At 45.1% G+C, this 144,179-nt stretch overlaps 1 protein-coding gene across 1 annotated transcript; it reads left to right on the plus strand.

Annotated features, from left to right (window-relative positions):
* The first annotated feature begins 19,520 nt into the window (after positions 1–19,520).
* On the plus strand, positions 19,521–101,342 carry AJAP1 (adherens junctions associated protein 1). Its single transcript, XM_055001899.1, has 4 exons — positions 19,521–20,187; positions 87,977–88,064; positions 97,396–97,638; positions 101,270–101,342. The coding sequence occupies exons 1-4, from the start codon at positions 19,536–19,538 to the stop codon at positions 101,340–101,342; spliced, it is 1,056 nt and encodes a 351-aa protein (XP_054857874.1). The 5' UTR covers positions 19,521–19,535.
* The last annotated feature ends 42,837 nt before the right edge of the window (positions 101,343–144,179 follow it).

The raw sequence follows: 144,179 nt of genomic DNA on the forward strand, positions 1-144,179 counted from the left end.
CCAGTAGCACCTTAAAGACCAACAAAATTTCCAGGGTATAAGCTTTCAAAGTTAGCTTGACTCTCAAAAGCCTATGCCCTGGAATTCATGTTCGTTTTTCAGAACTACAGGACTCAAATCCTACTCTTGAACAACCCAAGGTGCCTTTTCTAAGTTCTTCCTTCTCCACCCTCACCACAGATACTTGTGGAAAAGCATTTCAGTAGTAGGTGTCTTCTCTTCTTTAATGCTGATGTAACAGTTCTTACTTACCACTGCCTTAGGCAGTGCATTGATACAGCAGGGAGAATCAAGGTCACGTCTTTGTTCTTAATGATTTATTCCTTTGCAACATTTTACGAGTCCAGGAACTGAGCACAACCCAATAAAAACAAAATATCCCCAGAAGTGTGAGGGTGACAAGCTCTTGCCCAAATAGGAACCAGTAAAAAGGAGGGGGGAAATTTTACTGTCTAGTCCCAGTGAAATTTTTGCCCTTAGCATGGGAACCACTGTGAATTATAAGTGCGTAAGACTGGCATATAATGAGTATGTACTAAGAGTTTCTGGGAAAACCACCAAATTCCACATGGCTCAGAGGCAGAGTGTGTGCTTTGCATAAGAAGGTCTCAGGTTCCATCCTGGGCACCCTCAGCTTTTTAAAAAAGGACAGGTAATAGATCTGGTAGGGAGGGGAGCAGTGTGGTGTAGCCTAATCTCCTCAGATTTCGGTACATTGAGGAAGACTCTGCAGAGGAAGGCAATGGCAAACCACCTCTGCTTCTCCCTTGCCTAGAAAACTCCTTGCTGGGGTCACCATAAGTTGGTGGGGATTTCATGTATGGAATGCCCTGACCTGGATAGCCCAGGCAAGCCTGATCTCATCAGATCTCAGAAGCTAAGCAGGGTCTGCCTTGGTTAGTAATTGGATGGGAGACCTCCAGTGAAGAACAGGGTTGCAGGGGCAGGCAATGCCAAACCACCTCTGTTAGTCTCTTGCCTTGAGAACCCACTAGGGGTTGCCATACGTCAGCTATGAGCAGAACCACAAGTGACAAAAGGCACAGGTTGGACACTAGTCAGCTTCCCTCAAGTTTTGATGGGAAATGTAGGCATCCCGGTCTCGCAGCTTCGCTCTCTGACTGCTGTCCAATGGACTTTTCAACTGTCACTTGTCCAACATTCCGCCAAGCTGCCTACATTTCCCGCCAAAACTTGAGGGAAGCCGACAAGTGTCCAATCTGTGCCTTTTGTCACTTGTGGTTCTGCTCTATGACTTGACGGCACTTCTACCACTAACACGTATGGAATAAGTATGATAAAAGACCTTGACCTGAGACTGCTGCCAGTCAAAGAGGACAAGACGGGCCTTGATAGACCATTGATTTAACTCAGTATAGGGCATCTTCATGTGTTCGCCTCTCATACTTAGAAGTATGAAATAAGTCAAAGCACAAGTCTTTCACATTGCTAAAGGCTTGGAGTACCTGAAGTGGTGTCTTAGCAGAGCTCAGGGATACAGTAAGCCTGTATCTTCCCAACTTGGAAACCTCTGATGTGAGTCAAGAGGTGGTATTTGCATTATCTCCTTTTGGAGTTGGATGCTTCAGGGTATGCACAGAGAGGCCTCGGTGCTCTCTGAAAGGCGAATAGAGCAGAACGGAACCATTCTATTCACTCCCCCATTGTGAAATCCTTTAACCGGAACTGCTGGGGACCAAAGCAGAAATATTTTGCATGCAAAACTGGTGTTCTCCCACTGAACCACAGTTGTCCCAAATCTCCTTGGTGGGCTGCAACAACAAAGAAAAAAACCCTGTATGAATTTGCAGGAAAAGGAAAAGCATTTCAATAAAAGCAATTAAGTGTCGGCAGGGCCATATACATTTAGGGCTTCATGGATTTTCATCCAAAATGCAAAGCGAAGCCAACTGGGAGGGACCTGCTCAGCTGCTTTCTTTTTTGGCATCTGTAAGAATTCCATTAACATTTCTCAGTGGGGTGGAGAAAGTCACATACTGCTATTCCTTTCTGTGGTAGATTTATTTGCCAAGAGACTTTGTTTGAGCTGCACCTTCTCAAACCATACCTCCGAGCCCAGAGCTCCCAGTGGGTGCACCAGTGCTCAGCTCCTGTGACTGCTCCAGTGCCCACGTCTAGCTCAGTGCAGATATGCGTTGTTATGGATATCTGCAAACGAAGATGGACTTGGAAAGCCAGATTGCTAGATCCCCTGTCAAGACCTGCCCCCCGCTGCCCTCATTTCCACCCCGCTGTTCACCATATGGGTTATGTCTTTTTGATTACATCACCCTTTCCCTGCCCCAGCCAAACACAATTTTTGCAGCTGGGTTGGGTGCCTTTTTTTGTTCTTCTTTTTTCCAGACGGTCAACCTCAGATCGCTTCTCTTATCCCCTCATGCCCTCTTCCATTAATCTGGTGCTCTCTGAAAACTTAATATTTTCTAAATGAGGGACTGGTGCAGATGGAGCCTCTGTCTTCTGCGATGCTTTGATCAAAGTGGTAACGGAATCTTCACTGTGATCAATGGGAGAGTAGACTGGGGAAAGAGAAGACAGGGGGCGGGGGGGGGGGGTTCAAAAAGGTAAGAAAGTGAAGAGATGGCCAGTGGAAAAGCAATGCCTGTTGGAGCAGGGGCAGAAGATGTAAAAGGAGAAGGTGAACCATGGATGGTAAAGAAAACAACAGCAACAACAATAACATTTGATTTATATATCACCCTTCGGGACAATGCCCACTCAGAGTCATTTACAAAGTGTGTTATTATTATCCCCATAACAATCACCTTGTGAGGTGGGTGGGGCTGAGAGAGCTCCGAGAAGCTGTGACTGACTCAAGTTCACCCAGCTGGCTTCAAGTGGAGGAGTAGGGAATCAAACCTGGCTCTCCAGAGTAGAGTCCTGCCATTCTTAACCACTACACCAAACTGGCTGATCAGCGGACAACTTAGTATAGACAGTTTATTTATCTAGTGTAAAAAAAATGTCTACCTCACCTTTTCACAGATAGTCTTCAAGGCAACTTGCTACATTATTAAAGCAACAATAATCATGTTAGAACTTCCTCCACGGGGAGAGACGTGGCTCAGTGGTAACTCTACCCATTATTGACTCCAGATCCCCGGTCAGGACAAGTGCAGCTTCATTTAGATCTGATGAAAAGAAGAAATAGATCTTGGTATCATTTGCATATTGAAGATTTGGGGAAGTTTCATGTAGATGTAAAATAGCATGGGGGATACAGTAGCGCTAGGAATGCACCCCCTTTTCTAAAAAAAATAAACAGGACGGGAGTGCGGGCATGCCTCGGACAGAGTTGGGACCATAAGAATTGCTTGGCAAAGAGGGACGGTGTTCTGGAAAGGCAAGAAACAAGGAAGTGGGGGTGGTTAAGAGGGGGAGATCTCTTTGGGAACCGCTTCTATTTGTTCACATCCATAGTGAGAACTGTGCAAGAGAAGTGTTTGAAAACGTGACAGCCTCGTCTGAGGCACAGCGCAACCAATATGATAGAATGGTGGGACTGAGGTAAAAGTATGTGAACAGCCCTCTGAGAAGCGCATAAATGGCAGGAAAATAGCAGCAAACTTGAGCCGTGTGGATTCGGCCCAGATGTTAGGGACAGCAAGCTGGGAACGGCCATTGCCTTCATGCCTTGCTTATGAATTTCCAGAGTCATCTTGGCTGACCCTTGGAGACCCCCTGTTGAACTAGAAGGCCCCCTTTGAATAAGTTCATTCCCAAATTCCCCTTCCCCCAGCATTTAAATTCACAAAAATAGATGCTGCTAACTCCATTCTCACACAAAACCCGTTTGGCACTAACTGTTCTCAGTGGAGGCTGCACACCCTTGGATGCCTCTAACGGCGTGCGCCCAAAGTCCCTGTGCAAAACATTGCCCAGATTGACTGACTGACAGCCTGCTTGGCTTCACGCTGCCTGCGTGGTTGGGAGCTGGAGACGGCTTTGGCTTAGGAGAGATGGAACCTTTCCCAGCTTGCCTGGGGTTCCACCAAGGGAGCTGGGCATCACAGCCTTTGAGGTGTGTTCGCTGAGTGTATTAAAATCCAGGCGCCTCACCAGGACGGCAGCTTTTCTAACAAAAGCTTTTCTCCCTCGCCTGGTTGCTGCTGCTTCTAGCCCTTTTGACCCTCTGTTTTGGGTCAGCCAAGCGCAAATCAAAGAAGACAGAGGAATCTCCAGGATGGTAGGACGGCAGAGCATGCTGTGATTCCCTCCCCTGCCCTTTTCTCTAAGAATTGTTATTTTGGCAACCTTCCTTCCATCAAGGAGAGTTCAGGGGAATGAAGTCCAAGGGCTCTGAATGCAGGTCTCTGCTGCAGAACAGCAGACGCCTCTGTCTGCTAAGCCTGGGTGCCTGGCACATTCTTTGCAAAAGAGCACCGTCAGCGGAGCGCCTGGCACAGTGTGTCTGGCCCTTTTAATAAGGAGAGACTCATTCACGCTTGTACAGCTAATATACAGGGGTGTTCTGGAGGATGCAGGAGCAGTGCTCAGCTGAAACGCGGGAGGGCTCACTTAATGAACATTTTGCTCCCATGAAACGTGACCTCCTTTTCGTTCCAATTTATGGCCTTTTGCAGGGGGAAAAAGCACGAAAGTTTATGCAGCGGGACAGGGGGCAGGAAGAAAACAGAATGGACTGCTCTGGCCCTGGCTTGCTCCAGTCCGGTTATATTGTGGGGAGTTATGAACATGGATATTGTAGAGTTATTTTAACAAGATCCCTTACAGAAAAAGCCAGGCACAAGGAGAGGAGCGTGTGCACACATTCCCCTATTCTACTGAACTAGCTTCAGTGTGCCATTGACATTTTCCAGCATGAAGGAAGAGCGTGCAGCACACCAAAGTCAAAAATCTCCCATTTAGAGGCTTCAGCAATGGGCACACTGAAGCTAGTTCAGTGGAATAGGGGACATTTTCCAGCACGAAGGAGGAAACTCCGGGCGCACTGAAGCCAGCTGCTCAATGGGACAGGGGAGCATGGGAGGTTATGTATCCCGCTGCCCCCAGCCCCCTGCACACTGGATTTGGCACCTGGGGCAACCCTAGGACCAGACCAGGCCTTGCCTATGTTCCAATAAAGTTCTGAACTGCTTTGGTACTGGGTACTGTGGAGTTATTACAGTTCCCTTGAGGTTAAATGGACTAGAATGGGCAGAATGTGGATCAGAATCTTCTACGCTCACCATTTGCCTGCCTGTGGCAGGTAAATCCTAGCCCTTGATGCCTATCCCTTGTCCTTGAGATACTGGTAGTGGGAGAAAAATTGCCAGAAAATGGCCTTCATAGAGCCTCTCTAGGAATTTCCCTTAGTCTCTATGGACTTTACCATAGAGATTATGGCCGACTTCTGGAGCATCACCCAGAAGTGACATCACATCTTCCCCAAACTCCATTTTCCTCAGGCACCACCCTTAAAATCTTCCAGCATTTGCCCTGGCAGTGCTGGCAAGGATGTGCATGCTTGCTCCCGTTGCATGGAACACATTGTGCTGCTATTTTTAATATCTTTATACAATGTTTTTAATGTTTTATGTTTAATGTTTAATGAGATGTTTTAAATGTTTTAATGTGGTTATCCACCCTGAGCCTGCTTGCGGGGAGGGCGGAATATAAATACGATAAAATAAGTAAATAAATAAAATTGTGAGTGAAATGCTGTCATGCCGCAGCTGATTTATGGTGCCCGCATAGGATTTTCAAGGGAAGAGGCAAACGGAGATGGTTTGCCATTGCTTGCCTCTGTGTAGCAACCCAGGACTTCCTTGGTCGTCTCTGATCCAAGTACTAACCAGGGGTCGTCCCTGCTTAACTTCTCAGATCTGATGAGATTGAGTCATCCAGCTCAGGGCAAGAAACAGATTTCAGGGATCCCTGATTAGATATCAAGCTGGATTATTTTATCCAGGTCTCTGGCAGTTAAATCAGAGGGTCTTTTCGGATGCACAAATACGGGGAACCCTCTTGGGAGCAGCCTCATTGGCAGCACCCTCTTTTAAAGCAGGATACAGGTACTGAAACAAACAGAGAACTGCAAAATCCAGTTAGATTAGGGTTTGCAATAAAAGGGCCCTATCTCTTTGCACTGCTTATAGGAATCAATCCCATACCAAGGGTTACTGATCTTGCCAACTTTGAGTCTGAGACGTAGTTTAGGGTTGCCAGCTCCAGACAGCGAAATTCCTGGAGATTTGAGGGGTGGAGCGTAGAGAGGGTGGGGTTTAGAGATGGGAGGGACCTCAGCAACATATAATGCCATAGAGTCCATCCTCCAAAGCAGTCATTTTCTCTGCGGAAATTGATCTCTGTTGTCTGGAAATCAATCAGTTGTAATTCCAGGAGATCTCCAGCCACCCCCTGAAGGCTGACAAGCCTAAATCTTGTTACTTTGAGATGGTTCTCTCTAAGTGCCAGGATTATTTCTTCAAACCCAAATAATGGCCCTTTGTAAGCATCAATGAAAGCTCCTTGGATCACAGCTCCAGGACTACAGAAAGTTCAACCCCTAAATGAGACTGAACTGATGGATTCTGCCCTTCACTTGAAGAAACTATCAGGATGATCAATGAACGGGGAACAAAAAAGGGGTGACTCTGGAGAGCGAAATTCTGAAGCCTCCAGTGGTTTCAGACACTAAATGAGGAAAGAGCCTGTTGGAGTCACCTTATCAAGTATCACCACACTTTATGCGATCAAGCTACAGCCCGAGGACATTACACTTGCAAATTCCGTTTTTGTTGAAGTGTTGCAGCGCAGACTGTTTTCAGAGTGAAGTTCGCACAGTGAAATAACCTTTTCTGGCTAATTAAGGCAGCCTGCCGAGTTTCCTTCTCCATCCGATTTCGTTTGCTTTGCTGGAAAATTGACATTGCGATTCACATACATTTGCATAACAAAGTACTCCGAGCGTTTTCACAGAGAAAAATATGTATAAATGCATTCACTTCTGGGGCACTGCCATCAACCTGCCATTTTTGATTTGGGGTTAGAAACTATATACTGTGGTGGGGAGCTATATATCATAGAGGGATGATAAATTGACCCCCCAAATCAGAAAGCACCATCAAACCTTTGCTTGTTTCCACCTCCCAGTTAACTTTCTTTCTCTCACTGCTTCCTCCTTCAGGCTCAGTCATTTGAGGCATGACATCAAATTAGAGATCAGGCAGTGGCCGTTTTCACTCTGCCTACTGACCACGGAACATCACGCCGAGCTCCCGGAACGACAGCGTCTTCCTGGCACGATTTCGCACGAGAACAGCAGTTCTCACACGAAATTGCGCCAGGAAGATGCTGCCATTCTGGGAGCTCGGCACAATGTTCCGTGGCCGGTAAACAGTGTGAAAACGGCTAGTGAATAGGATTACCCCAATCTGGGTACATTATGATGTTACTAGAATAAGCGAGAACAGTTGAGACTAATGGGCAGTGAGAAAGTTATGTATAAATGTATTCATTTCTGCCATCAATCTGCCATTTTTGATTTGAGGTTGGGAAGGGGCTGTGGCTCAGTGGCAGAGACTCTGATCTGCATGCTGATGGTCCCTGGTTCAATCCCCTACATCTCCATTTAAAAGGACCAGGAAGTAAGTGATGGGAAAGACTTCTGCCTGTCTGAGTAGACAATATTGACTTTGATGGACTTATGGCCTAATTCAGTATAACCAACAAACACAGAGAGAAACGTGGTGAAAGATAATAATGCAGCAAGCAACCCACGAGTACTAAGCCTCCTCTTAAATAATAACAATAAATGCAATTCCTATGCCAATTATCAAATAATGGGCCGATAAGGATCCAGATAACTCATTAGAAGACTCACAATAGAGGACTCTGGAACTTTCACAGCCACTCCATGAGAGTCATCGAGTCAAGATTTATGAACTCTCTGTGACTATACTCTGTGAGATATAGCGCATATGAACTTTGGACTTTAAGTCTTATGAACTTTTGACACTTGAAAAAAGTATTTTGAGGATACTCTTTCTTGAAGGGTGCTGTCTATATATTTGCACTTTATGAATTTCATGTGCAATATGTCTTCCTACTTGGAATTAGCACTTTAGCACTAGCACTTTATCAGTTTATTGATGTATCGTATAGGAATTGGTTTGTTCATATTGAGGCACTTTAAGAATTAACTCTCTTTGAGCACAGAGAGCCAGTTTACAGTTCAGTATTTGTGAACTATAACAGAAGTGTTTAAATATTGCATTATTGTGAGTAAAATACTTCATAATTGGCATAGGAATTGCATTTATTGTTATTACAAGAGGAGAATTAGTATTCGTGGGTTGCCTGTTGCACCGATTCAGTATAAGACAGCTTCACGTGTGTTAATGTACGATAACATTATAAACAGTGCCACTTTCTCCATCTTTGCCTTTACTTCCAGTTCCTTGCTTCCCCGCTGCCTTTGTTTGTTCTTTGCTTCCCCCTTTCAGTCTTGCTTTGCTGTCTTTCTTTTTCACCTCTCTCTCCCTTTAGATGCTACTTACCTTCACCCACCGTCTTTCTTGCCTTCTATCTCACGTAGTCTGCCTCTCTTCCTGCCTTCTATACCCAACTGCCTGTTTCCGTTTGTTGGATTATCTAGGAACTTCAAAGAGTGACCAATATTTTGAGAGACGTATTTATGAGATCTCGGCCAGCAAAGAACTCTCTTTTTGTGATGCCCCTGCATGCGCAGACATTGTTGACACTCGTCTTTTTTCCCTCCCCATTTTTAACAGCAACATTTATGAAACCTGTTCCCAGCACTGAGTTGGATCCAAGCATCTTCCAATGAGTCAAGGCCAAGGAGTCTGCCTTCAACTTGTGGCTCTTTCTCCAAAGGAAAAGCCGCTTAAGTTGGAGGACTGTCTCCTTAGGCTGGAAGAAAGCTTCATTCTTTGCTCAATGGCTGATTCTGCACACGTTGGATAATGCATTTCCAATCCTCTTTAGAGATCATTTGGAACTGAATTTTTCAAGGCTGATTCTGCACACATTGGATAATGCACTTTCAATGCACTTTATCAATTGTTTGAGTTGGATTTTTTGTTCCGCGCACAACAAAATCTGTTCCAAATGATCTATAAAGAGGATTGGAAGTGCATTATCCAACGTGTGTGGAATCACTCCAAGCGTGAAACAAAAAATCCACTTCCAAACGATAGCTAAAGTGCATTGAAAGTGCATTATCCAACATGTGCGGAATCCGCCAAATTGTTGCGGGACTGAAGAAGGTCCCACCCCATTGTGTGGCCTGACTGTGCAGTCTTTTTGATCCGCAGTGCGCGTGGATGTGTGCACGTGTGTGCATACTGCACTCTTTGATATATGTGTATTTTCATGAGGAGTGTAGAAAAGTCACTTAGCAAGGAATGCATTTTTGGGGTCATTGCTGAAGATGTTTATAAAGACTCATCACATTGGCTCTGCTCTAGTCTAATCTAAAAGTGTTTTATTTTATGTCTTCTGAGATCTCTGTCGGTCCAAGTATTTCTTTTTTATTACAATTCATGCATCCAATAAAATATACAATTGCCTACCAAAGCTATTGGCACGTTAGGCCTAAGGGGACGTGGCTGCTTGTTGGCCTTTTTATTACAGCGACACTACAGTTCTGTTCAACACTAGCACATAGAAGAGAGCTGACCGAGTGATTTAAAAAATGCTCACCTTCTAGAACATTTGTTTTGCTTTAATGCGAGCTGATAGTTATTTTTTCCATCTTCTTTTTTTCTTTCCCACTGGACTTCATTAAAAACAACAGCAATAACAGCAACAACATTTGATTTATATACCGCCCTTCAGGACAACTTAATGCCCACTCAGAGCAGTTTACAAAGTATGTTATTATTATCCCCACAACAATCACCCTGTGAAGTGGGTGGGGCTGAGAGAGCTCTGAGAGAGCTGTGACTGACCCAAGGCCACCCAGCTGGCTGGCTTCAGGCAGAGTGGGGGATCAAACCTGGTTCTCCAGATTAGAGTCCGGCCACTCTTAATCACTGCACCAAACTGGCTTTGCCTGTCATTTAGGGTTGCCAACTCAAGACTGGGAAATTCATGGCGATTTGGAAGTGGAGCTTGGGGAGTGAAGAGATTAGGGAGGGGAGGAACTTCAGTTAGCTATAATGCTATGGAGTTTAGCCACCAAAGAGGGAGGGACTGGAGAGCTCCCAAAATTACAACTGATCTTCAGACGACAGAGATCAGTTGTCCTTAGGATTGCCAGGCTCCAGGTGGTGGCTGGAGATCTCCTGGAATTACAATTGATCTCCAAGCCACAGAGATGAGTTCCCCTGGAGAAAATGGCTGCCTTGGAAGATGGATTCTATGAAAATATACCTTGCTAAGGCCCCTCTCCTCCACAAACCACACCCTCTCCAGGCTCCACCCATAAAATCTCCAGGAATTTCCCAACCTGGAGCTGGCAGCCCTAGTTGCCCTGGAGAAAATAGCTGCTTTGGAGTGTGGACTCTATTGCATTATATCCCACTGAGGTCCCTCCCCTTCCCAAATCCTGCCCTTCCCAGGATCCACCCCCAAATCTCCAGGAATTTCTCAGCCTGGAGTTGGTAGCCCTACTGCAAAGATATGTTTATGTAAAAAGAGGGCAATTTGATGAACTGACTGTGTAATTTGGTATTTGTTATTTGAGGGATTCCCCACCCCACCCTCTTGTTTTTCGGTTGTGCTCTTTCTGACTTTTTATTTGGTATAGAAATCATTTTATTCTAAGTTGCTGCCAGCCTTGGATTCTAATATTTCAGAAAAATATCAGTTGAGGAGCATTCTAGTTAAATAAACGGGCTGGCCATTGCCGCATTTGGGAGGTGCTTTTTGACACTTGCATAAGTGGACATGAAACCAGCTTGTTTTATGACTCTGTGGCTGGACTTTCCAAGAAGCAAGGAAAAGTCTTATTGCCAGAAGATCCATTATGCTTCAAGTGACAATCAACTCCACTCAAACATTCTGGAGAGCAGTTATCAGTAAGCAGGAAAAATGGAACATTTGAGGCTTAAGAAATGAAAGAAAGAAACTCTCTCCCATCTCAAAGGCAGGCAGTGTTCTTCTTTTCGAAGGGGAAATCCAAAGCAAAATAAGTAAATATCCCTCCTGCGTGGCAAGGCCTCCTGAATCTCACTGATTATAGTAATTGCCACAAAAACGCTCTTGCCGAAAAGGCTTTGGTTGATTGCCTGCCTTATTGCTAATGCGTTGCATGGAAAACACCTACTTTCATGATTAGCCGTCAAAAGCAAAACCTTTGTGCAAGTTTGTGTGTGTGTATACAGAGAGAGTCAAATGCTTAGAGCCAGAAGAGAGAAGTGTTGCTGGCTTCTAAGTCACTTCTCTTCCTTTTGTTTCTAAAACGCAAAGGCAAATGATACATTTACTAATGGGAGTCCAAGTGGAAAGACAGCAACAGAAGATCAGATTGTTTATGCATCCAAAGTGTTGTTCCGTGATGCCAAGTCTGAGGGGTTCACAGTAGAAGAGTGCATAGCAGTGAGATGCTGTATTGTCATTAACCATAAAGCTCTGAGGATGTTGGAGCTTTCCAAATTGTGGCAAGAATCTTGCAGGAGGATGGGGCAATATTCAGCCGAGCGATCTCCCAGAACAGAGGTACGGGCAGCTGTCTTTTAGGATAGCTGCACATTTAGCCCCGAGGAACAGAGGAAAGGACCTCTGAACTCAAGTCTTTGCTCACAGTCTATCTGGTGGGACACTCTCAGACATCAAATGGCACAGAAGCCATGAAAACTAAGCACGATTGTGCAAAATAGGCACACTCGAGCATTTTGATGTGTATGACTCAGTTTCAGCACACAGTCTGTGTTCTCGCAGTGCATTTTGGGCGCAGCACTGGGATTATATTGGAGCCTTGCTCTGAACAAGCTGGACAAGAGTTGTACTGTTTTTTAAAATGGTTTTTGCAGATCACTACATAAGGTGGTGTCTGGCTCAGAATTCAGAATATAATAATAGTAACTGAGTTTATAATATACTGCTTATATACCGCTTGTCTAGACTGATCAATGCATCTCTCAAAGCAGTGAATAAAGTCAGTGTTATTATTATCCCCATGATACAGCTGGATATCTGGGGCTGAGAGGAGTAGCTTACCCAAGGCCACTTACTGAGCTCAAGGCAGTAGTGGGATTTGAACCGGCAGTGTGGTGATTCATAATCCAACCACTAAACAGCTCAGCTTTTGCTTTATTAGAAGCATGTTTCTGGTCCATCTGATTAGGATCGTGGAATCTGTTGGTTTCAAAAATAATGATCCCCTGGATTAGCTAGCCAGAATGAGTTCATGAGGCTCCTTCACGCTGTGCCAGACCTTTGGCCTTTTGAGGCCAGTGTTGTCTGTTCTGGCAGTGGCTCTCCAGGATTTCGAGCAGAGGTCGTTCACAGCACCTACCATCTGATCTTTTTAACTGGAGATGCCAAGGACTGATCCTGGGGCCTTCTGCAAGCAAGGTAGAAACTTTAGCAGTGCCCCCCTCCCCATCTAGCATTGCCAGCCTCCAGGTGGTGACCGGAGATCTCCTGGAATTACAACTGATCTCCCGGCCACAGAGATCAGATCCCCTGGAGAAAATGGCTGCTTTGGAGGGAGGACTCAATGGCATTATACACTGCTGAGGTCCCTCCTCTCTCTCAAACCCACCCTCCATAGGCTCCACCCTCAACATCTCTAGGATTTCCCAACCCAGAGCTGGCAACCCGGTCTCTCTCCTCAGCCAGCACAGACTGGGCCACCCTACATCTCACCGTGATGTTGGTCCCAGCATTACTATGTTGACCCAACCTACCTCACAAAGTTGTTGCACAGGTACAAAATGAGGTATACTACTCTGTATACTACCCTGGATTCTAAAAGTAGGATAGAGAGATGTGTTAAAGCTATCCAGAAAAAAAAACCACTATAGTTCTGCAGTTTGTTGGAAAGCAGAGATTTGATGGGCAAAATCCTACTTCCCCGTGTCTGTCTTTCTTTCTTTCTTTCTTTCTTTCTTTCTTTCTTTCTTTCTTTCTTTCTTTCTTTCTTTCTTTCTTTCTTTCTTTCTTTCTTTCTTTCTTTCTTTCTTTCTTTCTTTCTTTCTTTCTTTCTTTCTCTCTCTCTCTCTCTCTCTCTCTCTCTCTCTCTCTCTCCTTCTCCTTCTCCTTCTCCTTCTCCTTCTCCTTCCTTCCTTCCTTCCTTCCTTCCTTCCTTCCCAGTAGAGGCCAGGCACTAGATCCTGTTGTAAAGCCTGAAGAGGGAACAGTCCAACTTGCAGCTCCATTTTGCACATTTAACAAGGTCCCCCGTTCTCCTGGCACACGAGGGGGCGTGCAGCCTTCCGCTCCACTGTGCAGTTAGCATAACCTGTGAGGTGGGTGTTCCATGTGGCAGCGCATATGCGCAGAGTCCTGGTTGGTATGTTTCTTCACCCTCATAAAAGTGGCTGTTTCACGAAGGGCCAGTTACATACATAGTTACCACCACCCTCTTTGCAAAATGCAGTGTCTGCTCGATAGACATGCTTACCACATGGGATAAGAAGTAGCCATGGCTCATTTATAGAGCACATACTTTGCTGGCAGAAAATTTGATCGCCGGCAACAATAAACAAAGGATTGCAGGCTGCAGGTGTTGAGAAAAGTCTCTTTGCTTGAGACCCTGAGAGCTGCTGCCAGTCAGAGTAAAGAATACCGAGAGAGATGGAGCGAAGCCATAAGGGGGCTTCCAGTGTCCAAAGGCAAAAGAACTTCCTTTTCTTCATGCCTCTGGAAGCTGGCTCCTGGGGAACACAGAATCTCCTTTTACTGTCTCCAAACAATTTAGTAGTGTGTTGCCTAGACAACCAGAACTCCCACACATTGCTATTTTATTCCAAAAGACATTCTGCCGTTATCTGTTCCTCTCTTTCACACATACACACATAAAGACATAGACGATCTGGATGTCAGCTGAGATACCTTCCACAGTCCTTCAGTCCTTCACAGCCCACCATTCTGCATGACCTGGAACCATAGGATTATTTGAGCCTTTCAATTAGCTGGTTGAGTTCTCCTGTCTTGTGGTCCCACATCTGACCCACATGAGTGAATCATGAAATTCAGGGCTAGTTGAGATGTTTAAGGAACCCCAAGACGGGAGTCAAGAAACAGTTTAGTCTTGCTTGAATATCACTACCCTTGGTTTGGATGTCCCACTAAGGAATGGAATGGACACTGACAAATTAAGATGGATAGCCATGTTAGTCTCCCTGTAGCAACAGAAAAGACCCAGAGTCCAGTAGTACCTATAAGACTAACAAAAATTTTGGTAGGGTATGAGTTTTTGTGGGTCACAGCTTTGAAGAAGTGAGCTGTGTGACTCACGAAAGCTCATACCCGATCTCAAATTTTGTTAGTCTTATCGGTGCTGCTGGACTCTGGCTCTTTTTTATGGCTGACAAATTGTCAGTGATGAGAGTTTGTGGAATGTGAAACAAGTTAGGTGGACAAATGAGCATAGAGCAGGGAAGCTGAGAGGGTATTTTCAGAAATCTGAAGTTAACAACAACAGCTCATCTATATATTGCTTTTCTGGAAAGATTAGTACCAACTAGAAATGGGCACAAACCAAAAAAACCCCGAACCATGCGGTTTGTGGTTCGTCAAATTTCATGAACCACAAACCATGAACTTTGACGAACCTGCCCCTGGTTCGCGAGCTGGTTCATTTGGTTCCTGAAAACGTTACATCTGGGTCAGAAAATCATCACTTCCAGGTCAGCAGAAGGTCACTTCCGGGCCAGAAGAAGGTCTGCAGGAAGTCCATCCCCTGTTGCTTAGGAAACTGATTGATTGGCACCAAACTATCTGCAGTCATGAACAAAAAATAAACCAAATGAACCAGCCTAAAGTTCGTGGCGGTTTATCAGAAATGGGATCTGATGAACCGCAGTTCGCGAACCACGAACCAGCCTGGTTTGTGCTTAATTTTGGTTCGTATTTCAGTTCGTGCCCATCTCTAGTACCGACCCTAAACTCTAAACAAAGTCAATGTTTTTATCCCCACAATGCAGCTGAGAAGCTGAGGCTGGCTTACCCAAGGCCACCTGGTGACTGGTGAGTTGATGGCAGTAGTGAGATGCAAACCAGCGAAGCTCTGCATTAAAGCCCAGCTAGACCACTATGCTACAGCAGCTCAGAAGTTTAGGAGCTCTTTGACTGCCCTTGGTCAAGTAATCCCTGATGAATTAATAGATGCAGATGTAGTACTGTTTGTTGACCGTTGGCTGCAGTGGTGCATCTGTGCAGCAGCTTCAGGCCAGAAACTCCCTTTCGTGGTAAGTTTTCACTGGGGCACAAAGAGCCCTGAACGTGGGTCCCTGGGAGACCCACTTTGAGAGATCCTTGGGTGTGCCTTACACAAACTTTCAAGTAGTTTTGGGTGAGCGGATGAGAGACTGTAAACATCCTGTTCTTTTTACTCTTGTTCATTGTATTAGGAGGAAGTCTTTGGGGATCTGAGGTTCTGTTGGAAGCCTCCTCTTGGTTCATCCCAATCTGAACTCCATTGAAGGGGTTTTTCTGAAAAGTAGGACTTGCACCACGAGAGGGTCAGCCTCATGGCAGTGGCAGGGGGAATTAAGCTTTGAAGTGTGTGTCTGCAGGAGCAGACTGGTAGCAGAACTACAAGTGACAAAAGGCACAGGTTGGACACTTGTCAGTTCCCCTCAAGGTTTGATGGGAAATGTAGGCATCCTGGTCTTGCTGCTTGGCTCTCCGACTGCTGTCCAATGGACTTTTCAGCTGTCACTTGTCCAACATTCCGCCAAGCTGCCTACATTTCCCATCAAACTGACAAGTGTCCAACCTGTGCCTTTTGTCACTTGTAGTTCCGCTCTGGCTTTTTAACTCACAGGAAAGTTCTTGGTGGGCTGCTAGCATCCAGCATCAAGCAGAGACGTGCCCCCGAAGTTTTACTCTGGAGCCAGTTGGCTTGGACCCTTCAACAGCAGCAATGATTGGTGTCAGCAGCAGCAATGATTGGAGGCAACTGGACTCACCAGTTGCCTCTCCCGCACTGCCATTGGAGGCAATGGGTTGCCAACTCTGGCTTGGGAGATTCCTGGAAATTTGGGGACAGCGCCTGGGGAGGGCAGGGTTTGGAGAAGGGAGAGGTCTCTGGATGCAATGATGTCGATTCTGCCCTCTAAAGCTGCTCTTTGTTTTGAGGGAACTGATCTCTGTGATCTGGAGACCTCCAGGCCCCACCTAGAGGTTGGTAACTGTGAAGGGGATCCTATGCATCTCTGTATACAGAGAGAGAGAGAGAGAGAGAGAGAGAGAGAGAGAGAGAGAGAGAGAGAGAGAGAGAGAGAGAGAGACTTTTCCAGGCTCCCCAACTGTGTACGATCCCTTTCTCAATATACCCACTATAACAGTGACCATTTTACCAATCTCGTTTGTAAAATTAACTAAATAAAGGTTGGATAATGAGATAAGTTTCAGTCCTGAAATACTGCTGCCTTATTACAGCAAATGCCCCTCTGACAGAATTCCTGCAGAGGAGGATTCCTGGTGAAGACTCCCAGTTTGCTCCCCGCACTGCCCTTCGGGCCACAGGACAACCATTTCAGACGACTCCAAAGGCTGCGCTCTGAAATGAATAGCCCAGGCAAGCCGGACCTTGTCTGAAGCTAAGCAGGGTTGGCCTTGGTCAGTGATTGGATGGGAGACTACCAAGGAAGGCCAAGGTTGCTATGCAGAGGCAGGCAATCGCAAACCACCCCTGTCAGTCTCTTGACTTGAAAACCTCAGCAAGTCGGTTAGGACTCAACAACAGCACTTTCTACAACCACCACCAAAGGCTGCAGTGAAGGGGGGTGGGTGGGGAAGTTTTCCCCCACTGGTTGAAGTCTTCTTGTGCTGCTTAGCAAGCCCATGGCAATAGGTAAAGGACTGGGATGCCAATTTCCAGGTGAGGCCTGGTGCTCTCCCACAATTACAACTGATCTCCAAACAACGGAGATCAGTTCCCCTGGAGAAAATGGCTATTTTGGAGGGTGGACTGTATGGCATTATACCCTGCTGAGGTCCCTCTCCCCAATACCCCACCCTTCCCAGGCTCCACTCCTAAAATCTACAGGAATTTCCCAACCCAAAGTTGGCAACCCCAGTAAAGGAAGCAATTAAAAAAAAATACTCAACTCGCTTATCCAAACATATGCAAGAGCCCAGTTTGAAGAGGCTAAAGAAATCAACTGGTGTCGTGTAAAGAAGATTGGTGCTGTGCAGAAGCGGAGCTGAAAACGCCATGCAGAGACAAAAACAGGGCAAAGTTCTTGAGGTTCTGAGCCCCCCTGTGGGGTTGTGCTGCCAACCTCTGCACATCACCACCTCCTTCTCCTGCGAGAAGAAATTTCACATTGTACGAGAAGGGCTAGCCAGCCCTTGAGATTGAGTCTGACATGCCATTATACATGGCAGCCAGGCCAGAGATTTTTATTAAGGGAGAGTCTCGCTTTAATGCGCTCCTTAGAAACTTGAACTCCTGCCTTCTCCCCAGCGGTGTCTGTGAGTTACCTGCTGATCTGTGGCAGATGGGAAGGCCTCCCTGGGCTGACTTTCAATTGCTTTTGCTCAGAAACCAGAGCGAGGGATGTCAAACATAAAGCTTGGGGACAGAATGGAGCCGTTTGGGGTTCTCAGTTAGTCGCACAGTATGCTGCTCTGCACAAATGGCTGGACCGCCTTCAGGGCTAGGAAGCAATGCACTGAGTGGGGGAGGCAGAGGGGTTGGCTTACTATTGTGACTAGCCCTGCATGCTGGAGGCTTCTTTCTATCTCATTTAAATGCATGGGGCAGGCATCAAGCAGAGTGGTGGCAACCACGGGTTTTAGAGTAAGGGCTGCCGTTGGCTATAGGGAGGGAGACTCATATGACATTGGCAGGGTGAGAGAGACAGAGATGGAGACAGAGACAGACGGAGACAGAGATTTCTTTGGTATTGGAGAATTCTGGAAAGCAAGAAATAAGCTTATCATGTCTCCCACTACAGCTTCCCTTCTGTTCTGCCTGTTGCTACATGGCTGGGCGATGGTGGGGAAATGAGTAGGAAAGTTAGAGTCATACCACTGGCATAATATCACTTCAGGCACATAACCCAAAGTGAAGCTGCTGCATCAGTGAGACACTTTAGGATCCCCTCCATGGAATCCTAGAGCATCATGCCACTGTGGTGATGTCACTTCTGGTTGTTTGCTGGAAGTGACATCATGCTATTGGTGCAACTTTGTCCCCCTGGCCATGCCCCTTCCCTCTCCTGTTGATTGCCATCTGATGGCTAGCAACACTAGCCATGAAGGGTTCGATGAATAGGGGTTGGGAGGAGCAGGTGGGTGCCTATGGAGGCAATGCTGGGTGCTGGTTGGAGGCTTTTTAGGAGCAAGTGGGATTGTATTAGTACCTTGTGTCACATGATCTTTGCTGGTAGATGCAGTACCACTGTCTGTCCACCTACAGTGGTGGCACTGTAGAGCAGAAGGGAACAGACCAGCAGTACTTTCCTCCAGTGACTCTGCAGTATCCAGTAGTTTTCCCCAGTACAGGGCTTGGAATGATCAAATATTGCAGCTTAGCTGATCAACACAGCCAAGATCTCAACAAGGTTGCTGGTGCAGAATAAGTTGTGGCTTGTTCCACTTCTACCATGCAGTTTCTTATGAATCTCCTATAAGGCAGCTGTGATACTGCATTGGAAGAATGGAATGGAAAGGGTTACTCTCTTCTTTCCCGAATAATAGTGCCAGGACTGCATTTTCATAAAAGAAACCTGCAGTCCCATAGAACACTGTCAGGTCCCTGGAAGTCCTAGGGCTGCTTGTGATAGCTCTTTTGATCATGCCAGATCTGATTGTGCGTCATGCCTAGTCAGCAAGCCACAGTGCGGTGATTCTCCTGTCTCATCTAGCTCCATTTTGTTGCATTAAAAAAAAATTATAGCCTATTGGATGCAGGTTTATCTCAAGAGCTCTAGATTGCAGTATTGGGTAATGAGTCAGCCTGCTGTTAAGGAGCACCAGGGAAAGGTTTAATAGGTATTAGCCATGATCTGGAAGTATTTATAGGCCAGGAAGTCATCAGTTGTCTTCCTGGAGAAGAAGAACCGAGCTGAGTATGGGAGGGATATGGAAAGACAATATTGCACCTTGATCTTCACTGTGTAGCCTTCGGTGACTTGCTACAAGGGATTACCTCAACCCAGGAGGTTGAATCTTAGCAGATCTCAACAAAGAACGTCAAATGTAAGAGAAAGGGGATTTTGGGTGGTGGGTGAAAGCTTTGGAAGTGGCCCGGAACCACAAAATTGAGAAAGGAAGCCACTAAAGACTTAACATCAACAGATCTATGAGTGCGTTTAATTGGGGTCTTGTTTGCTACACCGTTTATGGTTCTGTCTGTCTAACATGGTTCTGTGTCCATCCGCAGGTCAGGTTGCCCTGTACGAAGCCATGCTTGGATTTTAATAGCCATGTTTCGACTTGCCATGGATTTCACCTCCTGCGAATCTTTGAGCCAAGGCCATCGGCTCCGGCTCTTCCAAAGACCTGCTAACTGGTATGGATTTGCCCATAGTTCTTTGTGGCCCCTTAAAGCCGGGCAACAAGCGAGGAGTCGTGGGCTATTGGGGAACCGTGTGTTTCCCTATTTGGAACAGTCTAACGGACAAATGCCAATGTATCATTCCAAACGGCTGCACAAAGCAGCGGACCTCCTCTGGAAAAGCAGGCGGCCCAAGCGCTTTGTGGAATCCCACCCTTCCTTGGCCGAATTTCAGACTTATTTGAAACGGAGGAAAAGGAACGTCCAGGGAATCATCAATCCCACGGCGGAGAACGGGGTGATTGTGTGGGGATCGACGAGTCCTTTGGATTCTATAGACGCGGATACGCTCCCGAGCACCAGCGCCAAAAGGAGTACGCCGACCATCTCCACCACCACCATGACCACCACCACCACTGCTGCTTCCACCACGGTACCACCCAAAGGGCCTGGACCTGGGACTGGCACGCACAAGAGCAACCCGGATATTAGGGTTAGCACAATGGAACCACCCGCCACTCCCGATGGCAATAGAAAAGATGTCGATGTCCCTCCACCTAAGCTACCGGGGGAGACTTCAGGTATATATATATATAAATATATTTCCTTGTAGGTGTGTCAATGTTCCATTCTAATTGTCGATTCTGAGCAACTGGGAGAGAAAGAAAGACAGGCTGTACTTTTAGGTCATAGTGGTCCAGAAGGAGAGATGTGCTGCCTTAGGGAACCCATGAAAGCCGAAGCCATTGGATACAAGACATTTATGCATTAAAATTCCCCAAAACGTCCTTGGGGAAACTTAGTCTCTAGCAATGTAATAGTTTGCTAGGGACAATTGGATGCTTGTACACCAGCTACACAATAGTTGATCACGGAAAGGCCTGCTTCATGACAGTTTTAATAATCAAAAGAATGTAATTATTGGATTATTTTCACCAACGAGGGCTGAACGCCTCTCACAAATTTCACAGTGCAGTATTACAAGCTATTTTGGTGGGAAATATAACCACGACAAGGTGAGGATCCTTTTCATTTCCCCCTGTTTACTTGAAACGTATATTGGTTTCGCCGTTATTATTTCCTCCTTAACACAGACATTCATCCATGAAGAATCCGTGACCACATTAGATGTGGCTGTACAGCTAAGTGGGGGGATCATTTATTTTTTTAAGGAGTCTATTATATTGTCATTGTGCTATTCAGACCCAAATCAGTTTCCAGAGTGAATCACAGCGATGACAGTACAATACCAAAAGCTCCGCATGTGCACTGATGGAGAAGGTTCTCCATTCTTGTAAGCGAGTCCCAGTGACCCTGAAAGAATGAGTAAGAAATATCTCCTTGTGAGGACCGGTTCCTTACCAGCTCCAACCTACAGCTGAAGGAATGCTTCCCTTTTGGAATATTAGTGGGACATGCCTTTCTAACCCAACATTCAGTGATGGCAGGACCATAAATCCTATCCATAGAGACGATCGCTCTCTTTTTTTTCCCCTGATGGTGATGCACACCAACAGGAGGAGTTAAGAGGCAGCAACTGAAGTCTGGAGTTCAAGAGCTCTTGAAGAATGGAGCATAAGGAGATCCTTATCTAATTCTTGGAACGTTGTTTCTCATGCCTTAGGCAAGTCTGATCTTGCCAGATCTCTAAGCAGGGTCGGCTTTGGTTAGTAATTGGATGGGAGACCTCCAAAGAAGACCAGGGGTGGCTACACAAAAGCAGGCAACGGCAAACCACCTCTGTTAGTCTCTTGCCCTGAAAACCCCACCAGGGATCACCGTAGGTCAGCTATGACTTGACGGCACTCTCTACCACCAGCAGAGTAGGCTAAGGTAGGGTCAAAATATACATGATTTAGCAATCCTACTGAAGCCAGACATTCTGGGAACCATCTAGGCACCGTCTTGTGTTCTATAATAAAAGGAAGATAGGACTTCAACATTAATTTATTGATTGATTGATTGATTGATTAATTAATTATTAGAACAGTAGTAATGAATGGGGACAGGAAGGCGACATGGTATAGCCCAATCTTGTCAGTTCTCGGAAGCTAAGCAGGGTCAGTACTTGGATGGGAGACCACCAAGGAAGTCTCTGCAGAAGAAGGCAACAGCAAACTACCTTTGCTCCTCTCTTGCCTTGAAAACTCCTTGATGGGTTGCTGTAAATTGGTTGTGACTTGACAGTACATACATACATAGCAAGGGATGGTTGTTAGCAACAGGCTAGCAACAAAGCCTGTTGTGGGAAAAAAATACAACGGGATCTAGAAAGGGGAGGGTGGGCAGGCGGGCGTTCCCTCCTCCCCTGTCACTGATTCTGGTCAGATGAAGGCAGGGGGCATGGGCATGTCCATCTCTTCTACATCTGATTCCAGCTGAGTGAAGTGTGGTGGGCATTGCCACCTTCTTTGCTCCTCATCCTGACTGGATGAAGGCATTGCCACCTGCTTTGCTCCTGATCCTAGCTGGGTGAAGACGGAGGGCGGGCATTGCAACCTGCTCTGCTTCTATTCCCAGCTGGGTGAAGGTGGGGGATGGGCATTGCCACCTGCTCCTGATCCCAGCTGGGTGAAGGCGGAGGGCAGGCATTGCCCCCTGTCTGCTAATGATCCCAGCTGGATGTAGATGGAGGGTGGGCATTGCCACCTGCTTCACTCCTGATCCCCACTGGGTGAAGGCAGGGATGGGTATTGCCACCTGCTCTGCTCTGGATCCCAGCTGGGTGAAGGGGAGGGGCAGGCATTGCTGCCTGCTCCCCGCCTGATTTTGGCCTGGGCTTCCCACCACGGCATGCTCTCTGGAGGTCTGGCTGCCTCATCTGGGTTTCCCTCCACAGCAGCAGCCTCTGGAGGTGCACCAGGTAGGAAGTGAGTTGTCTTGAATATGCTTAGCCTTTTATATAGTAGGACTAAACGGCTGTGAAAGATTCTATGCGATGTCAGATACGCATCTTCAGTGCCCCTGGCCTGCTCAGTTCTATTTTGTAGTAAATTTAAGCACACCAACAACATCACTTGAGAGCACAGAGGAGCAAGTGAGGTTCCCAACCATTTGAGGAAAGACCTTTAGAATCCCATTTGTCATTTTGTCCTCTTACAGAAATGTTTGTAGATACCTAGAGAGCTAACCACAGCGCTTTTGAGCATTTAAATGTTTGGCTGTCAAAGTTTGCATGCCCAATGAGGGAGAACCTTTCAGTGAACAGTTAAGCAAATGGCATGGAAATGAAAGATGTTTCTCTGCTTTCAGTCCCAGAGTGTAACATGAACTGCAACTCAGAGAGACCTGCAAAAAACTCCTGCAGGCTGATATTTCCCCCCAGCTCCAGGGAACCGTGCAGCCTTGTAAACTGTCTGACACAAATGAGCTAAAATGTAAGCAGAGTGCATTTATATATTCTCTGCAAGTCTTTTCCAGCAGCCTGTGGGAGCTAAGGCAGAATTCTAATCAAACATATATGCAAGGGAAAGGACTTTCACCCTAAAAGTGTGTTGTGTGTGCATGCTAACTTCAGCAGTAAAAGTAAATCCTTTTTTAATTTTTTTAACAACAGTGTTGCAACGTTGCAACGTTGGTGCATTATAAAACAACAACAACAAAACCCTTGTAAGTTTCCTTAGGCCATCAACCGAAGAAACAGAAAGCCTGCAGCAGAAAGGGAGCATTTTTCTAGTGTAGAAAAAATAGATACCACTTGGGTTGGACTCCCTCAAGTGTGGAATTACAGAGGCCCAAACTGGATCCAATCCTTGTGGATCGAATACCCAGAAAACCCCGTGTAGGTGTTCATGCAGCAAAAATCTAAGACTGAATTATTAGTAATCACACCAGTTCATTTTGGAAGTTCTTTTACATTTTCTCTATCCTTGGGATAAAATTGCAGCCATCCTTTTCCTTGACCATACAGATTTCAGTTGCTATTGATGCCTCTGTGTGTGTGTGTGTGTGTGTATGTGTGTGAGAGAGAGAGAGAGAGAGAGGGAGGGAGAGAGAGAGAGAGAGTTGCGCAAAAGTAACATTAAAATGATGCATAGTGTACAAATGGCCATAACAGATGCCGGAATGAAATAAACACATATTGGGAATTTCTCAAAGAAAACTGGAGGATGGAAATGCTCTTCCTAGAGATGTATGAAAATTATGTACAAAATACATAATTGTTTATCCCTAACTGGAGAGTAAGATCAATGAAGTAGGACCAGGTTGTCTTTTGTGGATGCTTGTCTGCCATTTGCAATCTTAGCATCATGGAACCATAGAGTTGGAAGGGGTCTTATAGGCTATCTAGTCCAACCCACCACTAAGTGCAGGAAATTAAAAAAGGCATCCTTGACAGATGGCTGTCCAACCTCTGTTTGAAGACCTCCGTTCAGGGAGAGCTCATCAACCCCTAGGCAATGAGTTCCACTGTCAAACTGTTGTTGCCATTAGAAAGTTTCTCCTAATGTCCATCTGAAAGCTGTTCTCATGTACCTAAAGCCTGTTACATCTATTCTTGGTCGTTGGAGCTGGAAAGGATGTGCTCTCCTATGTGACAGCCCCTCGGGTGTTTGAAGAGTGTTGTCTTTTCATTGAGGAGCTCCTGCTGAACTTGCAAAGAACTCCAGGATTCCCCAGAACAAAGTTTGAAACCCACTCTTTTATCTTATAATATGCTACCACTCCTGTTCCTTTCCCTTTTCTCAAATCAATCCTACCTCCAGACCCTGTACCCCTATTCAAGGGTGTGACCTCTCAAGGGACAGCCACATCTACTGACAAACTCCTGGTACTCAGCATAAACTCCTTTGAGCCATTCCTTTGTTGCCCTTTGGTAGGAAAGAGGCAAGGCTTTTTTTCAGCTGGAATGCTATGGAACAGTGTTCTGGCACCTCTTGAAAGTAATCACACGTCCGATGGTCCCACCTCCTGATCCTGTTTCCTCCCGTGCACAGCCCAAGGCGTCCAGCTCTTTAGCTTTGGGCAAAGAGCAACACTTTTCTTGCTGCTTGCAGCAAGAAAAGCGTTGCTTTCAAAGACCACCACTTTTCAGCTGATGGGATAGGGATCCCTCATCAGCTGAAAAAAAACTGCGGGCCTTGAAAGTAGCAACACTTTTCTCCCCTCACAAGTGTTGCTGCTTTCAAATGCCCCACTGCTTTTTTCAGCTGACAAGAGAAGGATTCCCCTCCTGTCAGCTGAAAAAAAGCTGCTTTAAAATGCCGGCAGCTTTTTCAGCTGAAGGGAGAGGGATGAGGGGACCCCCCCTTCTCCTCTCAGCTGAAAAAAGCATCGGGGCATTTAAAAGCAGCAACACTTTTCTTCCATGTGTTTCTCCCTCATTTCCGCCTTGAGAGTTCCACCACCACTTTTCTCAGAAAAAAAGCCCTGGAAAGGGGTGTATACCGTCCCTTTCCTGCTAAACCCAAACTTACCCCAAGTTTTCCTCACACCAGAACAAGAGTCTCAAACACATCCGAATGCTATCAATTCCACTTCTCATCTCCTAAGCGATCTCCTTCATGCCCATAGAGACATTTGTGGAGCTCAGTCTTCCTGTCAAGAAAAGGACTGCAGCTGAAAATGGAATGGAACGGGAATTGTAACAAAATGTCCAATAAATGGACAAATTCAGACTCTCCCTGACCATTTTTCTGTGAGATGCTCACTGGTGGTTTAAAGGGGGCTCGTCCGTAAGCTCACTAAATCAGCACCACATCGGCATAATCAAATTTAAGTGCCGGGCTCATTCTTTGCAATGTTCCTTACACTATCATTTGCTCAGCAGATATGGATGAGGAAGTGGACTTTCCATTTACGGCAAATTATGTTTGCTATTTCTAAAGTTAAATTAGGAGGCTGCTTGGTGCACTTTGAGTAAATTAATTCACAGAACATTGGTTGTGACTTGTACGGCAAGAAACATACTCATCTTTTTGAAAAGACAGAGAGAAAGGAATGATGGGACTTTTGCATTTTAATCTAGACCCAGATTAATTTGTCTAATGGACTCATCTTCTGAAAGAATACATATTAACTTGCTACTGTCTCTGAGGCCAGAACGAGACACTACAAACCACATAGCTGCCAATGAAATCAACTGCCCTGCACCTTCGCCTCATCTCTCCCTCCAAAAGTGCTAGTACTACAAAACATGTCAAGATGGAAGTTTTTTTGACAATGAAACAGAGTGGAGTGAATGGGGGAAATTCACTATGTGGTGACGTCGTATTCAGGAGTGGGCTGGCCATTTAAGTTACTGGGAAAGTTCCTTGTGGGCTACTGCCCTGGCCTCTACAATCAAGTAGAGGCAAGCCCCAGAAGTTCTGCTGATGCCTCAGTAATGATAACAGTAATAACAATACCAGTTGCTTACAGGAGAGACAGTTTTGTGTAGTGGTTAAGAGTGCGGGACTCTAATCTGGAGAACTGGTTTTGATTCCCCACTCCTCCATTGGAAGCCAGCTGAGTGACCTTGAGTCAGTCACAGCGCTCTCAGAGTTCTCTCAGCCCCACCCACCTCACAGGATGATTGTTGTGGGGATAATACTTTGTAAATTGCTCTGAGTGGGCGTTAAGTTGTTCTGAAGGGCGGTATATAAATCAAATGTTGTGGTGGTGGTGGTGGTGGTGGTGGTGGTTGTTGTTGTTGTTGTTGTTGTTGTTGTTGTTGTTGTTGTTATTATTATTATTATATACCGCTCTTCTAGGTCCAGACTCTAATCTGTAAAGCCAGGTTTGATTCCTCACCCCTCTGCTTGAAACTAGCTGGGTGCCTGTGGGTCAGTCACAGCTCTCTCAGAGCTCTCTCAGCCCCACCCACCTCACAGGGTGATTGTCCTGAGGATAATAATAACACACTTTGTAGATCACTCTGAGTGGGCATTAAGTTGTCCTGAAGGGTGGTGTAAAAATTGAATGTTGTTATTGTTGCTATATTATTGCTCACTCAGAGCAGTGAACAAAGCCAGTGTATCCCCACAATGCAGCTGGGGAGCTGGGGCTGAGAGGAGTGGCTTACGCAAAGCCTCCTGCTGAGTTCATGGCAGTAGTGGGAGTTGAACCAGCAGAGTGCTGATTCAAACACAACCACTTAACCATTATGCTACAGAAGCTCTTCTAGACTTTTAGTACCCCATCCAGAGCAGTGAACAAAGTCAGTGTTATCATTATCCCCACAATGCAACTGGGGAGCTGGGGCTGAGAGGAGTGGCTTCACCAAGACCACCTGCTGAGCTCATGGCAGTCATGGGATTTGAACTAGCAGAGTGCCGATTCACAACACAATCACTTAGCCACTATGTTACATCAGCTGAGCCATTTGGCTTAAACCTTTCTGTAGCAACACTGATCATGGTCAGCTCCTCAGCTGTCTCTTTCCGCACTGCCAGCAGAGACAGTTTGATGAATTGATGCTCATTACTGGCACTGCCGGCCAGGTGTGAGCTGATGAGCTCCTGGGTGTTGGCTTGCAAGGCCAAAAAGGCCACTCCCACTTGGCTTGTTTCTGAGTCATTTTAACTTCCCATTCACCCCAGAATACATCCCCCATTTTTTAGAATTAGATGTAATCAATGTGGGAAAGAGAAAAAGAGATGCAGATAGGGCTCCCAGGCACATGCTTGCAACCTCCTGGGAGACTCTGGGGGTGGAGCGTAGGGAAAAAAGACATTGTGTCCATGCTGACATCATTTCCAACTAAAACCTAGAAATTATGTCACTGACATTCTAGGATTTTGCTGATCTCTATGGTTAAACCATAGAGAACAGTGAAATCATAGAGCATTGGTGATGCCACTTTTGGCTTTTAGCCAGAATTGACATCAACGTGTAAACGTCTCACCCCTCACTCATTTGAGCAGTGACAGGTGCCGGGAGGCAGTGTAGGATTGCCAGGTATTCTCTGACAATTATCAGGGGTTGGGAGGTGCTGGCGACTCACCTTTTCTTTTGTATTTTTTGCTATGTTTTGGGGTGATGCCTAAAGCGTTAGCCCCAGTGTGATGCCATCACTTCCACGTCACACCAACAGTGTTGTCATGGGCTGGGGGTGTGGGCACATTTGCACATTGCCTCCCCCCCCCCAGCCTGCCTCCTCTGGCCAATCAGCTGGTTATTGGTAGGCAGAGGAAACGATTGCTGGGAAATTGCCTGCCATTGTGGTATCTGGGCTTCCATTTGGATTAAGAGAAGTAATAGGTTGCTTGTGTATTTGGAGCTGGACATAACTGCTTGCAGAACACTCCTGAGAAAGCTGGTTCGAAACAGGAGAAGTGCTGCCTTCCCGTTGAGTGGTTCTGGACAGCTGTGCATTCTCCCTATCTGGAGGCTTGGGAATCCCGGTGGTTCTCCTGCCCAGGAGATGGCACCCTCTCTGGTAGCTGGGGACACGCCTGGGAAAGATTGTAAAGAAACACAATATAGGAATTATCCCAAGTCTCCTTTGTCAACAAAGAAGAAGATAAAAGAGGATAAAGAGAAATTGGTCCGGACTTTCTATTACCGTTGAGATTCTTTAATGTTAACCTAATTTCATTGAAAAGTTGGTACGTGAATGTGTTGATAACTGTGATTTTTTTGATTGCAACTTTGTGATATTGCATTGTGCACTCTAGAAGTTAAGCAGTGTCATATTAGTGAACCTTTAGAATTAAGATTAAAGGTGTTGGAACATATTATTGCACGGTGCACTTTAAGGACGTGATTGCTCCCGCAGGATCGCTTTGTTGTATTTCAGTGCGGTTTCTGCAGTGCCTTTCATTGTTCTCAAAGCTTAGATGCAGAGCTGTTTCCTTTGAGTAACCATGCAGCTCCTGTAAGACACAGTTCCGGCCTGAGAAATATTTCCCAAACACGTCCAGGTTTCTTCTGTTTGTATCATTTAACCACCCTGCTAAGATGTCTGATGTCAGGCTCGATTCACCAGAATTTATCTATTTATACACATCTGCTTTTCTTCCTAATGGTGGTCTCCCCAATGTTCTCCCTTCCTCCATCACAACAACCCTGAGAGGTAGTTTAGGCTGAGAGAGAATGACTGCTGAGGTCACCCTTCGTGGGAGAGTGGGGATTCCGACTGGAGTCTCTGAGATCTTATTCTGACCTGACTACACTGCACGAGCTGTCCTAGAGTGCTAAACATGTGACAAAATAGTGACCAAGCTGAACTGGAGGGCATTTCAGGTTTCAGCTAGGCTCTAACTGTGTCTCTGAAATACACATGATATTGCAACCTTGGTGAATCTAAGCAGGTGTAAGTTTTGGTCTGATCAATGCCTGCATAGGGGCTGGAGTGTGCTGGGAACCCTCCTATGTATATTACATCGAGTTCTGTGATGAAAAAAGACAGGTTGCGAATGAACTAAATAAAGTCCTAGGAGAATTGCCTATACTTGGATACCATCGAGATATTTCTTAGATTCAGAGCAGCAAGATTAGGGGTGTCTATTTGGGTATATCCAAGCCAAAAATACACCCCAAAATTGTTGCATCAGTTCAGCTTGGGGGTATACCTGAAGTGACTCAAAACACTCCTGAAATTCTGGGAGTAATAGTAATTAATCGCCCAGAATTTTGGAAGCATTTCAGGTCTCAGGGCAGAGAGAGAGAGAGAGAGAAAAGAGGAAGCTGGCCCGGCAAATAGTTGTTTGGTGGCAACTGATCCTTTTTAATTTTAAATCATTATTATTTTCTATGAGAGTTGACTTGCCAGGTCTACTCTCATGGAAAAGAATAACCCTTTAAAACTGAAAGGGACCAGGCACCGCCCAAAAGCCGATCTGGTACTTGAAAAATGCAGATACTGAAAAATCCACACATCAGAATCCAGAACTAGTTCGGGCACTCAGAAAATTTGGGATAATGAAGCAGGAGCCCTACCGGTAATGTGGATCTGAAATGATACAGAACTTTTTAAAGTGCAGCACACCCAGTGCAGAGGACAGAAGATGGGGTAGTGCAAGGACTTACAGATGTGGGATGTATGTCAGCCCAGAGCCATGAGCTGCTCAGAGTGTAGGGTGCTGAAGGATGCATCCCTGCAGAAAGGAATGGAATCTCAGGGCCAAGCTACAAGTGATGAATGACACAGGTTGGACACTTGTCAGCGTCCCACAAGTTTTGATGAGAAATGTAGGCATCCTGGTCTTGCAGCTTGGCTCTCTGACTGCTGTCCAATGGACTTTTCAACTGTCAATTGTCCAACATTCCGCCAAGCTGCCTACATTTCCCCTCAAAACATGAAAGAAGCTGACAAGTGTCCAATGTGTCATTCATCACTTGTAGTTTGGCCCTCAGAGAGAGATGTGGGACCCAGTGGGTAGAAGATGCAGAACCAACTGAGAAGGCAGGTGGTGAGACTGGGGGGTGGGCAATAAAGCTGCGAAGTGCGGAAGACTGTGATGTGCTTTGGAAGAACCTGCTGGGCTATGCTTAAGCAGAGGCCAGCAAAGACCTCATTCTAATACCGAGGCATTTGCATCCAGGCTTGGCTGAGGGGTGAAGCCAAGTCTTCAGACTCAAACAGTTCAGATCATGAGGTTTCCTGTCGCAGTTCTGGATGATTTGGGGAGGTTTGGAGGAGGGGCATAAGGAAAGTGCTCCTTGATGGATTCTGGCTGCCAGCTACGGTAGTCCCTTCTCCTGCCTGGGGATCCTGTGAGAGGTGCATGCTTTCCACACCGTGTGGCCCACAGCAGTGTAGCCCCCCCCCCCGCCCCTGCAAGCTCTGTTGCCATTAGCAACATGTTTCCACATGAACGTGAAGTGGAACAGGATCCACCCACATACATTAATACTGAGAAAACACCCATGTAACCTCAAGAATAAACCAGAAGGGGAATATTACAGGGCTCTTCTCAGCAGCTGGAAGCAGAGAGAAAGATACAAGTTGTTCGGCTTTTCTCCCTGACCCTGAGAAAGTGACAAGGCTTTTCTTCCTCAGTTGCTTTTTCAAAAAGCTTTATTTTAATAAAACTGGTTGGTTACAGCCAACATATAATGCATTATTTATAATCTTAACTTCAGTCTGCTGATGTTACAGCTTGTCATACATTTTATTCTGTTACTACACCATGAGTGTATCCTGCAGTACTGCGGTGGCCTAATAAACAAACTAGGGATTCCAGTAAGCCAAAAAGTATTCACTTCCAGAGGAGGTATCCTGTTGGATCTCTGTATAATTTACTGTTCTGGCCTTTATTATTGCACTCCTCTGACCAAAGGTCTTGAGTGAAACAATGCAGTTGCAAATATAAGATACAAAGCAATAAAGATTTAGATAGCACATGACAGATTAAAATCACTCTATGATGGCTTCACCTTTTAGCCAGGGCCTATGGCGACCCTATGAATGAAAGACCTCCACAACATCCTATCATTAACAGACTGGCTCAGATCCTGCAGACTGGAGGATATGGGCCGCTTCCACACACGTTGAATAATGCACTTTCAATGCACTTTAGTTATCCTTTAGAAGTGGATTTTGTGTTTCACACACGAAAACCCAGTTCCAAATGATCACTAAAGAGCATTGAAAGTGCATTATCCAACGTGCGTGGAAGCAGCCATGGCTTCTTTTATTGAGTCAAGCCATCTCGTTGTAGGTCTTCCTCTTTTCCTACTGCCTTCCACTTTTCCTAGCATTATTGACTTTTCCAGAGAAACTTGTCTTCTCATGATGTGACCCAAGTATGATAGCCTCAGTTTTATCATTTTAGCTTCTAGGGAGAACTCAGGCTTGATCTGATCTAGTACCCACTTATTTGTCTTTTTGCCTGTCTGTGGTATCGGCGAAACTCTCCTCCAGCACCACATTTCAAATGAATCCATTTTCTTCCTGTCAGCTTGCTTCACCGTCCAGCTATTCGTACGTAGCAAGGGGAATACCATAGATGGGATTATCTTGATCTTGGTTCCCAGAGAGACATCTTGATCTTTAAGGATCTTCTCCAGCTCCCTCACAGCTGCTCTTCCAGTTCTCAGTCTTCTTCTGATTTCTTCATTGCAGTCTCCCTTTTGGTTGATGATTGAGCCAAGGAATAGAAAATCTTGAACAATTTCAATTTCCTCATTGCCAACTTTAAAATTGTGTAATTCCTCAGTAGTCGTTACTTTTGTCTTCTTGATCTTCAACTGTATTACTGCTTTGGTGCTTTCTCCTTTAACCTTCACCAGTAGTCATTTCATTTATCAGCTAGGCAGTGCAAAACGAGACAATGATCAAGGACTGGTACATCCTTTCTAAACCCTGCTCTCACCTTGTCTCCTTCAAGTCACCTTTGTTTGGAAGGCCCGACTCTGTAGCAATTGTGATTGGATAATTCAGTATCTCTTCAGCAGAGATCCAGCAAATTTCACTGAGAGGTTGCCTGTTGCAACTCTGTGTGAGTCACCAGCCTGGACTTGGCTTTTTCCAGTCAGCCAGAACCCTGAAATCTTGCAGAAAGGTGAGATGGACTTCTGTGAGGGTGGAGAGTTTACCTTTTAAAAACAACAACAACAACAACAACAACAACTTGTGTTTAAGAGTGAATGTTGGCAGGTCGTCTACTTTATACAAAACCCATTGATTAATTTTAACAAGGGCAGCAGAAAGAAAATCTTCCCTATTTTATTGTTTCCACCTTCCTCTGCAGTTTCTTTGTTTCGGGGTTGTGTTTATTGGAAGCCTAAATGCTTACTTACTTGGAAGGGGTTGGTGGTGAAGGGAGGGGAGGTAACTTGATTCTGCACACGTGCTGTTCATGTAGTGCTTCACGGGTCCAATTCAGTCAATTATGGACAAGGCTTTCCAGATGGAGCAATTGAAACCATGTACTGGCAAAGCCTGCCGTCATTGCTAGCAAAGCAAGAAAAGTCTTGAATTGGGGGACCATGAGCAATTAAGCTGTTTTCCACCCATCCCTAGAGCAACCTTTCCTTTTTTTAAGGAAAGGGTGGGCACGTGTTTCTGTAAAGAAAAAGTGTCTGTGTCTTTAAATGTGTCAGGCACACGGCTGTATGTTTATGCATGCTCAGCAAACTTGGTCAGGGAAGATTGCCTTTCTGGGTTTCTGAGAAATGGCTAATTCAGACTTAATGCCAAAGACCCCGTGTATTGACTGGAGTGTTCTGTGGTTTTCAAAATGCTAATTTGCAGCCTAGCAGGCTGCTCTGAAAAGAGGGCGGAAGGTCTGGGGGATAGCTGTCCCCCCCCCACCCCGTCCCTCTTCCGCAATTCAAAATGCCTCTCCAAAGCTTCAGTAGGATCTCCTGGGGGGGGGGCGGGGGGGAATGAGTGAGTGCAGAAACAGCCACACCAGGGAACGGTTCTGCTCTGGTTTATTTTGAATTTTGCATATTAAGAGCTAGTGAAGACTCCATGTTGTGGACCTTAATGCAGTCTTAATGATCCCTGTTTCTCAGGGGCAGTCTCGGTTTTCTGGTTCTTCTCACCACTCGTAGAATATTGTCCTTGTTTTGTTCTAGTTTTTAAGGGGCGGGGGGCAAGAGAGTCCTTTAAAAACGTTGTGCAGTGACCTTGGGCCAGTCACAGCTCTCCGAGAGCTCTCTCAGGCGTCACTTGTAGTTTGGCCCTTAGTTGTTTTTCCTCAGAGGGAAAGGCTGGAAGGGTTTAACTCTGTTTAAACTTTTGTTTGTTTCTTTATATCCCACTTTCCCCCACAATAGGGATCTCAAGCGGCTTACAAAATTCTCCCTCCGTTTTCTCCTCACAACAATCCAGGGAGGTAGTTTGGGTGAGTGTGTGTGACAGGTGCAAGCAGGGTTACCAGCCCCCCTTACCTTCAAAGCGGGAGACTGTGTGCCGATAGGCAGGCAGGGGGTCCTATCTGCCTCCTTGGGTGAAGCACATGTGCTGGAGGCCCCAATCATGTCACTTCTGTTTGAAAACTGAAAGCTTCAGCATCTCAGTGGGGTCAAATTCAGCCTCAAACATGGCATTTTCACTATGTTTGGGGCCAATTTGCCCATGCCGAGACCACATAGCTTCTATTTTTCAGAAGTCCTGACATCGAGACTTCTGGAGCATGCATGGGCACCATTTTGCCATGTACTCTGGTGTCTTCCAACTGCCTTCCCCTCCTTTCCCCCCACCAGTCAGGTGAGCAGGGCCGGGGGTGGGGGTGAAATGTGGGGGCAGGGATCTGGGGGCTGTCATACCTAGGCCCAAGGTCACCCAGCAAGCTTCTATGTCAGAGCGGTGATTCAGAGTAGGGTGTCCCAGATTCTAGTCTGACTCTCTAACTACTATGCTACACTGCCTGAGGGTCTCCCATATCTGGGAATGGGAGTGGTTTTAAGCTGCAAAGGACCTCAGAGAGTATGATTTAGAGCTGAGGGATAGTTGTGGGGGGGGGGGGGTTAGTAACACCCTTGGCTCCTTCTCTATCTGAGGGCCAAACTACAAGTGACGAATGACACTTGAATGGCAAGTGTATTCCTCCCTGTTCACTTGCCCTCCCCTTGTGCTCCACTTGATCCACTTGTGTCATTCATCACTTGTAGCTTGGCCCTCTGTCTCTTTCTCTCTTTGCCTAGTTTCTCCCATCCTATTTGCCTATTATCTCCCATCCCTCCCAGGAAGACTTTGGCAACCTCACACATGGGGGAGGTAGGTACCCCACTTCCCCAGCTCCCTGCCCCCCTCTTTGGCCCCTGGCAACTATATCATAGATGCTGCAGTTGGTGATATTCTTTTTGAGCTGTTAACATCATAGTACGAGATGATTACATTCTGGCTTTAAAACAAAACTCATTCCCTTCTCCAAAGAAATCTGCATTTTGAGTCTGAGATTCCATCTAATTCCCAGACTCCTTCTTCACAGGCTTGCCATCCCCCGGCCCGAGGTGGGGAACCCCTGCCCCTACCTGCCACCCCTAGCTCTGCTCCCCTGGCTGGCAGGGGGGGCATGGGAGGGGGAAGAAGTGCATGCATGTGCTCCTGTGCACCCCCATAGTGCTGGTGAGAGAGGTGCCATGGGGTGCACTGAAGCCAAGCTCAGTAAAAGTCACCTGTTTGGAGGCAATTTTCACTGAGTTCGCCTTCAATGTGCCCCACAGCAACTCCATCACACGGGAAAATGATGTCCTTTTCTGACATGATGGGAGAGCGTGGGAACACACACACACGTGACTTGACACATGGGGGAAGTAGGCAGGGCTTTTTTCTGGGAAAAGAGGTGGTGGAACTCAGTGGGTTGCCCTCGGAGAAAATGGTCACATGGCTGGTGGCCCCGCCCCCTGATCTCCAGACAGAGGGGAGTTGAGATTGCTCTCCACAATCTAAACTCCCCTCTGTCTGGAGATCAGGGGGTGGGGCCACCAGCCATGTGACCATTTTCAAGAGGTTCCGGAACTCCGTTCCCCCACGTTCCAGCTGAAAAAAAGCCCTGGAAGTCGGTACCCCCACTCCTCACTCCTCCCCAGCCCCCTGACCTCCCTCTTTGTACCCTAGGCATGGATGCTGCAGTTGGTGATATTCTTTTTGAGCTGTTAACATCATATTACGAGACGGTTCCATTCTGTGAGGCTCTCTGTAAGCAAAAGAGCACACAGCCTCATTGCTTTCAAAGCAGAGCAGGACAAGTTATTGGAGGGTGGATAAATGCAGCTGGTGTGGAAGAGCTGTCAGCCAAGTGCAATTGCGTGTGAACGAAGCTCTGACTGTGTTCCTCAGAGAGCAAACGAGAGGCATGGTAATGCATTCCTGAGACTAGCCCCGTTTTCACCTGTGGAATCTTGACAAAGACGAATCTTTTTACATTTTCCCAAAGGTCTCCTTCCTCCAATCAGAACTGTTATCCCCCCCCTTCTCAAATGCCTAGAAAGACTTTTTACTGCTTGTCTACATGTGATATCCAAATTGTGCATTCAGCATCTCCTCCTGACCCCCTTCTCTGTAAATCCCCACCCCACCCCACTCAGTTCTTCTTTATGCAATTACCTCTGGAATCTTGTAATTATTGCTTTAAGATTGAGGACAAAGATAACCCTGCTGTTCAATAATGATATCTGATTGATCTGATTCAAGGAAGGGGGAGGGGAAATGACAAAGCGCTTCATTTCTGAACTTTCTCCAAATGACTGCTGTTAATTGCCATGGCACAAACTGGTCATCAGCCGTGACCTTCTTGCTTGATGGCAGCAGAAAGAGAAGATGAGAGTTAATTTTCTGGATTGCAGATAGGGCCGACTGATGTCTGATTGCTTGGATCTCCACCCCCCCCCCCATTATGTCTCATCCTTCAGCTATTACGTTGTCCCAAAACCGAACTATTCAAAAAGGCTTTTTACTCAAATAGGAGGGCTATATTGTAGGGAAGATGCTTCGCTAATGAGTTAGGGACCACATAGACTTCATATTGCCTTACATATTATCTGCTGCTTTAAATCTGTACTCCTATGTACCACCAGTGCTCTATGTTGTCTAATGTTAGTTCTAGAATTATGTTCTGCTTCAGTATTTTTTCTACTTTGTATTGGGTTCTTGCTAACGCTGTGTCTTTTAAAACTTGTATCTATTGACCCTATGGTATTGTTTATGGAAATGTCCTTGATACTGTATTGAAATGTACTTGATACTGATTGTACTAATCTCATACTGTGTAATTCGCCTTGAGTCTCTGTGAGAAAGGTGGACTATAAATGACATAAATAAATAATATAAATTTGGGTCTTCTACACCCTGCTCAGGGACCTCAACACCAGAGCCTTTGAAACTCATCTGACAAGTCTGTAACTTTAAGTCAGAGTTTACAGAGAACCCAGGTCCGTCCTTGAAAGGAGTAACCTTGCATTCCCCCCCCCTCCTTATCATGTCTGTTATTACAAAAAAGGTGCGCTGTGCTGTTGCAGATTTTGCAAACTATCATTGATTGCTCTTTGCTTGGGCCAGGAAGTTTGCAACACGATGCCCAGTTATGTTGTTTAATCCTATATGAGGAATAATAGTAATTATTGTAGCCAGGGCTTTTTTTCTGGGAAAAGAGGTGGTGGAACTCAGTGGTGGAACTCAGGACCGCACAATGACGTCACTTTGGGTTAGGTGGAACGGGGGGGGGGGAGTTTTTTAAAGTTTAAATTGCCCTCGGTGAAAATGGTCACATGGTCGGTGCCGCCGCCCCCAACCCCCCATCTCCAGACAGAGGGGAGTTTAGAATCTTAACTCTCCTCTGTTTGGAGATCAGGGGGCGGGGTCACTGGCCATGTGACCATTTTCAAGAGGTGCCGGAACTCCATTCCACTGCATTCCCACTGAAAAAAAGCCCTGATTGTAGCTAAGCTGACCTTTATTTGGAAAGCTCACAAGATGTTTCTGAGGGATAAGATTGTTTGGCATTGTCGTCATCTCAAAATGGAGTCCCAATTGGTTAGTGTTGGACTATGATCTGGGAATCTCTGCTCTGCCATGCATGTTCATCAGGTGACCTTGGGGGAGGGTTGCCAACATCCAAGTAGGGCCTGGAGATCTGTAATGGCAGCTGATCTCCGGACTACAGAAATCAGTTCCCCTGGAGAAAATGGCTGTTTTGGAGGTTCGACTGTATGGCATTATATTCTTTTGGTGCTACACCTCTGAAGATGCCAGTCATGGCTTCTGGCGAAACGTCTGGAACTACAATGCCAAGACCATGGCTATACAGCCCGGAAAATCCACAACAACCATAAGTCACAAGGTGTTTTTTGTGAATATGAAGCGAAGGGGGGAGTAAGCCTCTTTGAGTCCCCAATGGGGAAAGAAAGCAGGCTATAAATATCTAGACAAATTAATAAATTGTCAGTGGATGTCCCTCACTTTTCGGCTTGGTAAAAGAATGTGTGAAGTATCTCTAGTCCTTTCTTTAGCACTTGATCTGGTTTCGCCCGAGGTCAACCAGTCAGCTTCTTGGCTCAGTCTCCAATGTTTGCTTTCCTACATCAGTTTTAAACATGTTGCATTGCAGACTGCATAAAAACCGAGAGTGTTCTAATAAAAGACCGTAGCCTTTGATCTCTGTATCTATTCATAGGTTGCTCTCTAGCTGAGATCAATCAAAGCCTAAGGATGAAGCTGGGCTTTTTTTTATGCTGCTGTTTTGCGAATGTTGCTTCCAAGGACATGTTTCCCTGTCTCCTTTGTCCTTGTCAATACAGAACCTTTTTGGTTTCCTTCAATTGCTGACATTCACGCAACTCCACTGAGAGCCACTTGATGACGCTGATGCCACCACGGGAAGGGGGGGGCACATCTAATTAAAATCAAAGTCAAGGGAAACCTGTTTGAAGTGGAAATATTGGGTAACAGGAGAGGATAAAAGGGCACATTCATTTTATATTAGTTATTTGAAATGTCCTTTTCCCTACAAAATGCATTAAGATTTTTATAGCACAGAGATTTAAAAAAAAATAAAAGCCTTTGGATGATCTATCTCTGTAAAAATCTAGTCCCAGTTTCCATTCATATGCTCCCAATATTCCATTGAAACCCAGATACAGAGCCCAGGATGGTTGGATTTTATTTATTTATCTATTTACATTATTTATAACCTGTCTTTCTCCCTGAGACTCAAGGCCTGTTACACAGTGTGAGTCAGTACAGTCAAAGACATTTCAACAAACATGTAACAGAGTACATGCAAGAGAGTTTGCAAAGATTTAAAACCAGCTGAAATCCAATACAGAGTTGAAGAAATGCTGAAACAGAGCATAAGCAATTCTAAGATGGACATATTAACAATGTAGGAACTACCCAGTAGGATCGCACTTACAGCAACAGTAGTAAAATCTATAGTTACTCCCTGTTAGAGATAGGCACAAACCAAAATATGAACCAAAGCTCGTCACAAACCAAAGTTTGTCATGAACCTAGCCGCTTTTTGGTTCACAAACCAGCGGTTCGTTGGGGAGCATTGTTGACAAACTGCAATGAACCGCTATGATTTTTAGGCCGGCCCGTTTGGTTCATCACTGCAGACTCCCTGGCACCAATTAATCAGTTTCCTAGGCAACGGGGCAGGGATGGGCTTTCTGCAGACCTTCTGCTGCCCCAGAAATGATATATTCATGAAACAAACAAACCAGTTCGTGAACCAGGAAACTTCATGCTGGCTTGTGGTTTGTGAAACACGATGAACCATGAACCTCAATGAACTGCCATTTTCCTGGTTCGTGCTCACCTCTACTCCCTATCGCTTTACTGAGGTGTCTCTTTGAGACCACTTCCTTATATTACAGCCCTCCTACCTGAGTGAAAAAGCCCTCTTGAATAATTACATTTTGCATGGTTTAAGGAAAGCCAGGAAACTGGGAGTATTACTAACCCTTTCAGGTAGGCTGTTCCATAAAGTGGGGGCCACCACCGAGAATGCACATGTACGGGCAGCTGTTGATTTTACCCATGTACAAGGTGGCACCAGCGGAAGACACTGTTCAGATGAGCAAAGCGGCTGTGGTGGAACACAGTGTGAGAGAGAGTCGCTTCTGTTGATATGATGGACCACTGCTATGGAAAGCACAGGTGAAACTATGGAGCAGATTCAGTTCTTGGTGGCTTGAGGTCACCAGAGGCAGTATTTTCCCCAACTCAACTTCTTCCAGCATCCACAAATTCTCACCTTCTGCCCTGGGGATAAAATGAAAGCAATGAGCTTAGGAGTAGCACTTTCACCTCTGAAAGTGAATAGTGTGGTCTATATGGACAGAAGTGGAGCAGGCTAAAGAGAGGATGTGGAAGGATAGTTGTTAAAGACACTTGGTATGTTCTCTGAGGCATTGTTTCCTCATTCCGGCAGCTGTGTAATGTATACATTGAGACAAAGTTGAATAAGCTGATGTATTTATTGGTCAGTGCAACTAAAACAGCTATCTTTCATTTGGCTACTTTTGACAGGTAGGCAGCTTTCGTTATCCTATCTGAAAATGCCTCCATGAGACAAAATCTGACAGGTAGCATTTTCTGACACTGCACTAGTCCCTGTAGGGTTGCCAATGCCTTGATTTCTTTAGCAGAGATCTGGTGCTAGATGCCAAGCAAAATGGTATGGTTTAATGCTATTGGCATAATTGCTGGGGGTTACCTACCCCTGCAATATATAGTAGCACCTCTCTCTCCTTACACACACACCAACATATACCCACCCTTTTATAATGATGGGGATATTGCTATTGATACGGTGATAGAAGTGTCCACTAACCACCATATCATAAAGTTATAGGCTCTAATGTTTTATTCCAGAACCTTTCTCATTTCCTATTCTAATATGCAGAAGAAAGCCTCCAGATCACATAAAAGTGTAACATTCTCCAAGGAGGAAACTCAGTTGTGGGTAGCACTCTTATAAAGTCTGGAAACCTCTCCAATTGATCAGCAGTGATGCTCGGATTCAGTGTATAACTGTACTAATTCAGATACCTGAAAGCAAGCGCACTGCTTTCTTGATCAGTCACATGGGCAATCCCATCCAGTAAGGGATCACAAATAGACGTCACTATGCTACATAGCCAATCCAATTTTGATATGGAAACATCACCAGAGGAAGGATTGTTTGGCATCCATGGATGGTTGGCTATGTGATGATGTCCCTGAAAGCAAATGAAGTCACATTTGTAAGCAAGGGCAATGCTTCTGGATCAGTCACATGGATGATCCCACCCAATAAGGGATCACATAATGGGCATGTCCGTATTTCATAGCCAATCAGATTTGGGGTACAGTAAGGTATCAGTAGGGATGAGTTCAAGCAAGCAAGTAAGAAAGAGGAAGCAGTTTAAATGAATAACAGTGACATCCTAAGTAGAGTTACTCTAGTTTAAGCCCATTGACTTCAATGGGCTTAGACTGGAGTAACTCTGCTTAGGATTTTACTGTAAGTGAATGTTTTTGTGATGTTCTTATAAAGGAGGCAGAATGGTTTTTTTTTTTTTTTACACTGCTGGAAATGTTTCTGTAAAAATGAACAGTAGTTTTTTGATCATCTGTAAGCAGAGTCCAGTGATAAGTGGTGTTGAGGATAGAACTCATCCACCCATGTAGCTACAGTCCACCTTTATGACCCCTCTTTCTATACACAGTCACACCATTTGGCAGACAGTTTGAAATAACTAGCCAGATCTTTTGCTTCTGATCTCTGGGTTTTAATAACGGTGTGGCAGGCTGCACATATCCCATAAAACATTGTTCCTAGATGCACACGTCTTTATGTTCCACTTGGAGATACCATATGTTCAGAAATGAAGATGAGGCGACACGTCAGTCCCTCTTAATTTGGTTGATTGAGTATTACAATCCACCATATTCATCTTGTTAAATTTAGTGTAACAATAACCAAAGAGAAAAATGCATATCAGGCTAGGTAGCTATTTTTAAAGCTTGGATTTCTTTTTTGATGTGTGCAAAGACGAAGTCAAAAACTTTCTAAAAGGATAGCTCAAAGATAAAAGGGAACGTTGGGTGGTATGACGCAGAAAGCTAAGAAGATGTCCTTCTTAGAAGGTCATTTGGATGGATTTTGATACATGTTCTTCTGGGGGAAAGGGTGTCCCAAAGTCTAACTAGTCTGGACAATACAATAGAGCAGAGCATCATAGAATGGAAAAGCTGATGCCAGGCCTTCTCTGGGGTCGCATTCAATACCTCCAATCCCTAGATTATGGAGCTGCTGAATTGACCTCAAGATGATTTTAGGAATCTAAATCTTGCAGCTCTTTCACAAATCTTAGAAGCCAACCCCTGGAACAGGAAGTTTCATTCCAAATGACCTCATCAATGGGAGAACTCTTGTTGCTATTAGAAATCTTCTTACGAGCTTTACTATCTTGGAGGTGAACGCTGGCAACGGACCATATTCCAGGGAGTAACTAGAATGCCCCCATGTTCAACATGGTTCTACCTAGTCACTTTTTAAAGTATTTGAATGGTATTCAAAGAGCAATGGATCTTCAGAGCAGAATGCCTTACAGGCAGAAATCTTTCCTTGAATTCCACTTCGGCAACAGTCTTCACTACGAGGGAAATGTTGAGCTTTCTGGACAGCAGTCAGCTGATACTAAGGTGTGGACTGAGAGGGGGTCTCAGATATTTTACAGGGGTGGCGCTTAAAATATTTTAGAGGGGAATCAAAAATACTGCCAAATATCTCCATAGATGGTTTTAGCAGTGAACTAAATATTTCACCTATGGCAGAATTACACAGGATCGGAACAAGGTCCTCTTGGAACCCATTATGGTCCTGGAAGTTTCTATGATGAGCTCAGCTTTGCTGGGGGCTGGGAAGAAGCCTTCCTTTCTCGTATCACAAAATGGCAAAACCAGAATCCAGCCCTACCAAGTTATGACCAGGGCCTTCAGAATCCAGAACATGGGAGGGAAAAGGAGGAAGCAGCAGAGATACATTTGCAGGAGACATGAGCAGAGGGAAACAGAGCTGGAACAGATGGGCGATGTCTCTAGTGGAGGAAGATATGAAGGGCTGGATCTAGGGAAGTGCAAGCAGGAAGAAAAATGTACTTAGTGTGCTTCCACAAGCAACAGTGCAAGACATGAAGCCACGCACAGCACTGCGGCATCATGTTTAATGGAATATGCAAATGGAACAACAATGTACCACCACCATTTTACATGATTTTTAATTTGGTTGTGCTGTTGTATGTGGGGAAGTTCCTTTACTGCCTTGTGCTTCCTGTGCATGTGGGAAAGATAGTGGTTCAGATCCAGACTCAACTGGTAATTTCCACTGACCCCTCCCATGTCATTTCTCAGTGAGCTGCAGCAGAAAGGGAGAGGCCAGAAGAAAGTTCTGTGCTGCTGATAATTCATTCTGGATTCAACCCCATGGGGGTTGCGAGCACTTTTGCTTAGGGCCAAGCTAGAAGTGACACAGTGCACTTGAATGGCAAGTGAACAGACTCACATGTATTCCTCCCTGTTTGTGGAGCACAAGTGAACAGGGAGGAGTACATGTGAGTCTGTTCACTTGCCATTCAAGTGTAATTTGTCACTTCTAGCTTGGCTAGGGTTGCCAGCTCCAAGTTGGGAAATTCCTGGAGATCTGGGGCTGAAACCTGGAGAAACCTGGAGAAAGTGGGGTTTGGGGAGGGAAAGGACCTTGGTATGGTGTAATTCCCTAGAGTCCACCCTTCAAAGCATCCATTTTCTCCAGGTGAACTGATCTCTGTGGCCTGGAGACTAGTTGTAATTCTGGGAGATCTCCAGCCACTACCTGGAGCCTGGCAACCCTAGTTGGTTAGTCTTAAAGGTGCTACCGGACTCTTTTCTATTTAGTTACATCTTTGTAAGTCCACTGAAGTCAAGGGGTTTAGAAGGGCACGACTCGCTTAGGATGTCACTGTTGCCTTCTTTGGCATGGGTGGTAGGGAGGGGGGGAGAATTTAGGGTTTTGTTGTTGTCTAATGCTTTAATTACGCATTGTAAGCTGCCTTGAGCTAAGAAGGGAGGGAGGTTAGAAAAGGTTTAATTAAAAATACAAAATTAGGGAGGCACAGGAATGGAGATGAGTAGTTAAGGAAGCAGACTTAACTGCCTTTCTTTCACCGACAACTCGCACTTCTGCACCAAATCCTAGAATGAATAATCGGGGAGAGTCAGTAGGCTGGGTACAGTTGAGAGTTCTTTCGTATCCTTTCTTGGAAAAATCACATCAGGTGTGTTGCTTCCTTCTTCCGCCATGATGGGGCTTTCAGATGTGCTGATGGCATTCTCGTCAACATCATCCTGGCATATATTTGGTTTTCCAAAAAAGCATTTTTTCTTTTCTTTTTGGGTGTGTGTGAGTGTAATCATAGCTGAGTGGATATTCCAGCAGAGGCAATAATTAACATTTTCTTAGCCATCAGAGCAGACTTATGTGTGGGTTTTTTTTATATATTCCAGTTGCAGGAGGGGCATGTTTATGATGATGATGATGATGATATTCAATTTATATACTACCCTTCAGGACAACTTAGAGCAGTTTACAAAGTATGTCATTATTATCCCCACAACAAAACACCCTGTGAGGTGGGTGGGGCTGAGAGCTGTGACTAGCCCAAGGTCACCTAGTTGGCTTCAAGTGGGGGCCACCCTCCCTTTTTTGAAAAACCCAGGTCATTTGATGCAAAAAAGACCGTTTTCAATTTGCATTCGGAGGAACAAAAATCAGATTTTATAAAAAGAGATCCATTGCTGTCCTGGTATGATTATTGTTATTAATAAGAGCGACGGGGTGTCATCTCTCACCCCCCGTTGGGTGATGGGAAAAATTATGGCCCCAACCGAGAAGGCCGTCTGGCTGAGATGATTAGTGTTGGCGGAAGCCAGCACAGGTGTTAGTCCTAATTGACATAATCAGTCCTGGAATGTGCTGAAATCAGGTGCTGGAAGAAGCCACGAGAAAGGAAGGGGGAGGCAGGATCCCAGGAAAGAGAAGAATCTTGCCTCAGCTTGCGGGTGGAAACTCAACAGTGAGAATATCATAACTGAGTGATGCTTCATTAGAGGGGTGGCCGTGGCTCAGCAGCAGAACATATGTTTTGCACACAGAGGGTCCCAAGTTCAATCCCCGACATTGCCAGTTAAAAGGATCAGGTAGTACCTGATAGTCCAGCATTAACCACTGTACCACACTGCAACAGACTAACAACCTATTCCTCTAGAATGGTGAAGATATGTATGAAAGTGATCAGATGAGAAAGATGAGACCTTGGAGAGCTGCTGGTGAGTAAAATAGACCATGATCTGATTCAGGATAAGGGAGCCTTATGAATGTGTGTGGGTGAATAGTCTTGTGGTTGAGCTGATACAGTTATAAGCAAGGTTCAGGTGTTCTCCTTAAGCAGAGAGGTCTGTGGCTCAGTGGAACAGCATCTGCTCTGCAGACCGAAGATACCAGGTTCAATCCCCGATTTGACGTGATCTGGAATACCTGGGACCCTGGACAGCTGCCACCAGTCAATGTAGTCAATACTGGCCTTGGCAGACGGATGGTCTGAGTCAGTAGAAGGCAGGTTTGCACGTTCTCATTAGGGTGATGGCTCAGTGGCTCAGTGGAAGAGCATCTGCTCAGCATGGTGAAGTTCCCAGGTTCAGTCTCTGGCATGTCCAGCTAAATGTGATGCGAAGGAGCTAAGCTTGAAACCCAGGAGAGCTGTTTGTCAGCAGAGTGGAGTTTGACTTGGTAGACAAAGGGTCTGACTCATGATAAAACTGCTGCGTGTGCTCAAGATCAAGCCTGCATAGATGCTAAGCCCTCTACCCTACCAGCGTTTCCCCTTGACTGCAGATGATGCGGCTTCTACTGCTATTCTTGAAAGCTCATGCATAAGCAATCCACTCATTTCCTTACTGTCATCATTCCAGAAGAGTAGCCATGTCAGCCTGTTGCACTGTGGTGTGGTGGCTAGAGTCTTGGTCTAGGATCTGGGAGACTCAAGTTCAAATTTTCACTCTGCCATGGAAGAGGCAAGTCAATCTCTTGGCCTCGTTAGGTGAGTGAGTAGCCATGTTGGTCTGCAGTAGAACAGCAGGATTCTTGTCCAGTGGCACCGTAGAGACCAACAAGATTTTCAGGATATGAGCTTTCAAGAGTCAGAACTTCCTTCTTCGGACACGGTTGCTCTTGTAGCCTAATCTTCTACAATGGGTGGCTTTTATGAGGATAAAACAGAGCAGTGGGAAACAATGTTGTAAGCGGCTTTGGGTCACCGTTGGGAAGTGAAGTGGGATATAAATATTAAAATAAATAAATATAAATAAGCTAGGAGGCACCTTAAGGACTGCAAACTTGAATGTGTGTGTATGTGTGTGTGTGTATGTATATATATATATATATATATATATATATATATATATATATATATATATATATATATATATATATATATATATATATATATATATATATATATATATATATATATATATATAAAAAACCTTGATAGGCTTAAAAGTGCCACTGAGATTCCTGTTTATGTCTGCGACATGGATTCATGAGAATGGGAGTTTTGCTAAGGAGTAAAATTTATGACTCTCTGAAGTTGCCTTAGACTGTGCCAGAGCATTGGTTGACTCTTTCTAGCCTTGCTAGGTGTGCATTTATGGTGGCCAAACTCCAAGCAATTTATGTCTCTGCTCACCGACCGCCAGCTGTTTTGCAGGAGGAGGCTGTCCAGAGAAATGAGCATGTGTACGATTGTGTCCCTGGCTGATGACATCACTTCCTGCATGATCCAGAAGCAACGGCATTGTGCCACAGCTCATTCTTTAACATTCTCTCCCCCCCCCTGCCAACATAGCATTTGGCACAGTGTTTTGTGCTAAGTGCTAAAGAATTGGCCCTGGTGTGACACTATCTTTTCTGGGTCACACAGAAAGTGATGTCATCAGCCAGGGACATGACTGTGCATGCACAATTGTATGGAAGTTCCCATCACCCCACTGGGTGTTGGCGGGGGGCGGGGGATGAGGCAATCCTAATTCTGCCCATCGCTGAACACAACTCAGGCCATTGGTCCATCTAACTCAGCCCTGTCTTCTCGAACAAAGCTGTGGTTTTCCAAATGTCAGACTGAAGCTCTGCAGTCCTTCCTGAAATTGGTTAAACAGGGGATGAACCTGGGAGATTCCGTGTGGCAGGCATCTGTTTTTACTGCTGAGCTTCGGCCATTCAGTGCTGCAGCTGTTTGAGAGAAGCATTGCCTTGGGCTTGTTTGTGCTGCATTTGCGCTTGAGCAAGATGTCTTGCCTGTCCCAATTTCATACCCGTTTGCATCTCCTTTCCCTACCTGCTGTCATGTGACCTGCAAAGCATTGTGCTGGAAGTGCTACGCAGGTTGCATCTGTAGAGTCAGATCTGTGATAGCTCATTCATATACAAAAGGCCCCATTTTTTAAAAATTATTTTATTAAAACAGAAAATATCATTAGATTGTAGAAAGAGTATCAAAAGCAGACTACATAACAGAAAGTAACATTAGACAGTAAACAATATCAAAACCAGGGCTTTTTTCAGACGGAACGTGGTAGAACGGAGTTCCGGCACCTCTTGAAAATGGTCACATGGCCAGTGGCCCCACCCCCTGATCTCCAGACAGAGGGGAGTGTAGATCACTGAGGGCAATTTAAACTTTAAAAAACTCCCCCCTTGTTCCAGCTGATCCAAAGTGGCGTCATTGTGTGGTCCTGAGTTCCACCACCTCTTTTCCCAGAAAAAAAACCCTGATCAAAACAAAATATGTAACAAAGTATTAAAACGACATAGTAGTATTATTATTATTTATTTATTATTTATTCAATTTATATACCGCCCATCCCAGGGGCTCTGGGCGGTGAACAGTTAAAATTGATAAAAACAAAACTAAAATCAATATACAAATAATAAAACAAATTAACAGGTGCAGTGGTGGGGAGAACCTTCCCCACCCCAAAGGTGGGAGGCCGACATGGCACCGCCCCCTTCAATCACCAAACGCCTGGCGGAACAGCTCTGTCTTACAGGCCCGGCGGAACGATAATATGTCCCGCTGGGCCCGGGTTTCCATTGACAGAGCGTTCCACCAGGCTGGGGCCAGGACTGAAAAAGCCCTGGCCCTGGTTGAAGCGAGGCGGGCTTCCTTAGGGCCGGGGACCACAAGTAAATATTTATTCGCTGATCGGAGCGATCTCCGGGGAACGTACAGGGAGAGGCGGTCCCGAAGATATGCCGGTCCCAACCCACTCAGGGCTTTAAAGGTAAGAACCAACACTTTGAACCTGATTCGGAATTCAACTGGAAGCCAGTGCAGCTGGCGCAGGACAGGTGTGATGTGTGACTGGTAAGGTATACCAGTCAGGACCCGTGCCGCCGCATTCTGGACCAGTTGTAGTTTCCAGATCAGGCCCAGGGGTAGCCCAGCGTAGAGTGAGTTACAGTAATCTAGCCTGGAGGTGACCGTTGCATGGATCACTGTAGCCAGGTCCTGGGGCGTCAGGTAGGGGGCAAGTTGCCTGATCTGACGAAGATGGAAAAATGCAGACTTGGCAACCGCCGTGACCTGGGCCTCCATCGATAGGGAGGCATCCAGGAGCAAAATGTAACAAAAAGTTACATTAAAGAATAAACATAATATCAAAAACAGAATGTATAGCAGATTATTAAAACTACGTAACATTTCTCCTTTCCATCTTTTCGCTAATTTATGTTAAAATACATTATACTCACCATTTTATATTCAGCATTTTTTTTAAAAAACTTCAGCAACATAATAAAAAAACCCTTTCTTTTTTTTCTGAAATTGTTCTGTTATGCATATAAGAAGTTAATTTAGCTATTGTCATTGACCCTCAAGTGATCACTAGGAATGTGTGAACTAGGGGGGGAAATGCTAGATAAAAGTACAAGTGAAGGGGTCTGTGTGTCTCCTTGCCCTCCATGTGCCTCACCAATCCTCCAAATCCTTCTCATGTAAAGAGTTCTAAGAGACCCGCAAGCTTGCAGGTCTCACGTATGCAGAATGTACCAAAATTGAGGAGGGAAAGCCACAGGGGACGGGGACCCGGTTCTAGAGAGATCTGTTTATCCTATGGTAGTGCCCTCATTGTTAATTTTAATGTAAGTGACATGTTAAAAGCTTTTTCTTTCTGCTCTCGCCCCTCAATGCTGGAGCAGCCGACTCGGCAGAAAAAAGGAAAAAAACGGGGAAAGGAAGACAAACTCTTTTCAGTGCTGGTTAGAAAGCCTATTGATTCTGCCGGTTTTAAAAGACTGTATTCTCCACTGATTGAAACCTCCGTCGGAGGCTTAAGATAGCTCTTTTCATGCTTGAGTTAACTGTAAAAGAGCAGGCCATTTATTGAATGGTCAACGGACTCATTTTCCCCTTGATTTACCTCCAGGCAGGGATAAATTTTTAAGACGCTTTCCATCTGGGGTATTTGTTGCACGATAGGGTGTGTTGTGGATTTAAAGAAAGTGGCATGATATTGCATTGTACCTCCCTTTTTTGAGTACAGGGGACATTGGCAGGGAGGGTTGAAAACTATCTCATTATCTGTTTGCTTACAAATGAGTAAAATTGTTTGTGTTCTTTTGCAAAGTTACACCGAAGCATTTGCACCGATTTTGCCCAAAGCCCATTTGCCAACATCCCCATCTGCCTGTCTCTGGTTCCCAAACTCCTAATGTAATTATAATATAATATAAACATTATATTTTAATCCATCCTTCCTCTAAGGAGCTCAGAAGTAGGGTTGCCATCTCCTGGAGGTGTCAAGAAAGCTCCCGCCCCCGGGCTACATACCATAGAGTTTGCGGTGAATCCTAGAGCATCGCCCCATTGTGATGCACTGTGCATCAATATGGCACTGAATTACCTCCTTCCCTACTTCGCCCCCCCACTGCCACCCTGTTGAGTGGTGGCAGGGATAGGGGTGGGGTTTCAGGACAGGAGGTCTGCTCCTGTATTTTCAGGTGGGTAGCTGTGCTGATCTTTAGCAGAAGAGCAAGATTTGGGTACGGTGGCACCTTCAAGACCAACTAAATTTGGATTTTTAATTCTCAATCCCTTAGGTATAATCATAGAATCATAGGGTTGGCAGGATTCTCCAGGGTCATCTAGTCCAACCCCCTTGCACAATTCAGGAAATTCACAATTACTCCCCTCCCCATGCACATGCAGTGACCCCTGCTCCGTGCCTAGAAACACTGTCAGGATCCCTAGCCAAACTGGCCTGGAGAAAATTGCTTCCTGACCCCAAAGTGGTGATTGGCTTTACCCTGGGCATGTAAGAAGGGGCCACGAGAACTACGCACTGATGTAATGCTTCCTGCCCTCCCTCTCACGATCTGCCTAAGTTCACAGAATCAGCAGATCATCTAGTCTTTTGCATTCTAGTTGATCTTTAAGGTGCTACTGGACCCAATTCTTGATCTTCCACTATATTGGAGCCTTACATGAGATGTGTGGAAGAGGGGAACTGAACAGCACTTGCTGTAGCACAGTGGTTAAGTAGTTTGACTGCAAATCAGCACTCTACTGGTTTGAATCCCACTACTGCCATGAGCCAATAGGTGGCCTTGAGTAAGCCACTCCTCTCAGCCCCAGCTCCCCAGCTGTATTGTGAGGATAATTATAACGCTAACTTGTTCACCACTGTGGGTGAGGCATTAATCTGTCTAGAAGAGTGGTGTATAAGCATTGTTGTTGTTACTGTTATTTAAAAATCCTCTAGCATGAAAACCACAGGAGAAGCAGGACTGAGGAATGGAATAAGAAGTAAGGGAGGCTTAGGGCGGCTCTGTCTAACACCAAATGAATTTGTTCAAATATTGTGAAGCCCACAGATCCCTAAAGCACCTGTTCTTTCAATTGCAACCTTTCTGATTATTTTGACATCTTCTGTTAGACTCAATTACACTCTTCTTGTGGCTGCTGGAGCCCCAGACTATGCTCTGGCAGAGATGAACTTTTACTCCCCGCTTCCAAGCTCAGTTAATATGCTTTGGGCATTCAGGAAAGGAGGGAGGGGGGCATGCGAAGGAGCTCTTTAGGTAATGATGCATCATTAATCCCCCAGGAACACGAGTCACAAATGCCAACTACCCCCGGAACCGCCATTATTTGTGTTGTAGTCAACCTGGCAGAAAACAGCGGGATTTTGCTCAGTGCCTTTCACCTCATTTCTTGCAAGCAGAATTTTAAAGTCAAATGGTTCCACTGATCTGGTGTGAGCCCAAAAATGCCACTCTGAGCTCCTTGGAAGATGGATGAAAATAGATTGATAGACAGGAGGACTATCATCTACAATACAGGGGTGAGGATAATAATAAATAGTCTACCTTGCAAGGTTTCAGGAAAGACCTCTGCAATGGTACAGGGACCATTTGAAGAGTTCTGTATCAATGCAAAGAGAGTTTTGGGGCTGACTTTCAGATTACTATCTCCAGCCATGGGTGCCTTCTTGCACTCTTTGTCTAAGGGGGTTTCCACAAACCTTCTATAGTCCTTCCATTTCTGCTATGAATGCTGAGGCATTTGCAACAGGATCTAGAAATTTGTCAATTCGTTTCTTTTAAAAGCCCTCCCACAGTGGGAAAAACATAGAAGCCACAGAAAGCTAGGGTTACTAACCTCAGGATGGAGCCTGGCGTTCTTCCAGAATTACAACTGATTTCCAGATTATAGCGATCAGCTCCCCTGGAGGAAGTGGCAGCTTCAAGGAGCAGACTTTATGATATACCATAGAGTCTTGGAGAAATGGAAGTCCTAAAGTATCATCATCACACCCTCCAGCCCTCCCCTCGCCGTTCTCCCGGACACCAGCTTCAAATGTCCAGAACTCTCCCAAGATGGAGTGGAACTCTATGCAGCAACTGAGGCAAGAAAAATGAGTGGAAGCTGCACATCCTATCCACATGACATCCAACAGCACATTGACAGCCCTCTTCCCCAAATCAAACCACTTTTTGGAGCAAAGCAGAGGAAAACACGGAAGGAGGAGGAAAAGAGGATGATATCTTTTGGATGCTGCCTCCAAATTGCACTGCAGTAAAGAAGCTCAGCAAAATACCCACCTGGACGTAAGCTGAGAGCTAAGCCACAAGTGACGCTTGACACTAGTTGGGCACTTGTCAGCTTCCCTCAAGTTTTGATGGGAAATGTAGGCAGCTTGGCAGAACGTTGGACAAGTGACAGTTGAAAAGTCCATTGGACAATAGTCGGACAGCCAAGCTGCAAGACCAGGATGCCTACATTTCCCATCAAAACTTGAGGGGAACTGACAAGTGTCCAACTAGTGTCAAGCGTCACTTGCGGCTTAGCTCTAAATCTGTAATTTCCAGCTTTTAAAAAGATCCCCTGCTCTACTGCCTTTAACCTCAGCTTGATATGAAGAAATCAAACCGGTCAAGTCTCTCCAGCTCCTGCATGAAGAAGAGCATTGCATGTCAGAGTTGGATTTTTTTACTGTTATTGGGGGAAAGCACCAAGTATGTTTTTTCCTAACCCAACACTTTTGAAAAACAGGTCTTGAGGGAACCGAGGTTTGCTTTGTTTTTAATTAGGAGCTTCTGCTTCCCACATCCTGCTATCGCAACACTAGCTTTTATGGCCACGGCTCAGCGAAACCTGAGTCCCAAATCAATTTTCCTCCGAAATGAATTACACCAGTGGCGAGCGTGGCCCCCTGAACAGTTCATGAAGCTGCCTAGTGTTCGGAGCAGAGGTACCCTGTGGTGTGGCAATTAGAGCTGCCGCTGCTTGCGTTTTTAATTTTCAGGTAGAAATTAGCACAGAGGCAGGCCACCTTTGTAGCCCGAATGCTTACCTCCCCCCTCCAGCATCTACCCGTGAAGATGCTGGTGTGTCAGCAAACAAAAGGAGCATGGAGGGGGAAGAAGATTATACTTGGGCAGAAATGTGGGTAGCAAGCTGAGCCTCAGAAGCATGGCCAGTTCCTCTGGGACTTCCCTGAGGCAGAGAACGAGCCCCCAATGAGTGTGCCATGCCACTAGAGAGCCAGTTTGGTGCAGTGGTTAAGAGCAGCAGGACTCTAATCTGGAGAACCGTGTTTGATTCCCCACTTCTCCACATGAAGCCAGCTGGGTGACTTTGGGTCAGTCACAGCTCTTCCAGAGCTCTCTCAGCCCCACCCACCTCACAGGGTGATTGTTGTGGGGATAATAACATACTTTGTAAAATGCTCTGAGTGGGTGTTAAGTTGTCCTGAAGGGTGGTATATAAATCAAATGTTGTTGTTACTACTACTACTACTACTACTACTACTACTACTGGACACATGTGCTAGGTTATTTTTCTGTATAGTTCATTTTCTCCTGGCATTCCTCCAAGGAGAGCAAGGCAGCATATATCAATCTCCCTTCCTCTATTTTAGCCTCACAACAACTCTGTGAACAGGGTTGCCAGGCCTAGGACTATGGCCTAGTTGTCCAGCACTGCTCTGAGTGGCAGTGGGAGGAATTTCTTTTAAAAACAACATAGCTCTAGGAATCTTCAGAAACTCTATGGCAATTCCCAAAGCTACCCTGTGCCACTTCAAAGTTTCCCCTTCTCTGGAAGTGACATAGTGACATAGCTGATATCACACCCCCATGTCCCTGCTCCTAACCCTCCTGTTGGTTGCCAAGCTTGGCCTGGCAATCCTACATGTGAGGTAGGATCATCTGAGAGACTATATACATACTTTATTTGGAGGCTTTCCAAAAAGCCTCTTGTCTGTTGGATGGTCAAGAGAGTGTGACGGGCCCAGAGTTAACGAACAATCTTCAACAACTTCAACATTTGATTTATATCCCACCCTTCAGGACAACTTAATGCCACACCCAGAGCAGTTCACAAAGTGTGTTTTATTATCCTCACGATAATCACACTGTGAGGTGGGTGGAGCTGAGAGAGCTCTGAGAGAGCCACTCTTTACTACACCAAAGTGGCTTCACTTCAAAGCTGGATTCAAAGCTGGAGTCTCCCAGATCCCAGTCCAATCACTATACCAAGCTGACTTTCTGGGCTTCCTGCATGAACTAGCATTTTTCGCTGCAATTATGTACCTTATCAGAATATTATGGTGCATATTGACCTATTTGGTGTAGTGGTTAAGAGCGGCAGGACTCTAATCTGGAGAACCGGGTTTGATTCCCCACTCCTCCGCTTGAAGCCAGCTGGGTGACTTTGGGTCAGTCACAGCTTCTTGGAGCTCTCTCAGCCCCACCCACCTCACAGGGTGTTCTGTTGTGGAGATGATAATGACATACTTTGTAAACCACTCTGAGTGGGTGTTAAGTTGTCCTGAAGGGCAGTATATAAATCGAATGTTATTATATTATTTGATCTTGCATGGTGTCTGTTTCCCAGGCTGCTCTTTTGCTCCTAGATTAATCACATGTGTGACCCCCCCCCCAAAAAAAAGCAATTAGTTTTGACACAATGAATGTGGATAAATGTCATGGCTGCTGCAGTTCAATTTGACCGTGTGATGACATCACAAATGTCGAGACAGAGCAATGGACAATGAGGAAAAATAGAAATGAATCAGCAAATACATTCCCACACACAAAAAGAAAGGTTGAAAATGACTGAAAAGCGGAAGACCTTTTATTGAACATACAACCATTCTCAGAGAGAGAATCCAATTTCCCACAGCATGGTTTTAAGTCTAACTGTTCATTGTTAAGTGGGAGCTCTTCAAGGATTACTTCTCTTAGCCCTCACATTCTGCACCTCCCTTCAAGAACAGTATATTCTGTCCATCAGGTTTGACAGGTAAATGGAGGATGCCTCTGTCTTCCCTTTGTGATTATCAAGGTCCTGACATTTGGGGAGTTGACAGCACTTCTGATTCTGTGCTCGAAAAGTGACATCCTCAAGGTGTTCTGGTGATGATATGGTTGGCCGTGTATAATTTCCGGAGGCAATCTATTGCCTAGCAATTAAGATGTAATGAAGCACTCTCACCAATCAGTACGCTCTTCAGAATCTTTAACCCAATTCTTTGCCTTTTCCACCAGCTGACATTCAAGTTATTTGTTAACCCATGTGGTCCAAAACCGGGAACTGCCACTTTCAAGTCCCTGGGAGCTGCGATATTCTTTAGACCGTCATCCAAGAAGTCTTGTTTTACTGCAGAACTGCAATAAAAATGTTCATTGAAGTTGAACATGAATCAGACCACATTGTTTACTCTGACTGGCAGCAGCCCTCCAAGGTCAAGTAGAGAAGTCTTTTCTAACACCCACTTTCTGGTCTATTTAACTGGAGATGCCAGAAATCGAACCTGGAGCCTTCCGAATGCCAAGCAGATGTTCTACCACTAAAGCATAACTTCTTCCTGCAGTTGTTCACACATCCAGTCTCACCAAAGATCATTTGGCTTATCTCTACATGTTTCCAGGGCTTCCCTGAAGAGTAATCCTCAAACTGTTTTTTTTTTTTGCTTCAAATTTTGCATTCGCCAAAAGTTTGGTAGCAAATCTAAAAACGATACACATGTCCTGTGCCAGAACAGCTTTGACATGATAGCACAAACCGTTCCTTCAGAACGGGAACATCATCCCAATTTGTTGTGATGAGGACCATGTGGCACTTTCTCCGCTGAAGTGTGCCATCTGTAAGCTCCTGTGGAAAAGATGCAAACAGGGTTCCTATCTGTGTCTTTGTGTTACATCCTCTTTAACAAAGACCATATTGGGGTCTTCATTATAGACTCATCCAATCTGTTTCTCCAAAAGCTAGTGGGAAAAATTGTGCATGAAATTGTCAGGATAGGAACAGGCCCCACGAAAATGCTATTGGAATCCAGTTCATCTGGAGCTTTATACTTGTTGGAGAACTCCAGAGCTGCAGGATGTTAAAGATCATGTGGTCCAACTCCTGTCTCAAGCAAGAGCCCAAGTTTCTTCTTAAGGATTCTCAAACAGTTGCATCCAGTTAAAGAGGAAGGACACAAGCTTTTTCTTAACAAATGTGTGCATTTTGTGTGTTGTATACAGAAAGAGGTAAAATGCAGGGCTCTGACAGAACAACTCACCTAGTTCTGTATTTTCAGGAGTACGGAAAACCTTATTTTTCATGATTTCGACACTTATCGAGAACATACTTTCCTTGTTTCAGTACTGTCTGACACTTTTTTTCACCTGGTTTTTGCTTTTTCTCAGTGCCTTCACTGTTCTCACTCCATTTGCCCTCACTGGCCATTTAATATAATAAGCTGATGGCATTCACTACCATTTAAAAATGATGCCACAGGGCACAATCTCACACAAGTCCATAAACAAAACCATGAGTTAAACAAAACAAGATAGCCAATCTTATTGGATGGACCTGGAAGCCTAGATTCTTTGTTCCTGAAGCTTAAAACACTTATCTTCCTCTGTTAATTGATTTTCCTCTGTTAAGTATATATGCTGCTGCAGAGATACCAGAGACTGCTGTTCAAAGTTTAGTTGGTCAAATACAAATCTGTCTGGCTAGTGTGTTTGTAGAAATAGCTTGATACCAATGTGGTGTAGTTAAGAGTGTTTATGAGGATCTGAGAGCAGAACCACAAGTGACAAAAGGCACAGATTGGACACTTGTCAGCTTCCCTCAAGTTTTGATGGGAAATGTAGGCAGCTTGGCGGAATGTTGGACAAGTGACAGAGAGCAAAGCTGCGAGACCAGGATGCCTACATTTCCCATCAAAACTTGAGGGAAGCTGACAAGTGTCCAATCTGTGCCTTTTGTCACTTGTGGTTCTGCTCTGAGAGATTCAGGCTTGAACTTCCACTCTGCCATGGGTGACTTTGGGCCAGTCACTCCCAGTTGCTCTGTTTTTTCACCCCAAAGGGGTGTGAAGATATAATGGAGATTGGGAGAAAGATGTTGAAGAGGAGAGAAAGATCTTGAAAGATGCCACTTTGGGTCCCCCAGAGGAGAAAAACGGGATAAATAACTAAAATAAATAAATCCCATCAAGAAACAGGCACACTTCCTCTTCCATTTTACAAGTCCCAGATCAGTCATTTCTGTTACGAACTTAGAGTGAAACTAGAATCCTTTCCCCTGAGTAAAGACGACTTAATCCAGTCTGAAGGCCGTTCTGGTAAATATCTTATTGCTTATGCAATGAGGCTTGCTGATCTTGCCTCCAGATGTCTCAGGGCGAGAGGGTGGCATACGGAGGGCTACCCTGTCATTTCCAACTCAGTGGTCGGGGCTTTGCTCACAGAGAGTCAAACTGACAGGTTTCGAGTCTGTAAGAATAATATAGTTTAAAGAAGCAGAATAGAGCTTTCCTGAGAAGGAAGTCCCCTTTGACATGATGCTAGGGAGATACATTGAATTGATCCTCTGGAAACATAAGGAAGTCAGATATGTTGATCTTTCAGAACTGAAGTTTCGTTTGGAGGACCTAGGTCTGAAATAACCACTCAGTTTTTATGAAGTTGTTCTTCACTTCCAAAACAACTCCAGTTGGAGATAACAATTAACTGCCTCCCAAATGAGTTACGTGAAGTGCCATTCACATTTTCTGGGGGACCTCAGAGAAGGCAAAACTTCTCAGAATGAAAGCCAAGTTATGAAATGATTTAAAGCAAGTGAGAAACAGTTGCACCCTTCAAATAGGTGGTCTCTAGCAGCTTAAGAGGTAAGCATCTTCTTCCAAGCTTGCTGCTTGGTTATAAGATGTTTGAAAAATATCAGGAGTAGATGTGGTGACTGGGAAGGCTTAGGTCAACTCAGGGCCAAGCTACACATGACGAATGACACTTGAACGGCAAGTGGATTGAGTGGAGGGCAAGTGAACAGGGAGAAATACACTTGCCATTCAAGTGTCATTCGTCATGTGTAGCTTGGCCCTCAGTCTGAAGCTGTGGAGGGTGTGGGGATTGGGGGAAGGGAGAGACCTCAGTGGGGTATATTGCAATAGAGTCCATCCTCCAAAGCCACCAGTTTCTCCAGAGGAATTGATTTCTGTGGCCTGGAGATCAGTTGTAATTCCAGGAGATCTCCAGCCACCACCTGGAGGTTGGCAGCCTTAGTTTACTATGATCTCATTCTTTGTTGCATGTCTCCACCCAGCCTGATCCAAAGGTTGAAAAGAAGAAGAGAAAAGGCACAGAGACAAGGCAACACGGTCAAAGGGCTTCAGACAGGATTGAAACAAGGCAAAGTGAGGGTATTTTTGATAGCGTGCTTTTTTAAAAAAAAGACAATATTGAAATTAGAGACTATTTGGCATAGTCCTTTTCCACTGAGAGCTGGTTTTCTGTCTGTGCAGAGTTTTTAATAGGGTGAAGCCATTCAATCATGTCGTTTTCATACCTGGGTAAAAAAAACCTCGGTGAACTTAATGGATTTGCCATCCACGAAAAGAAATCCTTCGCTGAGTTACTAAATGGTGAGTTTGATGGTACTTTTAAAGAGGAGAAGGAACTACCTTGTAAAAGTTGTTCCGAAGTCTCCATTACTTTTACAGCCCTTGTCAATTTGATACGGGAATGTGGCTGCAAAAACGAAGCAGGACAGGAGCTCGTAACTCGTGCAGAAATAAAATAAAGCTGAGAAGTTTCACAGGTCTCTTGCCACTCATCCTCTACTTACTTGAGGAAATTTTCTATCCCTTGAAGAGATGTTCTTCTTGTGGTTATGACAGGGCCAAGTAGGCAGGGTTTGTTGGGAGGGAAGTAGAGAGTAAACAAGGTGGTAGAGATACAACTCCATTGGGGATTAGTGTAGAATAGAGATGGGCACGAACTGAAATACAAACCAAAATTAAGCACGAACCAGGCTGGTTTGTGGTTCGCGAACCGCGGTTTGTCAGATCCCATTTCTGACGAACCACAACAAACTTTAGGCTGGTTTGTTTGGTTTGTTTTTTGGTTCATGACTGCAGACAGCCTGGTGCCAATCAATCAGTTCCCTAGGCAACGGGATGGGCTTCCTGCAGACTTTCTGCTGGCCCAGAAGTGACTTTCTGCTGACCCAGAAGTGACCTTCTGCTGACCCAGAAGTGATGATTTTCTGACCCGGATGTGGCGTTTTCATGAACCAAATGAACCGGTTTGTGGACCAGGGGCAGGTTTGTGAAAGTTCGTGGTTTGTGGTTCATGAAATCTGACGAACCACGAACTGCATGGTTCAGTTTTTTTCCGGTTCGTGCCCATCTCTAGTGTAGAACACTGGTTTCCCAGATGAGCTTTGGGATCTTCTCCTTCCTCTAGCTAGAAGCAATGTGCATATTCGAGCAATGCTGAATAACAGCAATGAGGAAAGGGGAGCCCAGGCCAAGAGATCTCCTGTTATAGTGGGAGACCTGCCCTTCCTTCATTTAGATGTAAGGCTACAAACCATCAAGATGGGCTTGGAGTTCTCCTGGATTTACAAGTGATCTACAGGCCACATACATCAGGTCCTCTGAAGAACATTGGAGCTTCAGAAGGTAAACTCTATGGCATAACATTCCTTCTAAGCCCCCTTCCCTCCCTAAACTCTACCTTCCCCAGTTGCCACCCACAAATCTCCAGGAATTTGCCAAGCCGGAGCCGTCAACCATATGTAAGAAAGATGACATGTTTGTGCCCTGCCCGCCTAATAGTGGAGTATGTACACATACTTCAGTTGCACAGCAACTCAGAGCTCGGCGATCTACTTGATTGCAAGACCTGGCTCCATTAATGTGACTACAGGATGTTAACTCGCTACAGGCCCCAGACCAGATGCCTTCAGCAGTCTGGGACTGTTGCTGTTTTAATGAGTTCCTTTTAATGAACAGCAGTTGGCGGGAGAAAAGCATTCTCCGCTGTTGACGAGTAACGGCCTCGTCTCTCAGGAGTTGTGTGCAGGATCTCTGCAGCAACACAACAGGGAAAAAATTGCTCCTGGCTCCCGAGTGGGTGTCCGTTTTGCTTTTAGCTTCCAAAGTAACCTAGCAATTTCACCAGACGTTCCTCAGTCTATGGAGACTCTAATGAACTGCAGAGATAACAACCTTCTCCCTACCACTGGATGCATTAAAACCACAGTTGGCGAGAGACGGCTGGGACCCAACTCAGCTTGGACATGTTTAGTTGTTTGCAGCTGAGGCTCTTTGGCTGTTTCACTCCTGGGAGTAAATTAAGGCAGCAGATTTGACACAGCGCTGTGACCGAGCTGTGCTAGTCGGGGCTGGATAAAGGCAAATCGGTTTTGGAAAGTTCTTCTCTTTAGAAAGGTTTACCCAGGGACACCACCTGTCACTTTGAGAGTCCAGAGCTAGTGACAGCATATTCAAAGCAGCATCTTTGAATGGTCGTATCTCTGTCTGGAACAAGCTCCCAATTCAACACATTGTCCCTCTCCTAAGAACTGGCAAGGGTGCAAGTTAAGAATAGCTCTCTGGACCTATTAATTGTTGAATTTTCACTGGTAGACTATTCCAGCTAACAAGTGGTTGTGCAAAAAAAAAAATCCACTAGTGGCTGTAATCCAAATTCACAGGTCTTCGATTTCCTCCTCCCTCGCCAGCTCTATATAATGGCTGAATGTGCTTTCCTGTTTCAAGGTTCTGGCACAGTTGTAATAAACAGTTTTTTAAAAACAGTGCCACTCTGCCAGGCATGCTGCCTATACTAAGCCTTGTAAAAAGGTAAAGATAGTCCCCTGGGCAAGCACTGAGTCGTTCCTGACCCATAGGGGGATGTTGTATCATGATGTTTTCTTGGCAGACTTTTTGTTATGGAGTGGTTTGCCATTGCCTTCCCCAGTCATCTACACTTCACCCCCAGGAAACTGGGTACTCATTTTACCAACCTCAGAAGGATGGAAGGCTGAGGGTCACACTACAAGTGACAAATGACACTTGCCTGGCAAGTGAACAGCCTCACGTGTATTCGTCCCTGTTCACTTGCCATTCACTTGCGCTCCATTTGATCAAGTGGAGAGCAAGTGAATGGCAGGTGAACAGGGAGGAATACACGTGAGGCTGTTCACTTGCCAGGCAAGTGTCATTCGTCACTTGTAGTGCAACCCTGAGTCAACCTTGAGCTGGCTACTTGAACCCGGCTTCCGCCAGGATCGAACTCAGGTCGTGAGCAGAGCTTGGACTGCAGTACTGCCGCTTACCACTCTGTGCCACGGGGCTCTTGCCTTGTAGCCTTGTAGCAAGCTGATAATGAGTCTGCCCATCTACCTTCATGCTTAATTTCTTTTTTACCCTTACACACACTGCAACAACAGCAAATGATCCTGTGTCCCCACGCTAGTAACAAATCGGGTAGACAGCAATGAAATTGAATCATATTTCCTTGCTGCATTTGAGTTTGTCAAGGGAAAGGCAAAACCTCCATGATAACAGCAAATAATATCCCTCCTTTTCATTTTCAGGAGTGACAGTTGCATATTTCTAGTTTGTTTCTGGGCAGCGAGTATGAATATACAATAGAGAAGGGAAGGAAATGAGAGCAGATTTTGTGCAATTAAGCCTATTACCCCAGATGACGACTGATCTGTTATAGATGGACTTTGAATGGGGAATCGTGTGTAATGAAATCTCTTTACATTTAAACAGGGGACAATGCACAATTACATCTGCATCCTAAATAACATGCAGAACAGCCCTTTGCAAAAATCCCACCGTTGCAACATCGTACATCCACATTTGGGGCAACATGCAATGTGGTTTTTTGACAAAGTCTGCAGAATGCAGAGTTAATACTTCTCTAAGATCGGGCAATTCTAGCTTCTGTATCTTTTGTTGCTAAGGGTCGCTCAAATTTGCAAAAACATGGCAGAGTAATTCCCGGATTGAACCATTTGAAACTGTGAGAAGTGAGAGGGCACATTTTGCAATGCTACTCCATTGTGGTGGGACATCTCTTTGCATGTAGGAAGGTAGTAAAATGGGCATAAAAGGCCCCAGCCTAGTCCTTTTCTTGGCATGCTAGCTCTGGTACAAACAGGGACATTTGCAGTGCTATCCTAACTATAGTTACATCCTTCCAGAGGAGTTAGCCGTGTTAGTTTGTAGTAGCAAAACAGAAAAGAGTCCAGTAGCACCTTAGTTGGTTATAGGGTTGCCAGCTCCAAGTTGGGAAATTCCTGGAGAACTGGGGGGTGAAACCTGGAGAAAGTGGTGTTTGGGGAGGGAAAAGACTTTGGCATGGCATAATCCCATAGAGTCCACCCCTCCAAAGTAGTCATTTTCTTCAGGTGAACTGATCTCTGTGGCCTGGAGACCAGTTGTAATTCCAGGAGATCTCCAGCCACTACCTGGAGCCTGGCAACCCTAGTTGGTTAGTCTTAAAGGTGCTACCGGACTCTTTTCTATTTAGTTACATCCTTGTAAGTCCACTGAAGTCAAGGGGTTTAGAAGGGCACAACTCTGCTTAGGATGTCACTGTTGCCTTCTTTGGCATGGGTGTGTGTAATCCTTGGGTCAGTTCAGACATCACACTTAAACAAGACTATATTAAACGATGGTTATTGTGATTGTCTGCATGCAGTCCATTCCACTACCTGTGGTTAGTTAGGGTCCATCAAGCCAGGGTGTGAATGTTTAGTTTAGCTAATGATGAGAAAATGCTGATTGTTTCAGCTACCATTTATTGTTCACTAAGCCCTGTTTGTATTAGAGTTACCACCTTGAGGAAGGGAAATTCCTGGAGACTTGGTAGTAGAGCCCGGAGGAGTAGAGCCCAGAGGATCAGGGGAGGGCTCAGCAGGGATGTGGTACCATAGAATCTAAGCTGCCCATTTCTCCAGGGGAACTTCGCTCTGTCATCTGGAGGATAGCTGCATTTCCAAGAGAACTCTAGGCCTGGAAGATGGCACCCCCAGTTTGTTTTCAGATCTCTCCGAAGAAGAAGGGGAAATGCGCCAAGGCAAAATGATGAAGGAACCCCAATTGGTGCAAAAGGAAGAATTCTTTAATTGTAAAGTAACCCCTATGCATTTCACATCAGCTCCGTCAGAGGGATCTTCAAAAATCCTTTTAATGTAGGGTTGTCAGGTCCCCTCACTGCCCCGGCAGGAGACTGGGAGCCCGGCACTTATCTCGCAGTGTTCCTGGGTCTGTTTTCACATGCGCGCTTCTGGCTTGCATGATGGTATCACTTCCAGGAAGTGATGTCATCTCATCACATGGGTCAAAGGGTGGCCTGGGAGCACTCCTGCGCTCACCAAGGGACTGAATCGGCACGCTGCAGGGCGTGGTTTGTCCTGAAACAGGCTGCTGTGGGCTGCGATTTGGCCCAAATCTGGCTGCTGTGGGCACAGGAGCGCATCACACCACCCAGGTGGGCACCCTAAGAAGTGCGCCCCCCACCCATCAAGTAAGTGAGGGTGGGAGCAGGGGATACCCTATTCCGGTCAAGGGAATGGCACCCCTCTTTTTATTCTTTCTTTTGCACCAATTGCTGTCCCTTCTTCGTTTCAGATCTCTCTACCACCTAGCTCCCAAAGACTGTGGTTTGGCAGGCTCTGCCTCTTTCTAGAGACATTGCATATTCTCACTTATCCGTTTTGGAAACAGTGTTCACATAGGACTTCTTTTTTAACCCCATCCATGCAGTTGAACGGGGTAGTTAAGAGACTGAAAAAAAACAAGTGTCGGAGTCTGTGGGCTGCCAAACCCCCAGGGATCCCTTATCACCCCCAGGTCATATTGTCCACCACTTCTGGAAGAAGCAGGAGGAGAAAAATTAAAAAGAAAAAAGACGGCCTTATTATGATGCAACCCCTCTACCAAGACCCTTTCTTTACATGCCTGCCACTCACCCTAAACCTCCCTTCACAGGTTTAGGGCTTCCCAGGCAAGTAAAGGCTGGGTCATCCCACACCGCCTGTTTAGCCTCCCCTATAGCAGGCATGGAGCCCTGACCCAAATCTTCAGAGGGTTCCCCCTCTCCTCTTCCAGAGGCTTCCCCAGACAGGCAGCCTGTTCCCTGTGTTTACCTCCCCTCTCCCAGCTTCTACGCAGGGCTAGGATTGCCAGGTTGCCAGGTCCCCTGACCCACCAGGCGGGATGCCGGAGGCCTGACACCTATCTTATGGCTCCCCTGAGGTCACATGCTACCCCGGGAGCACTCTCATGCTCCCCAGGGGGCCAAATCAGCCTGAATCAGCATGAATCTGGCTGCTGTGGAGCATGGGAGCGCTACCGTGCTCGGCCCTGGGAGCACGAATCTGGCTGCTGTGGAGCACGGGAGCGCTACCGTGCTCTGCCCTGGGAGCACGAATCTGGCCGCTGTGGAGCATGGGAGCGCTACTGTGCTCTGCAGCACCCCAATTCTGGCTGAATTGCGTCTGAATCCAGATGAATCTGGCCCGATTCCACCCGAATCTGGCCTGAATTTGGCTGCAGCAACAGGAGTATGTCACACTACCTGGTAGCCTGTTGTGTCACCTAGGAGCCCCAGGAGGTGTGTTCCTTCTTGCTGGTCAGGTAGACGGGGTCAGGAGGTTGAGGGTGGGAGTGGGAGTGGGGGATCCCCTGTCCCTGGTGTGGGACTGGCATCCCTATCCAAGGCTATTAGGGAAAAGGAAACATTTACTTCACTAGGCCTGTTTAAAGTGACCAGGGTAAGTCCTGTGTGTGAGATATTTTCCCTCAGCCTATGATTTCAAGCCAGCCAGGGCTAAACAAAACAACAATAATCTTTAGTTACAAGATGGAACATAGGAGTGAACGGATTTTTAAAGTAATCAACAAATTGGAGTTAAACAGTTTAACAGAACAGGTTTGTAATCAGCTCTCTCTCTCTCTCTCTCTCTGCTGCCTCTCCTCAGCAGTGTCAAAACCCTTTTCTCTCAGAGCCAAAACACACGAGAAGAAATACCTAGATTCAGCACGTGTTCTCTTACCTCAAGGTTTGCCGGGATCCGTAGGCATTCTGGAAGCTTAAAGTTTAGCATTTACAGAGCAGCAGGGAGGGAAATACAGGCGCCTGTATTTCCCTTCCCCTTCCTGCTGCTCTGTAAATGCTAAACTTTAAGCTGCCAAGACACCTACACTTCCCAACAAACCTTGAGGTAAGAGAACAAGTTTAACATTTACAGAGCAGCAGGAAGGGGAAGGGAAATACAGGCGCCTGTATTTCCCTTCCTGCTGCTCTGTAAATGCTAAACTCTAAGCTTCCAGGACGCCTACAGATCCCGACAAACCTTGAGGTAAGAGAACACGTGCTGAATCTGGGTATTTCTTCTCGTGTGTTTTGGCTCTAGGTCTCTCAAAAGCCTCCTTTTCCCTCCAACGGACTCTAACTCATTGACTCAGCATTCTGCCTGCTCCCATTGGTTGTCTCTCAGGAGAGGCAGAGCTGGACCCAGTCCTGTTAGTCACATGGATCTACTTACAGGAAGTTCTTATGATAGTGTTTTGATGATTCCTAGAGCTACCCAGAAAATACGATAAAAACTTCCAGTTTTAACACAGGGCATTTCCTAGAGTTACTCTTTTTTACTTCCAGGTAGCTCTGAGAATCTCCAGAACTCTATGGTAAGAACTTCCTGTAAATAGACAAGACCTTTTTTTTTCTTTTTAATATTTCTCTTGGGGCATTGCCCTCCCCAGCCCTGCTGCTGGCTGCCAGGCCAGGCAACTAGGGTTGCCAGCTCCAGGTTGGGAAATTCCTGGAGATTTTGAGGGTGGGGTCTGGGAATGGTAGAATTTGGAGAGGGGAGGGGCCTTATCTTACTACCTAATTGAGTAAGCATGTTCCAGACAACTCACCGGTTATCCCAGAGTGCAGGCACAACAGCACGCCCCGAGCGGGGATGAGCAGAGAGTCGCTCCCATCTGTGGCTGCCGAATCCAAACCCAAGGGTCCAGAACAGGCTGCTGCCCGGCACACAAGACCTCCCCGTGCTCCTGGCCTTTGCACCCATTGGTTGGGTGCAGGAGTGCCCCGGGTGGCTGCCTCCTCCTCCCCACCCCCACATTTCCACCCACCTGATGGACGCAGGAGTGCCCCGGGTGGCTGCCTGCTCCTCCCCCGCCTTTCTACCCACCTGATTGGTGCAGGAGCACCCCAGGTGGCTGCCTCCCCCCCCCCGGGCCTTTCCCATTCCCTCAGAGACCAGGGCCGTTTCCAGATGACTTACCTGAAGCTGCTCCATGCCTCAATGTTGTGGATCGTGCTGGGGAAAACGCAAAATATCGCGTTTTCTCGTGCAAGTTTTGCGCGACGTTGTGCAAAACTCGCGCGAGAAAATGCGATATTTTGCATTTTCCCCGGCACGATCCACAACATTGAGGCATGGAGTGGCTTCAGGTAAGCCATCTGGAAACGGCCCAGGTCTATCTTCCTTTTCCTTGACTGGACTGGTAGACCTGGCTTCTGGACTTGCAGAGGCCAAGTTTACTTGTCATAGTGCTGCCAGCTGGGTAGACCTGGCCTCTGTAATCAGAGGCCAGGTCTACTGCATATAGTATTGCCAGGGCAGTAGATCTGGCCACCAGACCTACAAAGGCCTGGTCTACCAACTGTTTGATTGTTGGGCCAGTAGGCTTGGCCTCTGTTCTTCTGGAGACCAGGTCTATCTCCCATTCTTTTATAGGGCCTGACCCATGGAGGCCAGGTCCCCACCCCCCACACTCCTCGCCTCTGCAAGCACCCAATTTGTCATCAATTGAGGCCAACTCGGGCATCTGTGCGGCACAGGAGCACACCATGAAGCTTGCTACTCCCCACGCGCCTTGCTCTGGAGTCAGCTGTGAGGCACAGAGCATGCCAAGGCCCTTGCTGCCCCCCACCCCAGCAGCACTCCTCACCTCTGCAGCCAGCTGCAGGAATGAATCGGGTGTCTGTGGGTCTCAGGAGCGCTCCAGGGCCCATGCCACGCCGGGCAGTGCTTCCAGCCCCTCGAGCCACCCAATGAAGACCATGGAGGCAGCAGAGAGGCCCAGCATGGCAGCACCCCCTCCCAAGGCCCCACAGCAGGGCCCTGCTAAATCAGTTTTCTAGAGCCTGCTGTATTTTTTCTCATAACAGGTCCTGTTGCTAATCAGTGTATAATGTCATATAGTCTATCTTCCAAAACAGCCATGTTCTCCAGGGGAACTGATTTCTTTAGCCTGGAGATTAGTTGCAATTCCAGGAGATCTCCAGCCATCACCTGGAGACTGGCAACCCTAAACCCTAGTCTGTAAGGCAAAATGGCTGAAAACTGAGTGGGGTGCTGCAAGGGTTAAAAGCCCTATGAGGCTGTGGCACGTGTTCTGGCTTAACGGAGCCATTTCTGATTCCACAGACCGCTATGGAATGCATCCATCCAGTGCTCTGCCAAATCGCTTTTGGAGCGGAGCCTTGTGGTTGCCCTCCTTTCTGCCTGGAATGCTAAATGCACATTCCAGCATAACATTTCCATGTTTATGCCCACCCAGGTTTCAATTATTTAGGCAGGGGGAAAAAACCTGTCCCGTAGGATTTAGCTCCGACTTTCAATCTCACTGGACCTCAGATCAAAAAAGGAGGTCTCCAGAGACAGAGCGTTTGTGCCGGGCCCTGTCTAGACTTGCGCTGCTGCACTGGGTGAACTGCATAATGGCCAGCAAGCATCCGTGCCGGCTGTGGGAAACCGCAAACCACATTCTCGCTTTGATAATGCGCCAAACTCTTAGACCTTTTGATCAGTCTACTTTTAGGTAAGCTTTTGGAGCAGCAGAAAATGAGTCACCGTTCCATTACGGCTCTTCGGGGAAGATGGAAGCAAGAGCCAGGAAGCACATTGGTGGGTGTTGCATGGGGAATCACTACCTTGCAACAAGATTCCAGTGGTGAGGACAAACAAGAATAGGAACTGCTTTTGTCTTACAACCTTTGCTCTCCTAATTGTGCCTGGTTGGGGGTGCAAATGCTGCCATTGCTTTGTGTGTGCTATGTGCTATCAAGTTGCCTGTGACCTATGGCGGCCCTATGAATGAAAGACCTCCAAAACGTCCTATCATTAACAGACTTGCTCAGATCCTGCAAACTGGAGGACGTGGCTTCTTATTGAGTCAAGCCATCTCGTTTTAGGTCTTCCTCTTTTCCTCCTGCCTTCCACTTTTCCTAGCATTATTAACTTTTCCAGAGAATCTTGTCTTCTCATGATGTGACCAAAGTATGATAGCCTTAGTCTTATCATTTTAGCTTCTTTCAGGCTTGATTTGACCTAGTACCCACTTTTTTTTTTTGATCTAGTACCCACTTATTTGTCTTTTTGGCTGTCCATGGTATCTGCAAAACTCTCCTCCAGCACCACATTTCAAATGAATCAATTTTCTTCCTCTTAGCTTTCTTCACTGTCCAACTTTCACATCCATACATGGCAATGGGGAATACCATAGTTTGGATTATATTGATCTTGGTTCCCAGAGTGACATCTTTATCTTTAAGGATTTTATCGCGCTTCCTCTCAGCTGCTCTTCCAAGTCTCAATCTTCTTCTTTTGTCATTGCTTTATCTAATATAATAATAAGGTATCTAGCCCCCATGGAGACAGGAAAATAAAATCCCCATCAAAACTGGACTATTCATAGACTATCTCAGGATTTCAAGGTATGCAGAAAAATATGACTTTGTCAACTAACCATAAGAAAAAAAGATTGCAGCCCTAACGACCATCCAGATAAAAACTAAATGTGCTCCAGAAGTGAAGGAACAGCTGAGAGCTTGGGGAAAAAAGGGGGCAGTGGGGGCAGCAAGACGTACTCCGGGCTTCACTCGGAGCCCGAGTGAAAATCTCGGAATGGGAGATTTTGAGGGGTGGAATTTTCACTCCCCCCATTTCTTTTGATTCCCCAGCTTGTCTAAATAGAATGCACTCCAGGCTTCTTAACAACAAAAGACGACCTCATTCATTACGGCATCCATTGCGATTTTTTTTTAACTATAGCAAACTCACAGCTTTTCCATGGGAATCTGACCACGTTTCCTGTGTTTGTTAGATCACTGTGGCTCATTCATTCCCGCTTGGCTTTTTTTGGGGGGGGGTGGGGGGAACCAGAGGAAGGAGGGCTGTGAAAACCTTTAATATTATGAATTGCTGTTATTGCTTTCCTCTGGGTTTTAGCCCCCTTCTGTAGGTCAATAGACGCTGACTCTCAAACAGACATGCTTCTTGTCTGCCAGGCAGAGGCATGTCAGGGCAAGCACATGAACACTGAGGTGCTCTGTGATGCATGTTCTGACATTTTGCGCACTGCACATTGCAAAGGTCACCCAGAACTGTTGATGACATATTAGAGAACAATTATGGATTCCCCTTACCCACTCACTGGAATGTCTTTAATCATACAAATAAGGACCTTCTTTGCTTTTAAATCAGAGCAAGAGAGGTAGCTGCAGAGAAAACAGGGACACTCTTAAGCTCGAGGCATCTGGGGCAGCTACCCCAGGCCCCATGTTGGAGAGACCCCCACTAGCCCTGCAGCCAGATTCCCCCACCTCATCACTACCTTGAAATCCTTCCGCTTCATAGGGGGAGGCAGCTGGCAAGCCCTGAACTGCTTAGGGAGATGCCCTGCCTGACCAAGCCCCTCACTGCTTGATTATATCGGCAGGCTGAGGGGGCTGGCTTTTTGTCCCTTTCTCCTTCTTTTCTTTTTCTTTTTTTTGGCACCTTTTCTGGGAGCACACTTTCCCGCAGTCCCGAAAAGGCACTGAAAAACTACCTGAAACTGTTTTGAAAGCGGAGACGTCTGGAGTCAAGGGGGAAAGCTGCCAGTGTTCGGTGAGTGGGCCATCCCTTTAAGGACACGTGGGAAGGGCCTTTGTTTTAGTTTCAGGGACCAGTACAGGCAAGGCCATGGATGACCAAAAGAATGCAGGGTTGAATCCATGGGGTTGCCAACAAACCTGGAGGAAAAAAAATGTCCTTTCATAGAGGTTGGATAGGATGCTGTTCACTAGGTGATATTGTTTACCTCTATGCCTTGCAAAGCCTCAAGCTGGAAAGCTCCCATTCTCCTGGCCTTCAGTAAACGATGCAAAACTGAATTGTTCAGGAGGGCTTTTTACTCAGATGGGAGGGCTGTACTGTAAGAAAGTGGCCTGAAGAAATCTCTCAGTAAAGAGACTTGGAACCCACCAGTAAAGAATTAAGGAGGGACCAAAGACTTTACTACTATTTATATAAACAATGAGGGTCCACAGACTTCATTACTATTGTTATAAGTATGATCTTACTGGGTATTTTCTATGTTGTTTAATATATCAACCATAGAATATGCCTATGTTCTCTTTCAACACTGTTAAATCTTTAAACCTTTCTTTTCATTCTTTCCTTCTCCTTAAATCTTGCAGATTGCATGTACACCCGTTACATGTATATTGAAATCTCATGATATCGATTGTACTGATTCATATCATGTAACCCACCTTGAGTCTCAGAAGGGTTGCCAGCCTCCTGGTAGTGGCTGGAGATCTCCCGGAATTACAACTGGTCTCCAGGCCACAGAGATCAGTTCACCTGGAGAAAATGGCTACTTTTGGGGTGGACTCTATGGAATTATGCCATGCCAAGTTCCTTTCCCTCCCCAAACCCCACTTTCTCCAGGTTTCTCCAGGTTTCACCCTCCAGATCTCCAGGAATTTCCCAACATGGCACTGGCAACCCTAAGCCTCAGCAACAAAGGTGGACTATAAATGACGTAAATAAATAAGTAACTCCTGTTAAATGAACAGAACGTAAGCCATTTTCCCCAGTGGTGGTTTGTGGGTGTCTTTTTCTCTGATTTTTCTCTGATTGCAGGCCACAGAGCTCTCTGAAATGGGCTTTCTGTGGCCCCTCATTACCATTTTGGGGGGAGAGGTTCAGTGGACATGTGTTCTGAGAACGGAGAATCATCAAAAGTTGTCCCCCTTTCCACTAGCGGAAGATAAACCTTGGATTCCACCCACCATATAAGGCAGGCATAGAATTTTTTTCAGCCCTGTGTAAAAGGGGGAGGGGTGCGTGATCCTTAATGTGAAAACACGCAAAAGAGTGCATACCTGTAGATGCTTATCGGGGCCTGTTGAAGAGTGGCAGGTTTATGTGGTTAGCTGTGAGCCACTTAATTAATTTCATTTGTCCAAGGGTGGGCTTAAAATATAAGCCATGCATGGGAACCCACATTTGCAAATATGTTGACAAGAGAGGCATGCTTGTTGGGGCCTTGGAATTGGCTGTGGCTTATCATTATTGAGAATACACTCAACGGCAAACCTGAGTTTGTTGTTGCCTAAGGTGTGAACTGGTCTTAGAAACACAAGTGGTTGGGTATGGATCATTCCCAGTTTCTCCATTTCCACAAGCTCCTGAGGACATCAAGGACGTATACAGCAGTTCTTTTTTTTTTTTTGAAAAGTTTTTTATTGGGTTAGAACATTATTATTTTTGCATTACAATCAATTTTCCCCTAATTTTCCGTTTCTAACCCCCTCCCTTTCCCCCCCTTTTGTTGACTTCCAACAGCTTTCCCACCCTCTGTCCCTTTTCCCTTACTTCTATTAAATTCCTCTATCTAAAACAGATATACATTCTCCATTATATTAAGCAGTACATCTTTAACTCCCTTACTTATTATACACCCAAACTATACGTCTTTAGATAAACAATTTATCCCATTTTCCAGTTTTAAATATTTCTACATAAACCTATATATCATAAACCATAAAAATTTCCCACATTTAAATCAAACAATTTGATTTGTTCTCTATGTATTACTCATTTCATCTTTTTATGGTAATTCTATATAACTCCTCAGATACTCAATCAATTTAACTCTTCTATACATTCAGTTTGGTGCATATAAATCCTGTCAAAGAAAGAAAATATTGTTAGTTAGTCAATCCTCATGTTTAAACCTTATCATTAATTATTCTCTATCAGTTGACCTATACATATCTATATATATCTCAATCAATTAATCTAACTGCTTATAAATTCACATTTCTCTTCCTCCCCCGGTAAAGTCACCCCTCTCTTTTATACTTTTATTATACTTCAGTAGTTCTCAAACTGCCACAGTTTTCCTCCCACCTCCCATTTCTTCTCCAGATATTGTTTCAGCTTCTCCCAGTCTGTGTTAAACTGCCCTGAGTCCAGATCTCTCAGTTTTCTTGTCATCTTGTCCATTTCAGCCATATACAGCAATTTGTAGATCCAATCTTCAATAGTTGGCACTTCTTGTACTTTCCATTTCTGCGCATACAAAAGTCTAGCTGCTGCAGTCATATAAAAAATCAACGTCCTATGATGGGCTGGAATTCCCTCCATTCCCAAGTTTAGCAGCAGGAGTTCTGGGTTCTTATTTATTTGAAACTGTAAAATTTCACTCATTTCTCTTATTATTTCCCCCCAGAACTGCCTAGCTACCTCACACGACCACCACATATGATAGAGGGAGCCCTCATGTTTCTTACATTTCCAGCATTTATTAGAAGTATTCAAGTTCCCTAGCGCAATCTTCTTTGGTGTCATGTACCAACGATAGATCATTTTGAAAATGTTCTCTTTAATATTGATACATGTCGTTGTCTTCATTGTAGTTTTCCACAAGTATTCCCATGCCTCCATTGTTATTTCTTTATTGAAATTTATAGCCCATTTCACCATCTGTGTTTTAACTATCTCATCCTCAGTATACCATTTCAACAGTACTTGGTATACCTTGGATATTCTTTTCTTGTCTTCTTTAAGAAGGGTCTGCTCTAGTTCCGAGTTCTCTGTTCGTATGCCCCCTTTTACAGAGTCCGAATTGTATAAATCTCTAATCTGTCTGTACTGGAACCAATCGTAGTTAGGTGATAGTTCCTCTTGCGTCTTTATTCTAAGTTTAGATACTTCAATTTTAGTTATTTCTTTGTATGTTAAACATTGTTGTTCATTATCAACAGCTCTCGGATCTATCACCTCGTATGGAACCACCCACAAGGGGGTTCCTTCTTGTAAGTAAATTCTGTACTTCTTCCAGATTGTATATAAACTTCTCCTTACAAAATGATGTAGGAACATCGAGTTGACCTTTACTTTGTCGTGCCATAGGTATGCGTGCCATCCAAAAATTTTTTTATATCCCTCTAGGGCTAATAGTTTCTTATTCTTTAACGTCATCCACTCTTTTAACCAAACTAGGCAGATTGCATCATGATAAAGTCTCAAGTTGGGCAGTTGCATTCCGCCTCTTTCCTTTGCATCTTGTAAAACTTTTACTTTCACTCGAGGCTTCTTGCCTGCCCAAACAAAATCTGATATTTTCCTCTGCCATTTTTCAAATTGTTTAGAGTCTCTGATGATTGGTATTGTCTGTAGCAAAAACATTACTCTTGGTAACACATTCATCTTAACTGCTGCAATCCTGCCCAACCATGACAGATTCAGTCTATTCCATTTGATCAAGTCTCTCTCTATCTGAGTCCATAATTTTTCATAATTATTCTTGAACAAATCTATATTTTTTGCAGTCAGCTCAACTCCCAAATATTTCACCTTACTAGTTACTTCACAGTCCGTTGTTTCCATTAACAATTGTTGTTTCTGCTTAGTCATGTTTTTGCATAATATCTTTGACTTCTTTTTGTTAATGAAGAAACCTGCCAAGTCACCAAACTCCTTGATCTTATCTATCACTTTTGGCATGTTCTCCAATGGATCTTCTACAATTAACATTATGTCATCTGCAAATGCTCTAACCTTGTATGAGTAGTCCTTTATTTTTATTCCTCGTATTTCCTCATCTTGTCGTATTTGTATCATCAGAATCTCCAATACTAAAATGAACAACAATGGAGATAACGGGCAACCTTGTCTTGTTCCTTTACTAATCGTCAATTTCTTAGTCAGTTCATCATTCACTACAATTGCTGCAGTCTGGTCTCTATAAATTTCTTTAATTGCTCTGATGAATCTTTCTCCCAGTTGTAGCTTTTCCATGGTGGCAAACAAAAAATCCCAGTTTAAATTGTCAAACGCTTTTTCAGCGTCTACAAAGAAGAAACCAACCTCTTTATCACAACACTTATCATAGTATTCAATAGCATTGATCACTGTCCTTAAATTGTCTCTTATTTGTCTGTCTGGCAAAAAGCCTGCTTGTTCTTCCTCTATGACTTCCGAGAGCCACCCCTTCAGTCTCTCCGCCAATATCTTCGCAAAAATTTTATAATCATTGTTAAGTAATGATATAGGCCTGTAATTTTTCACGTTAGTCAGATCTTGGCCCTCTTTTGGGATCAATGATATATTCGCTTCGCTCCAAGTGTCTGGAATTCTTTGATCCCTAAAAACTCCGTTCATCACCTCTTTTAGGAATGGTGCCAGTTCGTTGGCCATTGTCTTGTAAAATTTAGCCGTAAGTCCATCTGGCCCTGGCGCCTTTCCTAGATTTGCAGATTGTATTGCCTTACTTATTTCCTCATCGGTTACTTCACTATTCAACTTATTTCTCCAAGCTTCCGAGATCTCTGGAAGTTTAGTTTTCTCCAAATATGATGCTATTGATTCTTTGGTTACTTCTTTTTTATTATACAGCTTAGCATAAAATTTATAAAAGGCTCTACTAATGGTAGTCTGTTCCAGATACGTTTTGTTTTCTTCACAGATTTTGTTTATTATTTTCTTTTCCCTTTTCTTCTTCAATTGCCATGCCAAATATTTCCCAGGTTTATTAGCACCCTCAAAAGCTTTTTGATTCAGTCTTTTAAGGTTCCACTCCAATTCTTTATTACTCATTGCTGTTAACTGTTCTTGAAGAATTTTGATTTCCTGATATATTTTCTTTTTCCCTGGTCTCTTTTTTAACTGTGCTTCTTTGGCCTTTATTTTCTCCTCAATCTCTTGTCTTTTCTCCTCTTTCTTTTTCCTTGCTCTGCCATTTAAGTCCATTAGTATGCCCCTTACAACCGCCTTGTAAGCATCCCAAACTTTATTGGTTGGTACTTCTTTATTCACGTTGTATTGTATAAAAAACTTTGTCTCTCTTCTCAATATTTCCATATTCTCACTTTCCTGTAACAAGTCCTCATTTATTCTCCAGGCTTTCCTTTTCCTCCTTTTTCCAAATTTCCACATAATTGGATTGTGATCTGAGCCTACCATCGGCATTATTTCTGCCTCCTTAGTCCATAACGCTAAGTCCTTTGAGGCCCAGATCATATCAATTCTTGATAATGTAAGATGCCTTGCAGAATAAAAAGTAAACTGTTTGGTTTTAGGATATTCTCTCCTCCATACGTCTTCGAGAGTCTCTTGTTGAATCAACTCAAAGAAAAGCTTTGGCAATAGTCCTCTTTTCTTTTGTGCTGTTGTAGTCTTTTTGTCTAGTTCCAAATCTGTCACTCCATTGAAATCTCCAGCAAGAATTATCTGGTCATATACAAGATCGTCTAAATGCTTCCTTAAATCCTCAAAGAAGCTTTCCTTTGCACCGTTAGGTGCATAAAGTCCGACTACCAACACTCTCTTTAAATTCCAATTACATTCCACTGCTACAAATCTAGCTTCCACATCTCTCATAACAAATTTTGGCTGCAGCTCCTCTTTTATGTACAACACCACTCCTCTTTTTTTCTTGTTAGAGGCCGCTACAAATTCTTTGCCCAATTTTCCAGATTTTAAATATTTTACATCCTGTTTTCTAATATGGGTCTCCTGCAAACAAACAATATCACATTTTTGTTTTAGTAGCCAATGAAAAATATTTTTCCTCTTATTCGGTGAGTTTAGTCCATTTACATTCCAAGATAATACTTTACACTCCATATTCATGGTTTTGTTGGTAAGTCTTTTTCATTGTCCTTGATAAATCTCTCCATCTCCCGCTCAGATCTGATGCGTTTTTTTGCCCCTCCAAACTCAAAGGACACTCCTTCCGGTAACTCCCATCTGTACCTGATATTCATGTCCTTCAAAGTCTGAATTAGCACTCTATATTTTTTCCTGTCCAGTAACACTGATCTGGGCAGTTCCTTCATTATGATAATCGTCTTGCCATCAATCTCCAATGGATCTTGAAATTGTTTTGTCACAATCCTCTCTTTCATGTTTCTAGTTGTAAACTGCACAATCACATCCCTTGGTAGTTTCCTCTGGGTTGCAATTCTCGAGTTCACACGGTACGCCACATCTAGGATAGCCACAATTTCCTCCTCCTCCTTCCCCAGGTAATCAGCCAACACCTCAGTCATCTGTTCTTGCGCTGACTTCCCTTCCACTTCCGGCAGACCACGAAAACGAAGCTGCTTCTCCATGTGTTTAGTTTCTGCAACTGACATCCTCCCCTTCACCAGTCTCATCTCTGTTTGTTGCGTGTCTATTAAATTCTCCATCGCGTCTTCTACTGTTTTAACTCTCTGCTGCGTTCCTTGTAATTCACTATTAATCGTTTCCACGCCTTTTTTCACTTCTGACAGCTCCGACTTTACTGTCTGTGTAACTTCTTTGACCTCTTTAATAAGCTCCAGTTTCGTGTCCTTAAGTTCTTTCATCATGTCTATAAGTTTTTTGTCCAAATTTTCTATCGCCGATTGCCACTCTTTTTTCAACATCATGGGGCTTGCTTTAGCTCGCTCCCACGAATCTGCTCTCTTCCTTAGCTCCGTGGCGTATATTTAAACGTTTTCCTTTTTTTCAAATGTCCCAATCTTTGCCAAAATTAATTTTTTTGTATCCAAAATGTCGGGCGTCTTTTCTCTATGGTTTCTCTATGTTATTGTAATCCAAGATGGCCTACTTCCTCTTCCGCTGAAGCCGCGACCCTTCCCCTTTCAAAAATGGCGATTCCCTGCTTCCTGTCCGTCGGCAAGGGCCGCTTCCCTCCAGCCACTCTATTGTTGTTACGCACTTCCTGTCTCCTGTCTTCCCACAGCAGGTCTCGCGATGGTGTCTTTTTCCCACAGCTCCGAAACCACAGGTATTCAAAACAATAGTCCAATTTTTGCAATAACTTCTTTAAATTTAGTCTCTTTTAAAATACAACTCCTGCCGAGTCTTCGCCTCCTTTTCACTAGTCTGTTGCAGTTTAAAAATCTACTTTCTTTCTTCTCTGTTTTTATCAATCTGTCCCGTTTCAAGAGATAGCGATCTTTACCTTCTCTTCAGCTTTCTCGGGTTGTAATCGCTGTTTCGATCTTAAATTCTCCTCTCGACTTCCCTCCCCGATCGAAGCTTGGGTATGTAGGTCTTATGCCAGCCGAATTGGCCCCAAAACTGCCGCAGAGATTATAGCCGACCCGTCGCAAGGTGGGACCTCAAGGATCAGGGGGGAGACTCCTTGTGTAGAGCCCCCCCTCGTCCGAGATCTAACTCACCCTAGGGTCTTGAGCGTTCTTTGCCTGCTCCCCGCCTGAGAGCAGTCGGCCGCGGGTTATTTTCACCCCTCCGGCCGGTTAAAACGGCAGTCCGGTCAGCTCCGCAAATGGAGCTGCGTTAGACCTCCATGAATCCCAAACCGGAAGTCCCGTATACAGCAGTTCTTGTATGGCTGGTAATAGGATAACAGCTTCTTCTTTGCAAATCTATCCATCTGTCTGTCCGTCTTGGTACATTTTTTTTACCCCGCTGTTCATCCAAGAAGCTCTGGGTGGCATTTATGGCTCTCACTTCCGTATTTTGAGTCCAGCGGCACTTGAGAGAACAACAAGATTTTTGAAGTACCCTGAAAATCTTGTTGGTCTCTAATGTGCCACTGGGCTCAAATTCTGCTGTTCTGTCGCAGACCAACACAGCTACTCATCTAAAAGTAACTTCCATATTTGATCCTCACAACTATCCTGTGGGGTCGATTAGGCAGAGACAGAAAGAGTGGCTGGCCCAAGGTCACCAGACAGTTTCATGGCAGAATGGGAATTTTAACCCAGGTCTTACTGATCCTAGTGCAACATATTAGTCCCTAGATCCACACTGGCTCAAAAGACAACATTGGGAAGATTTTGAGGAGGAAATATTCACGTAAATCTTAATTTGTTGGTGTGTGTCCTGTCCTTCCACATCTCCCCCAGGCCAGGTTCCAGACCCACTGGAAACACAACTTTGGATCTCAGACTGAAGCAAAGCAGCTGAGGATGGAGACTTTTGAAGAGGGTGAAGGAAGGTTTCTTGCCCCTCTCCGCCATCTTCTCTGCTGCCCATGGTGCTTTCTTGGCTCCAGGTTCTTTCGGAGAAGCGGCCAAACTTTAAAAGACTCAGGATAGAGACAGAATGTGCCGTTCCCCCCTCTGGATTTGGAAACAAATTGAGGGTTTTATGGACAGTTGCTGATTTGGCCGGCTGTGCTGGCATGATGTTCAATTAGGGTAATAAAATCCAAAGTGTGGAGCTGTAAAAGTGCCAGAGTGTTTTCAGAAGGGCGGTGGGGTGGGGTGGGGAGGAAAGAAGGCAGAAGCCAAAATGTTAAAGAGAGACCTTCATGAAGAGCAGACACTCGGGTTTAACTTGGGCGTTGCACCAGCAATCTAGCTCAGCTCCGTTTACAGCAGTGGCCACTCAAGGCTTCTAAGAAGTTTGCAAGCAGGGCAGGAAACTGGCAGCATTGCCACTCTGAATGGAGAGGTCCCACTTCACCATTGTGGTTAATGGCCATTACGACTCTCTTCTCTCTGTGTCAACCCCCCTTTGGGAGCTATCTAAGCCGGCAGTCCTCACCCCTTCTCTGGGCATTGGAGGCTCAGGCAGGACCAGGTAAGACCTGTTGGCATGGGGTAAGGGAAGCCAGGGACTTATCTGGGACCAGCTGCTCCTGAAAAGGATGCTGCTGCTCAAAAAAGTCTGGCAACTATCCCCATATTTTGGCAAGTGGCCTAGAAGCAAGCAAAAAAAAAAAAAGACCCAGCTGGTCAATTGGCAATAGAGATATTCTCCCTGCTTTGGACTAAACTGGAAATTTGCACTGGGAAAACAAGCAATGCACAAACACCTTGCACACAACCCAACTCCTGCTGCAGAAGTTGTGATCATCACATCTTGTGGCAGTGGAACCTGGATCTCTACCAGATCCTAGTTCAACATGGCAATCACTAGAGGTGGGCATGAACCGCGAAGCAGGCCATTTTTTGGTTCGTGAACCAGCAGTTCATCAGAGGGCATTTCTGACGAACCTTGACGAACCATGATGATTTTTAGGCTGGTTCGTTTGATTAGTTTTTCGGTTCATCACTGCAGACAGCCTGGCACCAATCCATCAGTTTCCTAGACGATGGGGGGATGGACCTTCTGCAGACCTTCTGCTCTCCCAGAAGTGACGTATTCACGAACCAAAGGAACCGGTTCATGAACCGGGCAATTTCATGCTGGTTCATGGTTCCATGGTTCATGAAACACGATGAACCATGAACTGCAATGAACCACCATTTCCCCAGTTCATGCCCATCTCTAGTAGTCACTTGTTAGCATTTTCAGGGATCTCCATCACTGGACTTTGGAATCCAGTGCTGAGCTATTTGTTTAGGATATGTTTAGATTGACTTTTCATCTGAAGTTCCTCAAGGAGGATGCCATTCCTCTCTGCCATTCCTTCTCCTTCTTTGTGTCCCAGGGAATGTGGGACCAAGGAGAATGAAGAGGCAAGTGGCTCAGTGTTAGAACACCTGCTTTGCATGCAGAAGGTCCCAGGTTCAATCTTGGGCATCCCCAATTACAAAGATCAGGTAGGAGGTGCTGTGAAAGCCCCTGAGACCCTGGAAAAATGCTGTCCATCAGCTAGACTTTGGTGGACCAATGGTCCAACTCACTATGGCAGTGGCTGCCTTTCCACTGTCAGCACCTTCAGCAAGGAAGTGGTAGCAACCATGGGGAAGGAGTGGGAGTTCTTCTGTGGTTTGGATGTACAGTCTGAGCTAGGAAAAACAATTGGAGCTATTCTGAAGCTGCCCACTCACCTACTTCCAAGCTCGGCACCACAAGCTTGGCAGAATCTTTAGTTGGCTACCCCAGCCGTCATGGGGGATTCTTTAATAGCCGGTTCAGCTCTTATTACCTTGTTCCGTTGTTGCACAGTTTGGGGCTGTATCTTTGCAGCTCCCACTGATTCCTCAGGTCTATCGGCGCTAACAAAACAACTTGAAGGAGAGTTGGAAAATAAAGACGGGGTTGTAGGCTATCATTACCCAGAGAGCTCAGCAGCGGCCGTCTGAGTGAATCAAGCTGACAAAGGTGACCTTGGTTTCATTATGTTAGATTGTCAGTGTCCGTCTCCCTGAGCGTTTGATTGATACTTAAGAGTGTGTCTCAGCAAAAGAACTCGTGGCTCTTCTGAAAAGACATCTCAGCTTGTTGGCATTTTCTGGGGTATCAGATGTTTTCCCCCCCTCTTTGCTTATGTCATACAGTTCTTTATCACTGTCATGTTGGGGTATTTTACAATATTTTAAAAAAACACACAAGGACTCCGTATTTCTGCTCTTATTTTGCAAAATCTGTCAAATTCTGCCACCTAGCAAAAGGGCAAAATCAACAGCTGCCCATACACATGGATTCTCTTCAGTGGCCCGCATCTGATAGCCAATTTGGTGTAGTGGTTAAGAGCTGCAGGACTCTGATCTGGAGAGCCAGGTTTGATTCCCCACTCCTCCACTTGAAGCCAGCTGGGTGGCCTTGGGTCAGTCACAGCTCTCTTGGAGCTCTCTCAGCTCCACCCACCTCACAGGGTGATTGCTGTGGGGATAATAATAACATACTTTGTAAACCGCTCTGAGTGTGGCATTAAGTTGTCCTGAAGGGTGATATATAATTCGAATGTTATTATTATTATCTTATGGAATGGCTTAACTGAAGGAGCTGGGAAAGCTCCCGCTCTTCTTGCTTTCCGTAAACTATGCAAAAGCAAATTATTCAGGCTTTTTACACAGATAACAAGACTATAATTTAAGGAAATGGTTCAAAGTAGGGCTACTGTATCTGGGTTGTGAAATTCCTGGAGATTTTGGGGGTGGAGCCTGGGAAGGGTGTGGTTTAGGAGGGGAAGGACTTCAGCAGGGTATAATGCCATGGAGTCCACCCTCCAAAGCAGCCATTTTCTCCAGGGGAACTGATCTCTGTGGCCTGGAGATCAGTTGTAATTCTGGGAGACCTCCAGCCATCACCTGGAGGTTGGCAACTGTAGTTCAAAGTGTTGCTTCACTAAAGGGATAGGGACCGTAGACTATACTACTTTGCATTCTCTGTTTCTGTCGTTTATTATGCCGATGTCAAACATTTTGTTTCATTTCTGCTGTGTATCAGATTCCTGCTTGTTTATCAGTTTCTGTGATCTATACCTTATGGGATTGTTTATTGAATCTGCCAGCTGTCGATCATATTGAATGACACGGTGTAATCTGCCTTGAGTCTCAGTGAGAAAGGTGGACTATAAGTAATGTGAATAAATAAATAAATACAATCCAGCAGTTTTTCTATTTGCATAACATAGGTTGCAAATCCTAAGAACACTTCTAAGGGAGTTATCCCCACTGAAAAAAATTGGACTTACTTCCCAATAGACTGGTGTAGAATTGCTTCCATAATCTGGTTTTCCTTGTTGTGGGAAAGAAAAGATGCAGGCACTGAAGCCTGCCCCTCCACATCAAGGGAGATTTTATTTAGCGGCTTCTCTGGCTTTTGAAATGGTAGCTAGAATCACCTGCATCCTTTTGAGCATGTCATAAAGGCTAGAAACATTTTTTCTTATTCTCTCACCTTGTTTTTGATTGCCTTACTGTTATTAGACTGGTTTACTTAAAATTGTCAATTGTTTTCATGTGTTTTGTTTCATTTGTTTTCATTTGTCATGATGACCTTGGAAGCCATGATAGCCAGAAGTCATCTTTAAATACAAATAATGAATGAATGAATGCAAGGGGTATGTGTGTGTGTGTGTGTATAATGATTCCACACCAGGGTTGCCAACTCCAGTTTGGGAAATTACTGGAGATTTGGGGGTGGAGCCTGGAGAGGATGGATTTTTTGGAGGGGAGAGAACTCAGCAGGGTAAAATGCAATAGAGTCCACCCTCAAAAGCAGCCATTTTCTCCAGGGGAACTGATCTCTGTAGTATGGAGATCAGCTGTAATTCTGGGGGATCTCCAGTCAACATCTGAAAGTTGGCAACCCTATTCTACAAACTGTTGAATGGGAGAAAAACCATGGTACTGGATGGGGAATTTAGTAGTCAATAATTTTAGATTTCATTAAAAAAAACGGTCTGTAGCTCATCAGCAACATTAGATGCACTTGTAGAAAAGAGCAAGAGTCCAGTAGCACCTATAAGACTAACAAAACTTGTGGTGACCTTTTGTGAGTCACAGTATCTGAAGAAGTGAGCTGTGACTCACGAAAGCTCATACCCTACCACAAATATTGTTAGCCTTATAGGTGCTGCTGGACTCTTACTCTTTTCTACTGCTACAAACAGACTAACATGGCTACCCATCTTGATCTATATCCATTAGATGCACATGTATACTTTATACAGGGTGCCGTGTCCCCCTGTTTCTCAGTGCAGATTTTGAGCGTCTTTGGTATAGAACTTAACTTATGTTCACACACAGTTTGTACAGACTGAATGCAAGTTTCTAGTACTGTCTGTTTTGAGGACTAGGGTTACCAACTTTGAGGTGGGGGCATAAAGTTCTTCTGTAATTACAACTGATCTCCAGAGATCAGTTTCCCACAAGGATTTGATAACTTTGGAGGGTGGACTTTATGATGTCACATCCCTGTGTGGTTTCTTCCACTGTCCAAACTATGTCCTTCCAAGAATCCCCCCTCCCAAATCGCTAGGAATTGCCCAAGCCAGGTTTGGCAAATCTACCTAGGACTTCATGAGATATATGAGCGCAAAGGAAGATTTCCTCAATGAAGCTCCAACTCCCTCCAACACACTTCCTTTTCCCTCTTCAAGTTGGCATCTCATGTAGCTGTATAAAGGCCTTGCATATTTCTGGGACAGCCAACCAATCAGATGACTTGGGGGGTGGGGGTGGCCACACATGCAGGTGACTTTTTTGCCAGCACTTTCATTAGTCATGATGAAAGACGGGGCCAAGGCAGTGTGGACGAGTGTGCTGAGACAATTGGGAGGGTGGCGTACACTACAGACTGGTGCTGAGCCTCAGAGGGCATTGAATTTAGGCCTTCTCCATTCAGGGGTTGCCAACAAGTAGCCACTGTTCATTGAAGTTCTGCGACAGCAATTCTGTTGCCAGGGAGTAAATCACAACCAGCAACAAGAATGAAAGAGGGAAGCTAGAATGAACAGCCAGGCTACAAAGAATGTGGCTCAAGTCCCAGAATCCTTCACTCTCACATTTTTGATGTTTTCCTGAAAAAATGTCTTCCTTTTCAGTGATGTAGGCCCATTTCAAATATATATGCCTATTCCTTCTTCTAGCTTATTTATTTAAAACATTTGTATACCATCTTGCTACCCATATTGGATCCCCAAGGTGATGAACATGAAAACATTTTTTTAAAAAATTGCCCTCGCTTACCATCAGTGCTGCCTTCACTTGACCAACCCTGATTGGCTATGTATTTTTATGATGTTATCAGGCAATGAGCCCCGATGGAGTGGGTCAACTCTTGTGGTTGAACTGAGAAGGAGGAAGCAGCAGTAGTCAAAAAAAGGAAAATGTCACCGTAGTACCAGCAGACCACAGTAACTATGGCACTGAACAGAGCTGAAACAAGACAAATTTCTACACTTTTCAAGGGAAGGAATTACTCCACTGAAAATGCTAGTTTTGAATCTGACTTTAAAACGAAAAGATTTTGTAGGGCTGTAATATTCTTTGGAATGAGCACAATTGTCTGTGTTAAGCAGAACAAGTTAGATCACTGATGGCCTGAATAGAAGTTAATCAATGTGAACGACTGTTGCCGACAATGGCGTGCTGCTGCAAGACAGAAAAATGCAGGCGGCAAAATAGCTGCTATTATGACACTTCTCTGCCTGAGTGGTGCGCAAAAGGCGTTTCCCATCTATCCTTGGGAAGTTAAGACCTGTCACAACAGCCGTCAGCTGTCAACAGTTACATCTTCGTAGTCTTGTAGTGTGTCGCACTGTTACCTGCCTCTTTTTAACAGAGGAAGATGCCTGTGACCAAGTTGACCATCGATCCGACTAGCCTGGTAGCTGATGGAAGCTACCAAGATTTCATGCAGAGATTCTTCCCAGCCCAGCAGCAACCATTTAAACTAGAGATGGACCTTTGTATCCAGAAAGTGTGTGCCATGAGCCTCCTCCCAAATATTTTAGAGGTATAACTCATTCCCTGTCCCCCCATCATTGCACACACTGTCTACTAAATTACATTTAGTAATTTCTAGATGCAAGCACCAGTTTTAATAGACTCTTCTTGCAGAGAATGAAGCAAAAGAAAATAATTGGGAATGTCTTCGAGTTCGGGATGCCCTGATAGATCCCTGGCATTTCTGATAATTCATGTGTAAATAGAACTCTGGATCAATCACCTGATAACTAATAACCATCAGGCATTCAGTGACCTAATGGGATATAGGAAAAGCACTGTGTGTGGTGGCTGCCCTGAAAACCACCTCTCCCAACACAAGCTGAAAGATGAGTCTTGTCTATAGGGGTCCATGGGCTGCAACTAGGGTTGCCAGGCCCCTTCGATCTCCCAGCGGGATACTGGGGCCTGGGTCTTACCTTGGAGGAGCTTGTGTGTGCACGCGCGAAGCGCACGCTCCTGCAAGCGTGATGACATCACTTCTGGGTGTGACGTCATCACGCAGCCCCTGTTTGGGCACTGATCTGGCCCGTTGTGGGCCCCTGAGGAGCACAGGAACGCTCCCATGCCCCACGGGGGCCCACAACGGGCCCAATCCGTGCCAAAACGGGCCCAATCTGCACCCATTTTGGCACAGATCGGGTCCGTTTTGATGCAGATTGGGCCCATTTTGGACCCCTGTGGAGCGTGGGAGTGCTCTTGCGCTCTGCAGGGGCCCACAACGGGCCCAATCCCCGCCAAAATGGACCCTATCTGTGCCAAAACAGGCATGGATTGGGCCCGTTTTGGCACGGATTCGGCCCGTTCTGGGCCCCTGCGGAGCGCAGGAATGCTCCTGCGCTCCACAGGGGCCCTGATCCAGGCCAAAACAGGCCTGATCCTGGGGCTGCTGTGCGCGGGGGTGCACAGCACCACAGGGGGGCGCACATGGAAGGTGCGCCCCCCGACTGGCCAGGTAAGTGGGGGCGGGGGATCCCCTGCCCCCACCGGGGGTCTGGCAGCCCTAGCTGCAACTGGAGTCTGGGATACAGCTGTTTCTACTGTGAGCAAAATGTACTATTATGGGCAGGGCTGTATTAACCCATGGATGGGCCTCTGGGCTTTCAGGTGTTTAGGGCCCCCTCTGGCACTTCAATCTTTCACCCCACTACAACTGTCAGCCTGACCTGGGTACAGTAGGGACTAGACCACAGTACAAAGCCCTATATCCATTTTGAGGGTCTCCTGAAGAATTCTATCCACAATTTTTAAAGTATTTTTATTACGAAAGCAGAATTCTTCAGGAAAGCACATTTTGGGGCTATAATTGTTCAATTACTATAAATTTTGAAGTGAATAAAATTAAAATATATAATTTATGGATAATTGTTTTAAGATAAGTGACAATTTGTTTCACTTCAATAAGGAAGCAGTTAATTTTCTTATTAATAGAGGTTATATAAGAGAATCAATTAATTGTAATTTATGTGGGGGTGTGCCTCAGCAAAAAAAAATTGATGGGCCCCTAGTCCCTGCGGGCCCCTAGGCTTTGGCCTAGTCAGCCTTATGAACAAGACGGCCCTGATCTAGGCTTCGGCCTAGTCAGCCTTATGAATAATACAGCCCTGATCTAGGCTTTGGCCTAGTCAGCCTTATGAACAATACGGCCCTGGTTATGGGTGACGTTTGCATGACATTCTATGAGACTGTAGCCCTAAATCATGGGATCTTCCCAAGAGGCAGGCGGGGGAATGGGGCCCTTTTGGTAGGCTATTCAGATTTGTCCTTGCAAAGCAGGCACATGGAGGGAAAGGGGTGAGTTCTCTATCCTTCCTCTTACTAGGATCCCAGTTAGGGCTGCCAATCTGCAGGTGGGCAACTGACAAAGAAACTCTCCCGGTCAGTCAGACCAAACCCAAAAGTGGAAACCCACAACCAGGAGAAGATGTAAAGAGCAATCATAACTGGTAATAGAATATAACGAATTTTATAAATTATTAAGTGCAAAGTGCTGAGTGCTATTTCATATAAATATGGTTCTACACAATAGGTAAGAGTTCGGGTGCACTGAACTCTGACACATAGGAGATCTCATGTGTGTCAGCGGGAACAAATTGCCCCTATGCACCTATAGAGAGAAAGAACTTACAACAAACTCTTGGTCTGATTTTTTTCATATCACCATGAATGGACTTTGTTGGCTGTCTGTTTAATCTTATTTATTATGGCTTATGGATGTTTGTAGGACTCTTAGATATTTATTGTGTAGAACCGTATTTATATAGTATTTATATGAAATAGCACTCAGCACTTTGCGCCTATCTGCAGGTGGAGCCTAGAGATCTCCCAGAATTAAAACTGATCTCCAGGCTATGGAGATCAGTTTCCCTGGAGAAAATGACAGTTTCATGGGGTGGATTCTATCATGGCATAATGTCCCACTGAAGTCCCTCCCCTCCCCAAACATCACCCTGCCCAGGCTCCACCCCCAAATCTCCCAATGAGATTTCCCAATGCAGAGCTGACAACCCTAATCCCAATGCAGGATGGTATTGGCTGCCAAATTTTAAATAGAACCAGTGAGAAACACTAAACCCCATGCACACACAAATGAACTTTGTGCTGTCTTGATTCATTTCAGCATGTCTTTTCTAGCATGTGCCTGTCTTAACTTCATATCTCCTAAGAAGTTGGTGGGCTCACTTGGGGAGAATTCTCCCACACCAAGATAAGGAGTGGGATCCCACGAATGTGAAGCAGTTTATAAAAATGGTCTTGGACTAGGTTTGGATGAACGGCATTCCCTGTTTGTCCATAGTTTTGCTGCCTTGCATCTTCCATCCCACAGCCTTTCAATTTAGATTTATGCTCCACTGTTCAGCCAAGTTTTGGGTTTCCCAAACAGCATACACTTCAAAGGCATCAGAACATTCAATATAAGTAATTGTGTGTTTATGCGAGCTCACGCACATGCAGTATTAGGTTTGCAACTCCTCCTCCGGACATTATGTCTTTTTCTTTCTTGCATTTAGACTTGCTCTTGCTATTACTTGCTTGGCTAGTTTATTTCTTCTGAGCATTTTCGGTTAAAACTAGATTAAAAAAAAAACCACTATTGATATTCTGGTGACTGTAGAAAGAAGTGCCTGCCCAACAAAGGAAAGTAAAGGACTTCCCTATGGGAAACACACTCAAATAAAAACAAACTGGGTAGCATCTTTGGGGGCAATCTGTTATCTTTTAAAATAAGAATATAAATGCCGTAAAGCGTATTACTGTATGAGATCTTCCTTAACTGCATCAACCCAAAATATTGGTTGTGTAGCTTAATGAGATTTTTTTTTAAACCTTCTTGGGGGTCATTTAGATCCAAGTCCCTTGGATGTGAAAGACTCCATACCCTCCATCGTTCACTCTAATTGGGGTCTATCTGACCCCGATGCCTTTGTAGTTCTTCACACAACAGACTTTGTATAATTTACCACCACAAGAGATAATGATGGAAAGCAGTTTAGAAGGCTTTTTTAAAAGGATAAGTCAGATTCATGGAAGATCAGCCGCTATGCATTGTGCTAATGAACATCCATGCACAAAGGCAACAATTTATTTATTTATGCCTTTCGATGGCCTTATAGCCACCCCATAGGAATGACTCAGAGTATGTATGCTTATTATTCTTCCCCATCCTGGGGCACTAATAAATCAGTTTTGAATTCTTAAAAAAAAAAAAAGTCTTACACTGCTTCAGGGAGAAGCAATTCCAAGATGGTCACTAAGACTGAGTCTCTCTACACGAGACATCTGACATGTGAAGAACACGTGTCGGGAGACACAACGTTAGCCAGGAAGGGTATTTTAAAAAGACAGAGCAGGCAGCAGGGCAAAGGCTTTGCTATATACTGGAGCTGTGTGAAGGGGCTGTGAAATGCCAGAAGGGAAACTTCAGCCCATTATAACCGCTCCAGGTTATAATCTCTCCAGGTTGTGAAGTCCATCTGCTCTGTCTTTTGAAACTTCCCTGTGTAGAGAGGTGAAATTGACAGAGCCTCTGGGGAGGCGAAGATGAAATTAACAAGCCCTCCGAGGAGCTATCTGGGCCTGCTTTGTCTTTTTAAAACTACTATCCCGTAGAGAGGTGAAATTGACAGAGCCTTGGGATGGGGCAAAGATGAAATTAACAAACCCTCTGAAACTACGCTTCCCAGCTAACATTGCGGCTGAATCCACACACCCGCAGAGCGTCCCAGCGTTGTGCTAAATGTTCGCTAAACACCCGGAAGTGTAGTGTCTTTCTAGCGCGATTCAGAAATCACACTAGAAAGATGCTACACTTCCGGGTGTTTAGCGAACATTTAGCACATCGCTGGGATGCTCCGCGGGTGTGTGGATTCAGCCTGTGTCTCTCTCCACTTGACAAACACCTGCTGAGGCATTTTGTGTAGAGAGACTCTAAGATTGTCTCTTTGCACATGGTTGCATTTCTGGCCAGCACACAGATGTGTTTTAGAGAGCATTCCTCATTGATTTTAGAGGAGTAGAAGGTGGGAGGCATGTGGGCTATAAGCGTATCAGGTGATCTATAGATCACCAGGACTTCAAGCTGAGTTTGGAAGCAAATAGCCAGAGCAGACGCTGGAAGCTTGGTGTGATATACTACTGAGGATTCAGTTCATTAGAAATCGGGATATCTCACTCCACTTAGGGTCTAGTGGCTTGCAGTGGGCAAGGTTGAGTCTCTCACAGCATACCCAAGATTTGTTTTGTTCCCAATATACATCTCCATCCTTTATTTTTATTCCCTCTACAGGTCTGGCTGTCCATCAGATTATCACCATCACAGTCTCTCTCATCATGGTCATAGCTGCTCTGATCACGACGCTCGTCTTAAAAAATTGGTAAGGACCAGAGGGTGGTTGCCAATATCTGGTGGTTGGGGGTATTATTCCCTGGTCAGTAGGGATACTGGGTTACTTTTCAGATGAAAAAGGGAGATAACGTATTCTTCGAGCAGCATATCCCACAAAAGATTGCTGTTAATTAATTCAACATTAGAGAGAGGAGGATTTTTCCTTGTTTCATTCTTTAATTCTATCATTTGTTTCTGCCATAAATTCCACTCTTTTGGAATATCTGGTATCTGGTATAACTAGGAGAATTTCTAAAACTAATTTAGGAATTGGGATATGGGCAATTAGTCGCAATAATCCCTTCTTGCATTCCATTTGCTTCTTTCCCTACTTTTTTGTTACTGATGCATCTGAATGCATCAGTAAAACACTACAAAAAAGCAATCTCAATGTGATTGCATGTGCAACTGCATTGAGAGTCTTTTTGTGTGGTGCTAATGCTCCTGATCGATGGTAAAACTCCACACAAAAGGAATCTTGACACAGTCTCATAAAGATGATACTTTTGTATTGTTTCATCAGTGCACTCAAATAGACAGGCATACTTAGAAAACATCCCCGGGGGGGGGGGGGGGTCATACATACAGGGATGCCAACTCTGCTTTTTTCCACTGGTTTACCAGTGCACCCAACTGCATGTGCATATCTTGTACAAAAGGATGCATGCGTACAGCTCCCATAGAACACTCCTCCCTCCTTTGGGCTGTGTTGTACAACACAGAAAGGGGGAGGGTAGAATAAAAGGGATGAGACTATATATGGGTTTGGCATGCATATTTCGAGATCCTTGCAAGAAGCAGGTCTTTTTTCTTGCTTGGGATTTCCAAGCCCCCATGTGCTCATCTGGCCTCATTGACTCTCCTTTCTTCGTTTGTTTTAGCTATGCATATAGTTAAATAGGTTACTTCTCTGCTCCGGGGTTTCTTGCCTTTACCTATTTTCCTAGTCAAATTGACCTACTTTGAGGTCAGCTTTGCAAGCTGTTATAATACTCTGGCACCTCTCGGGGGAAATTGGGGAGCAAGGAAAGAAAGACGGGGGGGTGGCTTGGTTTTTCTCCTGGACAGCTTAAAGGGCCTCTCGTCAGCTTGGAACATGTTCAAATCCGAAGTGGCTCGCAATGATATTTGCCCCAGATGGTTCTGTGGCTCACCTCATGGTGACTGGACCCAATCAAATACAGAGTCAGCAAATAAATTGGAATGTGGTTCAGAAAAATCCTTGTCAGAAAGAATTAAAGAGCAAAGCTCATTTGGAAGCCAGTGTGCATTTTCCGACCTCCTTCTTCCTTTGCTAAGGCGTAATTCAGGATCTCTAAGAAAGCTTTGCTAGCCGTTTCCAAAACACGAAAGTCTTCAATGTTGTTCCCTGTAGATGAACAGCAATACTCACACGATACCAGTTGCAGAATGCACCCCATAAATGTATTTTATTTATTTTATCTAGTTGTTTTATGTCATTTATAGTCTGCCTTTCTCTTTGACACTGAAGGCAAATTACATAGTGTGAGATTAGTACAGTCAATATCAAGGACATTTCCATAAACAATACCATAGGATAAATAAATACAAGTTTACAAAGACATCGCATTAGCAAGAATCCAATACAGCATTGAAGAAATTCTGAAGCAGAGCATAAGCAAATCTCGGAATGACATTAGACAACATATAACTTCCTAGTAGGATCATATTTGAGACACCGGTAGCACATAGGAGCACATACTTAAAGCAACAGATAGTATGTAAGGCAACATAGTGGTGAAGTCTATGGTCCCTAGTGAAGCATCTGAGACCCCCTCCCTACAATATAGCACTCTGTACCTAATAGTCAAAGATAGTGGTGTTACCAGAACTGCTCTTTATTATAATGGGGAATTAGCTATAGCAGTCTGTAACTTAATATTAAGCGCGGATCATAACCTATGTATACGGAGGTCCCGATCCCAGACACTCTAGTGAAAAAGAGGCAGACAACGAATAAGTTCCAAACACGTGTATTTTAGTGTGGCGTAAGCCTAACTTGCACAATCATACAAGGAACACACAAGATCTAGGAAATACAGAGTATGAAATACAGAGACGTTCGCATTAGCGGGTTCCCAACGATGATAGGGGGAATACTCACTTATCCTGGAGCGAAGCAGAGACGCAGCAGCGAGGGTGGCCCAATGCCAGCACTGGGACCACAGACGGACAGCAAGGAAGTCTGGATAGGAATGGCCTAAGCACCGAGTGGTCTGGGAGACCAGCTTAAATACCCCAAAACGTACCCTGGGGCTGGTGCTGTACTTGGTGGTTCTCACAGATTAAAACAAAGGTTCTAATGGGCTACTGAATGGCTTAGATGGGCCACTTTGGTAATCTGATTGTGATAAGTGACACCTCAGGAAGAGGGGACAAAAGAGGGCGGGGGAAATCCAAGTGGGCTGAAAGGATGTTCCAGCGGACAGGGCTTGTTCTGATGTCATCAGCTCTGGAATGCGGAGGTTTCTTTGAGATGCATTCTCTAAGTGCTTGGGATGGTCGGCACTTAGTTCTTCTCCGGGGCGGCTCCTAAGATATGCAGAGCGGGGCGAGGGGCTCTCGCTGCGGACGTGGTGTGCCCGCTTCGCCGAAATGGCTTCCCAAAGCAGTCTTCTTCCCAGGGTCTTCTGGCTGCCTAGGAACATGGATGCCGGCTGGGCACAGCTGGGGCTGGTTTGCAGGTTGCCCGGTAGCGAGGGCAAGCTCGGGGACCGGCCCGCGGGAGGCTCCAGGCGGGAACTGACCAGGGAGCGCCTAGCCAGGCTCGCTGGAGGTTTCCCCGGCAGGCGCCCGGCTGCTAGCAGCGGCTTGGGCCTATATGAGGCAGGCTTCCATGGAGGCAGGGGGAACAGCACACAAAACACAGTCCAAAGCAGGGAACAGGCGCGGTCCGTGGCAGATGGCAATGTAGGCACGGGGCACACTTGTAACAGAGTCCAAACACACACTGGGAAGTCCAGATACAGGTCAGGGCAGGGCTGCCCAGAAAGAGAGTCCTTTGTGCAGTTATCCAAACATGGAGTCAGTAAACTACACAGTCTATTACGGCAGCAGGGTAATTGACACGCAGGCAGGAAACTGACACGTGTATCAGAGCACACACGTGCAAAGCAATCTTTGTGCAGCAGTGAAACAGCAATGCAGGAAACTTTAACACAGTTCATGGCAGGCCTTAAAGCAGGGGAGGGGGCCTACTTGGCAACAGTGGAGACTCTGCCCTGGTATCAGAATGGGCCAAGCCATAATGGTGGGGACTACAGTTCAGAAGCAGAGTTTCTGAAATGGTCAGTGGCTGCTGGAGCTGGTTGCTAGAGACAATGATGCGCAGTGGTTAGAGTATCACACTCGGATCTCTGAAATCTGAATTCCATTCCCTGCTACATCATGAGGCTCAGTGACTCATTTTGGGCCAGTTGCTCTTTTCTCTGCCTAGCCTACCTTCCAAGGCTGTTGTGAAGATCAATGGTAGGAAGGGAGAACCAGATCTGTCATGCCAAGCCTCTTGAAGGAACCGTGATAAAAATGCAATATATTAAAACAAAATGGTTGGGGTGAAAGCGGCTCTCAGCCTCACCTACAGGAAAAGGAGGGCCATAGCTCAGTGGTAGAGCACCGGGCTCATTTTGAGGGGGAACGCGCAGGAACCGTTTCAGCCTGGATTGGGGCTGAAACAGTCTGGATCGGGCCTCTGACAGGTGGTGGATCACTCTCCCACTCAGCAGCGGCCCAATCCTGACCATTTTGTGCCCCTTTTCGGCCATTTTCAGCCCCTTTTTGCCATTTTGGGTTCAATTTCGGCCCCAAATGGCCAGGATTGGGTCCAAAACAGCCAGGACAGGTGATGTCAGGAGGTGTGGCATATGCAAATCAGTTATAATAATGACACACTTCCAGTGACGGCAAGGGGTGTGGCATATGCTAATGAGTCATGCTAATGAGTTGTGCTAATGAGTTCCTCTTGCTCTTTTTCTACGAAATGACTCCTGGTAGAGCATCTGCAGAAGATACCAAGTTCAATCCCAGCATCTTCAGATGAAAGTATGCAGGTGGCAGGTGATACGAATGATGTTTACCTATGAACCTGGAGAGCTGCTGCCAGTCAGAGCAGACAACGCCAAACTCGACAGGCAGGAGTCAACTACATGTGGATATAAGGAAGCTTCCAGAGCAGGGGGGAAGGGAGGGAATCAGGGATAAGGATCTCGGTTCAGCTGATGGTGAAACATTTAGACAGACAAGTATTTTGAAAGCATTAACTTCATTACAACAACCAAGTCTTTAATCAACAACAGGTTTCATACCTGAGTTAATTACAAAAGCAAATTACTTTGCCATTGTTGTGAAACAATGAATCTAACTTTTAAAAAATTGTAGGGAATTATTATAATTTTAATCACATTAGGGAACATTTCTATTTCTGTAAACAGGAACCGTTCCTTAAATGGGAATGATTAGCCTTTTAATCCTGCAACGCAGTAGGCCCAGAGTTCCTTTCATATAAAAAAAGTGGAATTAAGGCAGAACGAAAGCAGCTATTTAACAAAACAAAAACAGAACAAATGCCTGTCTATAAAGGCAGTTCTGCTAAAGGCGGTGTTTCAATTCTTCCTGTTTGGAGATGCTTGCAGTTATAACAAGTGGCCAGTAGGAGGAGCTGCTAGGCTTGCCCCAAACGACTCAGATGTTAGGATTAGGGTTACCAACCTCCAGGAGGGGCCTGGAGACTTCCTGGAATTACAACTAGTGTCCAGACTGCAGAGATCAATTCCCCTGAAGGAACTGCTTGTTTTGGAGGGTGGACTCTGTCATTATAGCCCACCAAGTTTCCTTCCCTTCCCAAACCCCGCCCTCCTCAGTCTCCATCCCACATCACCAGGAATTTTCCAATCTGGATTTGGCAAAGCCAGGTGGGGTAAGCAAGAGAAAATGGCATAGAAAATCACCATTGTTTCACATAAAAAGACCAGGAATAATGGAGCAGTAGAATTCTTGGCTTGAAAAAGCAACTGCGAAATGGGCTGGCTAAAGAGCTGGTGCACCCGTTGCCAACTGCCCAGGAGATTTGGAAATTTTCCTCCTGGTGATTTGTGGGGAAAGGAACAGCGGAAAACTCTTCTTTTCCCAGCCTGTAGGTTCATGTCAGGATGTGCCAATACTTCCTTTCCATCAGCAGAAAAGCTTATTGGTGAAAAGAATCTGCTGCAAAAGCATCAATCATAGCTGTGCCTTCTCTCGTTGGCTAGAATCGTGGAAGGTGGCAGCAGGCTTGTTTGTCAAGAAATGATTGGGCAGGATACTACTTAAATATTTCGAATTGTATCTTTGGGTCCAAAAGGGCTAGAAAGCATTCTCTCTTCTCCCAGCTCATTCCTCTTCACAGCTTCCTGGGAAGAAGTTGTTTGGAAGATGTCTTCTAGGGTTGCCAACCTCCAGGCACAGCCTGGTGATCTCCGGGATTTACAACTGATCTCCAGGGGAAATCAGTTCACCTGGAGAACATGGCTGCTTTGGAGGGTAGACTCCACGGCATTATAACCTGCGGAAGTGATGCCCCTCCCCAAATCCTTCCTTCCTCAGGTTCTACCCTCAAATCTTGAGGAATTTCTGAACCTAGAGTTAGCAACCCTACGTCAAGACAGTGAAACTTTGGAACTCTCTCCCCGAGGAAGCTCGCCTGTCTCCTTACGCCATTGTTTCCACAAACAGGCGAAGACTTTTCTGTTTCATATGACATACCCCAGTAAGCTCTTATTGGCCCTCCTTTCTGTCTGCCTGTGTGTTTGTTTATATGTCTATATGTTTGAAATGAAATCTTGCCCTCAAGTCATAGTTGACTCATGACAACCCCTGGTGGGGTTTTCGTGGCAAGAGACTTACAGAGGTGGTTTGCCATTGCCTGCCTCTGCAACCCTGGTCTTCACTGGATTACTATCCAATTACTATCCAAGGCAGACCCCGCATAGTTTCTGAAATCTGACAAGATCAGACTTTCCTAGGCTATCCAGGTCAGGGTTGCCCATATGTTTATTTGCATTCATATATACATTTTAAATGTTGCTTTCAGGTTTTAAATATTTTAATACCTGTTTGCAGCTTTGGGGACCCGATTTGGGTGGAAAGACAGCATATACATTTTTTTTTAAATAAAACAAACCAGTTCAAATTTGTAGTTTAGATTGGCTTGAAATATTGCTTCCTTCCCCAGTTAGGTACAAAACAGAACATGACAGAGTGCAGAATCTGGGTAATTACTAGTGATAGGCAAGTCCCCAGATCCTTATACTTCCCAGTTCTTGGAGTGAGGCCATGACTCACTGGAAGAGCATCCGCTTCACATGCAGAAAACCCCAGGTTCAAATCCCAGCATCTCCTGTTAAAAAGGTAACAGGTGATGAAAAAGACATCAGAGACTTGGGAGAGCCACTGCGAGTCAGAGTAGACAATAGCAACAGCAACAACAACATTCAATTTATGTACTGCCCTTCAGGGCAACTTAATGCCCACTCAGAGCAGTTTACAAAGTATGTTATTATTATCCCCACAACAAACACCCTGTGAGGAAGGTGGGTGGGGCTGAGAGAGCTCCAAGAGAGCTGTGACTGACCCAAGGTCACCCAGCTGGCTTCAAGTGGAGGAATGGGGAATCAAACCCGGCTCTCCAGATTAGAGTCCCACGCTTTTAACCGCTACTGACCCTGATGGGCCAAAGGTCTCATTCAGTAGAAGGAAGTTTCATGTGTTAGTATGTTCATTTTTTCCCTCTGAGTTTTCATGGAGTGTCCTGGAAGAACATTGTCTTGAACTGATTTTGCCAACCTCCAGGCAAGGCCTGGAGATCTCCTGGAATTATAACTGATCTCCGGGGAGATCAGTTTACCTGGAGGAAATGGCTGCTTTGGAGGGTGGACTCCATGGCATACAGGAGTCCCCCTGTATGGCAACCTGCCCCTTTCTAAAGAAAAAAATCAGGGCTTGTCAGCAGCAAAGAGCACTCGGGGACCAGAGAGGCTTGTGTTTTCTATAACTGACACCCTTCTGCTTTGGGATATTGGTTCCTGACGGAATCGTAATTTCTTCCCACCTCCATGTACATTCATGTCCCTGCACTGCCTATGCAGGACTTCTCAAAGTTGCAGAGAAGCTTCATGTATCCTTAAGCATCTCTGCAGCACAAAAGTAAGATGAGAAGATCCGAGATCAGCCTTCTCTTCTTCTGAGATAAAAAGGGAAAGAATTTGAAGGTACAGAACATGCTGAAATCCTTCTCCAGACACAAAGCTCTGTGTTCTTCTCACACACATGGGCATACCACTTAACATCAGTAATTTCCCCTTAATTATAAAAGCCCGTATTTAAAATTCAGATTTGATTATGCTAGATAAATAAATACATGCATAAAATATAGCACAAGCCCAGTGGCTTGATTGAGGGCAATGTTTTTCAGATACTTGAGAATGATAATTAAATTTGAAATCACAGGTATAATTAGGGGGGAATAATAGAGATCCCTCTCTCAGGAATCGGTGTTTCCTCTCCCAGCCATCATCTTCATATACAGAGGGCCACAATATTCTCCATGCCACTAGTCCTGTAGTTGGAACAACCCTCATTAAAGGAGCGAAGCTTTGAGAGGGAATGAAATCTTATTTATTTAGGGAATTTATGTGCCGCCTTTCCAGAGATGTGCTCAAGGTCTCTCACAAGAAAAAAAACAGTATCTAGAAACTACAACAGTAATTAACAATATAAACAATATTAAAAGCCAGCTACTAAAAACAAGTCATGGCCATAAAAACAATATCAAACTGAGAACCCAAAAATAGTATCCCTAAATCTGCTTTCAGGCTAAAAGCAAACTATCAAACACCTTTTTAAAAAAGTCTTAAAAGCCTAAATAAATGTTGTGGGGCAGGGTGGGATTGCTTCGGCCTGCCACTTAAAGGACAGACAGCCATTATATGAGCCTCAAGTGGAAGGGCTTAGTGCTGCCAACTCCAGGTTGGGAAGTTCCAGAAAATTTGGGGGCAGTGCACGGTGAGGAAGGCGTTTGAGGATGAGAGTGAGTTTAATAAAGACGTGATTCCATAGACTCCACCCTCTGAAACTGTCATTTTCTCCAGGGAAACTGATCTCTGTAGTTTGGAGATCAATTATAATCAGGGGTCATTTCATAGAAAAAGAGCTGGAGGAACTCATTAGCATAACTCATTAGCACAACTCATCAGCATATGTCATGCCCCTTGGCACCACCAAAAGTGTGTCATTAGCATAACTGATTTGCATATGCCACACCCCCTGACATCACCTCTCCTGGCTGTTTTGGACCCAATCCTGGCCATTCAGGGACAAAATTGGGGCCAAAATGGCCAAAAAGGGGCTGAAAATGGCCAAAAAGGGGCCCAAAATGGTCAGGATCAGGCTGCTGCTGAGTGGGAGAGTGAGCCAGCACCCGTCAGATGCCCTATCTGGGCCGTTTCAGCCCCAATCCAGGCCAAAACAGGCCCCAAAAGGCCAAGAGTCAGGTGGGCAGGGCCACCTGACATGTGACCTTCTTGGGGAACTGCCAGAACTGCGTTCCTGTGTGTTCCCCCTTGAAATGAGCCCTGATTATAATTGTGGGAGAACTGCAGGTTCCACCTGGAGGTTGGCAACCTATCTAAAGGTGAGGTGCCAGTACTAAAAATGCCCCATCTCTAGTGGCCACCGGAGTCTCTTCACGGGCGGGCTGGATCGTATGGGATGATATGGTCCTTCAAGTACCCTGGTCCTGAGCCATTCAGGCTTAAATGTGAGAATCAGCACTTAGAGTTGTGCCTAGAAGCAGAAGGGCAGCTAGTGCAGATCTTGGGTGATACATTGGTGGTACAATTGCTGTATCCAGCTCCCAACAATAGTCTGGCTACCACATTTTGAAGTTTCCAGACAATTTCCAAAGGCAATTTCCAAAGCTCCATGAAGAGTACAGAAATTAGGGTGGCCAACTGTAGCTGGCAACCTGCCAGGAGGAATTGGGGAGCAGGGACAGGGGTAATTTGTTGGAGCAAATCCTAGAGCATCACCCCAACGCCATGACATCTCTTCCAGTTTTACTCCAGAAGTGTTGCCGCCCTCCCGTTTCTCCCCATCTCCCCACCCCACTTCTGAAATGCTGGTGGGGAGTGGCAGTAATTGCCAGGCAGGTCACGCCCTCCTTTGTGTGTGTGTGTGTGTGTGTGATTGCCCTCCTAGCATAAAATCCCTGTTGGCTGCCAGTGGGCCATTGCACTTCTAACCGCTCTCCTTCTCTTTGCTTTCAGTTGCGCACAAAGTGGAAACACCAGGAGAAACAGCCACCAGCGCAAAATAAACCAACAGGAAGAGAGTTGTCAGAATCTGACGGACTTCACTCCGGCCAGAGTGCCAAGTAACTTGGACATATTCACGGCCTACAATGAAACACTGCAGTGCTCCCATGAATGTGTGAGGACATCAGTGCCGGTGTATACCGAGGAGACGATACTTCCTCCAGGGGATTATAAGACGTCCTTCAATGGAAATAGGTAAGGGACTTGCGTCTATAGTTGAATCCTTCTACGTTTAATGTTGACTCAGAGATCAGTCTCTGTTTGTATATTTACCCCCTTGGAAATGTTTGAATTGGTTCTTCCCAAACATTGTGTTTGCCTGTTCAAGACTGTGCAAAATGGACAGAGGATGTAGGGTTGCCAGCCCCGGGTTGGGAAATTCCTGGAGGTTTGGGGGGTTGAGCCAAGGCAGGGCAGTGTTTAGGGAGGAACCTCAGCAGGGTATAATGCCACAGAGTCCACCCTCCAAGGTAGCCATTTTCTTCAGGGGAACTGATCTCTGTGGCCTGGAGATCAGTTGTAATTTTGGGAGATCTCCAGCCACCACCTGGAGGTTGGCAACCCTATGAAGTCTACTGATTTCCACCCAATGATTTTGCTCTTATGCCAGGGTCGAAGGTCACTGTGGACATCTCTGGTGATACCCTGGGCAGTAATTGTGAAGGCATGCAGACATTACAGTTGTGATCATTCTGAGATGTGTGTGTGATGATTATGTGAAAAGAATAAAATGTTTCTCCACCCTCCAACCACGCCCTTGCACTGGCTTAGAGAATGGTTGGGCAAACGAGGTGGTCAGATCAGGGATGCATTATCATTCACCATGGAAATGTAATTCTAGCCACTCCGCCGAAACAGAATTGCCAAAACACAAGGCAGGCCTTCAAAGAGAAGTACAAGCAGCGGCTTCTGTGTGCTGGAGGAACTCCTCCTTGGCACTTCAGATTAGGGGTGTGCGCTCCAGGTTTCTGATTCAGGAAAAATGCCTGAATTGGACCCGATCCATAAAGATTCGGGTTTCCTGGCCCTGATTTGGAAACCCCAAATCAAAACTTCTCAAAGTGATTCAGGTCACTTTGTGAAGATTTGGAGCCTTTTTAAAGGGCTCCCTCCCACCACCCCACTTACCTGGTTCTTCCTGGAGGCAGCCAAGGTGGCAGAGCAGGTGGCAGCGCAGGTGGCGGAGGCAGTGCCTGCGGCCTTCCCCACCACGCAGCTGGCCACTGCGGTGGCGTAGGTGGCATAGGTGGCAGAGGCACTGGCTCTGGCCTTCCCTGCTGCCCAGCTGGCCACTGCAGCGGCAGAGGCAGCAGCTGCGGCCTTCCACAGACAGGTAAGTGGGGTTGGGGTGGGGGACGGGGGGCTAAGTGGGGTGGGGGCAGAGTGGGGGCTGGGAGACAGCTTCTTCCCTCACTTCGATATGCTCCAAATCTTTACAAATCATACCGAAGCAATTTAAATACCCAAATCCGAAGTGGCTTGCTGCTTCGAGTTTCAGGCTATTACAAACCATTTTCCCACTTTGGGTAAACCCAAAGTGGAAAACCCGAATTTTTTTCAGGTGCACACCCCTACTCCAGATCAGTTTTTGGGACGCCATGACTGATTCAGCAAGCAGAGGATAGACCTCTTCTCCCCACCTCACGTTCCATCCCACGTACCTCAGAGTTACATGTAACACCACCTTGAAGAGTGTTTATCTATCTAGAGGGATATCACCTTCTAAGGCTTTGCCTAATTTTGCATGAGGGATTCACCGACAAATTGTTTCTTTACTTACTGAAGATCTCTCGGGCCATCCAATTACCCTCCACTTTCTCCATCTACACCTCAATCTAGAGGTTTAGTCCAACAAGTCTAACTAAGACGAGTTTTGCAATTCGATCCATGTGAGAAGGGAGTGCATATCAAACAAACAAACAAACAAACAAACCACTGACCCCTACCTGGCTTGAAATTGAATCACACACCTTAAGGGCCGGAGAGATATCCCGTGAGATTCAGAGCCCCAGATCTGTGTTATTTGTTTTCTGTATGGAACGTCCATCCAATTAAAGGCTGCTTCGTGACAAAGTAGCTTTTGTTCACCATGAAATCTTTGTCTGCTTCTAAAGGGCCGATTTGCATGTGGCTCTGAGGTTTTTCGTCACTGTTGTACATCTGTATGTGTGTGTGTTTAAATCATGATTACTAAAATACAGGGCTTGTGATACACCACAGAGGAACTAGATCTTCTCTGGAACCCTCCCCAGTGCAGATTTGGGTGCCTTGATTTGGCCTTATGGTTGAGATCCCATGGGTTGTGTTTTTCTCTACGGCACTGCTGGTTGGTCACGCTGAGAACCACTCGAGAAGCACTGCTTTCTTTTCAGTCAATTAGCTTCCTCCTGTCTGTCCCTGAGCACCCTCTATTCTTTTAGGTCCAATTTGCATGTTACCTTTGCAGCATGGTTGCCATAACTCTGAGGTCAGCTCCCACTGATAAAGCCTGAAGTTCTGAATAAAGCGGGATTCTTGATTGCTACATTTCTCATGCAAGAATACTCACAAGATCCCAAACTTGACCTTACTGATGTAACCCATAGAAAAGTAACAACTATGCCACAAAGATAATGTTTCAATTTGGTCCGACTCTGCCTGTCTCCAGATATGCTAAAAAATACGACTCATTGCTACATAAGTTTGCATGCTTTGGGAATGCTGAGACTATTTTTTCCCCTTGGCTAAAAGAGGCTCGATCCTGCAAAATTTGTGAAGACCTGAACAGTTCAGGCTAATGACGAGTGCGGTGATTTTTCAACCAAAAATGCTTGCATGCAAAAAAAAAAAAAAGCCTGTTCCAAAGCAAACCTAGTAACTCAACTTTTAGTTTTGGTCCAAACTTCGGAACCAATCTGCAGGCGGAAAAAGGGACACTGATTCTGCCAACCCCCTTCCCCTCTCCTGCCTCCAAAGCACACACACACAAAAAAACAGTGTTAGAAGCAAACCATTCAAAAACAACAGTCTCTGGAAATCTGCGAGGGGTTGCTATGGATGTTGGCTTGGTGCCATGTTTGATGGGCTTCCTGGTAGGAAGATAATTGGCAAGGATTTTCAAACCATTTCATTGAGTGTCTGTCCTTGTGCTCTTTGACCATGAGCCCCAGCCAACCAATGCCAGGGTAGCTACGGGGTGGCGATTTTAAAGATATGTGTTAACTGTACATTCCCCGTCCTTTCTGTGAACTGTGGGGAACTTACTCATCCATGTTTTTCCATGTTCATCCCTCTTTGTCTGTATTGTTCCTTGGCAGCAGGTGTGCATTGGCTGGACAGGGTTCATTGCTAATTTTTTTTTAATTATGATTTTTGTCTTAAGGTGATGCTTTGCTGGGAATTATTGGTCTCTGTACAATCCTTCAGGATATTCCCCAACGAAATTCACTTTTTGGCTGAGGAAACTGTAGGGTACATGCAAGCTATGCCGAGGCCTACAGGTTCGACAAGTACAAAGCAAGAGCTAGAGAGAGGGGGGAAAAAACCTTTATTTTCTTGTTTACAGTCATGGGGCTACACTGGACACATCTTGGTGTAACAATTCATGTTTTTGCTAATGCACCGACATATTTTATTTTATGGTTGGGTGGGTTCTTTACTCCTTTTACAAAGTCCTCACATGCAGAAACCAATACAACCATTCAAAGCATTATTTTAACCTTCATTCCTCCCCCTGCCCTAAAAATATATTATGATAAAAGCTGATTTTTGGCTGCAGGCCTACCTAGGCTTGCTTCCTGTATGTCACGTACGGGCCCGTGCAAGTCCATTTTTCTGCTCGCTGCAGACCCTCCTCTTCTGATCGGCATCTAATTCCTGTGGCCTTTGTGTCTGAGAAATGGTTTGAAATCTCCTGCTGACCGGCCGAAGTCTGTTATACTTCCTGGGGGCAGGGCAGACGCCATGTTCTATTTCCTGGTATGTACCTTCTCTTCAGCCCTTTTTTAAAAATCACCAGATCTTTGACACATTTGCCTAGAGTGCACTTTTTTGTAGCAAGATCACCCTCGTACACACGCACTTCTCTGATCTCAGCCAGCTACCCCAGGGCTTTTCATGAAAACGCTTTGCCTAGGTTCCACAGATGCAACTGAGTAAATCTCCGTCATCTGACTGTGCTTACTTGTTTTTTAACCTCTGTGTAGATTATCATAGTTATACAAGACCCTTTTCTCTCACATCAGGGTGGAAACATTGCTTAGTGATTTAATGCGGGATGAAGGAAGATTTCCAATTCATTTAAATGATTGCGTTGGTTGTCATTGATATTTCTTTTTATTCTGTTCCGTTATTGCTTGAAACAGCTTTCAGTTGATTAGAAGTGGGGATTAATAATTAATTACATAATTAGCAATCAAAATGTCTCCTTTTATCTAAAGAGAGAGACCTGGTTAAAAAAACAACAACATGGCATGTCGTGGTATGGGCAGGTAACAACATTTTGAGGATAATTTAAAAAATTGGATAGTGTAAATAGGGCTACCAAATCCAGCTTGATAAATTCCTTAGGGGTGGCGGGACAGGAGGGAGCTCTGTGGAGAGGTGATGTTATTCTGGGCCTTCTATTTCTCTTAGACTCTATGGTATACCATAGAGACACCTAGCATTCACAGCCTCCAAGAAAGGCCTTGAGTTGCCTCAGAATTACAACTGATCTGCGGGCATTAGAGATGAGTTCCCCTGAAGGGAATGACGGATCCCAGAGGTGGACTCTATGGCATCACATCTCAACTGAGTTCCCTTAATTTAATTAAGTAACTTAATTAATTAACTTAATTCCAGATGAACTCTAGGCCTCATCTAGAGGTTGGTATGCCAACTGTAAATTCCCGTGAAGGCACAAAGGCAATGACAATATATAGAATCTCCACCCCACCATGAACATTCCAGCTTCTCTCTCTTCTTCACAACCAAACCCTTTTCTCTCTTCTTCACAATCAGCTTCTCTTCCTTATCTGTTGTCTTGAGTGATGTCATTTCAGACTCCAGTACCGGACATGGGGGGGGGGCACCAGCGAAAGAGCAGGATTCATCTACAGTGGGGCAGCTGCTTAAGAGGCTGACGCTGTGAACCCCCAAAGCTGCAATCTCTTATCTCACTGACTGGCCCTGGGCCAATAGTATTTCTTCCCCTATCAGTAATCAGGGTATAATGAAACTGGCCTACCTTGAAGGATTGTTGTAAGGATAGCAACAAGATGATATACGCTAGGCAATTTGAAGACTCTAAATTATAAATGTACAGCATTGGATTCAAAGGGACTTTCTTGGATCTACTCCAGCTTAAACTGCAAAAAAAATATCTTTTCATGTGGTCTTTTTTTCTTACACTCTGTTATCCACATGGTCTATCCTGTCTTTTTTATTGCTTGGAAGGAAGTAAGGATTTTATAAAGAGCAAAGAGCAAAATTCAGGTCCAGTTGCACCTTAAAGACCAACTAGATTTTCAGAGTATGAGCTTTTGAGAGACAGAGCTCTCTTTGTCAGATACAAGGAGTATCAAGGAGAAAGGGGGCACTTACTTCCATCCTGGTCATTTTTCAATAAGATAAAGAAGGAGCCACGATGCACAAGTGAGCGCTGAAAGTGAATACTGCCTTCAAATGGACGGTTTTTAGTCAGCGCGCACTGGGATTACTCTGTGGAGGGGAGCTCAGGCACACGCTTCTTCCACCTCCATGCCACCCCCCGGCTGGCCAGGTAAGCAAGGCTGGGATACGGCAGGTGGGGTCAGGGAAAACTCCGTCCTGTTCAGGGGGGTGTCAAGCCTAGCTTAGGCTAGCCAGCAGCCTCATCTCTAAAATGAGCATAAACAGGGATAAAAGAGGCCAACAGGCAACCAGATTGCCACCGAAGCTTTGGCTACTGTCAGTAAAAGGCATGCCGGGGGTATCTTTCCAGGGCCTTTGAGGGAGAACTCATCAGGGCCAGGATTGGAAGCAACCACTCAAAATTTTGATACCATACAACTTACCCAGGTCCAGGAACTCATTACTGCAACAGCAGCCACCACATGAAAGCCTGTGTGGTGCGGTAAAGGTTTCAGACTATGATCTGAGAGACTTGGGTTTGAGTCCCCGTTCAAGGGCGGCCTTGGCCAGTCACATACTCTCAACCTAACCTACCTCACAGGCTTGTTGTGAAGATAAAATGAAGAATGGCTGCTTTGGGTCCCCATTGTAGAGAGAGGCAGGATATAACTGTAGTAAATAAATAATAAATATAGCTGAAGATGAGAGGCAGGTAAAATGTAGGTGGGTGGGAAAGAGAGAAGGAAGCCGAGAAAGTTGAGGCTGTGGGAGTTGCCAGGAGGAGGAAAAGAGGAAATAGTGGAGGAGGGAGAAATGAGAAGCCTGTTCTCCCCCCGCCCCCGCAAGTCCTTATGGGTTCCCCACCACACAACTGGGCCTGGCCCGGTGGCACCATGCAACCGGGCCAGGCTGTTCCAATGGAAAGGCTGCTAGGAAAAGGGAAGGAGAGGGACAGATAAAATTAGGTTGACTGGTGAGTGGGAAGGAAAAAAGGAGGCAGGAAAGGGAAGAGACTATGGGGGCTGCCAGGGAAAGGAAAAAGGAAAATAGATGGGACGAGGAAAATGAAAAGCTTCTCAAAAATCTTTGAGGGTTTACAGCTTGTATTAAATTAACCCCATGCTTTTGATGTGATTATTGACTCTTTTGTATTTGTGAAATATATTGCACTAGCATCAAAGCCCATTGTGGGAAAAATACAACAGGCTCTAGAAAGAGGAGGTTGGGCAACAGGCATTGCCTCCTCCTCCGTGACTGATCCCTGTTGGGTGAAGGGGGGAGGGCATTGCCACTTCCTCCGCTTCTGATTCCTTCTGGGTGAAAGCGGGCATTGCCACCTACTCCCATCCTGATCCCAGCCTGGGCTTCCCGCCACGGTGCGCTCTCTGGAGGATAAGGCTTCCTTGCCTGGGCTTCCCTCCACAGCGGCATCCTCTGGTGGCACACCAGGGTAGGAAGTGAGTTGTCTGGAACACGCTTACTCTTTTATATAGTAGGATAAGTCATTGATAGGGTGATCACCTTTTATTTGGTGTTTGTTTAAAAAAAATGGTTTTAAGAAATAATTCTTAAAAACACCCATGGAGCCTCACCACAGCTGCAGCCTGAAGGAGAACCTGGCTGGAAACTTTGTAGTCTCCCTTTTTGTATCAGCCATGCCAGGTTTAGAATCAAGAGTAAAATTTCAATATTTTAATATATGACTTTTTTATCTGCCTCAAGCTTTTGGAATGAATCAGACTGTGTGAAACTAAATAAATCTTTTAAAAAGGATATAGGTACTGACATGTGAAATTGTCCTAAATACATATTTGTGAAGCCATTTGTACTGCTCAAATGCTATCAAATTGATGGGGATAATCCAGGATATCAGAATCTAATAAAGTCACAGCCTTGCTTCACTTCTGTGCAGAGAAATTGGAGGCGGGGAGGAAATCCTGTCATCCTGATGACACTACAGTCTTGGGACAGGTGCTGCTTCTTTCAGGAATTTGTCAGAAGCAGGGGTCATTTTGTAGAAAAAGAGCTGGAGGTACTCATTAGCATAACTCATTAGCATAACCTATTAGCATATGCCTCACCCTTGACATCACCGGAAATGTGTAATTAGCATAACTGATTTGCATGTGCCACACCCCCTGGCATCACCTATCCTGGTGTTTTGGACCCAATCCTGCCCATTCAGGACCGAAATTGGGCCCAAAATGGCAAAAAGGGGCTGAAAATGGCCAAAAAGGGGCCCAAAATAGTCAGGATCAGGCTGCTGCTGAACAGGACAGTGATCCACCACCTGTCAGAGGCCCGATCCGGGCCATTTCAGCCCCAATCCAGGATGAAACAGGCCCAAAATGGCCGAGAGTCAGGTGGGCAGGGCCACCTGACATGTGACCTCTTTGGCGAACTGCCGTAACTGCATTCTTGTGCCTTCCCCCTCAAAATGAGCCCTGGTCAGAAGCATTTCTGAGAAGAGGCAAAATGGTTTGCCTACAGCAAACTGCATACTCAGCTGGCCAGCAAGGGGAAAAAATGGTGGGAAAACAGGTGGAATGTCAGCAGCATCCTGACAAAGTGATGTCAGTCCCCATGCACTTAGAAGTGATGTCATCATGTTTCCAGGGGATGCTGGGAATGCTCTTGTATTTGGGCAAAACTCTCTGGTTAAGCTGGTTTCTTAGAATAATAAGGTTGGAAGAGATCAACTAGTCCAACCCCCTGCACAATGCAGGAAATTCACAACTACCTCCCTCCACACACACTCCCCGTGACCCCTGCTCCATGCCCAGAAGATAGCAAAACACCGTCAGGATCCCCAACCAAACAGGCCTAGGGAAAATTGCTACCTGACCTCAAGGTGGTGATTGGCATTACCCTGGGCATGCAAGAAGGGGCCACTAGAACTAAGCACTGATGTAAGCCTTCCTGCCCTCCCTCTCATGATCTGCCTAGGTTCACAGAATCAGCATTGCTGTCAGATGGCCGTCTAGCCTCTGCTTAAAAATCTCCAAAGAAAGAGAGCCCACCACCTCCCAAGGAAGCCTGTTCCACTGAGGGTCTGCTCTAGCTGTCAGGAAGTTCTTCCTAATGTTTAGCCGAAAACTCTTTTGATTTAATTTCAGCCCATCGGTTCTGGTCTGACCTTCTGAGGCAATGGAAAACAACTCTTTGCCATCCTCATTACGACAGCCCTTCAAATACTTGAAGATGGTTATCATATCACGTCTTAGTCGTCTCCTCTCTAAGCTAAACATACCGTAGAGTTTTTCCCAAATACCAGAGTGCCTGTGGTGTCCCATGATGCTGCACTTACATAACTTCCAGGCACATGGGGAGTGACTTCAGAACATCACTAGAGACATAATGTGGCCTGTGAGCCCCCAGGGACCTGATAAATGTCTCCTGCGCCCCTACAGTTTCCAGAGGGACCTGGCAACACTGCTCAAATCCCCCACTGTCATAATAATCCACGCTAAATGAAATTTAATAGCCTATGTTAATGGCAACTTGCTCAGAATTGCTTGTTTAACATGCCCAGTCACTGAATACTGTGAAAGAGAGGGAAAAAAGGTAGAAATGGATTAGTGTAGTTAGACAGTGCCGTTGTTTAGATACGTAGTGCTTCACAAGAGAGAGGAGAAAAATGTTTTCTCTGCTCTCACTAATAAGAGCTGGTTGTGAGGACATCTGAGAGACTTGTGTATGAGCCCAAGATGGCTGGATATCTGGAGCAATCATATTTTACCTCACACTGAGCAGAGGTTTGGGGGATGGTCCTTCATAATGCGGCAGTTGGTTCAACTGAAACCTATCACTGTATGTCTTACTACTAAATTTGAAAGGATATTACTCAATTTTTTTTTCCAAATTAATTTTTCTTCTCCTAGGTTCACAATTTACATGAGCCTTCACTTTCTGCCTCATTTTTCCCCCCAAGATGGAGTTTGTTAGAAATTAGGGATGATTGCAGTTTTCTCATCCCTGCTATTTCAACCCCAAATTTGTTTTGATTTCATTATTTCCTTGTGAAATTTGAAATCTGAATGCCCATCATGTCCTGTAACACTTCAGGAGTTCTGTCATGATTACTTCCTCTCACAAGAGTTTGGACTCTATTTTGGTTGCCCTGGCAACGGTAAACAGAAATGGTGGTCCAAACTCTTGTGAGAAGGAGGTTCTTGAGAGTTTAGGAGCCGTCATTCAAAGAGTCTGTCTACACAAGACATCTTACACGAGGACGCTCAAATGACTTCCTTTTTGTGTGCTCTTATATTCAAGTGTACTCTGTCTCTCTAGCACTGCATGTGGATCCGCAGTGGAAGAACAAGTGTAAGATCTTTCACTTGAGCGTCCCTGTGTAAAATATCCTGTGTAGAGAGACCCTTAGCTTGCTAGCAAGAAGGTTAAAAGAATTATTTGCTGGTGGCATATGAAATTGGAGGTTGTCAACACCTTCACAGTAGGGCTACTCCTGTTTCTAGTCTTTTCTGAGTATTTAACTTAGAATGTTAAGATAATGCTATTAAATATCAATATATCTAATTCTCAACATGGTCCCATCTGTGGATACTTAAATCCAGAGATTAGAACCATGAACAGACAAGAAAAAAACTTTCTTTATCAAAGCATCTCTCCTTCCTGGCTTCATTTGCATATTTTTGATCCTGCTCCATGGTTCAATATTTGTAGCTTCCCTAAGCCACTATGAAGAAATTACCTTTCAGCACTTCCATAAGACAGGCAGGCAGAGGCACTGGGAAATCTCAAGATGGGGGAGGATTTTCTGAAGTTGAAGTGTGGCCACCAAGAATGCCTCTCCAATTGGCTGTAAAAAGATAATTCCAAATCTGTTTTAAAGATTGTGATGGATAAACAAGTGAGTTAAGAGTCAGTTTGTTGTAGTGGTTGAGAGCGGCAGGACTCTAATCTGGAGTGGCAGGTTTGATTCCCCACTCCTCTGCTTGAAGCCACTTGGGAGACCTTGGGTCAGTCACAGCTCTTTCAGAGCTCTCTCAGCCCCACCTACCTCACAGGGTGTCTGTTGGGGGGATAATAATGACACTGACTTGTTAACTGCTATGAGTGTGGCACGAAACTATCCAGAAGAGTGATGTATAAGCACAAGGTAGGGATCCCATTCCCCCAGTCAGGTCTGAAGATTTCCCACTTTCACCCTCTGCTCTCCGCCACCATTCACATGGCCGTTAGGGGAGAAAGTCATGGGAATGGGCCTCCCAGGTGCACTTTCAGGGCTGCATGGTGACATCACTCCCGGGAGTGACATCATCGCACCACCCCAGGAGCACTCCCTCACTTTGCAGCAGGTGAATTTTGGCTCCAAATGGGCCCCTTTGGTGCCAAAATCGGCCCGCTGCAAAGCACATGTGCATCCCTGTGTCTGTGCCATGACAACACTTCTGGAAAGTGATGTCATCGCACAGGTGCAGGGGCACACACACACTTTGTGCATGTGCAAGAAGCATGCTGGGAATGAAGAACAGGTAAGCACCAGGTCCCCCCTCCCACTGGGAGAGTAAGGGGAACCGGCAACCCTAGCACAAGGTAATTATTAAGTTGCAGACTCTTGAGCATCCAAGCATGCTGGAAACAGTTTACTAATCTCCTCCTTCCTACCCCATGGATGATTTCAGTTTTTCCCCCTTTGAAGGTGGCCTTGCAGGGTGCAATGCAAGGGGAAAAAGCAATTAGAAATAACTCAGCATTTCACTGTAGGGCAGCCATGCCAGATCTAAGCCAAGCATTCAAGCAAGTTAATTGGTCAGTCTCAAATCCCCCCCCCCTGTCGTAATGAATCACGGATCCACTCTAAATGAAATTTTCCAGCCTCCACTAACTGTGACTTGCTCAGAATTGCCCATTTAACATTATGCCCAGCCATTGAGCAGTACAAAAAGGTAATTAGATTAGAACAGAAAAGAGAATAAAAAGTTAACGGCCTCAGCCGAGGCTCTGCACGGCAGTTTCTGGGCCACTGAGATGAAACATGAACTTGTCGGAGGCATTTGGTCAGAGTGAATGCTAGCGTGGAGTGAAAGACAATAAGTGGGATTCTTTGCTTGAACCTTCTCCTTTCTAGTCGTATAATGCACACTTTCTAGGCATGTTTCTGGGGATAAGGAGATTTGACCTCTGTCTACTTTGGGTAGTTTTCTGTTGAACTTTTTGGATCTTGGAGTAACCAAACCCCAGGAGTGAAGAGAGGCTGTTCTTCCCCTCTTTACCCCCCCCCCCCAATATCTTCTCAGAGTCTCTCTACATGAGAGGCCTCAGCACATGTTCGTCAAGTGTGGGAGAGGCAATGTTAGCTGGTAAGCATAGTTTAAAGGACAGGCGGTGGAGATTGCTCCTCTGACGGTTTGTTAATTTCATTTTCACCTCCCGAAGGCAGTGTTATGAGCTAAAAATCTACTTTGTGAGCCGAAACAGCTTTTTTGAACGCACCTCCTTTTAAAAAGTTTTTTCAGTCTACAAACATACAAAACATACAAACTGCAAACTACTTTAATTTGTATTGTTTCTAGCTTAGAAACAATAATGCAAGCAGTCCTTCATGCATGGATTCTAAATACCAAACTAAATTACTTTTCAGGTAGTTATTAATACTTCTCCTTCCCAAGTTAAATGACGCCTTCACCATGGTGGTGGCTGAGGTGCTACCTCCTCTCCTCTGCTCTCTGGGGCTGAGGGGATCCTAGCGATTTCAGGCTGCACGGGTCAGGCCAGACCCGATCACTCAGCTCTGCTCTGTTCCCCAGCTAGAGAACCAGCAGCGGCTGGAGGTGCTCTCTAGCACCACTCTGGGGGCCAAACCAGCCACAGCCAGGAAGGGAGAAGTGGGATGAGGCTCCATCCCTATAGGGCCCACCTGCAGATGCTGGCTAAGTGAGAGGGCGGGGCCACCTGAGGGTAGTATCTGTGAGCTACAGCTGAGAAGCTGTGAGTGGAGGAGTCAGAATCTGTGAGCGATTGCTCACATGCTCACATTAGCGGGAACACTGCCCAAAGGGTCTGTCAATTTCACATCTTCAGTCTAAAACTGTGTGGGATTGCAACCAGAGGCAGTGAGAAATGGAAATGGGCTGGAGCTGCCTTCCAGAGCTGGGCTTGGACCTGGTGGAGTGGTTACAATGGGCTGAAATTTCCCTTCTGGCATTTCACAGCCTTTTCACACAGCTCCAGTGTATAGCAAAGCCTTTGCCCTGCCACAAGCTCTATCTTTTTAAACTACCCTCCCTGGCTAACATTGCATCTCCTTACATGTGTTCTTCACATGTCAGATGTCTCATGTAGAGAGACTCTGAGTGTCCACATACTTAAGGTGCAGACTTATAGATTAATGAAAACATTCTCTAGGGTGATACCATTCCATAATGTGTGTTCTTTTTAAATATCACACTGAAGAATCATGAGTCCTCGCGTATGTATTTTCGGAAATCCTTGATTTGTGGATTGTTGAAGTCAAAAGCCATGGCACTTTAAATCCTCACCCCTGGAAGTTTCTGTTTTCTTCATAAACACTTGGAGGGTTGGGAACACACACACACCAAATGATCATTGGATTTACACAATTATTTCCAGCACCGTAAAAAAGACCCCCAAATTTGTCATGGTGGAGGCTTTCATGAACCAAAGTCTGCATTGTCAAATGCACGTTCTGTGGTGCCGTATGATAATCCTTAATCAAGATGAATCCTTCTGCCCAGAGAGAGAGAGAGAGAGAGAGAGAGAGAGAGAGAACATCCTATTGCATTAATGACAGATGTTCGAGCAATCTCATCTTGAAACCTCCAAGGGAGAAAACGACTATGAAGTACCTCTTGATGCCTTAAGCCAATTTATCACAGCATAAGTTTCTTCATCAAATGAATCTGAAAAGTTTGGCTTTGGCCCATGAAAGCTTCTGCCACAATATACTGGTTAGTTTTTCAGGTGCCCAAAACCTCTGTTGTTATTTTTGCTGCAACAGACAATAATGGTTTCCTCTCTGGAATTTGTCTCCAAGAAAGCAGATTCGGCCCCTGTCCTTGGTGATGTTCCTTACATTTTTGGAAGTTTTCCTTTACAATTAGCTGAAATCTGCCTCTCGGCAGTCTAAAAACAATTGCTTCCTGGCATCTTGGGGTTTATCTCATCCTGTCTGGCTTCCTTCATCTTTCATGGTGGTGCACACAGGACCTTTCCTTCTGCTCCTTGAAACAATGTCTGTCACTAACAAACCTAAGAACTACAGGGTAGTTTTAGGTGGGTAGCCATGTCGGTCTGCAGTAGAATAGCAGGATTTGAGACCAGTGGTACCTTAGAGACCAATGAGATTTTCAGAGTGTAAGCTTTTGAAAGTTAGAGCTCCCTTCTTCAGAGAAGTAGAAGGAGTACATGGTTGTCAAATGTGACATCCCAGTGGTTGTTGTGGTGGTAGGGTGGTGCAGTGCAGGGCTGGATCTACAGTTGCTGGCACCCACAGCACACATACACTCCTGGTGCTGCATGCTGATGTCACTTCTGTGACATCATCACGCAGGGCAGTGCATGCCACCCCGTGGTAAGCCGGCTGTCCTGATGTGCTGCAGAGCTGGTGGCAGCAGTGCGAGTGGCTGGGAGGCCGCCCACACCATTCGCCTGCCCCCCAGGACAGGGGGTGGCTTGCCGCACGCCCCCTGTCCTGCAGGGCAGGCAAACAGTGCAGGTGACCTCCCAGCCACCCACACTGCCTTTCACCTGCCCTGCAGGACAGGCTGTCCTGCTGCCTGCACACTCCTGGGGCTGGCAGCTGCACCCGGCACCCCCTCTTTGGCAGTGCCGGGGGCAGATTACCCCCCTGCTCCCCCCCCCGTTGATCTGGCCCTGGTACAGTGGAACCACCTGCTTCTTACACAGGGACAAGTTTTCATAGGACCAGAGGTAGAATTGCTTCCCAGACCCACTGCTAATCCAGCCATCACATTCCAGACCAAAGGAGATGAGATACCAAGGAAACAGTCACACACTGTTAATAGCTGCTGATAGAGAAATGTTATTACACAGATACTTTTATTCTGGGCTCCTCAATTTACTCAAGAAAGTATCTGTGGAGTAGCTGAAGATCCCATCAGCCTTAGTCTGCCCCTGTCGATGCAGGAGGAAGGCTTGGAGGTACCAGAGCAGGTTCACCTTCACCCTCAGAGATGGTCACATCTTAAGATTCTTTCATTATCCTTGCTGAGCTCCTTGGAATCCTTCTTGACAATATGTCACCTTCCTCCTTGATCGATGAGGCACAGAACTCAACACTTAGCTGCTTTGAGTTCCCTTACAGAAAAAGATGGAAATGCATACAGCACAAATCAAGTCTCACCAGGGCAGAACACATGATGCCCTGTTTAAGCAATTTGACTAACAGTTGCCTGTCGGGGTCACAAAGGGAACGCTCCATCTCTCTTTTTTCTCTCTTCTTTGTCCCAGAATTTTGATACAACTTGAAAACTTGCTTTGTGACAAGCACCATCAAAACCAAACGTGCAGCAATGTACGTCATCAACTGCGTTAAAAACAACTTATTTTCCCTATCCTCCCTTCTTTTTGTACAGTACACCCAATCCAATGAAGAGTTCTAGAGGACTCCAAAGCTTGCACACTGTTTTGTGACACGTTGTATTTTGTGATGCTTTGGTTGGTCCCCATAGAAGCTTTCAGATGACTTGTGGAATTTGTCTATGGGCAACAATCAGCTTTCCTTTCTATGTTGAAATTCTGGAAGACTCTTGCAAACTTACAGGGCAAAGAGCTTCTCAGACATGCATGAGAGCTACATTTATTTATTATTTATTTATATTTATTTATTTCAAATTTCTATTCCACCCTCCCCGTGAGCGGGCTCAGGGTGGATAACAACATATTAAAATACAAAATACAATAAAAACAACATATTAAAATACAATAAAAATCCATACACATTTAAAACAGGATGGTGGACAGCCTTCACAGGGAGGGTTAAGATTTTATACACCCTTTTTTTTCAGGCCGGCGGAGGCCCAGCCTCAGCCATATGCCTGGCGGAACAACTCTGTCTTGCAGGACCGGTGGAAGGATAGTAGGGCCTGCCGGGCCCTGATTTCAGCAGACAGAGCGTTCCACCAGGTGGGAGCCAGGACTGAAAAGGCCCTGGCTCTAGTCGAGGCTAGGCAGGCCTCCATGGGGCCAGGGACCACCAACAGCTGTTTGTCCCCTGATCAGATTGTCCTCCGGGGAATATATGGGGAGAGATGGTCCCGTAGACATGCTGGTCATTTATGTCATTTATAGTCCGTCTTTCTCACTGAGACTCAAGGCAGATTACACAGTATGAGATTAATACAATCGGTATCAAGTACATTTCAATACAGTATCAAGGGCATTTCCATAAACAATGCCATAGGGTAAATAGATACAAGTTTAAAAGACATAGTATTAGCAAGAATCCAATACAGAGTAGAAACATAATCAGAACATAATCAATTCTAGGCCTAACATTAGACAACATGGAACACTGGTGGTACATAGCAGTACATATTTAAAGCAGCAGATAATATATAAGGCAATATAGTGATGAAGTCTATGGTCCCCAACTCATTAGTGAAGCATCTGAGACCCCATCCCTACAATACAACCCTCCCATTTGAGTAAAAAACCTTTTTGAATACTTCGGTTTTGCATCGTTTATGAAAAGCCAGGAGTGGGTCTCTTCTGACTTCCTCAGGCAGGTCATTCCACAGGATAGGGGCCACCACAGAGAAAGCCCGTGTACAGGCTGCTGCTGACTTCACCCGTGTGCAGCTTTGCACCTGTAGGAGACCCAGTTCAGATGAGCAAAGCTGCTGTGGAGGAACATAGGGAGGGAGGTGGTCCCTTATGAAGAACTTTGTTTGTAATAACTAATACCTTGAACTGAGCACGGTAACTGATGAGTAGCCAATGGGGCGACTGTAGGATGGGAGTGATGTTCATGCTCCTGCTCACTCCTGACAACAGTCGAGCTGCAGCATTTTGCACTAATTGGAGCCTCCTAGTTAACTTAGGGCCAAACTACAAGTGACAAATGACCCAGGTTGGACACTTGTCAGCTTCCCTCAAGTTCTGATGGGAAATGTAGGCAGCTTGACAGAATGTTGGACAAGTGACAGTTGAAAAGTCCATTGGACAGCAGTCGGAGAGCCAAGCCGCAAGACCAGGATGCCTACATTTCCCATGGAATGGGAGACCTACAGTGCATGCATGATCATTTTGTTATACTATAACTTTTTCGGCTGGCTGGAGATCTTTCCCCTGGTGTCCTTTTACGTTAGATAGTTGTGTGGCAGTGGGAAGGATTCAGAAGCACCAAAAGGCATTTACAGCCGTATGGTGAACAATGAATCCTCCTACAGCTAGCTTATCTGAAGGAGTCCAAGACAAGAGACACGTGATTTGCTGAGCTGCAAAAATCTGCCAGTGGAGTTCATTGGACCTCTTCACAAAGACATGGAAACTGAGAATTCTCTCTTGCAGTTTCACAGCTACATTACAGAGATCACCAATTCCATGGACTATGACTGGATAAGCCTGTCATTGCTGAACATTAATGAAGAGCTCAGCAAATGAAGTTCTCCTGGAACATTGCTCTCTGTGGAAAATCTATAGATCATCTGTTGATAGCCATTACGATTGTTATCAAATATTCCACCGCTGAGACCCAATTTCTGCTTTATTCAGCAGCCTCTGTTTTGAAATAAAAAAATACAATCCCCAGTTGTGAACATTTTACTCTCTTCTGTTCTTAAAAAAAAATAAATAATAAATGATGCATTGATTTATTTTCATTACATCCCCTAGAAAGTGTATATAAAGTCTATAGACACTCTCTGTGAAATCTATAACATTCCCATACAAGGAAGATTAGCTCTTTAATAATATTTAAAGCATTGTGAGTTATTCCTCAGGGTAAATGAGTGCAATGGAGAGAAAGAGAGGATAAATGAACAGGTGCAATATTTTTGAGGGCATTGCCCAAACCTACATTAAAATGGGGTATGTGCGTGCTGAGAATGTTCTAGAAAAACAGTCTTTCCCTCAGAGGAAACACAAACTAAGGCCTCATTTTGTTTCTCAAGGAGGGACTCAGAGAAATATACACACCCCTTGATATATGTGTATTTTGGATGGCAAGGGAGTTGCAGACACACCAAAGAGGCAAGATTTGTTCTAAGGGCCTCGTGTTATGAATCTTTTCTTGGGCTCCCATCCTGGGGTCTGTTCTTTTTCCCTCTTTGACTCAGAAGATGTGGAATGAGGTCACAGAAGATTCCACAAGGCACATCTAAGAATGACCTAGTTTGCAAATTGAGGCTGTGCAGGGGGAAAAATTTACAGGCATAATAATACATTTGCTCTCGCAGACACGTCTCCCTGTCTTTACTACCAAATCATTATCAGGTAGCGTTAACGCTGAATTGGGGGAGTGGGCTCTTTGTTGGTTTATAGGTAGCTGGACCAGAGCAAATTGTCTCCAGGGGTAAATGTGGTGGCAGCGTTGTAGAACATCAGAAGCAGCTCCGAGTATGCCTAGCAGAAAGACAATCTGTCGCACGAGGCCTGTCTATTGGGGAAGCAGCCAAAGGTAGTTGATGTGCTGGCCTCATTCTGCCTGATGCTAGCAAATCCTTTTTGTATTAATGTTAAGAGCTAACGAGTCATCTCGTCTCGGGGGTGGTGGTAGGAAGGCAAGAGCTCTGCATGTACTAGCTGTGGGGCCAGAGATTAAGTATCAGGAAGAATGCAGTTAATTAAGATTTCTGAGCAGTGCATGGGCTGTGGGGAGCATAGCAACCAAATAGTGTGTGGGGAGCACTGTGTTTGAGAGCTGTGACATTCCAGCTGTGGGGACAAGGAATCCTAGAATGCCTTGGAAACTTTTCAAGGGTACCTCAATCAGAATATTAGCAATGACCAACAACCTGCCCTGATAGTGATGGTGGAGAGTGCCATCAAGTCATAGCTGACTTATGGCAACCTCTAGTTGGGTTTTCAAGGCAAGAGACGAAGAGAACTGGTTTGCCATTGCCTGCTTCTGCAATGGTCTTTGTTGGAGGTCTCCCATCCAATTGCTAAGGCTGACCCTGCTTAGCTTCTGAGATCTGACACGATCAGGCTTTCCTGGGCAATTCAGGTCAGGGCACCCTGAAAGATAGCTGGCCCATAATGATTGATTCCCCCCGCCCCCCATAGCCTGTCCGCCTGTTGGATATGTATTAAAATGAAAGACACATGGATCTGCCTTCTACCAAGTCCTACCTTTGGTCTCTCAAGGTCAGTATTAATTGTCAGTGGTTCTCCATGGTCTTAGGAAGAAGAGGACATGTTGGGGATTGAAGTTGGGATAGGATTCTCAATACTGCCTAGGTAAATAGCTGGAGATTTGGAGGGAGGAGCCTTAGGAGGGTGAAGTTTGGGGATGATGTTCTAGGATCTTCCCCTAACCTCTATGGTATATGCCATTCAGACTTTCCTAGAGAGTCAATATGGAGGTCATTTTTTTTCTACTGCTCCTTGGTTTCTGGAAAGTAGGAGATTGGGATTGGGGGTGGGGAATTCTCTGCTAAGTCTAACCTGTAACTTTATGCATGAAATCAGATGCTCTACTGCTGAGCTAGAACCCCTCCCCTTAGATATGGTTTCTCTATTTATTTAGGTCATTGCTGCTATGTAACCTCTTGCCCCCAGAATTACTTGCAATACAATGTCGTTTCAGGGCAGATGCTCAGGTACAGAATTGGCCATTTGACCAGTAGGGAGAAAGGAAGATTTGGGCAATAAACTGATTGCCATCAACTGACGTAGGCAATTGTCAAGAGCAAATTAACTTCATTGTTAACTGCAAAGCTCCAAACATGTGAATGATTCAGAACAGTTTCAACATAGGTTTAAACATAAAACCAAAACAAAGAAAGGACAGTATTGTTTTTGATTCGTTTACATTATTTATCGTCTGCCTTTCTCACTGAGGCTCAAGGTGAATTGCACATTGTGAGTTAGTACAGTCAATTTCAAGGACATTTCAATAAACAATGTAATAAGGCATATAAATGCAATTTTTTAAACTAAAAAAAAATCGGCTTGTAAAGGCAGCAGTGCTAAGTCGACAGCAGGCCAAGTCTTTTCCTTCGGAGAAGACTGCAATTGTAGCAGATGGCCAATAGGAGGAGCTTTGCTCACCTCTTAGGCAAAGGAGCAAAAGTTGATAAAAATGTTGGCAGTCCAGTGAATCCAAAAGGAAGGCTACACCTCATTAGTAGCATTTTGAGAAGGGTTGTGACTCAGTGGTAGAAAATCTGTTCGGCATGCAGAAGGTGGTAGAACATGTGCTCGGCATGCAGAAGGTGGTGGAACATCTGCTCGGCATGCAGAAGAATCTCTAGTGAAAAGGATCCGGTTGCAGGTGATATGAAAGACCTCTGCCTATGCTGCTGGTCTGAGTAGCCAATACTGACCTTGGTGGACCAGCGGTCTGATTCTGTATAAGGCAGTTTCATATACCTTTGGAGTGGCTGAAGCCAAAGCTGAATTTCATAGAGGGAAACGATATGAGACATCTGGGCATGTGTTGGATCCTGCAAGGTTTCTTGGGTAGTGTAGTCTTACAAAGAACAGCTGCTCAATGCGATTCTCTGCCAGGGAAAGAATGAAGGGGGGGGGAGATTCTCTCTATCTCTCTCTTGCAAAAAGCTTTCTTAGATTTCCTGCCTCCTGTTATGTCCACACACCTCTGCCACTGAGCTCCTGGAGGAAAACCCGAGCTGAGGCTTTTTACAAGACACAGAAAGAGAATCCTTCCCATTGCTCTTCCTCCACCGGAGAATCACATTGAGTGGCTGTTCTTTGTAACACTACACTACCCTTGCAGGACTGGACACATGACAAACATGTTTCTGGCATATTGTGTAGTTTGGCTCATAGTGGCGTAGCTCCTTCTTGCAAACTGAGATCAACCCATTTTTTCTCACATGCATACATCCCAAATCTGTTTGCATTCCCCTTTGCGCTGCACTTTGCATGCTCTCCTCCTGGTCGCTATGCTGTCAGAGCAGGACAGGGGACCCAGAGAAAAGGAAGAAGCCCTGAACTGCAGAATCCCGAGAAGTCATCACCTTTCCCAGAATAATGTGTGGATGGCAGAGCGGAAGGAAGGGGATCCCTTTGATTCTAGTCTGATAGTTCTCGTCTTTGGCACGGACACCAATTAACTTAAAAATGTAATTAAGGTTTAGCTGTAACACGGGGTACTTATCTCCTGCCTGTCAGCTAATCCTCAGCAAGATGTACTTCTAATGATGATTTACTGTTTTGCTAACACACAACCTTGTCTCCTTTAATCTAAATTAAATGTGAAGTATTCAGAGCATTACTAAAGACCTTGCCTTTCCCAGACGAGCACAAACACACACACACACAGAGTGGGCTTCTGAGTCCATTCATTTGTGAGATGGGCAACTCAAATGGGGATTGGACAACCCGATTGTGAGGAAGGTCTGATCCTTATCTGCTTCCGTCTCGTGAGATAAAAGTAATAATAATAAATTATAATAACATTTGATTTTTATACCGCCCTCCAGGACAACTTAACGCCCACTCAGAGCGGTTTATTAAGTGTGTTATTATTATTAGAGATGGGGATGAACCGAAATACGAACCAAAATTAAGCACAAACAAGGCCAATTTGTGGTTCGCGAACCACAGTTCGTCAGATCCCATTTCTGATGAGCTGCCACGAACTTTAGGCTGGTTCGTTTGGTTCATTTTTTGGTTCATGACTGCAGACAGCCTGGTGCCAATTAATCAGTTTCCTAGGCAACAGGGGACAGATTTCCTGCAGACCTTCTGCTGACCCGGAAGTGATGATTTTCTGACACGGATGTGATGTTTTCACAAACCAAACGAACCAGTTCATGAACCAGGGGCAGGTTCGTGAAAGTTCATGGTTCATGGTTTGCGAAATTTGATGAACCACAAACTGCATGGTTCGTTTTTTTCCTGTTCGTGCCCATCTCTAATTATTATACTCCCGACAATAACCCTGTGAGGTGAGTGGGGCTGAGAGAGCTCTAAGAAGCTGTAACCGACCCAAGGTCACCTAGTTGGCTTCAAATGGAGGAGTGGGGAATCAAACCTGGTTCTCCAGATTAGAGTCTTACCACTCTTAACCACTACAATAGACTGGTAGTGTCAGACCATAGACATAGAGTTCATGGTGCCTCAAACATCATGCTGTTCAGGAATCCCCTGTGACAAAGATCATGCATCTCTGGAAGACTGTAAAATGGAAAATGCAATCCAACACAGCTTCAATTTGTCTTGGAGCTAAATGGGAAAGGTGCAACTGCCACTTGTTTTCATTAACTCATCTGGGGTCCCGTCTTTTGATATTAGCACGTTAAAGGGAAAACATGTTTTTCTTTAAAAAATCTGTTTCGCTTTAAAATGAATTTATTAGAAAATGTACATGCCACCAAACGTTTCAGTGACCTGCTCAAAGCGGCTGACAATAGGAACAATGCAACAAAACCAAGCAAGGCATTAAAAGCAAGTCAGGGCATAAAAACAGCCTCAAACAATTAGCACCCTAAAATGATATTCTTAAAACAACCTAGAAGCTGACCATAAAACAGCTAAAAATGATGGATAGAAGGTCGCAGAAAGAGGGGGCTGGGTTTCAGTAGTCAAACCTATTGCAGGCCGAAGGGTTGACCCCCCCCTTTCCTTCTCTACATGGCCCCAAGATAAATTGAAACTGCAGCAGGTTGCCATTTTTACACATTTCGCCACTCATCATGTGCCGAGTCATGTAGCACGTAAAATGTGATGCTAAGTCTCGCACGTCAGGAGAGCTAGCCTGTAAGTCAGAAAGTTGTGTTCTCTGTAAGTCCCCAAGTCATCTCTTGGTACGTTGAGCCAAATCCTTGCAAGCTTTGCATTTGCTTTATATCCTTATGGGATGGCAGTGATAGGTAGAGCTAGTTCCAAGATCCTCAAAGCAAATTCACATAAAGCAGAACTCCCCAATCCCTAGTCTTATCATAGTGACGTCTCAGGGACTCAAGTGCAAGCAAGCAAAGCAAAGAAAACCTTCTACAGATAGCGTTGGCTCTATGGAACAAGCAAGGCAGCAAGTTTCCACAGACAGGCAGGGGCAGACCTTCAAACAAATGGGGGTGAGCCCCCTCATACGGGCATGTTGAACTCCTGTTACCAGTCTTGCCTGGTTTTCCTAGGAGGCTTAAAGCTGATCTGGCTACAACTGATCGGCAAGGAGTGGGGGAGGATGAGAGAGAAAAACAAGGAAGGCCAGAAAGATGCAACTGATTGTTCATAATCAATGTTGGTGATCTGACAAGAGACAGAAACTTTTCTTCTAACTGATCCTTATTATGTATTTGATCTACCAATCATGACTATGAGCCTATGTGATCTTCACAACCCATGTTGCTTTGATATCTTATAAAGGTCTACTTACCTACTTACCTACCTCTTCCTTCCTTCCTTCCTTCCACGCACCCACACAACTTACCCCCCTATCCATCATCACCATCATCATCCTTCTATACAAGAGCCCATTTCCAACACTAACTCTTGGGGTTTCTCCTCTCATTAAAAAAGATTCCATCACAGTTTAGAATCACAACAACCAACAGAATCCAAAGGTTAGGGAGTGGGATTATGTGGAAGTGGAACTTTGTTCCTCAGTGACTTCCATCCCGTTTTGTTGGATGATGTCATGAGCCGCAGCCTGGGATTCTCTTGAGAGCCTGGATCGCATGTCTCTTAATCCACTCTCTTGTCCACCATGGGTAAGGGCAGGCCCAAGATGACCCTGAATGCACTCCCATGCCGATGAAAGACTCTTGCGAGGACAGGGGGTGGACACTGAATACTGTGGCAATAGAACAATATTTGCCTACCGCAGTGGGTGTCCTGGGCTGGCTTCATTGTCAAGTATCCTATAGAAGAGGGTGAAATGTGCCCCTGAGTTTAGAGCATACAAAGAAAAAATATGAACCCCACCCCCACCCCCACACGGCGTCTCTGCAATGTAGACTGTTGTATTTTTTTTAACCAGGTTTGTAAATACTCAGTTGCCTGTTGTCCAATGTTGGGCAAAGATCTTCAAGAGATCAGGAAGAGTTAGAAGAGAGTTGGTTTTGGTTTTCTTTTGTTATGCCACAAAAAAACTAGCACAGGCATACGAGAGCCAGTGAACAAGTTGATAAAATGTATTGGCTAGCAACTTCTGCTGCCTCATTTGCACAACTGTTTCCAAGTTTTTGACTCCTACTGTAATCCTCAGAAGCAAAGCAGGCTAGAAATTAATAACTTTTAAAATTGTTAATAACTTTTAAAATTGTGCATTACTTTTGCTTTGCTTTCAGTATGTGTCCAACATCCCCAATTTGTAATTTTCACTTTTTAATTGAAATACACTAAAAATAGAATAAAAGAGATGTTTCTGTCTTTTCCTTTTCTTATGCATCCGTTTTTTGGGGTTTTTTTGTAATTTTTAATTCAAATATATTTAAAAGAAAATATCCCCATCTCGGGGGGAAAAAAACCCTAAGCAATGACTTTATAAATTGTGCGTGACTAAGATATTTTTAAAAAATAGTTTCTGAATTCATATGTTATATTCCTTACGGTAACTATTTTTTTCTCTTTTGTCCTAAATAGGATTCCACTGGTGAACCTGTAAAAAAAATTTAAAAATAGGTTATCTATACCTACTTTTAGTGTTTACTGATGGAAGACTCAAAGAGCAGCCAAATATATTTTTGTATAAGAAGAAGGGACTTGCCCCTACAAGTGACTGCATTTTCAAAGAGTGCATTATTTTTCGTGGGAGAAGTGCTGGGGAGGGGGGACAGGATAAATTAACGTGCAAGTAAAAAGAGAGCAAAGAAGAGAGAAGCAAGCCGTTCGGAGCCACTGCAAACGTCTGGGACATACGGACTGTGATTGTTTTTCTGAACCTTTGCCAATAATACCATTATGTGCCATGAACCTGGGGGAGACTTCTCAAGAAACCGAAGCTAAGTGGATTTCATGTCAAAACCGAAACCAGGGGTAGGGGTATCTCTTCTAATAAAGTCAGTATTTCTGGTTACTATACATATATAAAAAGTATATATATATATATATATATATATATATATAAACACACAAACACTTTTTGTACGGTAGCAAATTTTTGAAAATCTTAAATGTTCCGTTCTTTTTTTAAAAAAAACACACACACAATGACATGGGTATTGTGGATTATACATACGATTCCGTTAACACGCTGAGTATGGACTTAGATAAATGGATGTTTTCTACTTCAGAAATTAGTCGCCACACACATAACTCGCACATTTGGAAATCGATTTCCACTAGGGAATCAAGTCAGAAGTATTTGAGGATTAGAGACGTGGCCTGCTCTCAACAGCTGACGTCGATCCAGCGGTGGACCACGTTGCTTTTTTCATCCCTATTGAATCTGATGGGTAGTTGGTTCAGACTGTCACAGTTTTCCTAAAAAGTTATTTTCAGATTACATTCTGGGGAACCATGGAAACTGAGCAGGGCTTCTTTAATGAAAAGCGAATAAGATTCCCCACCACTGCCAATCTTCCCTTGCAATAGGTGTGTTGTAGGACACGCTCCCCGTTCTGCAAAGAAGGCTCAAAGAGCCTCGCTGGTGCTCTCTCTGTAGAAGGCTTGGACTGGCCTTTTACGTTACAAGGTCTCTGGCAAGCAGAAGCTAGTTGAGCTAAGCTGCAGCAGCTCTGTCCTCTCTGCGGGGGCCACTTAGCTCAGACCTGGTGAGTGGTGCACAACGAAGGGGGGCAGCTCACTCCACGTTGGCAGTGCAGGAGGAGGGAACAGGTGAGCTGGCACCACTGCGGGTGCTACTGGGCTGGTCTGAGCAAAGTGTACGGATGCCACTTACCTTCGTCCAGCTGGAAGGTTCTTCTTCTCATTCTCCTGCTGCTGCTTAAATGCAAAGCAGGAGGAAGCGGAGAGGAGAAAATGGTGCCGTGCAATGTCACTTCTGTTAAAAGAAAAACCTGGAAGTGACTTCACCACATTGCAAAGACACTCTAGGAATCCAACAAATCTCTGTGATAAAACTGTTTTGCTGGATTTCTAGAGCATCACGACAGTGCGGTGACATCACCTTCTTTTTTGGTAGATGAACCTAATGTCACACATGCAACCTGGATTGTTTATGGGCCGTTTTAATTTTCCCAGGCAACTCCTGCTCTGCAAGCACTGGATGGGCATCTTTGAGAACATGCTTGGGGATCTTATAGAACACCCCAGAGGTCCAGAAATGGCCCTTCAATTTTAGGGACTTCAGAGGTCACTTGGTCCCACAGAGAAAGGCAAATGCAGCAGGATGTATGAAATGGTGGCTAGTAGTGAACCAGATGAAAAGGAGAATAGACAGGGCTGCTGTTACTTAAATGCAACTACTATTACATTGCAATCCTAAGAAGAGTTAGGGATTCTAGGGATTAAAATGGGTAGCCATATTTGTCTGTAGCAGTGGAAAAGAGCAAGACTCTAGTAGCACCTATAAGACTAGCAAAATTTGTGGTATGAGTTTTTGTGAGCCACAGCTCACTCTTTCAGATACGTATCTGAAGAAGTGAGCTGTGTGACTCACGAAAGCTCTTACCCTACCACAAATTTTGTTAGTCTTATAGGTGCTAGTGGACTCTTGTTCTTAGGATTGCCCTGTTAATATTGCATTACGTACGGCATGCGGTTACAATCTGTAAATTACCCTGTGAGTGTAATATCCCTGTAGAGCAGAAGTTGGCGAGACTGCAAATGACCCGTTATTATGCTCGCCGCAGAGGTAATGTTCGAACTGGTATCTCCCTGAAGCAGCATCAGGAAATTCTGGCAGAGTAAAGCTTGCCATGCAGGGGAGCAAAAATAAAATCTTTGGTGCAGAATGAATATACATACAGGAGCCTGCCATCTTTCTTTGTCTCTGACTACCATACTCAGCTATGTTGGGGGAATTCATTGTTTCCAGCACCAGCAATCATAGGCAGTTGCCAGCTCTCTGCCCCTTCCTACCCAGGTGGCCATGTATGTGGTCATGTGGAGGAACTGGACTACATAAAAAGAAATCCATTCCCCTCTTTGTCAGGAAGGAATTTGCAAGTGGAGTACGAAATCCCTGTGCTAGGCAATCTCCCCTAATCTGGTTTAAGCAAGCTGCCGTGCGTTCATGGCACTGGCATCCCACAGACCTGGGCATACTTAACAGCAGTGGATGACAACCGCTTTTGAGGCTGTCATTCAGATAGCTCTCATTTTCTTCCCCCTTTCCTGTTCGCTGGCTTGCCACCAAAAGTCGGCATGGGCTGCCTCGGCAGGCCTTCCAATGACATGTGCGGCTAATGAGCTAAACTGGGTCCTTCCATACTGTGAGGAAGTGATAGAGCCCAGGACGGAGCTATCCAGATGTGAGCGAGCTTGATTCTTTAGTGCGAGTCAAAAGAGCAAGGAGCAAGTTTAGTCCCAGCCCCAAGGAATATCCTTGAGAACATGCCATTACTTTCTCCCATATAACTGAATGGTTACCATTCATTCCGGTGGGAAAAGGCAAGTACTGCTTTTGGAAACAACATGGTGGCAAGGATCTTTGTCCCCCGCTCCACATCAGGATTTTTTCACATATCTAAAACCTGTCTCTCTCCATATGCTCACTCCACACACCATAACAACCAACATTTTACTAGTATTGTTAGGTTGCGAGCCAGACTACCGTTTGCTATTCTCAAAGAGAGACCCTTTTGTTCAGATGGTACCAAGCTTTTGAGCTGCACAGGATACTTTCCCCATCAAATCCTCTTGACTGCAGAAGTCACGCACTCTTCCCAAGCTTTCATTGCCTGAAGAAGCCATCTTGTGGAACTCAAAAGCTCTTTCCTACCAGCAGATTTGGAAAAAGTAAAAAGGACAATCAAAGAAATCACCTAAACAAATGGGAGTTATATTACCATTTTAAGAAAGATTTAAAACAGACCCCAAAGAAAAGGGAGGATGAAAGGGATCCAGGCCTGGCCCATGAAGGCCTTTGAGAGGATGCTAGACAACACCACCGCAAAACATCGGAGAAGGGAGGACCTGATTTCATGTTATGCCCAAGATATCAGTCTCCATAAACACAAAGACCTGACGTGTTTCATGCCCTCGGAAAACTTCTCTGCTTGGTTTCTAGGTAGGAAACATTGCTGCAAACTGCCCAAAGGGTTGGTGATGGGGGTGCTTTGTACCAGTCCCCAACTCCCATCGGTCATCTACAGCCACTTGCAACATATTTCTCCTCCATCTCAACTGTCCAGAGAGATCTATGGTGGGTTAGAAACAACCCCCCCCTTTCTCTACTGTGTCAGAAGTTTCAGGGGTTCTGGGGTATGAACAGGAACCTTCTGGCCTAGTCTGCTGACCCAATCTGTCCATGCTCAGCCTTTAGAGACCCTACCCTGACCAAGTTGCCCACATTGGCAACCTCCTGCCATCAGTCTTTGTCCCCTACCTCCATTTGATAGGGGGCAGGGTGGACGAGAAGGCATTCCTTGATGTCACTTGTAGCTGTGTACCAGTCCCCAGCTCCCATTGGTCATCATATGCAGCCACTTGCAACATATTTCACCCCCATCCCAACTGTCCAGAATGATCTATGGTGGGTTAGGGTCAAATACCCTGATGTGAGGTCACTGCACCCCAGGGTGTTCTAGGGTTCACCTAAAACTCTATAGTTTTTGGTGCCTCTAAGAGTGTCCTGAGACATGACGTCACTTTTGATGACGTTTCTGTAATTGATGTCACGAGGCTCTGTTTTATTAAGTCTTCCTCCTCTCCAATCTCCCAGGGGTGGCCAGCCAAAGGCAGCTCTAAGAAAAATCTTCAGGTGCAAAACGGGATTGCAACCCAAGAATCCTCTGGATTTCTTAGGCCTTCTATTACTACATGGGAGCCTGCTCTTCTCCCCTTTAACAGTCTACTGGAGGGCATCGTCCTCTGCCCTTGCTTTTCAGAGGTCGACATCCAGCCCGGACCTAGCAGATTTAGCATCTGATTTTAGGCCTCCTGAGCTGGAAACGTGGAGCTTGACACTTGTTCATGGCCACTCTTAAACACCACCTAGCCGCGACTAAAAAGAAACGTCCCCCCAATATAATTTCTGCTTCTACAGGAAATAAAGGAACTTCCAAATTTAGAATACACCCAAAAGGGAAGCATTGCCAGCATCGACACAATTAGAGCCATTCAAAAAAAGCTTTCCGATTTCCATCCAGCTGCGGAGCAAGTTGAGCGTGGGGGTGGGGTGAAAACTGATCAGTGTCCAAAGTTCTGGCAGTTCCAATGTGCCACAGTGAGCAAAGAGGCCGTCTTCCATTCGCTGAAGGATGGGAAGACTGTGTGTGTGTGGTGGGAGGGAGGTATTTGGGAATTTCCTGCATTTTGCAGGAGTTTGGACTAGATGACCCTAGAGATCCCTTCCAACCCTGTGTGACTCTATAAGTTTTGCTTTGATCCATGGTGTCCAAGATCTTTGACACAGTGAAGTTCAAACTGATTTCAGGTTAATGGTTTCTGCTTAAGGTTGCCAGCTCCAAGTTGGGAAATTTCTGGAGATTTCCCAACTGAAGCCTGGAGAGAGTGGATTTTGTGGAGGGCTGGGACCTCAGAGGAGTATAATGCCATTGAGTCCACCCTCTCAAGCAGCCACTTTCTCCAAAAGAGTTGATCACTGTGGCCTGGAGATGAGTTGCAATTCCTGGAGATCCCCAGCCATCACCTGGAGGCTGGCAACCCTATTTCTGCACCCCCCAAAATCCTGGGATTTGTATTTCTGTGCAAGGGCTGGGGAGCACAGCAAGAGAAGTCCCCCCACCCTGCCCATTCCCAGAATTTATTGGAGGATGCCATAACAGGTAAAGTAATCATTTTTAAAAATATGTTAGTGGCGAAATAGCCTTATTTCCCCTCCAAAAATGGGTTTGTTTCCAGCTTTTGCTGGGGAGAAATACCCAGATGAGTAAATATGTTTTAAATAATAGCATTTTCACTGCCAGCATACAGAAGCATTTCACCTTTGCCATTGAATGTGCGTCTTAGTAGAACCCACAGCAGCTACGCCGGAAGCCAGCTGAACGAAATCCTTCGCCCACTTTCAAGACTAATATGAAGTCTTAAGAGACCCCTATAGGAGAACCAAAGATTTCCCAACGTAATTTATTCAACAGAAGTAGTGTATCTGGATTTTTTGGGGTCAGTACCAAAATGATTACATTTACTGACACCCCCATTCTTAAAAATATTTGGTGCATGTTCTGTCTTTTGTAAGACACCCTCTGGTCTTACATCACTATGGGATCTGTTCATATTCATGTCTAGTGATTGGTTTTGATGGAGATCAAGAGCCACAAATGTTAGAACAGGCAGCTTTGGGGGCTGTGCTCGCATAGTAAGCTGGCTCCAACAGCACAACTGAAAAGGCTCCCAGCTGACTCCTCCCACCCAGGCAGCTTATCTGGAGGATTACAGAAACCAGGTTTTGCTGGCATTGATCTTGTCTTCCTGGTTTTCCTACCTTTCCTCCTGGATTTCCCCCCAATGACGCTGCCTTATACTGAACCAGACCTTTGGTCTAGCAAGGTCAGTATTGTCTACTCTGACTGGCAGCAGCTCTCTAGGATCTCAGGTAAAGGGCTTTCACATCCTACCTGATCTTTTTAACTGGGGATGCTGGGAGCTGAACCCGGGATCTTCTGCATGCAAGGCAGATGCTCTGCCACTAAGCCACGGCCCCTCCCTCCTTCCCTCAGGTTGGCTCTTGAAGTATTTCATCCTCTAGGCCTTTACCCTGCCAGCTTTTTAAGCTGCCTGTGGCCCAGAACCATGAACGCAGGAAGGACAATGCCATCAATCCAGTCAAGGAAAATGGCATGTGACACTCTTGCAAACCAGTGCAAGTGAAGGAACCCAATTTTTGCTCCTACTCCAAAGGCGATGGTCTTTCTTTCCATGCACGGTGACAGTGTTGAGTAGGGGGCAGAGAAGGGAAGAGGACAGAGAGCATCCCGCCACTGTGCAGATGAATCGCCCCTTCATACACAAACACTCCAGTTCAGCCAAGGAGATCTCATGTGCTTTTGGTCTTCCGTGCTTTCAGCCAACGTGTCCACAGTCACTTTGGGTTCCATGTTGCGATATTTGTCCAAACTCCTTTGAGCTGTGGCTTTTGATGTGGATGGAACTGTGAGAATTCCCTTTGGGAACCATTTACTGTTGCGTCCATGATCTGCTAATATACTGCTAATGCTGGATCCCTGGAGTAGGCCATTATGGCAACCCAATTTATGTCTATCATGAGCATGTAATCCTTATATTTTCATTCTACCCTTCCACCTGTGAGCTCAGGCAGCAATGTATATATTTCTCCTCTCCAAAAGTCCTCCTTGGAGACCCATATGGAGGCAGAAAAGTAGGGCATAAATCTTGTAAAGTAAAAACAAAAAAATAAATTTCATCAATTTTTTTAATTTTTGTCATTTATAGTCCGCCTTTCTCACTGAGACTCAAGGCGGATTACATAGTATGAGATTAGTACAATCAGTATCAAGTACATTTCAATACAGTATCAAGGACATTTCCATACAATGACTTCTACAGTTTGGGGTGAATCCTAGAGCGTCAGCCCCAGTGTGATGATGTCACTTCTGGTTTGGCACCAGAAGTGATGTTGCACGTTGGTTCCTGGTCCCAGTTGCTCCTAGGGATTAGCCAATTGCTCTTGGTAACACTGGTCAGTACTAAAGAAACGAGGGTTGCCAGGTCTCTTTATCCTCCTGGCGGGAGTACTGGGACCTGGCACTTACCTTTCCCCTGCTCCGTGGTGACCTTCTGGAGCCGGTGTGATGATTTCACTTTCAGAAGTGTCGTTATCACGCTGGCTGTGCAGCGCCATCACTTCCGGAAGTGGCAGCAGCAGTGGCGGCTGCATGGGTGAAAGGGTGCTCCCTGCACTCCCGAGGGGTTAAATTGCCTGCTACAGGGCCTGATTTTACCTGAAACAGGCCCACTGCAGGGCATGATTTGGGGTTTGGGGGCACACTGTGCCCCCGGGGGCATGCCATGCCACCTGGGGAGCATACCCTGGGGAGCGCACCCTCCCCCCGCCAGCCAAGTAAGTGGGCATGGAGGGGAAGTGTGGGAGCTGGGGATCCCCCGCCCCAGGCTGGGGAATGGCACCCCTAAAAGAAACCCATTGGTGGGCACATTACCAGTTAGTGATTGCCACCCCTGATGCCCTTCTTGCAAAAAAAAAAATGTCTCACTCAAATATTAAAATTGCACCTTCTCAAATCTACATGAACACTATCCCTCCTGTGTTGCTGGTACAGTTCGATTCCTGTGGAGTAGCTTCAAAAGGCAAAGTTAATATTGGAATTCGGGCCAAGAAAGCAGTCACCCAGTTCGACGTGAAGCATAAACAAACAGAGCTTTTCCAAGAGACAGACCAAAAGGAAAAGCAAACAGGGCTCATAAGTTGTCGCCTGCAGAGCCACCAGTCACAAGGAACACAGCCTCTCAATCTCTCTCTTTCATTATTTATTACTCTTTTCTGAAGCAAGCAGTTAAACCAAAATTTGCACGCTGATCAATGTGATATTTTTTGGGGTGGTTACTTTGGTGTAATCTGTTAACTCATTATATTCTCCCCTCTCTTTTTAAAACAATGTAAACGGTGCAGGCCACAAGGGATTTCTTTCCACACTTGCCATTGCGAAGTACTTGTGATTTGGTTTTCATTCTGATCCCCCGACCTCGTTACGCATTGTATTTTCTCCCCTGGATTTTCTATTTCTTTGTACCTGTCGGCTGCACTGTGTAGTTCTTGTGGGTATTTCAAATGTATTCCTCATGGAACTTTGAACATCATAAATATATTATTATATAAAGTTTCCAATCCCTCATTCCGACATGGTTTGCATATTGGTACATGTTAGCTCTGTCTCTACGGAGGCACTGTTTGCTCTAGATCAGCAGTAGGCAACCTTTTTTGGCCTCCCTTCTGAAAAAAAACCCAAAACATCTACCTGTGAAGATGTTGATGTGCTGGCATACAAAGGGGAAGGGGAAAGATTGTACTTAACCAGATAATGCTTGGTGCAAGCTTTAAATCTCAGCAATGCTTCCAGCATCTGTTGAATTCCCCTTGGACTTGGCTGGTGGCAGTTCAGGTCTGGAAGACAATGATAAGCATAATCTATACCTGATGCTTTCTTCTGCTCTGCTGCTTGGGCAGAGATCTGGGCTTGGGTATCCAGCAAAATGGTCTCTCATGCTACTGCTGGCATGTGTGCCAGGGGTTGCCTACCTCTGAGCTGAATTCATAGGCTAGGATTTTCAATTAGTGGAACACACAGCTCCAAAAAATGAGTTGGGTCACGAGACGATCCACATGAGCATCAGTAGTCTAGAGGAGGAAATGCTGATGCAAGTCACCAATAAATTTATGCAAATGAATAAACATGATCCTAAATGAGGAAATCAGCAAGATTTCTTTGGCTCTAGGTTATGGGCAGCCAAGCATCTTAGGAGAAATTTTAGGAGAGCCAGTTTGGTGCAGTGGTTAAGAGCGGCAGGACTCTAATCTGGAGAATCGGGTTTGATTCCCAATCCCCACTCCTCCACTTGTAGCCAGCTGGGTGACCTTGGATCAGTCACAGCTCTTTCAGAGCTCTCTCAGCCCCACCTACCTCACAGAGTGATTGTTGTGGGGATAATGATAACATACTTTGTAAACTGCTCTGAGTGGGCATTAAGTTGTCCTGAAGGGCAGTATATAAATCAAATATTATTATTATTGTATTATTTCTGCTGTTTGAGAGGAAGAGGAATGTCTTTTAAAATGGCCATCCACATTCTTTGTTCATACTTGGGTTAAAATTGTATATACAATCTGCAGCTCAGTAAACCAAAATGATGATTACTCGAACCCATTAATTGATTAACTTGATCGGCTGTTGACATTCAAACATCAAGGAAAGAGGGATTCGTGCCTGTCCAGTAATTATGAATCAGGCTTCACAAGGAAAATAATATGGTGGCATGGGAAGGTGGAACCACGACCACGTATATTCCATCTATTCCATTGATAGACGGAACTTTTCCTGAACAATGGCTCTCCTACCATGAGGATATGTCAGATGCATTTAAAGGGAAACCTGAAAGTCCTTTCCACCAAGTACTCATAGGCTGCATCTACACACGTTGGATAATGCACTTTCAATGCTCTTTAATGATCATTTGGAACTGGGCTTTCATGTGTGAAACACAAAATCCACTTCTAAAGGATTGCTAAAGTGCATTGAAAGTGCATTATTCAACGTGTGTGGAAACGGCCATAATAACCTGAGTGTGTCCCTTCCAAAAATCTTCCCCAGAAACCTTTCCAATGTGCAAGGGTTCCACAGTAAACAATTGCACTTGGAAACCAATTCATTACAGCACTGGAGCAGCCTATTGGCTTGTGAATGCAAACACTCTTGCAGATGAATAGCAATTCAGGCCAAAAGGCTGTCCTAGTAGACAGATTATGAAGGGCAGTTGGGGCATGACCCAGAAGGTGCCTCAATCAGGATTCTAAAATATACATATATCCCACTGTAATTTTTTTTTACATAAAATAAAAAGTCTTCATGCAAAAGAACAACAACATAATATTATCATAAACGACTTAAATAATTGAGATTATAATTTGACACAGAAAGATCCACAGGGATGAAACGTAAGGCTGTTTCCTGTGCCTCAATTGCTGCTCGATAGCTCATTGTTGATCTTTGGTAAACTGCGAGCTTAACTAAGGTAAATAGTATGTTTATTTTCTAAAACCATCCCACATTTCTTCATTCTCTTCTGGCTTTCCAGTGCTTGACACACGCTGTTCTAGCATCCACATATAAAACAATGGTTTACAGAACCTCGACAATGCCACCATCGTGGTGATCTCTAGGGGCCTGCCAATATATTCCGGTCCCTGCTTGCTTTTTGGGTCTCGAGAATAAAATCCAAACGGTCTGGAATAAAACAGGGGGAAAAAAAGGAATTTCAGGTCATTCCTTACCTGGTGACTGATTAGAAATCTACTTAACTCATCCCAGCCGGGGGGACTGCCACCAAGCATCCTTAGTCTGGATATAGATGTATTTCTCTATGGCTATGCAGGGAGCAAGCCCTCCTCTTTCTTTGGAAACTGGAAGTTCAGCTCTGCAGCATCCCTTTTCCCAAATCAAAGAACCATTCCCTCTCTCTGCCACCTCTGCAATGTAGGAGTTGCTGAAAAGCCCAGACGGCACTATCTTTTTGACTACAGGGATGAAACATAAGGCTGTTTCCTGGACCTCAATAGCTGAAGTATCCCAGAAACTCAGAGGTCATTTCGTAGAAAAAGAGCAGGAGGAACACATTAGCATAACTCATCTGCATATGTCACGCCCCTGACATCACTGGAAGCGTGTCATTAGCATAACTGATTTGCATATGCCACACCCCCTGACATCGCCTGTCCTGGCTGTTTTGGACCCAATCCTGGCCATTCAGGGCCGAAATTGGGCCCAAAATGGCAAAAAGGGGCTGAAAAGGGCCGAAAAGGGGCCCAAAATGGTCAGGATCAGGCCGCTGTTGAGTGGGAGAGTGATCCACCACCCATCAGAGGCCTGATCTGGACCGTTTCAGCCCCAATCCAGGCTGAAACAGGCCCAAAATGGCCGAGGGTCAGGTGGGTGGGGCCATCTGACGTGACCTCTTTGGGGAACTGCCAGAACTGCGTTCCTGCGCGTTCCCCCTCGAAATGAGCCCTGCAGAAACTGCATCATCATAGAAGGACAGGTGGCTTGGAACCACCCAATACTTTGTTATTGGCTCCCAGCTCCCAGGGCAGCTGTTTCGTGATTTGGCTCACTACCCTTCCTCTAAATTCCAAAAATACATACAGGGTCAACAGTTTTGGGGACTGCTACAGTAGAATGATTGAAACCGCCTTGGATCAGCCTACATTCTGTTCCACGGTTGCGAATGGGGACCTGATTTTACGACACTGTTTGATTGTTTGTCGAGCCATTTGTGGGAGTTTGGCAGGTTGTTTCACAGTATTCCATACAGTACAGCGCAACTGGCTTTTCATGCACGCACATTCCTACACAGCCTGATTGAGTTCTACTACCCCCACCCCTATCCCTGCTGCATAACTGCTCTGCTCAGCAGGCAACTGTTTAAATAGATAATTAGACCACCCACAAATCACGTAGCTCAGTCATCAACAAACGCTGCATTTCAGTAAAATCCTGCCCTTCGGTGTTTGTCTATAAAGTCTTTAGAGATGCCAATGGCTGCCGATCACTTGAAATCAGAAACAGCTTTCCGCACACAGCAAGTTCAACACTTGAACATGTTCATGCCGAAATGTGCAACATCCATACACTGCACTATCAAGGCAGTATAGTTATGCCAGGGCTCATTTTGAGGGGGAACGCGCAGGAATGCAGTTCCGGAAGTTCCCCAAAGAGGTCACATATCAGGTGGCCCCACCCACCTGACTCTCAGCCATTTTGGGCCCATTTCGTCCTGGATTGGGGCTGAAACGGCCTGGATCAGGCCTCTGATGGGTGGCGGATCACTCTCCCACTCAGCAGTGGCCCGATCCTGACCATTTTGCGCCCCTGTTCAGCCATTTTCAGCCCCTTTTTGTCACTTTGGGCCCAATTTCGGCCCTGAATGGCCAGGATTGGGTCCAAAACAGCCAGGATAGGTGATGTCAGGGGTGTGGCATATGCAAATCAGTTATGCTAATGACACACTTTCGGTGATGCCAAGGGCGTGGCATATGCTAATGAGTTATGCTAATGAGTTCCTCCAGCTCTTTTTCTATGAAATGACCCCTGGTTAAGGCTCTAGGAATAAGTGAAAGTCAGTATGTCTAATTCCTCATGAACCGCATCAATAACCATTTCCCCATCATCTGAAGCCTGCCTTCATCAAATATGAAAATCCCCTTGATCAGAGCTACCATTGGTTAGCTGATTGTGAGTACTCTTGTATTGCCATCTTGGACCAGTTTTCCTTAAGGTGTAAGCCTATTATAATGGTAAGCATTTTTTTTAAAGCCCTACCACCATTGATGTAGTGCAGCAGAACCTGAACAGATGATCCTCCTTGGACTGTGTGTGGGAAAATACCTGGTATCTTCCTTGTCTGCAAAATGCAACAGGTAGGGAAATGATCAGGGACTCCGCGGCCTGAACAGGGAAATTCATAGTTTGAAGCCAGGATGTAGTCTACTGAGCTAGCCAGGGATGAACCTTTGCAGCCCTCTTTAGGTACCAGCAAGTTACCAACTCTCTCTTTTGTAAATTTCAGGAGTTTAGAGGATAGTGCATAGGGAGGGGAAGGAAGTCAGTGGGAATGTAATGCCATGAAGGGTAACCTCTGGAGCTTCCGTTTTTTTCCAGGGGAATTCACCTCTGTAGCCTGGGTATCCAGGACAACTCGAGGCTCCACCTGGAGGTTTACATCATAGCTACAGGAACAAAAGAGACATCCTTTCCCAACCACTAATATTTGAGTAATGTCATAATTAAGTACTGTCCCATTGAGATGTTCTACAGTTGACATACTGTAGGCTTGAATCTGTTTGTCATTTGCTCTCCCCCCCTTCTAAAATGTGTGTGGATGCTGGTTCTTTCAGCCAAGACCAGAACTTTCCAATCACTGCACCTATCCTTTTATTTCCCCAGAAGCGCCTTGATTAATAAATCTTGAGCAGGAGAAAATACTTATTCCTTATTTTTTGGATGCAAAGGCTAAAAGGACTGAGACATACTTTGCAATTGCTAAGGTAAATTTAGGATCCTTATCGCTAAGCAAAGAAGCCAGGGGTTCTGGAATATAAGGTGGTTATTTAAAGGTTTTCCAGTCTCTATACTTAGGGCTTCAGAAATTTATAAGGGATCCCTCAATCAGTAGATCAGAAATGGTATTTCCCAAAAGACACCACCATTAGTTTTCTCCCATGAGCTGCTGGGCATGTTTGAGTGACCATCATCCCTTATGAAAACCCTGTGTAGTGCCGAGCATGATCAAGAAAAGATTCTCAGTTCACCTGGGCTACAAGGAAGCATAGCTGACCCTGTCACCTTCCCCCTTGAACTCTTGTGTATCAAGAGATCCTGAGTATCAGGTTCTCCGTGATGACTAGAAAGTGTAGTCCGGCCATTGCCCACAGTCTCTTGCACTCTAGAAAACGTATTCTTGCAAATGATTACAGATTTTGAAAATTACATTATCCAGCAGTATGAATGCATGAATCTGCCTGATTGAGAACCTCAGCCTTTCAAGGTGTCTGTTCTGACTAGCAGTGGCTCTCCAAGTTCTCAGGTAGAGGTTTTACACATCACCTATTACCAGATGCCTTTTAACTGGAGATGCCGGAGATTGAATCTGGAACCTTCTGCACACAAAGCAGAGGCTCTATCAGTGAGCCACAGATCCTCCTCTCCTCTCCTCTCCTCTCCTCTCCTCTCCTCTCCTCACACTCATTTTAATCACACTCCTTGTTGTGTAAACACCTTGGAATTGGAAGTTGGACTAGCAAGCACATAGTTCTCTCTTCCGTCTCCCAAAGGTTGAGCCTCCCCCATTCATATTTTTTTTATAAATTTGTTTGCATTTGAACTGTGCCCCAAATAAGTGGAAACCAGCCCTCTTTACGGCTAAGGACTTTTTGTGGAGCAGATCGGACTCGCTTTCATTTTTAATTTTTTTCACCTGAAATTAAGTAGTTACATTCAGACAAAAAAAAATGGAGATATTCCAATGGAAGTTATGAGGGCTGCAATAGACACTTCACATCCAAATGCATATTGCATTGCGAGTGTTGTGTCCACATCCAGCAAGGGAAGCTGTGCATGTCTCCTGCACACATGTTTCCCGTGCTACATGACAAAGAAAATCAGTTGTCTCTTTTGCTCAGTTTCTGGTGCAACACTTGTCAATCAAATACCTTCTGTAAAGAACAAATCACCCCAATCCTTCTAAAAATGAATGCAGTGGACACTGTTTATAGCTCATCAACTTCTAGATGGGTGTAAAAATGATCATTCTAGTCTGATTTCTTTTTTTAATGGTGCTATCAATCAACAATTACAGTTTGTTATTATTTCTATTATCTGTTCTATCTGTGGGGATACTGCCTTTCTATATGTGGTTAAACACACTGGCAATGATGTTACAAGGTACAATAGTACAGTGGCCTGCACAAAACATCCAGGGCTGAACGGAGTTGACATCAATCTGCTTCTGGCTCCAATTCTCCTAGAAAATTCTCCAGTGCCAATTTTGATAGTGTTTTCCAAGCATTCTTGGGTGGTGAGGGTTTGATAGCGTGCGATATGTAGCAGATAACTGTCATTGACAGTTTCTGACAACAGGATTTGCCAAAATTGTATTACTTCCAATCTATCCATCAATGAATCCATCAGTCGATCAATTTGGAGGCTAAATTTCAAAATCCAAAAGGTAAACTTTTAAGAATAAGTTCAAAAACTGGGCAATGTTTATTTCAGCTCTATTTTTTAAAAAAGTCATTTTAGTACTGCTTTTATGGGATGTTTTGGTGGGTTTCTAATTCCCTTTAATAGGCAGGAGTTTTTTCAGTGGGTATGCGATGGAATGGAGTTCTGGCACCTCTTAAAAATGGTCACATGACCGGTGGCCCCACCCCCTGATCTCCAGCACCCCTGAGTGGCGTGGAGGGCAATCTAAACTCCCCTCTGTCTGGAGATCAGGGGGCGGGGCCAGCGGCCATGTGACCATTTTTGCCGAGAGCAATTTAAACTTTAAAAAACTCCCCCCCCTTGTTCAAGCTGACCCAAAGTTACGTCATTGTGCGGTCTTGAATTCCACCACTGAGTTCCACCACCTCTTTTCCCAGAAAAAGCCCTGATAATAGATATAATAAACTTTAAAAGGTTCTTTAAAAAAAAAAAAACAGAAGCCAAATTATTTACCGCAATCACAGTCTAACACGGTGTTAAGCAATGTGCTTAACACTGGGCTGGATTGTGTAGGAGAGGTGCCAAAAAGGAAGAACTGTTTGGTTTTTAAGGATCATTTTACATTCTGGAGTACCCGTCTCTCCTACATCAAAAGAAAAGTGTCATGTCATATACAGTGGTACGTGTGTGTATTTGCATATATAGATACAAAAAGAGAGATACTCACACATGTGAAACTGTTCGATCTTCCACAGATTAAAACTAATTTGTTTGATTGGTGTTGTACCTTCCCTTTTGAAAACATACTTTTGTCATATTAGAAAGATGGCATACAGATGCAACGTTTTCAGAGTGGGGTTGATGGTACAATGGCACCATCGTTTCTTTCAAAATTCTCATTGTTCTAGTTTTAGAGGTATCTTGTGTGCTTGAAGCAGAAGAAAGACCACCTGATTGCACCTCCCAGAAAGAAAACTAAAGTTAATTCTACTTCTCTTAGCCATGATTGGATATGATTGCCTATTGGCTAGTACTTGTGTGACTTCACCGGAGCCAAGTAGAAGCCACTGTCTATAACTTACGCAGACTGAAGTAGCAGATAAAGGTGGTAGAATTGTCAACAGCACCATGGATTGAATCCAGCCAGCTTCTAGTTTGGTGAAAAAAGAAGGTGGGGTCCCCTTTAAGCACCAAAAAAGTCATACCAGGGGTCATGTGACCGGCACGTACAAAAGCCATGTGGGGCAGGATCTGTAGTACGGAGGGACATTGGGCAAGATTGGATTAAAAAGCTGGCAGGATTGAACTTCATGTCCAACATTTCTGGATGCCCCTATTTAAAAAAATAACCTCTTCTCCATGTAGCAGGTGGTAGAACATTTCGGTAAAACTTCTGCCTGCGGTGTATCTTTTTTGTAGAAGGAAGTAGTACAACACCTCTCTAACCATTCCCCCCTCCTTCATTTCTGGAGGTAGTGTTATATTTTTTTCTTGTGAGTTAAAGTAAAGAAAAGGCATATAAACCACACAGGCAGCTCTGTGTTAGCAAACAGGGCAGCTGTCTCCACGTACAATTCTTTTTCACTCAGGCCGTTTCCACACTACTCACCTTCAATCGGAACGCCGTGGAACGTTGTGAACAAAACCCGGAAGATAGCATTTTCTCGCACAAGTTTTGTGCTATGTCGCACAAAACTCGCGCGAGAAGATGCTATCTTCTGCGTTTTTTCACAATGTTCTGCAGCGTTTCTATTGAAGGTGAGTCGTGTGGAAACGGCCTCAGTTGTTTTTGACGCTATCAAGCATTCTGCCAGGCTGGCTTCAGCCTGAAACCAAGAGATAGGCAATCATGGAAAAAGACATAGTGGGCATGTATATAACTCTGCAGAGCAAATAAGAGGAACAAGCAGAGCAAATAAGGGACAGAGGAAGAAAGATGGTGTCCTTTTTCCAGTACTGGCACACTTGATGTTTCCGACAATTGGGGTAGTCCTTTCTTCCTCTAGCAGAGATGCTTCCTTACCGAGTTTATTGGGGTCAGAAGTTGGCCTGGCATATCTGTAGCTTCTCAGATCCTTTTAAACATAATTACTGTAACAGCTGGTAACCTTCCAGTTTTCTGGGCATTAAGGTGGTTTTCATATTGCATATTTTTGTCAAAAGATCAGTAGTTAACATACTCAAGTTCTCGGGCAAACACCAGCCAGCCTTAGAGACTTAGTCATTAGTGCTAAAATGCTTATTTCCCCTATTTGATTCAGATACCCTCCTTAAAAATAAGGGGAAAAAACGGTTCTACACTGGAAATCAGTCCAAAGATTGAAGCATTTGTGTCTCTTTTAGAACATACAACCGCTTGTATTAGGAACCCACAAATGGGAGCTGCAACAACCCACAATGCTTGTATCTGCACAGTCACCGTTTCATGTGAATAGGTGTCAAGCTAAAACTTTTCTTTTTAACTCAGGCTTTTAACGATGGGATTGAACTCAGTTTTGCAGTCTACTAGCCTGAGAAGCTTTCTGAGACATTTTAAAACATGCCATACATTGTAGATGTTTTAATGTTCTTGCTGTTGTTGTTGTTTTTAATGTGGAGTTTCTTAAAGCTGGGTGTTTTGCCATTTATTAATTGTTACATTTTATAGTGTTATTTTCTTATTATCATTTACTTTGGAAGCTGCCTCAAACTGTTTTTATGGAGGGGCAGTACAGCAATAATTAGGGCCGCATACATACAACTTTGGTACATGCAAGGAGGTATCAAGGCTGTACATGCATGGGACAATACACATATTGAATTACTCACACATAATGGTAGCTGTGCATGTTAGGAGCTTTGTGGGTAGCATGTGTTCCTATTTGTGAGCCCCTGGAAAGCGCAACTGTAACGTCTAAAAATGTCTCTGTCATTTCCTCTTTTTTTCCAGTCCACACCACTGCCATTTTCAAGATCCACCTCCTTGTTTGTTCTAGATGCATTAAACTAATGTCTACTTGCTATGTCTACTTTTGCCATTGGCCTTTCAGAAACTCTTTGCCACCCAACAGAACACGTTCCTTTTCCTCTCTCTGGATCTAGAACAAAGTTTGATTTATTTTTAAAGCTGTTTCTTTTCTTACCCCAATGCCAGGGCTTTTTTTTCCTGGGAAAAGAGGTGGTGGAACTCAGTGGGTTGCCCTCGGAGAAAATGGTCACATGTCTGGTGACCCCGCCCCTTGATCTCCAGACAGAGGGGAGTTTAGATTGCCCTCCGCAATCTAAACTCCCCTCTGTCTGGAGATCAGGGGGCAGGGCCACCAGTCATGTGACCATTTTCAAGAGGTTCCGGAACTCCGTTCCACCGCGTTCCAGCTGAAAAAAAGCCCTGCCCAACACTATCTCTCTCACCTCATTACTGATGCAAAAGGGGAGGTGGGGTTGTTCTGAAATGGAAAAGACAGGGCAAAATGGGAGAGTAGCGAATAGTGATCCCAGATGAATGCAACTTTTTTGATGCCGAGTTTTATCTTTTTAAACAAAAATCAGCTAATAAAGGTTCCGCATTTCAGTGTTATGTATTTGGAAAGCATTGTAAAGGCAAACCTCTTTCCCTGTGTATATTTAGTACTCCAATGTTGCCATTAAAAATATCGGGGGGGGGGGGGGAACATACCAAGCCAGACTAAAGTTATTTCATATGGAATGGATTGGTTAGGGCCAAACGTTCTGCAGAGGAAACAGCCGCTTGCGACCTACTTGCAAAGAGGAAAGCAAAGATTGTCTACCCGTATACGACCAAATGTACATCTGGATCACAATGGTTTCCAACAGCCGGATGTCTCTGGTATGACTACAAATGGGGCACAAAGGCAGCAATCCTTTCTTGGTATCTGCTGCTCTGAGATATATTGCCTGTAATCATGGAGGCTCCACGTAGCATCATGGCTTATACCCACTGATAAACTTATCCTCTTACGACTTTTGGTTAGCTCTTCTTTAATACCATCTTGGCGAATGGATCTCGCCAGTCGCTACATCTGGAGGCAGTGAGTTCCATAATTAATATTTCATTGCATGAAACTATACATTGCTTTGTCTGTTCGGAACCTATTTCTGATCATTTTCATTCGGGTACACACCCATCCACCCCACACGTGCCAAATATCATGCATGTAAGAACAGCATTGCCAGATCAGACCATAATTGATCTTGCTTATAACAATGGCTGAATAGATGTCATGGTGATGTTTGAAACCAGGACATAGAGAGGATGGTGTTCCAGGATCCAGCAAAGATACCCCTGCCTTTGGTTACCCAAATTGGTTTATCCGCCCTGAGCCTGCGAAAGCGGGGAGGGCGAAATGCAAATGTAATAAATTAAATTAATTAAATTAAAATTAATTAAATTAAATATATCCACGGATTCACCAATCTTCCCTGAATTTTATCAAATGGGTTTCCCCCTGTGGGTTGCATCATGCTGTCTCATTTGCCTAAGTTGGGTCTTGCCAGAGATACCACCCGTAAGATTCATTTCCCAGATGGGGATGGGGGAATTCCCGCTCTCACCCCATTGACTCTTCTCACTCCAGTATGTGTCAGAGAGAAAATGCAGGGGGCGGAATGGTGTCCCGCAACATCACGACATCATTTCCAGCCATGTAACGTCACCAAGTCATTGGATGCTCTAGCATTCACTCAAATAGCAACCGGCAACATTGTGACTTCATTTCACTTGGCCAAAAGTGAAGTGGTTACATGGCCAAAAATGATGTCATAATTTCCCACCTTCCCCATCCCCACCACCAATAAAAATAACAATAGTAAGATGGAGATGGCAGAAGGGGACAGAATGGAAGAAAGAGCGTGTTTCTACACCTCTTAATGAAGCACGGGAGTCCCAGTATGGCTTAAAGCATTAAAGTGTTCTTAAATAGCTTTTCTGCATGTTATTAATAATTTCTTCATTTTAGGGGATGTTACCCTAAGGGCAGCCTTGCTGGCTGCCTCTCTTTCTGGGCAATACCATACTGGCTCCAATCTCAGCTGGCATGGCTTCTGGTTTGGTTTATCCTAGCCGGCACAGAAAACAGTGCTGAGAGATGCCAGCTTCAAGAGCTGACAAAGAGCCCGGAGGAAAAAAAAAATGTCCTGTGAAGTATGTGGAAATGGACACTCAAAGCTTTCGAAGGCATGAAAGGTAAATAATATCCCTTGCTTATTTGTTGAAAATTATACCCATATTCAAGGGATAACTGGAGAGACTAAGGTTGTTGGGCTACTGCCCAGAAACCCAAGGAGCTTTAGGGCTGGGCCAAGGGGTGGACATGACATTGCATGACATGGCAACATCACAATTGGGAGAATACCTGGAAGTGATGTCTGTGCATCAGCCAGCGCTCTGGACTCCACCCTGCAAAACTCTATGGAACCCACGCTCAGCCCCAAGGGAGCGTGGGTTCACAGGAGCATTTATTTTAAATATTGCTCAGCGGCTGTGCTCTTTTGACCACTCTAGGCCTGCATCTCTATAGTCCAGGGGAGGAAAGCAGTTTAAATATCATGCCTAGAGTTCTGCCGAATGGGGAAGGTTGTATGCATGACCCACAAGCCTTCTTGAATTCCCAACTCATTTCACGTTGACAGAGGCCTCACTTTTCACAAACCAATCTTTTCCCTCTTCCTTTGCCATGGGGTCAAGGAGAAAGTGATGGATTGCAGGCTCTGTGTTTATCATTCGACCAGACAACGAGGGGAAATGTGTGCAGGGAGCTGAGATGGAATCTCCCAGGCGTGTATACAGTTTTTGCCTGTAGAAGTGAACAGCTGGGGGTTCATGCTAGATAAATACCATGAGGCTGGAAAGGTTTCCAAGCAGGAAGCGCACTATGTTCCCTCTGTGTCTTGTGTCTCAGATTCAATATGTTTCTGAGAACATGGTGTGAAGACTGAACATTCCTCCTTTCGTTTTTGGAACAAGTGCTTTAACAAAGGTGTATTGTTTGCTGCCAAATAATGTCACAAACAAACGAAAGCCACCTTTATTTCAAGTGGTCTGTTAATGAAAATAAAAGAGGGAAGCAGCCAGTAACTAATTGTCATTTATTCATTTTTTGGCCCCTCAAACTCCTTTCTATTCCCCATTCCTCCTCTTTCCTTCCCCACCCCTGCACTGTGTGATGTAAGGGTTAGACCAGGATCTGTGAGTCCCAGGTAGGAGAGAAGACCAAGAAAGTTTCCGTTTCAGTTTCGATTCTGGGGTGTTTTGGAATAATTCCATTTCATTACTGGTTTCTTCTGGGTTGGCCAGTGCCATCTCAGAACTGAACTTTTTTTTTTATCCTCATGAGTTTCATTCCATTGCATCTGTGTTGGCTGTACATGCACAAATGCATGCTGTTCTTTTCAAGAGAGAGTGGAGAAACAAGGCTTTGGGCAGCTGTTTTGAGTACAACAGAATCAAAACCGCACAGAACACAATCCTCCCTCTAAACTATCGATGCACCAAGTTTGAGAATGAGGTTCCGTGTTTATGGACCCCGAAGAATCCTTGGGGAAGGCACACATTAAGGTGAGTGTTGAGCTGCGCACACAAGCACACACTATTTTTTTCAGAGGAGGTTGGAGAAACGAGGCTGTCTTCATACCTACCCAAAACCCACATTGTCCCCCAAACCCTTGAGTTTCTCCTCAAGCATATGAAAACTCACACAACAATGGACCCCAAAGAAGGTGAGCATTGACAAGCACACACAATAGCAGAAAGCTTACTGGCAAAGGAGTGCTGGCATGGCATGCACGCAGGAAAGCACTCCATTGTCAACCAGCATTGTGCAATGAAACAAACAAACAAAAAACATTGCTTTATTAATAGCAGTGACAAAGCAAATCAGGTATGACCTTTGAGTCCTGCTGTTATGTCATGCCTTATGCCTTGTAGTTTTGCACTCATGCGTGCCCTGCACATCCCTTTTTTGCCAACGGAGTTAACACTAAAGGTGCAGTGTTTCCTCTTTGGAGCCAATTGGTTGCATGATGAGTGCAGACTAGACATGGGCATGAATAGAAAAAAAAAGAACATGGTGTTCGTCATTCATTGCCATCCACGAACAACAAACATTGATGAACACGATCTGTTCACGGACATGTTCGTTGTTTGTTGTTTGTGGGGGCCAGCAGACTCTTCTCCAGCCATCAAGATCCCTACTGCACCACTCCCAGAAAACGTACCTGAGCAGGCAGCAGGAAATGTACCAATAATAAATAATAGCTTGGTCCCAGATCCTGGCAGCAGCCCTGGAACCTGAAGGGGTAGATCCCTATCCCACCACACACAAAGAAAATTCAAGCTCCAATGCACTCACCCTGTCTCTCTAACAGCAGCTGTCTCTCCCTGAAAGCCAGAGATGGGAGTCCCCCCTCCTCCCTCGTCTTTTCCTCTTGTAACAAATTTGGAGCTCCAATCCACACACGGAAGGAAGACCTGCCTATCAAGCAAAATTGGGCTTAGATTGGGGTTTCCAGGGCAACAGCAGGAGTTCAGAGAGATTTCAGAAAATCCCTGCCTAA

Source organism: Eublepharis macularius, chromosome 17, assembly GCF_028583425.1.
Source record: "Eublepharis macularius isolate TG4126 chromosome 17, MPM_Emac_v1.0, whole genome shotgun sequence".
Classification (NCBI taxonomy): Eukaryota; Metazoa; Chordata; class Lepidosauria; order Squamata; family Eublepharidae; genus Eublepharis; species Eublepharis macularius.

What these genes read in the sequence shown, in the direction of transcription:
- AJAP1 (XM_055001899.1), top strand. Translation starts at nt 19,536, where the DNA reads ATGTTTCGACTTGCCATGGATTTCACCTCCTGCGAATCTTTGAGCCAA. An exon ending in GCTACCGGGGGAGACTTCAG is followed by an intron (nt 20,188 to 87,976) that starts GTATATATATAT and finishes TTCCCTCTACAG; the next exon opens with GTCTGGCTGTCCATCAGATT. An exon ending in ACGTCCTTCAATGGAAATAG is followed by an intron (nt 97,639 to 101,269) that starts GTAAGGGACTTG and finishes TGCTCGCTGCAG; the next exon opens with ACCCTCCTCTTCTGATCGGC.